Source organism: Miscanthus floridulus, chromosome 19 (genome assembly GCF_019320115.1).
Source record: "Miscanthus floridulus cultivar M001 chromosome 19, ASM1932011v1, whole genome shotgun sequence".
Lineage (NCBI taxonomy): Eukaryota > Viridiplantae > Streptophyta > Magnoliopsida > Poales > Poaceae > Miscanthus > Miscanthus floridulus.
This window is the reverse complement of record NC_089598.1, coordinates 83,171,348-83,315,526: the sequence shown is the minus strand read 5'-3', so window position 1 is coordinate 83,315,526 and position 144,179 is coordinate 83,171,348. Positions and strand designations below refer to the sequence as shown.

Below are 144,179 nucleotides of genomic sequence, written 5' to 3'. Positions count from 1 at the left end.
CATTGTTGTCTTGTACTTGAACTAGATTGTTTATACAACAACACATCATTTTGGCTTTCATTAAGTACCTGTGAGATAACCTATTACCTGTTCACACTTAGCAAACGGGTTAGTCCTTTAATCACGTTGTCATTCAATCATCCAAAACCCACTAAAGGGCTAGATGCACTTTCAATCTCCCCCTTTTTGGTGATTGATGACAACTTGATTAAAGCTTACAAAATGATATAAACATTTAAACTTTTAGGTTCAATGATTTATGAGAGGCTCCCCCTTAATATGTGCTTATGATTAGAATTCACAAAATGACCTCAAATGTCAATTGCACATGCTAAAACAAATAGGAGACTCCCCCTTAAATCATTGCATCCATGGGGTGCATGTGTGTGTGACAAAGTGAAACCGTGATGCATATGACAATATATATCACACAAGAATAAATATAAAAGCATCACATCAAATATTTTCATTCTAGCATGCATAGTCCTTATGAAAATAAATATGACATATGTAATTCACACATAGCACTCATTACAAATCTTCTCAAGTCCAGAAACCACTGATATATATAGATAAAGATCATGTCTCAAGAGATACATAGATAAAGCATAAGTCTCATCTCTCACAAGATATAATCAATCTCAAATCCAAGATACATCAATGAAGCTCAAAAATGAACTACAACCTGCAGTACATATCTTCAGGTACAAAGACAAGCAAATGAAACTATCCTGAAGCTTTAATCAGTCTCTCTCCCCCTTTGTCATCTATCACCACAAAGGTCCAACAATGACATACTAAGGACAAAGGGGCTACAAGCTGTCACTAATCTCTGGCATCACTCATCATCATCATCATCTCTCCCAGCATCTTTGTCATCAGAGCGGGTAACACCAGCCGGACGAGAACCACCGGCACCAGATGGGTTGTAGCTACCAGAGCCGTAGTAGCCGCCACCACCTGTCAAGTCACTCCACCAATCTATAGCATAGTCGTCGGCAGTGCTGGGACGTGGCTGAGAGTGAGTAGGCACACGAGCCTGAAGTGGTAGAGTGTCAGGGTGCTCAGGTGCCTGTTGCTGCTGCTGTCGCTGTATGAACTCAACATACTCTCTATCATATCTAGCCTGCTGCTGCTCCTCGGTCTCAGGCTCACTAGCTACCTCATCTGATAGAGGAGACCTAGGAGGATCAAGCTCAAGATTAGAAGCAATTTGCTTCAAAGTCCGAGTGTCCTTCCTCCTAGCCTCCCTCTCCTTCTGCTGCCTAGTCTGGATGTCACGGCACATACCAAATATGGAGCTGAAAAGCCTGCGGATAGGCGAAGGAGGACTGCCACGGCGTGAAGTAGAACGTGAAGGAGCACGTGGTGAAGGTGAGGCTCCTGCTGGTGCACCACCCCCAGGTGCATCTACCTCTGGTGCTGCTGCTGCTCCTCCTAGTCCTACTGGAGGTAACCCTATCTTAGGTAGATCTGCAATAATCTTCAGGGCCTTGTGAATCTTATCATACTCAAATGTGTGTCCTGTCACCTGCTCAATCATATGCATGATATAAGGAGCAAAACCACAGCCCTTGAGGGGCCTCTCTCCAACACTCCTGATCTCGGACCAAATAAATCAAACACACTGAAGGGCCGAGCATCAGGTGTCATCCTGTGGAGTAGGTTCCTGGAATAATTAGCAATGTTGCCCTTGTCTCCACCCTTGCAGTCAATAGTCTTCCTGAACATCCTGTCTAGGTATCTATAGGTAGGGTGAAGACCTAGAACCTTCCCCACAGCTCCTCTCTCACCACCAGGAGGATACATATATGCGAGCTGCTCAGGGGGTAACACCTGCTCAGTGTGGATCCTGTCCCTCTGGAGATCATCCTCTGAGAAGCCAAGGTGGGCGGCAAAAACATCATAGTCAACACTGTACCACTGGCCCTCAAGCATCTAGTGCATCCGCTGCTCATCCTCCTCAACAAATAGAGTAGCATAGAACTGAGCTACTACCTCTGTGTTCCAGTCATGCTGGAACTCCATGATCTCATAAACCCCAGTGCGCTGGCAAATGGCAATGGCATGATCAACTGAGGCCTTCTGTAACTCTATAATGTACTGCCAGTCAATCCACTAAGACCTGGCAATCACAGGGTTCCTGGTGAGAATCACACTAGAGTAGAAGTCCAGGTGAAAGGCTGTCTAGAAGCGGTGATCGTACTGAACCTTAGGTAAGCCCCTCGGATCAACCCTTCGCTCATCTCTAGCTCTCCTGGTCATACCCTTTTCTCTGTAATCAACTCTGGGAACATAGGAGGGCACATTGGGCAGACATGTCTCAAGAAGACCATAATGCATCCCCTGACCAGGCTGGTGCTGAACTAGAGGAACTGACTCCTCCTCCTCAATCTCCTGCTCCTCATCTGAGCTGTCACTATCTGATCCTCTGTCAGTGCTCTTCCTCTTTCTTTCATCTCTAGACTCCACTCTGAACTCATCAGTGTCTATGTCAGAAGAAGAGCTCCCGGACCCCTCTGCATACTGAGCTGCTGCACTAGAGGCAGCCCTGGTGGACCTCCTGCTGGTCGGCTGAAATCCAGGATGCATATCCTATCTCGCCTTCTTGTACTTCTCAAGTGCTGGATCATGCCTGTGCTTGGACCTCGGCTCCTATCGTCCACTCATGGCTGCTGTCCTGTATCCAAAGATTTTCATAGAATTTTAGATACATGCCCATAGCTTATTCTCGAATTGTAATTAGACATAGATTCTTTTATCCAAGGTTTTACAATCACCTCGACACACTATTGTCACAAGGTTTGCAAAACATAGATACAGAAGAAACTGTGCCTAATAAACAATTCTAGGATAGCATTGAATCAAAGGAAGCAGAGAGCCTGCTCTGCTGGGTCATACCGGACACGTCCGGTAGCATACCGGACATGTCCGGTATGGGCGACCAACAACCCTAACCAGGGTTCCTTGATTCAAACCAACACGGATTAATACCAAACTTTGGGCATTGCTTCTCCATCACCAATGCAGCATAATCACCGAAGGAATTTTAAAATCATGCATTGACCATGTAGATCGGACGAGGTCCATGATTAGGGTACCTTGAGAGGAGAGAAGAGAGAGCGATGTGAAATCCAAATCCACGGGCCTTCAATCCTTGATCCAAGCCTTCTCCAATGCAATCTCCCTCTCTCTCTTTTCCTTGGTGAAATCCTTGGTCGCCCTAGGTGGGAAGAAGGGTGTCGGCTGGTTGGTTTGGAGGAGGCAAGTCTATTTGGGCCGAAGGGGTACGCTCTGTTTTTATAGTCCCGCTCATACCAGACACGTCCGGTAGAATACCGGACACGTCCGGTATACGCGGGCTGGCCCAAATAATTCCAAAATGTGTTCTCACTCTTCCAATCCCTTTCTCTGTTGTTGTTCAGTCCAAAAAGGTGTATGATCTTGATCCAAACCGAGTACTATCACTTTTCTTATCGAATGCCATCAATTTATTTTCTCTTTTCCAAATATATGGCATAATCAATAATTTGCTTGCTTGAGAAAGATAAAGTGAGACAAAGTAGATTGTGGACTTAAGAAGACCATGTCATGTGTGATTAGCCGATCAAACAATCAAGGAGAGCTATAATCACCACATGACAGGGCTAGGTCGCAAAGACCAAGATTCAAATAGTTTTTCAAATTCACACCACCTACACATGCTAGTTATGGGTTTTGAAAAACATCTCTCCTATGTCACACAAATGCACATTCTAACATGTAAAGGGCCTTAGATGCACTTAAAATGCATGTATGTAAAAACATACCTTTGCCTTGAGCCCACAAGAATACCACTAAGAAGACACATGGCATGATAATCTTTATGTTGACCTTGATTGCCAAGTAATCATGCTTGATACAAATTCAATTTTTCATCCAAAGGACTACAAAGAGTGCTAGATAAATTTGTTAGTCCACAATGGTGCAAAATAGAAATTTAGCTCCCCCTAAATAAGTGCTTCAAGTATTTTGAATGACTTTCAACAAGCACTTTTATTCTGATAAGAAATTGAGAGCCAATTTTCATTTTGACCATAAACCAAATAAGATTGCCATATTTAAAAGTGAGTTTAAGAGATGCTCACAATCCACTTAGATTTGATAAAACACAAGCTTCTGAGTATGTTAGGGATATATAAAAAATGTATGGATCGAATACTCAGTTGCAACACAATTAGTGTTCTGGTCCATGCAATACCGGACATGTCCGGTAGTATACCGGACACGTCCGGAATACATAGGTCGGAAACACTGACTTTCTATCCCTGGCCATACCGGACATGTCCGATAGTAATACCGGACACGTCCGATAGGTGCAAGACAGAACCAATTAATTTGCTACTTGTGATTCTTCGTTTTAACTGTAATATTTATTTATTGTATACTTGCATCTCAACAAATAAATTACTCTACTAGAGAGCTAATAAAGGCATCATATGGCAAATATGATAAACATCAAGTAAAACTTATTAACCACTTTCAATATTTCACAAATATGTCTATTTATGACCTTTTGTACACAAACCAAACAAAGTGGCTATGATATAAAGTTTAGGTACTTGTTACCAATGATGAGGATGAAATAGATGATATATTTATTGAATTATCTTTGGGTCAGCCATATAAGGGATTATGATAAGAATTGGTTGATAGATTGAGTGAATATTATCAAATTGCTTGCTCAACCACCCTGAAACCTTCATCTCATCACCAAGTACCTACATCATTAACCTAAGCACACTTTGGTACCCAACTCTTGTTGGGTCCTTTTGAGTTAGTCAATAAGTGCTTAGGTACCCAAATGGCTTTAGCATTAGTTTGTGGTGAACACATCACCTTTCTAGTGCTAATTCCATTTGTGGTCTTCCTAAGCATATCATTATAAACAAATGTGTTTGGCTTAGGAGTTTTACCATTTGGGCATTCATAGCTTAGATGCCCCTTTCTTCTACAAGCATAGCATATGCGGCCTTTGTGTGCTCTATGCTTGCTTTGCTTGTATGGACATCTATCAACCTTGTGGCCCATCTCATTGCACCCATAGCATCTTCTAGTTGCAACTTGGGCTTCCTTTCTTGCTTCTTTGTATATTGGGCATTTCTTGGTAAGATACCCCAATTTCTTGCTCATGAGACAAGCACTTTGTCCATGACTCTTCACTTGCTTGGCCTCCTTGGTAGAAGCCTTTTGATTGGCGGCTTCAACCTTGTCGGCCCAACTCTTGTGTGGACACATAGCCCACTCATGTCCATACAATCCACAACCATAGCACATCCTTTTTCCATGTTTCTTGCTCTTGGTAGTGTTGGCCTTGCTTGAGATGTGATTCTTTTGTTGGGCTTTGGAGGAAGCAAGGTTTGAACCCTTATCAAGCTTCTTCACCATGTTATCACGGTTATCTTGAGAAGGTTGTGCTTTCTCCTTACCCTTCAACCAAATCACATCTTTCTTTAATCTTTGCACTTCTTCTTTGAGCTCTATGTTTTCTATAAGATTTAGCTCAATCGAAGATTGGCTTGCTTGGGGAGCACACTCATTAGCACAAGAAACATTTAATTGAGATGGTGTACTAGTGAGTAAATATGTGAGAGGTTGAGAGGATTTTACCGATGTGATCACAACCTCATGTGCTACCTCAAGCATAATGTTTGATTCTACTAATTCTTCATGAGAGCACTTTAGATGAACATAATTAGCTTGTAGCACATTGTACTTGCTTGATAGTTCATCTAGCCTTGCCTTGAGCTCAAAGTTTTCCTTCTCTAGTTGTGAAACACTAGAAGAGGAGTTAGTAACTAAAGCATGCTCAATTGGTAATTTTTCATACCTCTCATTTATTGCCTTTAGCTCTTGCAATTTGGAGATGAGAAACTTTTCTTGATTTTGAAGCGATTGCTCTTGCTTCTCTATCTCTTCTTCAAGCTCATCATTCTTTTCAACTATCTTCATGATAATGAACTTGTCTTTACGGTTAAGATGATCAAGGTTGTAGTTGTCTTCAACTTCAACGTCACTCTTATCTTGATCATCTACTTGTGCTTTCTCCTTTTCTTGATCTTTCTTGTTATTCTTCTTCTTGCTTTTCTTGGCCATGAGACACAAGTGATGAGTATCATGAGATACTGAGGTTGACTCATCACTTGGTCGCCATCGGGCTTGAGCATCGCTGCAAGCAGCTGCTTGCTGGTCTGCTGCCTCGGCCATACCGGACACGTCCGGTAGGCATACCGGACACGTCCGGTATGTGCAGGTAGACAGCACGTCATGTGCTGCTTACACTTCTTGCTCCGGCTCGGTGCTCTTGAGGTCTTGTGAGACTTTTTTGCTGCATGAAGACACAATGGACATACTTTCCATTGACTCGACCTCAAGTGCATCATCGCATTTGGATTCTCCATATAACTCAACGAGTTTGGTCCAAATGAGATGAGCACTCTCCGGAGGTGGTTGTCCATTGAATATTGCCTCATCTTGAACCTCTGCACTCAATGTACTCAAAATGATATTAATAGCTTGAGCATTGAGTTGCACGCATATCTCTTCCTCTTTTGATAAATTCTTATAGTTGCTCCAATCAACTATAGGAAGAGGTATGCTTGCAAACATAATATGCTCAACAATAGGACTAATATGTCTAAAAGCATTGAGTACATGAATTGACCAAGGTAGAAAGTTTGAACCATCATTTTGGAGAAGCACCGGCTCCAACTCGATAGGCGTCGACATCCTTTTCTCACGGTGGTGAAGCTTTAGGTGAGAACCTTGCTCTGATACCAATTGAAAGGACCTAGGATGCCGCCTAGAGGGGGGTGAATAGGCGTTTCTGAAAATTAACACCTTTAAATGCGGAAACAATTAGAAAGGGGAGTTTCCAAAATGGAAACTCCAAATTAAGAGTACTACCACCCCTCACAAGTTAGCCACAAAGTAAACAAGGTATAAAGAATATATCTAGAAGCTACAACCCTGCAACACCAAGTTAGAATAGAGAATAAATATTTTCAGTGCAGGCAGGAAATACCGGACGTGTCCGGTATACACGATTTCTACAGATCGGCCCCGAACTTGCTCCTTTCGATTTCTATCTTCAACCCAAACTGCAGGCACCTAATGGAGATGACAATATACACAGAGAACCTACAGAACAGCTAGAGCAACACAAATATCAAATGAAATGCGAATTTAGACATGATATTTGTTTTACCGAAGTTCGGACTCGTTCGAGTCCTACTCTCCGTTGAGGGGGCTGCGGGCGACCCAGCGAAGGTCAGCCCTAGAGGGTACCACGAAGGTCACTCTAGCCGGAGTCTTTTCCAACTCCTTTTCCTCCTTCCACTAATTTGATTCCGAGGCGGCGGAATCGACCGTTACAAACTTTCCGAGGCACACCACAATCTCTCGGGTGCTTTCCGGCGACGCCTAACCGTCTAGGACCGAAGAGTCCAAGAGTAACAAATGCAAATCACAAGATTAACAATATGCACAAGTGATCAAGTGGTGGCTTGCTCTCTTTTTCAAATTCTATCTTAACCCACAAATTGATTTTGCAATTTGGATCACACACTCACTAAGAGAGGGTTTAGGAGAGTTGGCAAGGCTCAAAAATGTGTGTCTATCTCAGCAGAATCAGCAGCCTCCAAAGGTGGAGGCTTGGGGGTATTTATAGCCCCCAAGGAAAACTAGCCGTTTTATAGCCGTTGCAATACCGGACACGTCCGGTATGCATACCGGACACGTCTGGTATGACTCATACAGCGCCAACGATAACTAAGTTACAGTGAAGTTGTGAGGCGTCGGAACTCCCGAAGAACGCCGGGACTTCCAACCATCGAAACTCCCGACTCAAGTCGAAACCCCTGACCCTTAGTAATTTTGAAAAACATGTAACTGAGTTAAAGTTAGTGAGGTGTCGGAACTCCCGACACATGTCGGAACTCCCGACTGTCGGAACTCCCGACTTACGTCGGAACTTCCCGACCCTCACGGCTTTTGAAAACTAGCCGTTGGCTTCTGGTCATCCATACCGGACACGTCCGGTATGACCAGAACAGTGAACCCTCCAAGTTAGTTGAAGTGCGAGACGTCGGAACTCCCGACCCATGCCGGGACTCCCGACCGTCGAAACTCCCGACCTACATCGGGACTCCCGACGAACCAACCCGAGAAGAACAATTTAACAGCTGCTGGACAAATACCGGACACGTCTGGTATGAATACCGGACACGTCCGGTATTGCCAGACCAGCAAGAAATCAGTTAGCACTTTTGTCGCTCAAATAATCAAACCTCACATGGGTTGGCTTGAGCACTTATGAAACATTATCTATCAACATGATGCATCTCTCTTAATAGTACGGCATACCTATTAAACTCAAGATCAAAGGAAAAATGAATTTATACCACTTGAGTTGATTTCTTTTGAATTGATGCCGTCCCTTCCAATCTTCATCAAGTAAGGGTGCTAACAAGTTGATGTTGATCTTTTCACTTGAGCATAGCCATCTTGAGCATGTGACTTGATTCCATTCATCAAATTTGAATAATCCCAAATGTATCAAGTCACTTCCATCAAATACTTCATTATAGATTTGATTCTTCACGTCAATATGACCATCTTAGCTTGATTAGTACATCAACTAAATGCAAGTACTTTCTTCTTCACCCTAGCTAGGTTCTTCGGCCGCCAAGCCATCGCTTGCCCTTCACCCTTGCTTAGTACCTCGAAGCCTTTCCTTGCTATCTTCACCATCTCAAGCCATCAAGTCATATCTTGTGTTGAATCATCCATTCATATGTATTGTTATCTTTTTTATTTTAATTTAGCAAGCTTCAAATATGAGACCATTCCATATGCAATCCCTCATGTCTCATTAACTAATAATCATGAGCTTGCTTTCACATAGTACATGGAAATCCCACAAAAAATAAGCCTTCACATGAATTCCATTTGCATTGTTGTCTTGTGCTTGAACTAGATTGTTTATACAACAACACATCATTTTGGCTTTCATTAAGTACCTGTGAGATAACCTATTACCTGTTCACACTTAGCAAACGGGTTAGTCCTTTAATCACGTTGTCATTCAATCATCCAAAACCCACTAAAGGGCTAGATGCATTTTCACACAGGTTCCTTCCTCAATTAGGAGCACATTAGCCCTCACAGTAGGGTGAAACCTTTTCTTTGTTGTAGAAAATTGCAGTGGCCCCTCAAAAACATTTATCTGAGGATACATACTAATCCGTCCTCTACATTGATTAGAAACCACTCTAATAAATTTTCATCAGATTTAATTTCCATAGAATCATTCTCCAAATCACGCCACAAGGTAATGTACTGTTTAGAACCCCACAAGCAATGCTCAGCAATGAAATCAACTAGCTACAGCAACCCAAAGCTATTTATGTCAACAACTTTGGTTGGCAAAGTTCTACCTTGCCACCATGTTTATGGACCACTGTCTGGCAAGCTAAAAAATGAGCACACTCTAACAACAAGTTCTAATTTACTGTGATTTAGCCTACAAATCACAGCAGGGAAGAAACGAGTTAACACATCTACTAGTCGCGGCTATTTTTCTACTGTATTGAAGCACACATCTCAGAAAATGCTAAATATACCTGGGCTCTTCCATGGTGGCCGGCTCATCCATGGTGTCGGATTGGAGATGTCGGTCAAGATGCTGCTGTTGCGGGCTCCAGCCTGCGGGACGGGGCTGAGCGAGACCCCTGGCCACACCACCGAGGGCGCGAGCCGAGGGTAGTGGGCTGGGCGAAGCCCGCGCAACTCTCCCAGCCGGTAGCCACGCCGCTGGGGGAGGACGAGACGAGCCGGGGGAAGCGGGCCGAAGGGAGGAGGAGACGAGTTGAGGGGGAAGCATGCCGAAGGGAGGAGGAGCGGCGCCGCCGCTTGCCGCGCCGCAGGGTAGCCAAACCCTAGCGCGAGTCCGGGCGCCGAGCCGCAACTCCCTTCGGGGATGATTCGAGAGACCGTGGCAAAGGAGATAGGGAGTGAGGTGTACCATGGTCTTTTTGTGTAGGTGCCTTTTCTTTTTTTCTTTTTTAACCAGTTAATCTAATGATTTTAGACGGTGTTACAAAGGAGGGGTAGACGGAAGCTTCGTTTGAATATAAGGAGGACAAAATCACAAAGTTAAAAAATGAGGGGTAAAATCACCATTGCACTATGGAATAAGGATAGAAACATCAAATTCATTTTATTTTTTAATCTTGTTTACGCCGAATTAATTGAAATGGGCTAGCTTTCCTTTCCTGTTTCATTTGACAATTGGGCCTCAGTTTTTTTTGGGCCGCACCATGCTTTGCAAATTGGGCCATTTTTAAGCGCCGTTCTCAAGCAATTCTTCTATGGTCTATTTAAAAAAACTTGCTCATTTTAAATTAAAAAATGGTGATTTTAGTTTTATCCTAAGTCATACCTTTAAGACTCTTAGCTAAATTATATAAAAATTACACCAACATTCACAAGGCAAATTAGTTTCACTAGATTCTTCGTAAAATGTGAAAATGTCTTGATAGAGTATTTATTTGAACTTGCATATGTTGACTTTCTTTCTACGTATTTAGTCAAAATTAGAGATGTTTAACCTGAGACAAATCTTAAGCGTTACATAATAATTTTTTGAACGGAAGGAGTAATATTTTTCGTCTTGTCATTGTGGTATAGTAAACTACAAGCTGAGCCTGATCGAGAAGGACAGAAGGTGCCGGAGTTCTCAAGGAACCAGACTTTATTTAGTGATATATATATATCACGAGGTTGGGGAGAAAGCAAAAAGAGTGAAAATTAATTGGGGGCGAAAGTGGCAGGATGAAAGCATGAAGCAATCTGGAAAGCACATGAGAAGGAGAGCGGTCTGACGCTCTGTTCGCTTGTTGGTATCAGCCAGCCTAAACCAGCCAGCCAACAGTGTTTTCCTCTCACAATAAACCAGCACCAGCCAGCCCAAACCAGCCCAGAAACTAACCAGCGAACAGGCCGTGAATCTGATGGTGGCAGCAAGAAATTCAGTCCTGAAAGCACAAGAGCACAGAGTTTTTCTTTGGAAAAAAAAGATAAGCACAGCAAGGCAGCACAGTAGAGTAGAATATGAATATATGATGAACCGATGAGAACGGAGGTCTTCATCCAGCAGATTTCGTTTTTGTTATTTTTTGTTTTATTTAAACGCCACACCTGTTTGATTCAGCTTTTTTGAGCTTTGCACCAATCGCTCTGGCTCTGTCTGTAGACGTGCAACATCTGTAGAAAGCATGCGGTGATGTATGAAATCTCACGTCGACCGTTGATCTGTTTTGGAAAACATTTTCACGGGTGGATAACAACATGTTAATTATGACATTTTGCATTTCTGTGCTTACGTTACTGCCAGGAGCCGTGGAGGGTGGATAACATAAGCAGCATGTTCGCTTGTTGGTTTCAGCCAGAGCTTATCAGCCAGTCAACAGTGTTTTTCTCTCACAACAAACCAGCATCAACCAGACTTATCAGTTGCTTTTCGAACAATGCTAAAAATACCATTGAGGAACGGATAACAGTGCCCAAATTAGAAGTCTCTCCCAAGTCCCAACCGCCAAAGGTTAAGCTTGGTTGCCTCCTCCAACTAATCAAATTCCAGCCTGAAAATGCAAAAAAAAGCATGTGTTGGCCGTGACGCACTTCTATGATCGCCGAACTCGGATCCTCTACGCCGTAACCTTGGCATGCATCGATCGCAGCGAATATGCCAACCTGATGATTGCTTCACTTTGTATAATACTCCTAATAATGGTAGAGTAATAACAGTGGTATAAAGAGCGGATAACGAATCTTGTTCTGAATCCAAAAAATATGATACTCCATGTCATCCTCGTCCATCCAATCACGGCGCGAAAACTTGCAGCCATCATGTGCTCGTGGTGATTGGTTTGGTTGAGCAACACATGGCAGGGGATGAGCAACATATGCGATGCGAGAGCGAGACGCACTCCAGTAGTCCAGTGCATGCAGGTCCGTTGCTACATCATGCGCGCACGAGCGTGGGAGCGAGAGGGGGACCGGATCTCGAGACCAACGACCGACGTGACGGGCCGAGAGCTTGAGCCAGCCGACAGGATAGAAATCATGGAGTGTGTACCAGTGCCAGGCACCGTGCGCAAATCACCTTCTCTCCGTCCGTCCCATTCCGGCCTGATCGTAAATTTGCTGGAACAGTATTGTTCTCTCACACAAACTAACCAGCAGTACTTCTTTACGAACCAGTTACGATACGAACCAGCTAACTGAAGAGGCTGTGGCTGTGTCTGCAGTTGCACACGAGCAATCGAGCAGGCTGTCGAGCGTCAGCAGGCCGGCGGTCGCCCGGGTCGTCGTATAGCGAGGGAGACACTTGTTGGGCGGAGCCTTCCGTCCCGCGGCGGACGGACGGCGACGCACGCAGCTGAGCAGCTCACGGGTCACGGCCGACACGCCGCATGCTGTCTGGACCGGGGTCCGGGGGCGGTGGGGTCGTTCACTGGTGGAGCAGAGCACGTACGCTTCCGATCCCGATCGAGTCGGCCCCGTCCGCCGCCCGCGGCGGTCGCGCTCGAGCTTCCACAGCCATGAGTCCGGACGGGGACCTCCACCAGCCACCCGAGGTATCGCCTCCACAGAAACAAAGGCAAAGCCGTGCCCGACAGCAACGCCTGATCGTTGCCCGGCGCCGGAGAAACCGACCCCGGCAGGGCACCTCCTCTCAACAGGTGGCCGGTGGGAAAAGATCTAGCTATCGGCCAAGGAACTGCTCGCCAAGAAATATATTCTTTTTTAACGAGAGAGGGAGAGATTTGTACAAGTGAAAGAAAGATGGAGCTTTGACAGCGAAGAACCATTCACTGATCATCATCATTCAGAATGTCGAGTAACTAATGTACAAGGAAAGGACAGCAAGGACACGCACAGATCATAAGCTCCCTCGCGGGACGGCCACTAATAATTACAAAACTTTCCCAGCAATGGGCGAGGGAGCTAGCTAGCTTGACCGGATTAATTAGCGGCGCCACTAGTTGGCAGCACACACAGCACGTACACACAGTGACACACATCGGAGTCGGAGGTCTTGATTAATTAATGGAGTGGTTACGTCGGGGCCGGCCGCCGGCCGGTGATGCTACCTAGGTTAGGTAGCTAGTAGGAGCAGGCGACCCTGAGCATGGTGCGGCCGCGGAGCATGCCGCGGTACAGCGCCTCCCGGTTGGCCGGCATGGGCGTCCTCAGCGCCGCGGCGCACGACGGCTCGGCCTCGGCCTCCTCCCGCATCGCAGGGGCGGCGGCGGCAGTGGCGGCGCCATTGTCCTTGTTGTCCACGACGTCGTCCGCGAAGCGCACCCGCTTCTGCTGGCTCCCGCGCCGCGCCATCTCCCGCTTCTTCTTCTTCCGCTTCTCTGCATGCGACGCGCACGTACGGGGACTCCCACCGTTAGGACTCTCAAACAAGTAACGCACCGGCAGTCCGGCACCGCACGCGCGCGTACGACGCCGCGCCGCGGCAGAGGAGGAAGGAAGGAACCGAGAAGGAACGGACGGCGCGCGCGCACTTACCGGACGAGGAGAGGCACGGCCGGAGCCGAGGAGACGGGGCGTCGGAGTCGGACGGGACCAGATGCGGCTGCTTGGCGCGGCACAGGGAGTAGAGGACGAGCGTGCCGGAGAGCGCCATGGCGGTGGCCGCGATGGCGAGGCCCGCGTGGGAGCCGCCCGACGACGAGGACGAGGACGGCGCCATCCCGCGCCCGGGAGATCCAGCCAAAGAGTAGTAGCGCTACGAGCAGCAGCAGAGTCCGCCGGCGAGGGCCGAGCCGAGGGAGGGAGGAGGGAGCAGGGCAGTGAGGGAGTATTTTGGGCGGAGCGGAGGACGGAGGTCGTTGGGGGCGTTACGTTGGGCCGGGTGGTTGTCGGGGGACCGTGTCGTGCCAGAGCCTGTGTACTACCTGCAGCCGCGAACCCTTCTGCTCTATTATAATAAAGGAAGAAGAGAAGACGGGCTAGGCTTTAGGCGGGTCCGTCCGTCATAAGGTCACATTTGTTTACTACTAATCCAGATTTATGCTAATCCGCTGCGTGAAGTTTCTTGGAAACCATTTGGCCGTCGTATCATCTGAAATCCATTTCAAAAGCTACACGGATGACGTGAGAAAGGCACGTCGCTACACGGGGGCTCAATGTCTTGGAGGATGTGCTACGGAGGGGGCGTAGCAGGTGTCACTCTCTCACTGGTGCTACGGTAGTCGGTAGCTTAGATGTGCCATCAGTTACAATTCTTTTGATCTAAGCTAAAATAGTTGTGCGTATGAGCCTATCTAGGGTCGAAGGTACAAGAGTGCGAGATTATCTTCGGATGTCCACAGCAATGGAGCCAACCTACAACAATTACAAATAAAAGTTTCTATAATAATTTTGAAAACCAAAAACAATATCGGTTATCCAAATAACCTAATGGACTCAGGGTAGGTTCAACTTCCTCTAGTTTTTTATTCACTCTTCGCCTCTCTCCTCCCTATCAGTTAACTTCGTGAAACTCTGATTGGTAGCATCCCCGTGTTGGGATCCGGCCCTAAATAGATTGATAGCATCATACGTTCTGATTCACATTTTATTTTTGTTATTTGTTATTATACCGTGTGAGGACTAAGGAGGCGATGCCGCAAGGCATCACCCGCGCATGTCAAGCGTGGCTCTGCGAGTTAGCACAAATTAGGCTGGATTCATATGGGAGCTGGATTCTTCAGCCGAAACAAAGTGCTTTCATCTTGGGCGTGAAAACCAAATTCCATGCATGTGTGGACAGGGAAGAGCGATATCGTCGTAAGGATCTATTTGGATCACAACTGGATTGTTATAATACATGTGATTATTATAGTTAGGATTATGGATTATAATAATGAGTGTTTCGATCCCTATATTATTATGACTGATTAAAGTGAGAAGTTCTTATATTACCGTCTAGAAGACGTCGAGATAATTAAGAGAGGAGAAGGTGGGGAAGGGAGAGGGTGCAATTTGGACTCCCCCAAAATCATGTCTTTCCTGGATTATGAGATTATAGTAATAAGATATTTCGATTGTAATAATTCATAACATAATCAGTTTTCTTTGGATCATAATCTGATTATTATAACCATAGGTGTTCAAATAGGGTGTAAGCCTGAAACATTTACTAGCAGCATTTATCCATAGCATATGATGACATAGGAGTAGTTAGTTAGGTGCATGATGATGGTATCGATGGATAGGATAGCATCAGCAAGCAAGAGAAAGTAGTACTCCTACCGTACCGGAGCGGTATACGACGGCCACAAGCAACACGTGCGCATTGCATTTGCATTTGCATCATCGGTCTAGACGGCCGGCCGGTCCACGCAAAATAAGACTAAACTACAGAGTGATAGCGTAGGCAGGACAGGAGTCGAGGCGGGCCGCGGGCAGGCGTCTTTGAATTTGATCCGGCACGGCATCCCCCATGGTTGGACACCGTCGCCATCAGCCTCCTGTGCCCTGTGACTGTGAGTGACCTTATAGCTCACGCACGGCGGCCTCGCCGAAATCGCCGTGTCCTAGCTAGTCCTAGTCCTCCTATCCAACGACGGCTGTTGCCGCATATGATTGCGGAATCCTGCTGTTTCCGTCGGCCTATCGATGTTGCTTGCACAGACGCAACTATCTAGTGCAGCCCGCCAGCCGTGACGCACACCGTGAAAGGGATGCCAAAAGAGAGGTGAGGTGACACCCCAGCACTTTGCACCCAGAGCTAGCCTAGTTTATGCAAGATTTGCTTACATACCAAGATTAGCTAGTTGGTAGTGCTCTGTTCGCTCGGAGGAATTCTGAAAAAATCTGAGAAATTTATAAGAGAAAAACACTATTTTGGATAAAAAAAAAAGAAGTAGATCAGACTAGATTTAAGGGCACACGAACCGGACCGGTATATCCTAGATTCTCAGGGTGACGTGACGTGGGGAGGAGTGAGTGGAGTGCTATGTGTGCGAGCAGCGCTAGCTCCGATTTGTTGCGGACTGACGATCCGTCCAATTGAAGCTGAGCCCCGGCCCAGAATTCTGCACTCTACTTCTAATATAAGCGCAAACAAACCGTGTTTTCGCTACGCTTTGTTTAGAGCACCTACAAATGGGCCAAATTGGCGTGCTTTCCTGTTGGAGTAGTGTTTTTCAAAGACATGATGATGTACATACACTAGCGAAAACTCGGTGAGACACGCACCTACTAGACCATCCGTAAGACTGTCTTCAACAAGGAAGCCACAACTCAAAATAGATAGCAAGGTAGTAAGAGACTCAAAATTAGCCTCCAACAAAATACCTATACGAAAGACCTATTTTAGGTTGCCTGAGAGGCACAACTCAAATATAGATATCCTCTCTTCTGAAAACATATTTACAGAAAGGATTCTCTTTTGGGTGTTGTTGTTGGAGAAGATGCCGAATAAGTATTGAACCTTTTGCCTGTAGCGCTACCTAAAGGACGAAAGGATTTTGTATTTTGGGTGTTGTTGTTGGAGATAGGCCCGGTTTAGATTCCAAAAATTTTCACCCCAAAGTGTCACATCGAATCTTGCGGCACATGCATGGAGTACTAAATATAGACGAAAAAAAAACTAATTGCACGGTTGGGTGAGAAATCACGAGACGAAACTTTCAAACCTAATTAGTTTATAATTAGACACTAATTATCAAATACAAACGAAAATACTACAGTAACCACGACAAAAACTTTCGCCATCTAAACGCGCCCGTAGCCTAATGGACAAGTAGGCATCTCTGCTGTGAACTGTCTGCCCAAATAAAGTGCCAGGATTTTTCCCTTTGCCCGGCTGCACCACTCGGGATCCGGGGGGAAAGAAAAAGTGGATATGTGCCTGTGGAAAATCCAAATGTGGCAGTGAACCAAATCGACCCGATGGTGAGGCCGTGTTTAGTTCGAGAATTTTGAAAATTTAGTTATTTTAGTATTTTCGTTTTTATTTAACAATTAGTGTTTAATCATGGATTAATTAGGCTCAAAATGTTCGTCTCGTAAGTTCTAATCAAATTATGCAATTAGTTTTTTTTCGTCTACATTTAATGCTCCATACACATATCGTAAGATTCAATGTGATGGCTACTGTAGTATTTTTGGGAAACTTTTTGGGAATTAAAAAAGCACTGATACTACAAATGTTGATGCATTGGTGCTTACTGTACGTACGTTGGAATTGGAAAACACATGTAGGGCCTTGTTTAGATCCCATCGAAGTTCTAAGTTTTTTCACTCTCTCTCCATCACATCAATTTTTAGCCACTTGCATGGAGTATTAAATATAGGTAAAAAAATAACTAATTACACAGTTTAGTTGGAAATCACGAGATGAATCTTTTGAGCCTAGTTGGTCCACGATTGGACAATATTTGCCAAATAAAACGAAAATGGTACTATTCATCAGGTTGAAAAAAGTTACAATCTAAACGAGGCCTAAGGCCTAGACGGTAGTATAAAGCGACAACTATGGCACCAGGTGTCCTGGTCATGGCAGCGATCATCATCATCAGACGGAGTACTGGGGGGCCTTGGGGGCAGGGTGGGCAGAGACGAAACGAGCGGTGCGCGTCGCAGGCACATGCGTCCTTGTGCTTATCCACTCCGAGATCCGCACGCAGAGGCCTGCGCCATGATTGTTGGCGGGCGAACATGGCCGACCACGGGCAGACGACGAGCACGACCACGGGCACGGGCACGGGCACGGCCGCCTGCAGCAGCAGCAAGTGGAGCGGCTCGCCTGCTGAGCAAAGCAAAAGCAAAAGCGCCGGGCACGGGCAGTGCAGGCGGCTGACCCAGAGATTTTTTTTATTTCTAACATTTTTTTTACTATTTTCAAATTTAACACAAAATTCTTTTTATTTTTAAATCTAACACTTTTGACCGACAACGCTGACGCACCATGCGATGACGTGACACTTTCCCGGGCCTTCGCCGCTGACATGGTAGGCGCTGTCGCACCGTAGATCTTGGCGTGGCAGTGCCGCGCCATCACGCACGGCGCGACGAAACCGCGTCTAAGCGATGCGCCCTGGCTCCCTCGCTCCCTTTCTCTATCACTACGTCGAGGCCGGACGCCCGCGTCCTGAGCCCGCACCGTTCACCAGCGTCATCCTTCGCTCCCAGCGGCCTCCCGGAGGCCGCGCTGCTGCCGGACACCTCCCCCGCCCTCCCTCCCTCCCAGTTAGCCTCTAGGAGGCCGCACCGCCACCGTTCGCCCCCCCTGGGCGAACACCGCCCTCCCTCCCTGGCTGCCTATCTCCCTCCCCCCAAGCTTCTCATCGGCCTCCGTCATGGTATTCATGCTCTTATTTGTTGTTTGAACTGTGGATTCAAATATGACGATTGGTAGCTAGGGTTTAGAGGAATAGTAGGATTGGTAGCTAGGGATTGGTAATGGAGGATTTCTACTTAGGGTTTGGAGAAAAAGATTAGTTAATTTTCTCTATGTGAAGGCTAATTAGTTAGTTATAACTATTAGTTAGAACTATCGGTGCATAAGTGTATGTTATATTTTCTTTGTTTTAATGCAAATGGTTCACCTTTACATTGGTTTAGTACTTTTTTGTTTTACATTAATTCGTGATGTTTTGATTGATGTTAAATTACAACCGTTTTATTAGATGGAAGACACGTATCAGGAACAGTTGTGGCAAAAACGGGAGTCGTCCTAGAGAATTATACCCCGACGCATCTAGCAAAGATGCCCCCGTGCCTCCTGATCTCCCTGTCCCTAACAGTGACTGTGATTGTCTGGCCGACGTGTTTCAATCGAGACATCAAGACACAGCTGCGCGTTGCTTCTACACATGTAGTCGTTTTAATGTAAGTGATTCTTTCTGTACCTTTTTTTCTTTATTTGTGTTACTAGGTTACTAATATTTTGTTGGAATCTTGTTGTGTAGGCCTGTGAGAGGTGCTTTTTCTTTCAGTGGATCGATGGTTCGGACAAGTTTGACCCAAGGTACCTCCTTTTCGACGATTGATGGAGAGGGAGACATCCACGTGAGCACTTCGAGCGGTGGGTTCCACCTCCCCCTAACCCCTGCCAATGACGGCTAAGGAGAAGCACTTAGCCACAGTTAGATGACTCGAGGAACCTCCTTTGTGCGAATGCGGAGATCGAGGTATGATAAACCCTAGGAATACATTAGAGTTTGTGTGTCCAAACAAGCATGAAGTAAGTGAAAAGTGTATCTATTGAAATGTTGAGCTATATGTGTTCATGTACTAATGTCACCTTTTTTAGGTGTTTTCAATGAAGAAGTGTCGTTTCAAGGAGTGGTTGTATGGTCCTAAGAATCGATGGCTGGAAGAGCCGCTAAAGGCAAAGGAAAAGAAGAAAGAAAGACTAATTTTCAAAGCACCTCCTGTCATGTGCGAATGTGGTGTTAAATCTAACTACGGCCTAGTCCTTTCGGAGCTTAGAATAGGCCATTATTGCGGCCATATGGTTGACTATGATGAGGTTGGTTACTGTTGTGGAAAACATGAAATCGTATTTTTTTCTTTTGCTAAGACTTATGATCTAATTTTTCGTTTGAACAGAGCATTAGGAAATACAGGTGGGAATCTTATGATGGTCAAGCTAAGTTCTTGGATGAACTGAAGGGGAGGCAAGTAATTGCACAGAAGAGGGGATATGGACCTGACTACGTCGACCTCTTCGTTAAACAGCGGAAGAAGGACATGTATGAGTTTGCTAGACAGCGCAGTATTCGTAACCCGATCGGTGTTAGACTTAACAAATGGGAGTTGGAGAGACGGAGGGAGTTAGAGGAGGAGAGGGCAAGGGAGGAGGAAAGAGTACAGATATATGTCTTAAACGACCATGTTGTTACATTGTGTGCCAGTGAGTCATTGGAAGCCTTGTTATTTTCATTGCCTGCTTTTAAATGTAATATAATCGTGTTGCTAACTTGTTGCATTTCATACATAAAGGGATTAGATGCAGCGAGGACCATGCTATAGAGATAGCCCATGCAAGATTTGAGGAAAAGAAGTTACATGAGCACAGAACATGAGCTGGTCGTACCGTTCAATCTCTGATTGTGCTGTCCAATGAGAGGAACGAGGATGAGGACGACACTGTCAGGTTTAGTGATCTCATCGCTCTAGCTGAGGTAGGCTTGTAGATGGAGGAGGCTAAGGACGACACTTGTAGACTAAGCGAGCTCATCACTCTAGCAAAAGCGGACTTGCAGGCTGAGGAGGATGACGACGTGTTCTTCTCTCAGGCTGTAGAGGCCGCAGATGAAGCGGAGGCCGCTTACTACAGGCGATAGGTAGATCAGGGCAATTTAGGTGAGCCTAGGCACATGAACAAGGCGAAGGAGGACACTTCTTGTCTCAGGTCGTAGATGAAGTGGAGGCCGCTTACTCCAGGCCTGTAGAACGCCTGGGCCCTTCCCTTAAGACTCATGAAGTTGAAACGCTGCTTCATTGGACAACCTTGACAATTATATGGCCTGGGTATAGAAATGTGGTTGGACCATTTTAGTACACTTACTAAATACCAAATGGATAACAAATTGTAGTATTCGAGTATCTTACCGCGTATCTCTGAAGCAGGGCTGTCTATGGTTGTGTCTCCTCCCTAGTGGTAATATTGTACACATCTTCAGTGACATCTTCCTAGTCGTCCTCGTCAATTGTGTCCTCAGTGTAGGGGGGCTTAATATGTGTCCTCATAGACCTGTGAAGCCACCGCACATACTCGTCGAAGGTGTGCTGGTCGTGTGGGGGACCCATATCGACCACTTGCCGCTCCCTGGTCTCCCACAGCTGGATGAACTCGTAGTGCTTCACGCGCCAATCCTTATCCTTGTACCTTTTCCTGCAGTCAAACCTACAACAAAACGATAGTTAGTTCTACCACACACACACCTCACAATTGTAACTTTGTGGTGTCCGATGATGCACCCTTGCAATTTTTGGTTGGTGGAGTAAAGCGGTGGTGGGTAGCCTGTAATTCTTTTGAACTGCTTGCAAAGCCTGATGGGCAAGAGGATCTCGACCACGTGAAAGAAAATAAGAGGGACGTTGCAGCGATACTCGTCGGACTCTTCCCTAGTGATAGGACTCAGGCACTCTTGGAGCTCTGGATCATCCCAAGGACACCAAGTGACATGAATATTTCGTAATTGAGTTAGCTTGTGATATAGTGTACATCCAACAAGACCCATGTATGATATGAAAGAGAGCGTAACCTAGTTGAAAGGTCCTAATGGCTAGAGGGGGGTGAATAGCCTAATAAAAATTTCTACAACAACACTTAACAAAAATAGTTAGATGATTATGAGGCGAAGCAAGTGTTGCGCTAGCCTACTCAAAATGCAAACCACCTACCACAATTCTAGTTTAGATAGTGTCTATTCACACAAAAGCTATGACACTACCCTATGTTAGTGTGCTCTCAAAGGCTAACTAAAGAGCCACACCAACCAAGCAAGCAAGCTCTCACAACTAGCTACACTAAAGAGCTTGTCAACTAGTTTATGGTAAAATAAAGAGAGTGATCAAGAAGGTTATACCACCATGTAGATGAAGAAACCAATCAATCACAAGGATGAATAACAATGAAGACCAATCACCTCGGAATCAATGATGAACACAATGATTTTTACCGAGGTTCACTTGCTTGCCGGCAAGCTAGTCCTCGTTGTGGCGATTCACTCACTTGGAGGTTCACGCGCTAATTGGCTTCACACGCCAAACCCTCAATAGGGTGCCGCACAACCAACACAAGATGAGGATCACACAAGCCACGAGCAATCCACTAGAGTACCTTTTGGCTCTCTGCTGGGGAAAGGTCAAGAACCCCTCACAATCACCACGATCGGAGCCGGAGACAATCACCAACCTCCGCTCGACGATCCTCGCTGCTCCAAGCCATCTAGGTGGCGGCAACCACCAAGAGTAACAAGCAAAATCCATAGCAAAACACAAACACCAAGTGCCTCTAGATGCAAACACTCAAGCAATGCACTTGGATTCTCTCTCAATCTCATAAAGATGATGAATCAATGATAGAGATGAGTGTGAGGGCTTTGGCTAAGCTCACAAGGTTGCTATGTCAATGAAAATGGCCAAAGGTGTGAGCTTCAACCGGCCATGGGGCTTAAATAGAAGCCTCCACGAAATAGAGCCGTTGTACCCCTTCACTGGGTATAGCGCGAGGTGACCGGACGCTCCGGTCCCATCGATCGGACGCAGCACCGGACGCTCCGATCTTGAATACCGGATGCGTCTGGTCTCTCCCAGACTGCCATGTGTCCAGTTCAAAACAAGGTAGCCGTTGCAGCCCACACTTTCATGCGATCGGACACTCTGACCGGACACAGAACTACAAATGACCGGATGCAGAGCCGCCGAGTCCGGTCGAGTCTAGTAAGCCATCAGGGCAGACTGGACGAGCCTGTTAGAAACTGACCGGACGCTGAGCCTCAGTGTCCGGTGGAGTAGAGTAAGCATCCACGCTCGACCGGACGCGTCCGATCACACCAGACCGGACGCCGCCAGTGTCCGATCAACTGTTCTGCCGAACATTGCATTTGTTGAATCACACCGTCCGGTGTGGCGACCGGATGCGTCCGGTCGCTGAGTTCATCGCCAAATACCGGACGTGTTCAGTCTCCATACCAGACGCGTCCGGTCGCTAAGTTCATCGCCAAATACCGGACGTGTTTGGTCACCATACCGGACGCGTCCGGTCAATCTGTAACCAGCACGACTAACTCCTTTTCAACTCTATCTTCTTCATCCTTGCTCAAATGTGCCAACCACCAAGTGTATCACCTTGTGCACATGTGTTAGCATATTTTCACAAATATTTTTCAAGGGTGTTAGCACTCCACTAGATCCTAAATGCATATGCAATGAGTTAGAGCATCTAGTGGCACTTTGATAACCACATTCTGATACGAGTTTCACCCCTCTTAATAGTACGGCTATCAAACCTAAATGTGATCACACTCTTTAAGTGTCTTGATCACTTAAAACAAAATAGCTCCTATAATTTATACCTTTGCCTTGAGCTTTTTGTTTTTCTCTTTCTTCTTTCCAAGTCCAAGCACTTGATCATCACTATGGCATCATCTTCATCATGCTATGATCTTTGTTTGCTTCACAACTTAGAGTGTGCTACCTATCTCATAATCACTTGATAAACTAGGTTAGCACTTAGGGTTTCATCAATTCACCAAAACCAAACTAGAGCTTTCAATCTCCCCCTTTTTGGTAATTGATGACAACCCATTCACAAAGATATGAATTAAAATTCAATTGAATCCATGTTGCTTGTCCAAGTATATTTACTATGTGTAAAAGGATATGGACAAGTTTCATGAACCCCAAATGGTAGCAATTGCTCCCCCTACATATGTGCTAAGAGTTTGGATAGTAGCTTGCACATATGCTTGGATAGGAAATATAGGAGACAATGTCTACCAAATGATGCTAAGGTATAAAAGATGGACCTTTGAAGCGTGATACCAATCGGAGTGCACCAATATACCAGACTTAGCACCATGGTTAGGTTGATACCACTTGGAAACAATACTTGAAACGAAATCACTAGATAACCTAAGCATGCTAGTTTTTCATTTCATCACTCAAACCTACAACTAGCATACATCACACAAGCATGGATGTTTAAATTTAATACTTGTGCCATGCAAGCAAACATATGAAATGCACATTCAAATGCACCATACAAGTTCATGAGCTAGCTCCCCCTACTTGTGTGCTCAAAATTTTAGTTGATCCCTTTTCTTTGTCACTTCTGTCCCCCTATGTCATATATCAAGTATATCTTTATGTTTCTCTCCCTTTATTATATTTCTCCCCCTTTTCACTATTTTTACTACTATCTTTGTTTCTCTCCCTCTTTGTCATCAATGACCACAAAGGTTCAAAATATAGATAGTATTACTTGTAGGGTCAAGATTATCAATGTCAATCAATGGGATGAGGATCAAAGTTCTAAATTTGGTTCAAACTAGAATATATGCCAAAGATATTTAACTCGATTTGATCCAAGGACAAGCTTCTTCACACCTCCAAATAAGGGTTATCTTGTACCATATTGAGTTAAACACTTATAGCTCATTTTCTAGATTAAACATTAGGTTTACAAGCCCACAAACATGTCATATGCTACCACTAGATCAAAATAAGCATAGAAGCAATAGTGGTACCATACAATCATCAAATTCATTTGATTTTCATGAATGAGCCTAATAAAATAGAACCACTTGAAAGATCCTAATAAAATTGAAAATGTGACTAGATGCACTAATCATGTCCTTAGCAAGGATGTATGTCGTGCCAATCAACTTTTACCTTGGATTGCTCGAAGGAGAGTCATGTCATATAAGTGGGGGGTGTGCATCAACACATATTTGAGAAATCCAATATGTTCAACTCATTCCTTAGCTTGCAAAACCTTTTCTCATTCAATGGCTTGGTGAATATATTAGCAAGTTGATCTTCGGTGCCTACACTCTCAATGCAAATGTCCCCTTTTTGTTGGTGATCTCTTATGAAATGGTGGTGGACATCAATGTGCTTTGTTCTTGCATGTTGAACCGGATTGTTGGTTAACTTGATTGCACTCTCATTGTCACATAGCAATGGCACTTTCTTAAACTTGATTCCAAAATCACTCAAGGTGGCCTTCATCCAAAGTATTTGTGCACAACAACTACCGGCGGATATGTATTCGGCTTCAGCGGTTGATAATGCAACACTATTTTGCTTCTTTGATGATCATGAAACAAGTGATCTTCCTAACAATTGACATGTGCCCGAGGTGCTCTTCCTTTCAACCTTGCATCCCGCATAATCTGAGTCGTAGTAACCAACTTGCTCAAACTTTGCTCCTTTGGGATACCACAAACCAACATTTGGTGTATGCTTCAAGTACCTCAATATCCTCTTTGTAGCCTTCAAATGACTTTCTCTTGGTGAGGCTTGAAATCTTGCATACATGCATACATTAAACATGACATCCGGCCTTGATGCGGTCACATAGAGTAGGCTTCCAATCATAGACCGATACAATTTTTGATCCACCATATTGCCACTAGCATCACTATCCAAGTTGCCATTTGTTCCCATTGGTGTGCTAATGACTTTGCTATCACTCATGCCAAACTTCTTGATCATGTCCTTGATGTACTTGCCTTGACTCACAAATGTACCATTTTTCAATTGCTTGATTTGAAGACCAAGGAAGTAACTCAACTCTCCAATCATGGACATCTCAAACTCATTAGCCATCATCTTTCCAAATTCATCACAAAAGTCTTGATTGGTTGATCCAAATATGATGTCATCAACATATATTTGCAATACAAATAGATCTTTTTCAATCATCTTGATAAAAAGAGTGGTGTCAACCTTGCCCATTATGAACCCTTTAGAGAGTAGGAAATCCCTCAATCTCTCATACCATGCTCTAGGTGCTTGCTTCAAGCCATACAATGCTTTCTTCAACTTGTATACATGGTTGGGTTTCTTATCATCTTCAAAACCAGGAGGTTGCTCAACATATACTTCTTCATTGATGTAGCCATTGAGAAATGCACTCTTAACATCCATTTGATAGAGCTTGATATTGTGGACACAAGCATAGGCTAGCAAGATTCTAATTGCTTCCAATCTGGCAACCGAGGCATATGTTTCTCCAAAGTCAAGACCTTCAACTTGTGTATAGCCTTGTGCTACTAATCTTGCTTTGTTCCTTACTACTATCCCATCTTGATCTTGCTTGTTTCTAAAGACCCATTTGGTTCTAATCACATTGTGTCCCTTTGGTCTCTCTACTAATTCTCATACTTGATTTCTTGTGAAGTTATTCAATTCTTCATGCATAGCATTCATCCAATCAACATCCTTCAATGCTTCATCTATCTTCTTTGGTTCAATGGATGACACAAATGAGAAATGCTCACAAAATGATGCCAATCTTGATCTTGTTTGTACACCTCTTGAAATATCACTAATGATAGTGTCCAAAGGATAATCTCTTGCAATATTGGTTGGTTGGAGCATTGAGACTTGATTGCTTGCACTTGCTTGATCATTTGGTTGAGATGATGTACTAGCCACTTGATCTTGTTCATTGTCATGAGAGCCACTTGTACTAACTTGATTTGTATCATCTTGCACATTTGAGTTAGAGAGCATTTGCACTTGATCATCTTCATCATCATTCACTTGCCTAGGCCTCAATTCACCAATATCCATGTTCTTCATGGCATTTGAAAGTTGAATGCCTCTGACATCTTCCAAGTTCTCATTCTTTACTTGTGAACCCTTGGTTTCATCAAATTCAACATCATGAACTTTCTCAAGAGTACCACTATCCAAATTCCAAACTCTATATGCTTTGCTCGTAGTGGAATAACTAAGTAGGAATCCTTCATCACATTTCTTGTCAAACTTGCCCAATCTTGTGCCTTTCTTCAAGATATAGTATTTGCAACCAAAGACCCGAAAATATGCAATGTTGGGCTTTCTACCATTCAAGAGCTCATATGGTGTCTTCTCTTTCAATGGGTGACAATAGAGGCGGTTGCTACAATAGCAAGCCGTATTGATAGCTTCGGTCCAAAAAGATTGACTCACATTGTACTCACTAAGCATAGATCTTGCCATATCAATGAGTGTTCTCTTCTTTCTCTCAACAAGGCCATTTGATTGTGGAGTGTACTTGGCCGAGAATTGATGTCTAATTCCATATTCATCACATAACTCATCAATTCTAGTATTCTTGAACTCACTACCATTGTCACTTCTAACTCTCTTGATGGTTGTTTCAAACTCATTGTGAATGCCTTTGACAAATGATTTGAATATTGCAAACACATCACTTTTGTCCACTAGAAAGAATACCCATGTGTATCTAGTGTAGTCATCCACTATCACAAAACCATATTTGTTGCCACCAATGCTAGTGTATTGTGTTGGCCCAAACAAATCCATGTGCAATAACTCAAATGCTTTACTAGTGCTCATCATGCTTTTCTTAGGATGGGTGTTTTCAACTTGTTTGTCGGCTTGACAAGAGCTACAAAGCTTATCCTTTTCAAACACAACATCTTTTAAGCCTTTAACTAAGTCATGCTTAACCAATCTATTCAATTGTTTCATTCCAGCATGACCAAGCCTTCTATGCCATAACCAACCTATGCTAGACTTAGTGAACAAGCATGTAGATAATCTAGCTTCACTAGCATTAAGATCAACCAAGTATAGATTCTCATATCTAAAACCTTTGAAGATAAAATTAGAGCCATCTACACTTATGATTTCTACATCATATACCCCAAATATGCATTTGAATCCAAGATCACACAATTGTGCCATGGATAGCAAATTGAAGTTCAAGCTCTCTACTAGCAACACATTGGATATGCTCATGTCATTGGATATTGCAATCTTACCAAGCCCTTTGACTTTGCCTTTACCATTGTCATCAAATGTGATACTATCATAACCATCATTGCCATTGGTGTTGATTGAGTTGAACATTCTTGCATCACCGGTCATGTGTTGAGTGCACCCACTATCAAGAACCCAATGCCTTCCTCCGACTTTGTAATTGACCTACAAAAGAAGATCAATTCTTTTTAGGTACCCAAACTTGCTTGGGTCCTTGAAGGTTAGTCACTAGGCTCTTTAGTACCCAAATGGTTTTCTTCTTTGAGCCCATCCATGGTTTACCAATGAACTTAGCCTTCACACCATTTGTACCCATAGTAAGCATATAGCATGAATCAAGCTTAAGGGAGGATACATTAGCATTTTTGCTCTTGTTTTTGCACTCTTGCTCTTTATGACCAACTTGCTTGCAACTAGTGCAAAACCGACCATTGTTCTTCACAAAACTAGTCTTGTGAGGAGCAAAGGCCGCCTTACCTTTCTTGGGGGTATAGCCTAATCCCTCTTTGTAGAGAGAAGCTCTTTGGCTACCCAAGCACATAAGCAAGCGGTCCTCACCACCATAGGCTTTAGCGAAAGTGTGAGTGAGCTTGTTGACCTCCTTCTTGAGATTCTCATTCTCAACCATTAGTGAGGCATCACAAGTGAAACCATCACTACTAGATGAGGTAGAAGTAGAAGTACTACAACAAGGGTTAGTGGGAGGAACAATGATAGGCATAGATAATGATTCATCAATTATATCACAAGTTAAACCTACATTACAAGTTTTAACATGCTTCTTTGTATTTTGCTCATCAAGCAAAGATGAATGAGCCTTTTCAAGCTTTTTGTGAGATTTGCCAAGTTTCTCATTGGCTTCCTCTAGCCTCTCATGAGATGCATTGAGCTCATCAAATGCTTGCTTAAGGTCTTTTAGTTCCTTACGTAAGCTTTTGCATTCCCATCTTTTTATGTCAAAGTGTTCTCTAGCATCTTCTAGCATGTCAAATAATTTATCTTTAGTGGGTTCATCATTATCACTATCACTATCATTTTCATTTTCATGTTCATTTTCATCATCATGTTCTTCATCACTTTCATCATCACAAGATTGTACCTTAGTGGCCTTAGCCATTAAGCATGATGAAGATTCGAAGAGAGAAGGCTTCTCATTGATGGCAATGCTTGCAAGAACCTTCTTCTTGGTGGTCTTGTTAGCATCACTATCATCATCATCATCACTTGAGGAGGCATCACTATCCCAAGTGACTACATATGAACCACCCTTCTTCTTCTTGAATGCCATCTTGTCCTTTTTCTCTTTCTTTTCTTTCTTGTCCTTCTTCTTGTTCTTCTTGTTGACATCATCATTGTCACTATTGTATGGGCATTGAGCAACAAGATGATCTTTGCTTTGACACTTGAAGCACCTTCTTGACTCTTCTTTGTTCTTGGATGAAGACTTCTTTCTTCTAGCACGGTAGCCCTTCTTCACCATGAACTTGCCAAATCTCTTGACAAAGAGAGCCATCTTCTCATCATCATCATCATCATCATCCCAAGATTCATCTTCTTTACTTGATGTTTCTTGCTTAGCTTTGCCCTTGGATGATGTGGCTTTGAATGCCATGCTCTTCTTCTTGTCATCCTTCTTGTCATCTTTCTTCTCCTTCTTTTCTTCCTTCTCATCATCATCTCTATAAGTATCATCAGTCATTATATCTCCCAATACTTGGTTTGGTGTCATGGTGTCCAAACCGCTTCTCACTAGAATGGTGACCAATGTACCAAATCTTGAGGGCAAACATCTCAAGAACTTATGTGAGAAGTCCTTGTCCTTCACCTCTTCTCCAAGTGCTTTAAGATAATTGACAAGCACTTGAAGTCTATGAAACATCTTCGGCACACTTTCATCCTTCTTCATCTTGAAGCTTGCAAACTTCTCTTTGAGGATGTATGTCTTTACACCATTCACAGCTTGAGTGCCCTCAAATGATTCTTCCAACTTCTTCTATGCCTCATGAGCCATCTCAATATTTTTGACTTGCTCAAATGTTCTTTCATCAATTACATCATGAATAGCACTTAGAGCAATGTCATTGTTTTGGAGAAGTACTTCGGCCGTGGTAGGATTCTCTGGATCTTCAATCTCAATTTTGGTTTCTACCACCTTCCAAACCTTCCTATTGATTGACTTGATATAAGTTGTCATCTTGGCCTTCCAATAGGGATAGCTGGAGCCATCAAATTGGGGTGGCTTCTTTGTGTTGTTGATTTGAGCTATTTTTACACCGAAGATTGTTAAGCCTCAAATCACGGTGACCTCGGCTCTAATACCACTTGAAAGGTCCTAATGGCTAGAGGGGGGGGGGGTGAATAGCCTAATAAAAATTTCTACAACAACACTTAACAAAAATAGTTAGACAATTATGAGGCAAAGCAAGTGTTGCGCTAGCCTACTCAAAATGCAAGCTACCTACCACAATTCTAGTTTAGATAGTGTCTATTCACACAAAAGCTATGACACTACCCTATGTTAGTGTGCTCTCAAAGGCTAACTAAAGAGCCACACCAACCAACCAAGCAAGCTCTCACAACTAGCTACACTAAAGAGCTTGTCAACTAGTTTGCGGTAAAATAAAGAGAGTGATCAAGAAGGTTATACCACCGTGTAGATGAGGAAACCAATCAATCACAAGGATAAATAACAATGAAGACCGATCACCTCAGAATCAATGATGAACATAATGATTTTTACCGAGGTTCACTTGCTTGCCGGCAAGCTAGTCCTCATTGTGGCGATTCACTCACTTGGAGGTTCACGTGCTAATTGGCTTCACACGCCAAACCCTCAATAGGGTGCCGCACAACCAACACAAGATAAGGATCACACAAGCCACGAGCAATCCACTAGAGTACCTTTTGGCTCTCCGCCGAGGAAAGGTCAAGAACCCCTCACAATCACCATGATCGGAGCCGGAGACAATCACCAACCTCCGCTCGACGATCCTCGCTGCTCCAAGTTGTCTAGGTGGCAGCAACCACCAAGAGTAACAAGTGAAATCCACAGCGAAACATGAACACCAAGTGCCTCTAGATGCAAACACTCAAGCAATGCACTTGGATTCTCTCCCAATCTCACAAAGATGATGAATCAATGATGGAGATGAGTGGGAGGGCTTTGGCTAAGCTCACAAGGTTGCTATGTCAATGAAAATGGCCAAAGGTGTGAGCTTCAACCGGCCATGGGGCTTAAATAGAAGCTCCCACAAAATAGAGCCGTTGTACCCCTTCACTGGGTACAGCAAAGGGTGACCGGACGCTTCGGTCCAACCGACCGGACGCTCCGTTCATGAATACCGAACGTGTCCGGTAGGTCGACCGGACGCGTCCGGTCTCTCCTAGATCGCCACATGTCCAGTTTAAAACAAGGTAGCCATTGCAGCCCACACTTTCATTCGATCGGACGCTCTGACCGGACGCAGAACTATAAATGACCAAACGCAGAGCCGCCGAGTCCGGTCGAGTCCAGTAAGCCATCAGGGTAGACCGGACGCGTCTATTAGAAACTGACCGGACGTTGAGCCTCAACGTTCAGTGGAGTATAGTAAGCATCCATGCTCGACCGGACGCGTCCGGTCACACCGGATCGGACGCTGCCAGCATCCGATCAACTGTTCTGCCGAACACTGCGTTTGCTGAATCACACCGAACGTGTCCAATCACCATACCGGACATGTCCGGTCACTCTGTAACCAGCGCGACTAACTCCTTTTCAACTCTATCTTCTTCACCCTTGCTCAAATGTGCCAACCACCAAGTGTATCACCTTGTGCACATGTGTTAGCATATTTTCACAAACATTTTTCAAGGGTGTTAGCACTCCACTAGATCCTAAATGCATATGCAACGAGTTAGAGCATCTAGTGGCACTTTGATAACCGCATTTTGATACGAGTTTCACCCCTCTTAATAGTACGGCTATCAAACCTAAATGTGATCACACTCTTTAAGTGTCTTGATCACTTAAAACAAAATAGCTCCTATGGTTTATACCTTTGCCTTGAGCTTTTTGTTTTTCTCTTTCTTCTTTCCAAGTCCAAGCACTTGATCATCACAATGGCATCATCTTCATCATGCTATGATCTTTGTTTGCTTTATAACTTGGAGTGTGCTACCTATCTCATAATCACTTGATAAACTAGGTTAGCACTTAGGGTTTCATCAATTCACCAAAACCAAACTAGAGCTTTCACTAGTGCTGCGTCAGGACATCGAGACAGTTTGTGTACTCCCTGTACTTGCGCCTCGCATTCCTTCTAACTAACTATGCTTCCTTCCAAATATACAGAGTAGTAGGCAGTGTATCCTGCCAGTTCCAATGCTGCATTTAACACGACAATGGATTAGCCAATCATAATTTCATGATATGTAATAGCTTCAAAGTAACTAGTGAACCAAAGTACTTATAGGCAAACCATTAAGAAGGGGCCTCCCAACTGTCCATCTTTCCTAACACCAAACCTAGAGTAGGTGAGAGCAACCACCAAGGCTTGCAAACCCTGAGGTGTGATGGCAGGCAAAGCATAGCTGTCGATACGACCATGCTAGGACTGCACTGCCCCAGCTGTACGTCGCTATGTTCTCCCTCGGCTGGTATAGTAAGTTAAGGAAAATCCAGCTGATGGTGTTGCCTGACGCGTCCAGGAATAGGAAAGGGCTAGGGAAGTGCTAGAGCCACACTTTAGCGAACCTGTCGATCTCAGGCTGATTAGCTTATGGGTGCAAGTTATCGAAGCGCTCTATGATCCACGATGATGAAACATTGGAAGTTTTCCTGAAATTTACCAAAGACAATGAGACACGATGGATTTAGGAAATCAATGCAAGTATTAAATAGGGTTCAATTGCTTATTTTTTTGCATCCTCGTCATCCGGTGGAAGAAAGCCATAGAACTGAGCTACTAGCTCTCTCCAATGATCGTTGTCAACTATACCTGTCACTGGAAGCCCCCCCAACCGTAGGCCAAAGATAGCCTTCACGTCCTGCATGGTCATGGTCATCTCGCCGCAAGGTAGGTGGAACGTGTGGGTCTCAGGTGTAACACCCTCGGTGTTACACCATAAATCATTTGCTAAAACATGTCATGAGCATTATGTTTATGTGTTAATGCCTGTGATAAAGTGTGTAGATCAATTTCTATAACTCGAAACGATCAACTAAAATGCGAAACGAAAGTTGATTCGATAGTCATGTTATATCACTTAGGGTTTTAAACCAATTTTTATTAAGCAAAAATGCTATAGAACATGTATGTGATACTTAAATAAAATTTGAAGTACAAACTTTGTAGATGACAATGAAATACTTGCGGTAAAAAATGATATTACTAGCTAATATTTCCACTAGATTAGAAATCGCAAATGGAAATCAAATTCAGCTCAAAAACTTAGAAATTTTCAAGTTTGTCAACAGTTAGACACGACTATATTTAGCAATTTATTATGAGATATTGGGTTAAGGAGTGGTGTAGTGTTATAGCTCAATTTGGTAGTCTCATGTGCCATCTTGAGCATGGTGAAGATGGTTTAGGTCCTAAAGCAATCGTTTGGTTGTGTTGAACGCTTTAAAATTTGTGTGTGTCACTGTCTCGGTTTGGTTGGCGCCGGGTGCGCGGTCACCGTGTAGCCTTCTCATGTCGCACACATGGCCATGTCCCGCGTGGGCAACCATGCCGCCGCGCTTGGCCGGTCGAGCCACCTGGGCTTGGCTGAGGCCGGCCACAGTGAGCCGCTGGCCCCGCACCCTGCTGCTCTGCCTCGCGCTGCCGTTTGGGTGCCATCGCATCCGCACTGCCGATGCTCCTCATGTCATGACGCTATCGCTATCGTCGCATCGTCGTCATGTCCACACTAGTCCCGCCAAGGCATGGACGAGCCGAGCCCACTGCCGCGCTCCATTTCTCTCTTCCTCTCTTCTCTCTCTACTTTCCGCTGCCATCGAGTGGTGTCACGGTGAGTCAGAGAGCGAGCACCTCTCATCAATTCCTCATGCTCGCATCTCCACCTTTACACCCCATCTCTAGCTGAACCAACCCTACCTTGACTCGTGTCATGCTAAGCTTCAATTTTGGAACTTTGCCCGCCACCGTGCCGTTAAGGCTCGTCATCGCCTGCGTCATGGCCAGCCTCCACCACTTCACCCCGCACCAATTCCTCTGCACCACTAGCTTGCCTTGGCTCCCTTTTTGTTGGGCGCATGCTAGTCACAGCTTTAGTGCCACCTTCTCGCCACTGACACGGTCATGCCTTTGTGGTCCCTCGTTCACCTCGCAGCGCGCACGTGGCCAGCCTCGCTCGGGTGGTCTCCGGCCAAGCTGGCTTCTCAATAAGGTCACAGGTGAGTTGTCATTGCTCACCCATTATCCATACCGCCTTGTTGTTACCGCAGCTCACCAGAACACCATCGCCATTGTCGTAGGGTGCCCGCCATCGTGGAGAGGTCCTTCTACGGCGTCCCGGCTCATCCAACCCCGTCCATCGTCTCGCGTTGAACCCTAGGTGAGCGTCGGCCTCATAGATAGGTCAGCGTGGGTTCCGTGTGGTTGGCGCATGTGGGAAAGGTAGGGGGCCTTGTCGTTGTAAAGAGGAGAAAGATTCGAGGGTTCCATTGCAAAGTCATTGTCTATAGAAATAGTATGTGTAGTGTTAGTGCTATTTTCTGATAACGCGAGGGCGTTTTTGCTAATGTGCCATCCCGTGTGGGCTTCCTCGCCGCGGGCTGCCTCGCGTGCATCGGCCGATGCCACATGGGCCACACCATGGGCCGCCATGCGCTCGTGCGCGCTGCATCGCGTGTGGGCCAAAATCAATTTAGCTTTTTCATGGAGAATAGAAATAGCTTTTCATTTTATTTCTGAGCTAAATTTTGGAAATTAATATAAAATCATGTAGGTATTCAAAAATTGTGAAACTAATTTTGTTAAGTTCCTAAAATTGTGCTCTATCTGTTAGTGTATTTAGTTCATATATATACTTGTTGATACCAGGAGCTATTAAATCATTTGAGAGTGTTTAATATTATTAGGTTAAATATTGTAGGAATTTTTGTGGCAAAATGGTGATAGCTTTAGCTTTGAAAATTTTATAGTAGCTTCATGGTATTATTATGTGCTCACTATAATTTTATAGCTTTAGAATAGACTTAACATAAGGCTAGTTAAATGCTCTTTGTTTCAAATATACATTAAATCATTAGTAGAAATAGAGATATATCCTTCATTTGTAAAGTTAGGTGTTTGTTAGTTGAACCCAACACTTTACTTGATGAAGATGATAGTTAGCTTAGTATCTTAGTGATTAGAGCTAGCTTAGTAGTTTACCATGTGTATTCTTATTTTAAGAGTTGTTGTTGCCGAAATGCTAAGTGTTGCATCATCATCGCATGCATGTAGAGAATGAGTTGGCAGAGATCATGACCATCAGAGATCATGAGTTTTAGGAGGTGATCGAGGAGTACGAGGAGGAGATCCTCATGTAGGAGGAGGTCCCGAAGCCACCACTGACTGACTGAGCTAACACCACGCCTGCCCAAGGCAAGCCCCGGTGCATAACCCTTATTTTGAATAATCACTGAATATATATATATATATATATATATATATATGTGTGTGTGTGTGTGTGTGTGTGTGTGTGTGATGTGCATTTACATTACAGGCTTATTATTGAAACTACATGTATAGATATACCTACCCATGAGTCCTACTAGCATAGCTCGAGTAGCTGCTATGCTTAGGTTTTTCGGTAGCGTGAGTAACCTATCGTTACTCACAATAGGTGATTATTATTATTACTCTCATCATAAAATGGTAAAAGAAAATGGAGACCGGGTAGAGATATGGTACGGGTATTGGTGGGTGTAACAGGTTGTGTCCTGTGGCCAACGGGGCACAACTTGGTTATACTGTTTTCCCTGTCTGTGTTGGTTAAGGACCGGCCGTTGCATTAGATTCTAGTTAGGTCATAGACTTATTATCCTGAGCACATACTTGCTTATGGGAGTGGGAAGGCTCGTTGCTCTCTTGCCATGAGTTCTGACTCTTTTTGGACCGACTGATTGGAGGCGGGGATGGTGGAGGTCTAAGCACCACACTGAGTCCGGGACTCAGGTGTGGGGCTTGGAGTCCAAGTTTGGATGGGACCTAGACCCCTTGATAGGAGAGTGGTGGGTTAGTCCTGCTTGTGCCTGTGGTACAAGTGGGGTGTGTGTTTTGAGGTACCCAGCTGGGCTATATTGGTTCATGAATCACCGTGTAATACGATATGACTTGTCAATGATCTAGCACCGTAGTAAGAATTGGAAGATGAAAGATGGTGAAATGGATCTAATTGCTCAACTTTTGCTTGAAAGTAGAATAGGTGCTTACATAGAATGGTTAGATAATGATCTAATCATGACTGCTACTAAAACACATACATAACAATTCACTACTAGTAATGCTTTTTCGCAAAAAGAAAACCCAGCAAACCATAAAGCTTATCATATCCTTTGGAGTTGGGAAATTATTCCCACTAGTCGGGTAAGTCTTGCGAGTACATTGTGTACTCAGGGTTTATTTACCCCTATTGTAGGTACAGCTTGAGGAGTAGCTGTTGTGTGGAGGATTCTTCTGGTGGGCACAGACGGATCCTTGTATCTTATCGTTAGGTGCTTATTTAAATTCCGCTGTTTAAATTTTGCACTCTGAACTTGATATTGTAATAATGTATTTCTGAGAACTCTTGTTGTATGAAATGGACTAAGTATTGTAAACTCATCCTCATTATTGGATCCTGGATAAAAAAACGTGGATTGTTTGAGTTCTCCCTTGGGGTGTGCTCGACGGAATCGTCCAATGTAGCCAGCTTTCGAGGTGCTTAGGGTCTGGTGGAAGACGAGGGCCTCCGAAAGCGTGCTATTCTGGGCGGTTCTGCCACATTAGGCCTCCACCTGTGAGGTTGCATTACGAAAATAGAACGACCATTATTTACCTCAATTTTGTTATAAGAATGTTTACGGAGAATGATGGGACTCGCACCTGTCTATAGCTATAGTGAGAAGTGCGGGGTCAAGGGCTAGAAGACCGTAGTTGACAATGCGAACAAGCTCGAGGAAGCCGGCACACCGTATGTATGGCGCGTAATGCTTGTCCCACTCGTGCGCCCTGCTGTGCGTGCGTGGCCTCAAAGGAGGCAAGTCCACCTCTTCATCGGTGTCGGTCAACACGTGAGCTCGATGCTTGTCGTCGTACTCCACCTCAAGAAGGGGGTACAGCGGGTGTTGCATGGGAGGGGCCATCCTGGTATAAATTGATAAACAAAGGGTTAGAACAAACATGATGAATAATACAATATTGAAATTAACATTAAGTAGCATTGCAAAATTTAAACTACATGTTATGCAATAGGAACACAATATGAAAGCACATGTACATATTGAAAGTAACATTAACAAACATATTAAACAACTTCACTAGGAAAATAAGCAAGTTCTATGTATGAACCTGTTGCCCTCATCTTCTATGCCTGCTAGCCTTGTAATCAGGTTATTTGCAAACAGAGCAAAAATTCCTACCATGGGTCTCGTTGAAGTCTCCCCCTCCATACATGTCTTCGTCGTATCCTCTCATAGCGTCCATGTCCCCCTTGAGACACTTCTTCCTCCTCCTACCCTTTCCTACCCTCACTAGGTTTGGATGTGGCACGTAGTCATAACCATGATAAGAGGGCCACTATGTTGGGTCAAGGTACGGCTCAAAGCTCTTCTCCATATACTAAGGGTGTTCGAATGAAGATACAAGGGTGACATGTATGGCAGACCCTTGAAGTCATATCTGTGGACCTTGCAGGCAGTGATCATGTGAGAGCAAGGGGCATGCATGATCTAAGGGACATTGCAACTGCACTCTACTTTGTCAAGATCAACTCGGTAGTTCCATCCACCATAACTTTCACCGCCCAAGCGTGTGCCACCCTTCCCCCGTACACTAAAGACATGCCAGCGAGGTCCATATGGCTTGGCAGTATGCTGCTTGGCCAATTCCTCGGCCTCCTTCAAATATTCTGTTCCGGCCTTTCTAAATTGCCCATGTTCAGCTAGATTCCTTTGGGCAAGTTTCCTCCTCTTGACAAAATATTTGTTGCACTTTTGAAACAAGAACTCAACAATTCCAGACACAGGCAACGACCGAACTCTGGTGAATACACGATTGAAAGACTATGATGAGTTGGTGGTCATGATGCCGTACCTGAAGCCGCCCTCATCATATACTAACGCCCATTTAGCTTTCTATTCCATCTGTGCCTCTAACCAGGCCTTGCCTGCTTTGTTTACCAACTTGTCTAGTTCTCTCTTTGTCTCCTTGAACTAGTGCTCTATACATACACAACATAGAGCCTTTACCTTGTCACAAACCTCCTTCTTCCTCTGACGCTGCCAGAAATTAGCAGCAAAATGTCGCATGCACCATCTATGCACTAGAGGCAGGAACCCATCGATATGTTTACCTGCAGCATTAAGAATCCCTAGGTGATGGTTCGAGATCAAACATATAGTGCGAGATAGGCCAAACACTTGTACATGTAGAAGCTGCATGAATCATGACCATGATTCATTGTTCTCTCCCTCTGCTAAAGCAAAAGCCATGGGTACTATCAGGTCCTTCGGATCAATAGCAGCAGCCATCATCAAGGTGTCCCTATACTTTCTAGTCAGGAAAGTGCCATCAACAAGTATGACTGGCTGATAAAACTGGAATGCATGTTGCGTCTGCGCGAACGACCAAAACACACGATGCAGGACATGCCTCAACGGGTCCTCGAAATACATCCCTCCGGTGTCTACAAACCATTTCAAGCCAGGGTTGTAGTAATGCATTGCACATAATATTCGGGGAACCCTATTGTATGCTTCCTCATAGCTACCCTAATGAATAGCTAGGGAAAATTTGCTTAGCACGTCAAGCCTTTCTATACTTCACATCATACTTAACGAATCCGGATATGGACTATTGTAACGAAGACACCAAAATGTCGTTAGTATCATCAATGAGCCCTAATATACGATGGGCAAGGTAACATGTAGTGAGTTGCTGATGATTTTCCTTCCCCTTATTTGATAGGCAAGTGTGGGGTTGGACCACTTTACTTATCCTTGACTTGCCATCACTCTGTCTCTTTCGTGCATTTAACCTCCACATACAACTATTTTTGCTTATCACGTGGTACCTCAACTCCTAGTCTGAATGAGTGATGGTGTACGTCCTATGGTGATACACAGCACAGTCCTAAAGGAACAGCTTCATCTCTGACATTGTATTGAATATCGTCCCCTTGCTAAGGATTTCATTCTCATGGTCATACAATAATTTCCTATACATCTGCAGACTGGTGTCACAAGCTACCATATCCATCATGCCAACATCCCTATAGTTCGGAATGCCACTGAAAGGTATGTTCATCGACCTCAGTTGCATAAGCTCTATCGCTGTGTAAGGTGGTGGTGGAACGTACTACTGTGCTTCGCTAATTCTACCCCATGAATCATAGGGGGTACCACCCTCTGGCAAATCTATGACTAGTCTACCCTAAGCCGGCATAGCATGAAGTACCTCAGTAGGTACTGGTAATGGCATAGCATGAACCGGTACTGGCATGGCATGAACCGGTGTTGGCATAGCATATGTACCTCCTTGGTCATCATCAGAATTGTCTGAATCACTGCTAACTACATCATCGATCTTGTCCTCCTACTCCTCCTCTTCCCATTTGAACTCGTTCACATCGAAGTCATTGTTTATATAGCCTACTAGAGTTGAATGAAACTGAAAGGATCAAGATGCCCAAGAGGGGGGGGGTGAATTGGGCTAATTCTAAATTTTCTTGCAATAATCAAATCCTACGGATAGCCCAATTAACCCCTTGTGCCTAGAAAAGTGTTTCTATCAAATCAACGCACAAAAGACTTGCAACCTATGTTCCAAACTTACTCTAGCATAGCAATTCTATGAATGTAAAGACAAGTATTGAATTGCTCAAAGTAAATACTTAAAGTAAATGCTCAAAGTAAATGGAGAGAGGAACGCAGCGATGTTTTGCCGAGGTATCGGAGAGTCGCCACTCTCCACTAGTCCTCGTTGGAGCACCCGCGCAAGGGTGTAGCTCCCCCTTGATCCGCGCAAGGATCAAGTGCTCTCTACGGGTTGATTCTTCGACACTCTGTCGCGGCGAATCACCCAAAACCGCTCACAACTTGAGTTGGGTCACCCACAAGCTCCGCCGGGTGATCACCAAGCTCCCAATCACCACCAAGCCGTCTAGGTGATGGCGATCACCAAGAGTAACAAGCACGAACTCTCACTTGACCATGCGAAGCCTAATGAGAAGATGGATGCACACTTGTCTACCCTTGATTCACTAATGAGGTTTCACTCTTGGATTCTCAAATCACAAACACCTCACTAGGACCTTGCTCTTCTTGTCACTCACAAACGTGTTTCTCAGCTGTTGGAATGAGCAAAAGTAACTCCACTCACGAGTGGAGCTTCTATTTATAAGGCAGCCTGAAAAACGAACCGTTATGAGCTTCTGCGGGGTGACCGGACGCTCCGATCGTTTTGACCGGATGCTCCGGTCAGTTCAACCCACGCAACAGTTTTCACGTGATGACCGGACGCTGTCAGGGTCCGGTCAGTACCGACCGGACGCGTCCGGTCGCTCTTGGATGCTTACTATAAATGACCGGACGCTAGATACTCAGGGTCCGGTCACCACTGACCGGACGCGTCCGGTCGCACTTTCTCAAGTCTGGACCCTTACTGGAGTCGACCGGATGCTGGCCCTCAGCATCCGGTCACATGACCTTCCAGCGTCCGGTCACTCCAGACTTGTTCTCCTCAGTCAAATGAACTGACCGGACCCTACGGCCAGCGTTCGGTCGCACCGAAGCCAGCGTTCGGTCAGTATTTGACCCCCATTCACTTCCAACTTTCGATCATATGTGAATGAAGTTTGCTCCAAAGGATCTTAGGCATTCATAGGAGCTACCTAGAGCTAGTTTTAACAAGTGTGCACCACACCTAACTCACTAGACTCAACTAGGTCAAGCTACCCGTTCATACCCCCCTTCATAGTACGGCCAAAGGAAAAACAAAGTCCTAAACTACTCTAAGTGTCTCTCCAACTTCAATTGACACTTAGAACTAGTTATCCTTAACCTTGTCGTCCATCCTTTGAAAACCAAAATGATTTCCATCGTAGGGGCATGACAACCTCGATTGCCCAATCGATCTCCATTATCATGACCTAACTTAATTGCCTCTGCAAAACACACGTTAGTCATAGTAATCTTGTATTGACATTAATCACCGAAATCCACTTAGGGGCCTAGATGCTTTCAATCTCCCCCTTTTTGGTGATTGATGACAGTACCACCTCGAGTATGTTAAAGAGTGAGGTTTTTGAAGGGCTTGGTTCATATAAGCTTTTGTCGATAAGAACAAAAGAGTTTGGCATGCTTATATGACCCAAGCCAACACAGTGTACTCAAAGGATATGAATTAAGCATGAGTACAAGTAACAAAGCTCATTTGCTTTGAAGTATAAACGCGGAAGCAAAAACAAATGAGCATAACACAAGTGATATGACATATAGATAATGCAAAGTAGAAAACAGACATGTCATATATCACAATCACGTAGATAGCACTATCACATATATATAATAGTATGCATGAAAGTAAACACACGAATGCATAAGTAATAGTGTATCACACAAATAAAACTCCAAATGTATATAATAAACTAATACTAGATAACTAGCTCCCCCTAAAACTCGCTCCCCCTGAGTCTACATACTCAAGCTCTCTCCCCCTTTGGCGTCAAACACCAAAACCTAAGGGTCGGTCGACAGGGCTGCAGCGGACGAGTCGGGCGCTGAAGTACATGGAGCAAGATGGAACTAGGCGCCATCATCATCTGACCTTAAGCTCTGAACTGACTGACCCTCTGAAGCAGGAAGTGTCGCTGAAACGGTCTGGGTCTGAGCTGGGGCTGGTGCTACCTGTGAAGCTGCAAGTATGTGTGTCGTAGGATCGGACGAGATGACAGACGAGGGGAGCCTCTGAGTAGTCACTGCGACTAGAGATGCTGTAGACGGACCGGTGGTATGCATATGAGGCAGAGTAGGCATGCCGGTCAACTCGCTGAAGGATGCTCCAAGACTCCTGGAGACTAATGTCTCAGGCACGAATAGCGAGGACGACTGCTCTGGTGTGAAGCCCGTCTAAAATGGAGTGAACTGCGGGGCTACCATGGGTGAGGCTAACCACTGGGACACCTGTATAGGAGGTGAAGCAAACTGAGCTGGAGGCTGTCCCTGACTCTAGAGCCCACTGGGCTGTACTGCTAGAGTCATCAAAGTGGTAGGAGGCTATGCAAGCTAGGGCGAAGGCTGTGGCAGTGGGACCCCAATGGCTGTCACTACATGCTGCATGAATCCCATGAGCTGCTGCTGCATAAGTAACTGCTGGTGCTGAAGGAGCTGCTGCTGCCGCTGGAACTCGTCCCGATGAGCCTAAAACTGTGTGAAGTTGGTAGCTGTCTCCTGTGCCTGTCGTGTCTAATCCTGCTGCATCCGCTCAAGAATAGCAATGAGAGCAGGGTCTGTCTGTGGAGTAGGTGGAGCAAAACTAGAGCTACCGGCCTCTGCATCGTGTCTGCGTGGAGGCATCTGAGGTATAGGCTAGTAGTCGTCGTCAGAGCTATCACTGTACTTGCTCACCTCCTGCTGTGCCTCTAACTCCTCCTCCTCAGTGGCTGCAATCCCTCTGATGATCTCATCCTACTGAGCTGCGGACTCTAGCACATCGGGACGATGGCTAGGCTGTCTGGGTGCCTAAGGAGTGGTGTGTCTGATCCTCTGTGATAGGTTGTAAGCTAGGAACTCTATGGTGGCACCTGTATACTCATCCATCATGCCAGGGGGCTTATCAAGCACTACTCTACGGATGAGGAACGTGATCCAGTGAGCATAGGGAAGCTGCCTGCGACCCTTAAATCCCTCAGCTATTGTGTCCTCCATCTCTGAAAGCAGGAGATCCTAGATATCAAATACTGTCTGTTGCATGATGGCATTGAGAAGCCAGAGCTATAAGCGAGGCAGGCCCTCCCTGTATCCCAACCTAGGAAGCAGTGTCCTCCTAATGATGGCCTCTAGCACTCGCACTGTAGGAGTCAGGTCACTAGGGTTCCTACTCGACCCCTCACCAAAGGGCTCCTTGAAGCAATGGCGCACTAAATCTGTAGGGGGCACTAGCCCTCTATGAGGACGCCTGGGAGGTCCCTGCTGTCCATAACAAACCTCATGCATCTTGATAGGCTGCTCCTATAGCCTCAGTATCTCTCTGATCCTGCCACTCGTCACTCTGTAGTCTTTGCCTCTAAAAGCAAAGTGAATAAACCTGTGATGTGGATCGATGAAGAGTGAAGCATAGAACTGACGAACCCAAGATGGTACATATATCTCCATCCGTCCAATCAAATCTGTCAGTCCTGGTAAGTATGACAAGTATGGCCGAATGCTCTCTCCGGCTGCTGCCACAATAGACTCTATCTGACAGACTCTCTAAGATCTGAACACTGCCCCACTGTTGAGATAAGCATTGTAGAAATCCTCCTGCAGTGGCGTGTAGAAACCCTCAGCTGCTCTCTCATCCCTCCTCGGAGGAAACCAAACCTCAAACTCAACAAATCACAGCTGCTGAACCTGTCTGGTGGTGGTGGCCCTCAAGTCGAGGTGAACCACTGGAGGCGGACCCTGAGGTCTGGGCGGAGGACGTGAACCTCTGCGCTATGTAACTGGCCTCGGTGGAACTATAGCACTGGTACGACTCGAGCGGCGTAGCTGAGGGGTCGGCTCAATCTCCTGACTCTCCTGAGTCTCCTAGGTTGGCTAAGGCTCTGCTGGTGGGGGCTGCTGCTGTGCTGACGGACCCTCCTCAATGGCAACCCATCGTCCTACAAATGTGGCAGTCCCAGCTGGACTACCGTGACGACGCTCAACCTCCTCAATCGCAGCTCTGACTGCTAGTGAAACTAGCTGATCTGCAATGACAACTCCGCTACGGGCACCACCTCTCTTGGCACGCTCTGCGGCCTCTGCAACAGCTGCTGCTCTCGCTGTCTCTGCATCGGGGTACTTCCGCTTCTTGGATGTCACCTGCTTGGTTGACTTGCCCTTAGATCCGGCTGGCTGGTGAGGTGGGGCCTCCGATCATCATCACCTGGGCCACCACCAACATTCTTGGTGCGGGCCATCTAAACTGACAAGATGATGAACTGACGCTGATGAGGATCAACAGATAAACTGAACCTCTCAAGGCTTGGCCTCGATCCTTACTCGCGAGCTTGGCTCCGAGTTGACTGCCAACTGCCACAAGAACCACAACGGAACCGACTCGCTGCACGATAGAATAGATGGATATACAAATAAATACCATATTGCTAATAGATGCGAAACCCTAACAGAGAAAGCAATGTAGATGCGAATTTGAATCGAATGGCTTTCTACCTGACAATCAACGATCCGAGAAAAGATAAGATGTCACGTGGGGATCCTCGGAACCGAGCTAGGGTTAGGTCAAAAGTCCTGAATGTAATGGGGAATCAGTGTATTAGATTACAAATTGATCTACGCAATTTGAAATTGAAACAAGGGGCTAGCCTTACCGAGAGGAGATGGTAGGGCTAGGGCACACGGCGTGAGATGACCAGCAGGCTCGACAATGGCGCCAAAGATCTCAGCGGGCTCGGCTTGGGTGGCTTGGTGTTGAGGTGGCGCGCTGGAAGGCTCGGGCAGAGCTTAGCTGGATGGCGGCGTGGCGAGCTTGGGCACGAGGTGGCTGGCGCGGTGTTGCAGTGGCGTGGCGAGGCAGTAGCACGACAGCGCGGGCGCAAGGTGGCCGGCATAGGGTCGCGGTGGCGCGGCGAGGTAGGGGCACGGCGGTGCGTGGCTGGCGAGCGGTGTAGGCGGCGGCTCGGGCTAGGTCACGGGGATTAGGCGGCGCGGGTTAGGTCAAGGAGAAGGAACACGAAGCCGCGGTTAAATGAGGATCCGAAGCGCAACAAAGAAGGAAACAGAAAAGAGTCTTGAAAACGTGCGAGATCCACTGACCGGACGCTCCGGTGGTAGCGACCGGACGCTACCACCCAGCGTCCGGTTGATTCCAGAGAGGTCCAAATCCTCTGGAATCAGGACTGGATGCGTCCGGTGGTCCATGACCGTACGCAGGCAGGGTCCGGTCAGTACAACTTGTGATCACAAAAGTCTTGATTGGTTGATCCAAATATGATGTCATCAACATATATTTGCAATACAAATAGATCTTTTCAATCTCTTGATAAAAAGAGTGGTGTCAACCTTGCCCATTATGAACCCTTTAGAGAGTAGGAAATCCCTCAATCTCTCATACCATGCTCTAGGTGCTTGCTTCAAGCCATACAATGCTTTCTTCAACTTGTATACATGGTTGGGTTTTTATCATCTTCAAAACCAGGAGGTTGCTCAACATATACTTCTTCATTGATGTAGCCATTGAGAAATGCACTCTTAACATCCATTTGATAGAGCTTGATATTGTGGACACAAGCATAGGCTAGCAAGATTCTAATTGCTTCCAATCTGCAACCGAGGCATATGTTTCTCCAAAGTCAAGACCTTCAACTTGTGTATAGCCTTGTGCTACTAATCTTGCTTTGTTCCTTACTACTATCCCATCTTGATCTTGCTTGTTTCTAAAGACCCATTTGGTTCTAATCACATTGTGTCCCTTTGGTCTCTCTACTAATTCTCATACTTGATTTCTTGTGAAGTTATTCAATTCTTCATGCATAGCATTCATCCAATCAACATCCTTCAATGCTTCATCTATCTTCTTTGGTTCAATGGATGACACAAATGAGAAATGCTCACAAAATGATGCCAATCTTGATCTTGTTTGTACACCTCTTGAAATATCACTAATGATAGTGTCCAAAGGATAATCTCTGCAATATTGGTTGGTTGGAGCATTGAGACTTGATTGCTTGCACTTGCTTGATCATTTGGTTGAGATGATGTACTAGCCACTTGATCTTGTTCATTGTCATGAGAGCCACTTGTACTAACTTGATTTGTATCATCTTGCACATTTGAGTTAGAGAGCATTGCACTTGATCATCTTCATCATCATTCACTTGCCTAGGCCTCAATTCACCAATATCCATGTTCTTCATGGCATTTGAAAGTTGAATGCCTCTGACATCTTCCAAGTTCTCATTCTTTACTTGTGAACCCTTGGTTTCATCAAATTCAACATCATGAACTTCTCAAGAGTACCACTATCCAAATTCCAAACTCTATATGCTTTGCTCGTAGTGGAATAACTAAGTAGGAATCCTTCATCACATTTCTTGTCAAACTTGCCCAATCTTGTGCCTTTCTTCAAGATATAGTATTTGCAACCAAAGACCCGAAAATATGCAATGTTGGGCTTTCTACCATTCAAGAGCTCATATGGTGTCTTCTCTTTCAATGGGACAATAGAGGCGGTTGCTACAATAGCAAGCCGTATTGATAGCTTCGGTCCAAAAAGATTGACTCACATTGTACTCACTAAGCATAGATCTTGCCATATCAATGAGTGTTCTCTTCTTTCTCTCAACAAGGCCATTTGATTGTGGAGTGTACTTGGCCGAGAATTGATGTCTATTCCAAATTCATCACATAACTCATCATTCTAGTGTTCTTGAACTCACTACCATTGTCACTTCTAACTCTCCTTGATGGTTGTTTTCCAAACTCATTGTGAATGCCTTGACAAATGAGTTTGAATGTTGCAAACACAGTCACTTTTGGTCCACTAGAAAGAATACACAGTTGTAGCTAGTAGTAATCATCCACTATCACAAAGCCATATTGTTACCACCAATGCTTGTGTATTGTGTTGCCCAAACAGAGTCCATTTGCAATAACTCAAATGCTTTACTAGTGCTATCATCATGCTTTTCTTAGGATGGGTGTTTTCCAACTTGTGTTGCAGGCTTGACAAGAGCTACAAAGCTTATCCTTCTCAACACAACATCTTTAAGCCTTAACCAAGTCATGCTTACCAATCTATTCAATTGTTTTCATTCCACATAGACCAAGCCTTCTATGCCCATAACCCACCATGTAGACTTAGTGAAACACATGTAGATAATCTAGCTTCACTAGCATTGAAATCAACCAAGTATAGATTCTCATATCTAAAGCCTTGAAGATCAAGTTAGAGCCATCTCACTTATGATTTCTGCATCATCTACCCCAAAATAATGCATTTGAATCCAAGATCACACAATTGATGGCCATGGATAGCAAATTGAAGTTCAAGCTCTCTACTAGCAACACATTGGATATGCTCATGTCATTGGATATTGCAATCTTACCAAGCCCTTTGACTTTGCCTTTACCATTGTCATCAAATGTGATACTATCATAACCATCATTGCCATTGGTGTTGATTGAGTTGAACATTCTTGCATCACCGGTCATGTGTTGAGTGCACCCACTATCAAGAACCCAATGCCTTCCTCCGACTTTGTAATTGACCTACAAAAGAAGATCAATTCTTTTTAGGTACCCAAACTTGCTTGGGTCCTTGAAGGTTAGTCACTAGGCTCTTTAGTACCCAAATGGTTTTCTTCTTTGAGCCCATCCATGGTTTACCAATGAACTTAGCCTTCACACCACACCATTTGTACCCATAGTAAGCATATAGCATGAATCAAGCTTAAGGGAGATACATTAGCATTTTTGCTCTTGTTTTTGCACTCTTGCTCTTTATGACCAACTTGCTTGCAACTAGTGCAAAACCGACCATTGTTCTTCACAAAACTAGTCTTGTGAGGAGCAAAGGCCGCCTTACCTTTCTTGGGGGTATAGCCTAATCCCTCTTTGTAGAGAGAAGCTCTTTGGCTACCCAAGCACATAAGCAAGCGGTCCTCACCACCATAGGCTTTAGCGAAAGTGTGAGTGAGCTTGTTGACCTCCTTCTTGAGATTCTCATTCTCAACCATTAGTGAGGCATCACAAGTGAAACCATCACTACTAGATGAGGTAGAAGTAGAAGTACTACAACAAGGGTTAGTGGGAGGAACAATGATAGGCATAGATAATGATTCATCAATTATATCACAAGTTAAACCTACATTACAAGTTTTAACATGCTTCTTTGTATTTTGCTCATCAAGCAAAGATGAATGAGCCTTTTCAAGCTTTTTGTGAGATTTGCCAAGTTTCTCATTGGCTTCCTCTAGCCTCTCATGAGATGCATTGAGCTCATCAAATGCTTGCTTAAGGTCTTTTAGTTCCTTACGTAAGCTTTTGCATTCCCATCTTTTATGTCAAGTGTTCTCTAGCATCTTCTAGCATGTCAAATAATTTATCTTTAGTGGGTTCATCATTATCACTATCACTATCATTTTCATTTTCATGTTCATTTTCATCATCATGTTCTTCATCACTTTCATCATCACAAGATTGTACCTTAGTGGCCTTAGCCATTAAGCATGATGAAGATTCGAAGAGAGAAGGCTTCTCATTGATGGCAATGCTTGCAAGAACCTTCTTCTTGGTGGTCTTGTTAGCATCACTATCATCATCATCATCACTTGAGGAGGCATCACTATCCCAAGTGACTACATATGAACCACCCTTCTTCTTCTTGAATGCCATCTTGTCCTTTTCTCTTTCTTTTCTTTCTTGTCCTTCTTCTTGTTCTTCTTGTTGACATCATCATTGTCACTATTGTATGGGCATTGAGCAACAAGATGATCTTTGCTTTGACACTTGAAGCACCTTCTTGACTCTTCTTTGTTCTTGGATGAAGACTTCTTTCTTCTAGCACGGTAGCCCTTCTTCACCATGAACTTGCCAAATCTCTTGACAAAGAGAGCCATCTTCTCATCATCATCATCATCATCTCCAAGATTCCATCTTCTTACTTGATGTTTCTGCTTAGCTTTGCCCTTGGATGATGTGGCTTTGAATGCCATGCTCTTCTTCTTGTCATCCTTCTTGTCATCTTTCTTCTCCTTCTTTTCTTCCTTCTCATCATCATCTCTATAAGTATCATCAGTCATTATATCTCCCAATACTTGGTTTGGTGTCATGGTGTCCAAACCGCTTCTCACTAGAATGGTGACCAATGTACCAAATCTTGAAGGGCAACATCTCAAGAACTTAGTGTGAGAAGTCCTTGTCCTTCACCTCTTCTCCAAGTGCTTTAAGATAATTGACAAGCACTTGAAGTCCTATGAAACATCTTCGGCACACTTCATCCTTCTTCATCTTGAAGCTTGCAAACTTCTCTTTGAGGATGTATGTCTTTACACCATCACAGCTTGAGTGCCCTCAAATGATTCCTTCCAACTTCTTCTATGCCTCATGAGCCATCTCATAGTTTTTGACTTGCTCAAATGTTTCTTTTCATCATTAGCATCATGATAGCACTTAGAGCATGTCATTGTTTTGAGGAAGTACTACTTCGGGCCGTGGTAGGATTCTCCTGGATCTTCAATCTCAATTTTGGTTTCTACCACCTTCCAAACCTTCCTATTGATTGACGTGATATAAGTTGTCATCTTGGCCTTCCAATAGGGGATAGCTGGAGCCATCAAATTGGGGTGGCTTCTTTGTGTTGTTGATTGAGCTATTTTTACACCGAAGATTGTTAAGCCTCAAATCACGGTGACCTCGGCTCTAATACCACTTGAAAGGTCCTAATGGCTAGAGGGGGGGGGGGTGAATAGCCTAATAAAATTTCTACAACAACACTTAACAAAATAGTTAGACAATTATGAGGCAAAGCAAGTGTTGCGCTAGCCTACTCAAAATGCAGAGCTACCTACCACAATTCTAGTTTAGATAGTGTCTATTCACACAAATAGCTATGACACTACCCTATGTTAGTGTGCTCTCAAAGGCTAACTAAAGAGGCCACACCAACCAACCAAGCAAGCTCTCACAACTAGCTACACTAAGAAGCTTGTCAACTAGTTGCGGTAAAATAAAGAGAGTGATCAAGAAGGTTATACCACCGTGTAGATGAGGAACCAATCAATCACAAGGATAAATAACAATGAAGACCGTCACACTCAGAATCAATGATGAACATAATGATTTTTACCGAGGTTCACTTCGCTTGCCGCAAGCTAGTCCTCATGGTGGCGATTCACTCACGTGAGGTTCACGTGCTAATTGCTTCAACACGCCAAACCCTCAATAGGTGCCGCACAACCAACACAAGATAAGGATCACACAAGCCACGAGCAATCCACTAGAGTACCTTTTTGGCTCTCCGCCGAGGAAAGGTCAAGAACCCTCACAATCACCATGATCGGAGCCGAGACAATCACCAACCTCCGCTCGACATCCTCGCTGCTCCAAGTTGGCTAGGTGGCAGCAACCACCAAGAGTAACAAGTGAAATCCACAGCGAAACATGAACACCAAGTGCCTCTAGATGCAAACACTCAAGCAATGCACTTGGATTCTCTCCCAATCTCACAAAGATGATGAATCAATGATGGAGATGAGTGGGAGGGCTTTGGCTAAGCTCACAAGGTTGCTATGTCAATGAAAATGGCCAAAGGTGTGAGCTTCAACACCGGCCATGGGGCTTAAATAGAAGCTCCCACAAAATAGAGCCGTTGTACCCCTTCACTGGGTACAGCAAAGGGTGACCGGACGCTTCGGTCCAACCGACCGGACGCTCCGTTCATGAATACCGAACGTGTCCGGTAGGTCGACCGGACGCGTCCGGTCTCTCCTAGATCGCCACATGTCCAGTTTAAACAAGGTAGCCATTGCAGCCCACTTTCATTCGATCGGACGCTCTGACCGGACGCAGAACTATAAATGACCAAACGCAGAGCCGCCGAGTCCGGTCGAGTCCAGTAAGCCCATCAGGGTAGACCGGACGCGTCTATTAGAAACTGACCGGACGTTGAGCCTCAACGTTCAGTGGAGTATAGTAAGCATCCATGCTCGACCGGACGCGTCCGGTCACACCGGATCGGACGCTGCCAGCATCCGATCAACTGTTCGCCGAACACTGCGTTTGCTGAATCACACCGAACCGTGTCCAATCACCATACCGGACATGTCCGGTCACTCTGTAACCAGCGCGACTAACTCCTTTTCAACTCTATCTTCTTCACACCCTTGCTCAAATGTGCCAACCACCAAGTGTATCACCTTGTGCACATGTGTTAGCATATTTTCACAAACATTTTTCAAGGGTGTTAGCACTCCACTAGATCCTAAATGCATATGCAACGAGTTAGAGCATCTAGTGGCACTTTGATAACCGCATTTTGATACGAGTTTCACCCCTCTTAATAGTACGGCTATCAAACCTAAATGGTGATCACACTCTTTAAGTGTCTTGATCACTTAAAACAAAATAGCTTCCTATGGTTTATACCTTTGCCTTGAGCTTTTTGTTTTTCTCTTTCTTCTTTCCAAGTCCAAGCACTTGATCATCACAATGGCATCATCTTCATCATGCTATGATCTTTGTTTGCTTTATAACTTGGAGTGTGCTACCTATCTCATAATCACTTGATAAACTAGGTTAGCACTTAGGGTTTCATCAATTCACCAAAACCAAACTAGAGCTTTCACTAGTGCTGCGTCAGGACATCGAGACAGTTTGTGTACTCCCTGTACTTGCGCCTCGCATTCCTTCTAACTAACTATGCTTCCTTCCAAATATACAGAGTAGTAGGCAGTGTATCCTGCCAGTTCCAATGCTGCATTTAACACGACAATGGATTAGCCAATCATAATTTCATGATATGTAATAGCTTCAAAGTAACTAGTGAACCAAAGTACTTATAGGCAACCATTAAGAAGGGGCCTCCCAACTGTCCATCTTTCCTAACACCAAACCTAGAGTAGGTGAGAGCAACCACCAAGGCTTGCAAACCCTGAGGTGTGATGGCAGGCAAAGCATAGCTGTCGATACGACCATGCTAGGACTGCACTGCCCCAGCTGTACGTCGCTATTTTCTCCCTCGGCTGGTTAGTAAGTTAAGGAAAAATCCAGCTGATGGTGTTGCCTGACGCGTCCAGGAATAGAGAAAGGGGCTAGGGAAGTGCTAGAGCCACACTTTAGCGAAGCCTGTCGATTCTCAGGCTGATTAGCTTATGGGTGCAAGTTATCGAAGCGCTCTATGATCCACGATGATGAAACATTGGAAGTTTTCCTGAAATTTACCAAAGACAATGAGACACGATGGATTTAGGAAATCAATGCAAGTATTAAATAGGGTTCAATTGCTTATTTTTTGCATCCTCGTCCATCCGGTGGAAGAAAGCCATAGAACTGAGCTACTAGCTCTCTCCAATGAATCGTTGTCAACTATACCTGTCACTGGAAGCCCCCCCAACCGTAGGCCAAAGATAGGCCTTCACGTCCTGCATGGTCATGGTCATCTCGCCGCAAGGTAGGTGGAACGTGTGGGTCTCAGGTGTAACACCCTCGGTGTTACACCATAAATCATTTGCTAAAACATGTCATGAGCATTATGTTTATGTGTTAATGCCTGTGATAAAGTGTGTAGATCAATTTCTATAACTCGAAACGATCAACTAAAATGCGAAACGAAAGTTGATTCGATAGTCATGTTATATCACTTAGGGTTTTAAACCAATTTTTATTAAGCAAAAATGCTATAGAACATGTATGTGATACTTAAATAAAATTTGAAGTACAAACTTTGTAGATGACAATGAAATACTTGCGGTAAAAAATGATATTACTAGCTAATATTTCCACTAGATTAGAAATCGCAAATGGAAATCAAATTCAGCTCAAAAACTTAGAAATTTTCAAGTTTGTCAACAGTTAGACACGACTATATTTAGCAATTTATTATGAGATATTGGGTTAAGGAGTGGGTGTAGTGTTATAGCTCAATTTGGGTAGTCTCATGTGCCATCTTGAGCATGGTGAAGATGGTTTAGGTCCTAAAGCCAATCGTGTGGTTGTGTTGAACGCTTTAAAATTTGTGTGTGTTCACTGTCTCGGTTTGGTTGGCGCCGGGTGCGCGGTCACCGTGTAGCCTTCTCATGTCGCACACATGGCCATGTCCCGCGTGGGCAACCATGCCGCCGCGCTTGGCCGGTCGAGCCACCTGGGCTTGGCTGAGGCCGGCCACAGTGAGCCGCTGGCCCCGCACCCTGCTTGCTCTGCCTCGCGCCTGCCGTTTGGGTGCCATCGCATCCGCACTGCCGATGCTCCTCATGTCATGACGCTATCGCTATCGTCGCAATCGTCGTCATTGTCCACACTAGTCCCGCCAAGGCATGGACGAGCCGAGCCCAACTGCCGGCGCTCCATTTCTCTCTTCCTCTCTTCTCTCTCTACTTTCCGCTGCCATCGAGTGGTGTCACGGTGAGTCAGAGAGCGAGCACCTCTCATCAATTCCTCATGCTCGCATCTCCACCTTTACACCCCATCTCTAGCTGAACCAACCCTACCTTGAATCTTGTCATGCTAAGCTTCAATTTTGGAACTTTGCCCCGCCACCGTGCCGTTAAGGCTCGTCATCGCCTGCGTCATGGCCAGCCTCCACCACTTCACCCCCGCACCAATTCCTCTTGCACCACTAGCTTGCCTTGGCTCCCTTTTTGTTGGGCGCACTGCTAGTCACAGCTTTAGTGCCCACCTTCTCGCCACTGACACGGTCATGCCTGTTGTGGTTCCCCTCGTTCACCTCGCAGCGCGCACGTGGCCAGCCTCGCTCGGGTGGTCTCCGGCCAAGCTGGCTTCTCAATAAGGTCACAGGTGAGTTGTCATTGCTCACCCATTATCCATACCGCCTTGTTGTTACCGCCAGCTCACCAGAACACCATCGCCATTGTCGTAGGGTGCCCGCCATCCGTGGAGAGGTCCCTTCTACGGCGTCCGGCTCATCCAACCCCGTCCATCGTCTCGCGTTGAACCCTAGGTGAGCGTCGGCCTCATAGATAGGTCAGCGTGGGTTCCGTGTGGTTGGCGCATGTGGGAAAGGTAGGGGGGCCTTGTCGTTGTAAAGAGGAGAAAGATTCGAGGGTTCCATTGCAAAAGTCATTGTCTATAGAAATAGTATGTGTAGTGTTAGTGCTATTTTCTGATAACGCGAGGGGGCGTTTTTGCTAATGTGCCATCCCGTGTGGGCTTCCTCGCCAGCGGGCTGCCTCGCGTGCATCGGCCGATGCCACATGGGCCACACCATGGGCCGCCATGCGCTCGTGCGCGCTGCATCGCGTGTGGGCCAAAATCAATTTAGCTTTTTCATGGAGAATAGAAATAGCTTTTCATTTTATTTCTGAGCTAAATTTTTGGAAATTAATATAAAATCATGTAGGTATTCAAAAATTGTGAAACTAATTTTGTTAAGTTCCTAAAATTGTGCTCTATCTGTTAGTGTATTTAGTTCATATATATACTTGTTGATACCAGGAGCTATTAAATCATTTGAGAGTGTTTAATATTATTAGGTTAAATATTGTAGGAATTTTTGTGGCAAAATGGTGATAGCTTTAGCTTTGAAAATTTTATAGTAGCTTCATGGTATTATTATGTGCTCACTATAATTTTATAGCTTTAGAATAGACTTAACATAAGGCTAGTTAAATGCTCTTTGTTTCAAATATACATTAAATCATTAGTAGAAATAGAGATATATCCTTCATTTGTAAAGTTAGGTGTTTGTTAGTTGAACCCAACACTTTACTTGATGAAGATGATAGTTAGCTTAGTATCTTAGTGATTAGAGCTAGCTTAGTAGTTTACCATGTGTATTCTTATTTTAAGAGTTGTTGTTGCCGAAATGCTAAGTGTTGCATCATCATCGCATGCATGTAGAGAATGAGTTGGCAGAGATCATGACCATCAGAGATCATGAGTTTTAGGAGGTGATCGAGGAGTACGAGGAGGAGATCCTCATGTAGGAGGAGGTCCCGAAGCCACCACTGACTGACTGAGCTAACACCACGCTCTGCCCAAGGCAAGCCCCGGTGCATAACCCTTATTTTGAATAATCACTGAATATATATATATATATATATATATATATGTGTGTGTGGTGTGTGTGTGTGTGTGTGTGTGATGTGCATTTACATTACAGGCTTATTATTGAAACTACATGTATAGATATACCTACCCATGAGTCCTACTAGCATAGCTCGAGTAGCTGCTATGCTTAGGTTTTTCGGTAGCGTGAGTAACCTATCGTTACTCACAATAGGTGATTATTATTATTACTCTCATCATAAAATGGTAAAAGAAAATGGAGGACCGGGTAGAGATATGGTACGGGTATTGGTGGGTGTAACAGGTTGTGTCCTGTGGCCAACGGGGCACAACTTGGTTATACTGTTTTCCCTGTCTGTGTTGGTTAAGGACCGGCCGTTGCATTAGATTCTAGTTAGGTCATAGACTTATTATCCTGAGCACATACTTGCTTATGGGAGTGGGAAGGCTCGTTGCTCTCTTGCCATGAGTTCTGACTCTTTTTGGACCGACTGATTGGAGGCGGGGATGGTGGAGGTCTAAGCACCACACTGAGTCCGGGACTCAGGTGTGGGGCTTGGAGTCCAAGTTTGGATGGGACCTAGACCCCTTGATAGGAGAGTGGTGGGTTAGTCCTGCTTGTGCCTGTGGTACAAGTGGGGTGTGTGTTTTGAGGTACCCAGCTGGGCTATATTGGTTCATGAATCACCGTGTAATACGATATGACTTGTCAATGATCTAGCACCGTAGTAAGAATTGGAAGATGAAAGATGGTGAAATGGATCTAATTGCTCAACTTTTGCTTGAAAGTAGAATAGGTGCTTACATAGAATGGTTAGATAATGATCTAATCATGACTGCTACTAAAACACATACATAACAATTCACTACTAGTAATGCTTTTTCGCAAAAAGAAAACCCAGCAAACCATAAAGCTTATCATATCCTTTGGAGTTGGGAAATTATTCCCACTAGTCGGGTAAGTCTTGCGAGTACATTGTGTACTCAGGGTTTATTTACCCCTATTGTAGGTACAGCTTGAGGAGTAGCTGTTGTGTGGAGGATTCTTCTGGTGGGCACAGACGGATCCTTGTATCTTATCGTTAGGTGCTTATTTAAATTCCGCTGTTTAAATTTTGCACTCTGAACTTGATATTGTAATAATGTATTTCTGAGAACTCTTGTTGTATGAAATGGACTAAGTATTGTAAACTCATCCTCATTATTGGATCCTGGATAAAAAAACGTGGATTGTTTGAGTTCTCCCTTGGGGTGTGCTCGACGGAATCGTCCAATGTAGCCAGCTTTCGAGGTGCTTAGGGTCTGGTGGAAGACGAGGGCCTCCGAAAGCGTGCTATTCTGGGCGGTTCTGCCACATTAGGCCTCCACCTGTGAGGTTGCATTACGAAAATAGAACGACCATTATTTACCTCAATTTTGTTATAAGAATGTTTACGGAGAATGATGGGACTCGCACCTGTCTATAGCTATAGTGAGAAGTGCGGGGTCAAGGGCTAGAAGACCGTAGTTGACAATGCGAACAAGCTCGAGGAAGCCGGCACACCGTATGTATGGCGCGTAATGCTTGTCCCACTCGTGCGCCCTGCTGTGCGTGCGTGGCCTCAAAGGAGGCAAGTCCACCTCTTCATCGGTGTCGGTCAACACGTGAGCTCGATGCTTGTCGTCGTACTCCACCTCAAGAAGGGGGTACAGCGGGTGTTGCATGGGAGGGGCCATCCTGGTATAAATTGATAAACAAAGGGTTAGAACAAACATGATGAATAATACAATATTGAAATTAACATTAAGTAGCATTGCAAAATTTAAACTACATGTTATGCAATAGGAACACAATATGAAAGCACATGTACATATTGAAAGTAACATTAACAAACATATTAAACAACTTCACTAGGAAAATAAGCAAGTTCTATGTATGAACCTGTTGCCCTCATCTTCTATGCCTGCTAGCCTTGTAATCAGGTTATTTGCAAACAGAGCAAAAATTCCTACCATGGGTCTCGTTGAAGTCTCCCCCTCCATACATGTCTTCGTCGTATCCTCTCATAGCGTCCATGTCCCCCTTGAGACACTTCTTCCTCCTCCTACCCTTTCCTACCCTCACTAGGTTTGGATGTGGCACGTAGTCATAACCATGATAAGAGGGCCACTATGTTGGGTCAAGGTACGGCTCAAAGCTCTTCTCCATATACTAAGGGTGTTCGAATGAAGATACAAGGGTGACATGTATGGCAGACCCTTGAAGTCATATCTGTGGACCTTGCAGGCAGTGATCATGTGAGAGCAAGGGGCATGCATGATCTAAGGGACATTGCAACTGCACTCTACTTTGTCAAGATCAACTCGGTAGTTCCATCCACCATAACTTTCACCGCCCAAGCGTGTGCCACCCTTCCCCCGTACACTAAAGACATGCCAGCGAGGTCCATATGGCTTGGCAGTATGCTGCTTGGCCAATTCCTCGGCCTCCTTCAAATATTCTGTTCCGGCCTTTCTAAATTGCCCATGTTCAGCTAGATTCCTTTGGGCAAGTTTCCTCCTCTTGACAAAATATTTGTTGCACTTTTGAAACAAGAACTCAACAATTCCAGACACAGGCAACGACCGAACTCTGGTGAATACACGATTGAAAGACTATGATGAGTTGGTGGTCATGATGCCGTACCTGAAGCCGCCCTCATCATATACTAACGCCCATTTAGCTTTCTATTCCATCTGTGCCTCTAACCAGGCCTTGCCTGCTTTGTTTACCAACTTGTCTAGTTCTCTCTTTGTCTCCTTGAACTAGTGCTCTATACATACACAACATAGAGCCTTTACCTTGTCACAAACCTCCTTCTTCCTCTGACGCTGCCAGAAATTAGCAGCAAAATGTCGCATGCACCATCTATGCACTAGAGGCAGGAACCCATCGATATGTTTACCTGCAGCATTAAGAATCCCTAGGTGATGGTTCGAGATCAAACATATAGTGCGAGATAGGCCAAACACTTGTACATGTAGAAGCTGCATGAATCATGACCATGATTCATTGTTCTCTCCCTCTGCTAAAGCAAAAGCCATGGGTACTATCAGGTCCTTCGGATCAATAGCAGCAGCCATCATCAAGGTGTCCCTATACTTTCTAGTCAGGAAAGTGCCATCAACAAGTATGACTGGCTGATAAAACTGGAATGCATGTTGCGTCTGCGCGAACGACCAAAACACACGATGCAGGACATGCCTCAACGGGTCCTCGAAATACATCCCTCCGGTGTCTACAAACCATTTCAAGCCAGGGTTGTAGTAATGCATTGCACATAATATTCGGGGAACCCTATTGTATGCTTCCTCATAGCTACCCTAATGAATAGCTAGGGAAAATTTGCTTAGCACGTCAAGCCTTTCTATACTTCACATCATACTTAACGAATCCGGATATGGACTATTGTAACGAAGACACCAAAATGTCGTTAGTATCATCAATGAGCCCTAATATACGATGGGCAAGGTAACATGTAGTGAGTTGCTGATGATTTTCCTTCCCCTTATTTGATAGGCAAGTGTGGGGTTGGACCACTTTACTTATCCTTGACTTGCCATCACTCTGTCTCTTTCGTGCATTTAACCTCCACATACAACTATTTTTGCTTATCACGTGGTACCTCAACTCCTAGTCTGAATGAGTGATGGTGTACGTCCTATGGTGATACACAGCACAGTCCTAAAGGAACAGCTTCATCTCTGACATTGTATTGAATATCGTCCCCTTGCTAAGGATTTCATTCTCATGGTCATACAATAATTTCCTATACATCTGCAGACTGGTGTCACAAGCTACCATATCCATCATGCCAACATCCCTATAGTTCGGAATGCCACTGAAAGGTATGTTCATCGACCTCAGTTGCATAAGCTCTATCGCTGTGTAAGGTGGTGGTGGAACGTACTACTGTGCTTCGCTAATTCTACCCCATGAATCATAGGGGGTACCACCCTCTGGCAAATCTATGACTAGTCTACCCTAAGCCGGCATAGCATGAAGTACCTCAGTAGGTACTGGTAATGGCATAGCATGAACCGGTACTGGCATGGCATGAACCGGTGTTGGCATAGCATATGTACCTCCTTGGTCATCATCAGAATTGTCTGAATCACTGCTAACTACATCATCGATCTTGTCCTCCTACTCCTCCTCTTCCCATTTGAACTCGTTCACATCGAAGTCATTGTTTATATAGCCTACTAGAGTTGAATGAAACTGAAAGGATCAAGATGCCCAAGAGGGGGGGGGTGAATTGGGCTAATTCTAAATTTTCTTGCAATAATCAAATCCTACGGATAGCCCAATTAACCCCTTGTGCCTAGAAAAGTGTTTCTATCAAATCAACGCACAAAAGACTTGCAACCTATGTTCCAAACTTACTCTAGCATAGCAATTCTATGAATGTAAAGACAAGTATTGAATTGCTCAAAGTAAATACTTAAAGTAAATGCTCAAAGTAAATGGAGAGAGGAACGCAGCGATGTTTTGCCGAGGTATCGGAGAGTCGCCACTCTCCACTAGTCCTCGTTGGAGCACCCGCGCAAGGGTGTAGCTCCCCCTTGATCCGCGCAAGGATCAAGTGCTCTCTACGGGTTGATTCTTCGACACTCTGTCGCGGCGAATCACCCAAAACCGCTCACAACTTGAGTTGGGTCACCCACAAGCTCCGCCGGGTGATCACCAAGCTCCCAATCACCACCAAGCCGTCTAGGTGATGGCGATCACCAAGAGTAACAAGCACGAACTCTCACTTGACCATGCGAAGCCTAATGAGAAGATGGATGCACACTTGTCTACCCTTGATTCACTAATGAGGTTTCACTCTTGGATTCTCAAATCACAAACACCTCACTAGGACCTTGCTCTTCTTGTCACTCACAAACGTGTTTCTCAGCTGTTGGAATGAGCAAAAGTAACTCCACTCACGAGTGGAGCTTCTATTTATAAGGCAGCCTGAAAAACGAACCGTTATGAGCTTCTGCGGGGTGACCGGACGCTCCGATCGTTTTGACCGGATGCTCCGGTCAGTTCAACCCACGCAACAGTTTTCACGTGATGACCGGACGCTGTCAGGGTCCGGTCAGTACCGACCGGACGCGTCCGGTCGCTCTTGGATGCTTACTATAAATGACCGGACGCTAGATACTCAGGGTCCGGTCACCACTGACCGGACGCGTCCGGTCGCACTTTCTCAAGTCTGGACCCTTACTGGAGTCGACCGGATGCTGGCCCTCAGCATCCGGTCACATGACCTTCCAGCGTCCGGTCACTCCAGACTTGTTCTCCTCAGTCAAATGAACTGACCGGACCCTACGGCCAGCGTTCGGTCGCACCGAAGCCAGCGTTCGGTCAGTATTTGACCCCCATTCACTTCCAACTTTCGATCATATGTGAATGAAGTTTGCTCCAAAGGATCTTAGGCATTCATAGGAGCTACCTAGAGCTAGTTTTAACAAGTGTGCACCACACCTAACTCACTAGACTCAACTAGGTCAAGCTACCCGTTCATACCCCCCTTCATAGTACGGCCAAAGGAAAAACAAAGTCCTAAACTACTCTAAGTGTCTCTCCAACTTCAATTGACACTTAGAACTAGTTATCCTTAACCTTGTCGTCCATCCTTTGAAAACCAAAATGATTTCCATCGTAGGGGCATGACAACCTCGATTGCCCAATCGATCTCCATTATCATGACCTAACTTAATTGCCTCTGCAAAACACACGTTAGTCATAGTAATCTTGTATTGACATTAATCACCGAAATCCACTTAGGGGCCTAGATGCTTTCAATCTCCCCCTTTTTGGTGATTGATGACAGTACCACCTCGAGTATGTTAAAGAGTGAGGTTTTTGAAGGGCTTGGTTCATATAAGCTTTTGTCGATAAGAACAAAAGAGTTTGGCATGCTTATATGACCCAAGCCAACACAGTGTACTCAAAGGATATGAATTAAGCATGAGTACAAGTAACAAAGCTCATTTGCTTTGAAGTATAAACGCGGAAGCAAAAACAAATGAGCATAACACAAGTGATATGACATATAGATAATGCAAAGTAGAAAACAGACATGTCATATATCACAATCACGTAGATAGCACTATCACATATATATAATAGTATGCATGAAAGTAAACACACGAATGCATAAGTAATAGTGTATCACACAAATAAAACTCCAAATGTATATAATAAACTAATACTAGATAACTAGCTCCCCCTAAAACTCGCTCCCCCTGAGTCTACATACTCAAGCTCTCTCCCCCTTTGGCGTCAAACACCAAAACCTAAGGGTCGGTCGACAGGGCTGCAGCGGACGAGTCGGGCGCTGAAGTACATGGAGCAAGATGGAACTAGGCGCCATCATCATCTGACCTTAAGCTCTGAACTGACTGACCCTCTGAAGCAGGAAGTGTCGCTGAAACGGTCTGGGTCTGAGCTGGGGCTGGTGCTACCTGTGAAGCTGCAAGTATGTGTGTCGTAGGATCGGACGAGATGACAGACGAGGGGAGCCTCTGAGTAGTCACTGCGACTAGAGATGCTGTAGACGGACCGGTGGTATGCATATGAGGCAGAGTAGGCATGCCGGTCAACTCGCTGAAGGATGCTCCAAGACTCCTGGAGACTAATGTCTCAGGCACGAATAGCGAGGACGACTGCTCTGGTGTGAAGCCCGTCTAAAATGGAGTGAACTGCGGGGCTACCATGGGTGAGGCTAACCACTGGGACACCTGTATAGGAGGTGAAGCAAACTGAGCTGGAGGCTGTCCCTGACTCTAGAGCCCACTGGGCTGTACTGCTAGAGTCATCAAAGTGGTAGGAGGCTATGCAAGCTAGGGCGAAGGCTGTGGCAGTGGGACCCCAATGGCTGTCACTACATGCTGCATGAATCCCATGAGCTGCTGCTGCATAAGTAACTGCTGGTGCTGAAGGAGCTGCTGCTGCCGCTGGAACTCGTCCCGATGAGCCTAAAACTGTGTGAAGTTGGTAGCTGTCTCCTGTGCCTGTCGTGTCTAATCCTGCTGCATCCGCTCAAGAATAGCAATGAGAGCAGGGTCTGTCTGTGGAGTAGGTGGAGCAAAACTAGAGCTACCGGCCTCTGCATCGTGTCTGCGTGGAGGCATCTGAGGTATAGGCTAGTAGTCGTCGTCAGAGCTATCACTGTACTTGCTCACCTCCTGCTGTGCCTCTAACTCCTCCTCCTCAGTGGCTGCAATCCCTCTGATGATCTCATCCTACTGAGCTGCGGACTCTAGCACATCGGGACGATGGCTAGGCTGTCTGGGTGCCTAAGGAGTGGTGTGTCTGATCCTCTGTGATAGGTTGTAAGCTAGGAACTCTATGGTGGCACCTGTATACTCATCCATCATGCCAGGGGGCTTATCAAGCACTACTCTACGGATGAGGAACGTGATCCAGTGAGCATAGGGAAGCTGCCTGCGACCCTTAAATCCCTCAGCTATTGTGTCCTCCATCTCTGAAAGCAGGAGATCCTAGATATCAAATACTGTCTGTTGCATGATGGCATTGAGAAGCCAGAGCTATAAGCGAGGCAGGCCCTCCCTGTATCCCAACCTAGGAAGCAGTGTCCTCCTAATGATGGCCTCTAGCACTCGCACTGTAGGAGTCAGGTCACTAGGGTTCCTACTCGACCCCTCACCAAAGGGCTCCTTGAAGCAATGGCGCACTAAATCTGTAGGGGGCACTAGCCCTCTATGAGGACGCCTGGGAGGTCCCTGCTGTCCATAACAAACCTCATGCATCTTGATAGGCTGCTCCTATAGCCTCAGTATCTCTCTGATCCTGCCACTCGTCACTCTGTAGTCTTTGCCTCTAAAAGCAAAGTGAATAAACCTGTGATGTGGATCGATGAAGAGTGAAGCATAGAACTGACGAACCCAAGATGGTACATATATCTCCATCCGTCCAATCAAATCTGTCAGTCCTGGTAAGTATGACAAGTATGGCCGAATGCTCTCTCCGGCTGCTGCCACAATAGACTCTATCTGACAGACTCTCTAAGATCTGAACACTGCCCCACTGTTGAGATAAGCATTGTAGAAATCCTCCTGCAGTGGCGTGTAGAAACCCTCAGCTGCTCTCTCATCCCTCCTCGGAGGAAACCAAACCTCAAACTCAACAAATCACAGCTGCTGAACCTGTCTGGTGGTGGTGGCCCTCAAGTCGAGGTGAACCACTGGAGGCGGACCCTGAGGTCTGGGCGGAGGACGTGAACCTCTGCGCTATGTAACTGGCCTCGGTGGAACTATAGCACTGGTACGACTCGAGCGGCGTAGCTGAGGGGTCGGCTCAATCTCCTGACTCTCCTGAGTCTCCTAGGTTGGCTAAGGCTCTGCTGGTGGGGGCTGCTGCTGTGCTGACGGACCCTCCTCAATGGCAACCCATCGTCCTACAAATGTGGCAGTCCCAGCTGGACTACCGTGACGACGCTCAACCTCCTCAATCGCAGCTCTGACTGCTAGTGAAACTAGCTGATCTGCAATGACAACTCCGCTACGGGCACCACCTCTCTTGGCACGCTCTGCGGCCTCTGCAACAGCTGCTGCTCTCGCTGTCTCTGCATCGGGGTACTTCCGCTTCTTGGATGTCACCTGCTTGGTTGACTTGCCCTTAGATCCGGCTGGCTGGTGAGGTGGGGCCTCCGATCATCATCACCTGGGCCACCACCAACATTCTTGGTGCGGGCCATCTAAACTGACAAGATGATGAACTGACGCTGATGAGGATCAACAGATAAACTGAACCTCTCAAGGCTTGGCCTCGATCCTTACTCGCGAGCTTGGCTCCGAGTTGACTGCCAACTGCCACAAGAACCACAACGGAACCGACTCGCTGCACGATAGAATAGATGGATATACAATAAATACCATATTGCTAATAGATGCGAAACCCTAACAGAGAAAGCAATGTAGATGCGAATTTGAATCGAATGGCTTTCTACCTGACAATCAACGATCCGAGAAAAGATAAGATGTCACGTGGGGATCCTCGGAACCGAGCTAGGGTTAGGTCAAAAGTCCTGAATGTAATGGGGAATCAGTGTATTAGATTACAAATTGATCTACGCAATTTGAAATTGAAACAAGGGGCTAGCCTTACCGAGAGGAGATGGTAGGGCTAGGGCACACGGCGTGAGATGACCAGCAGGCTCGACAATGGCGCCAAAGATCTCAGCGGGCTCGGCTTGGGTGGCTTGGTGTTGAGGTGGCGCGCTGGAAGGCTCGGGCAGAGCTTAGCTGGATGGCGGCGTGGCGAGCTTGGGCACGAGGTGGCTGGCGCGGTGTTGCAGTGGCGTGGCGAGGCAGTAGCACGACAGCGCGGGCGCAAGGTGGCCGGCATAGGGTCGCGGTTGGCGCGGCGAGGTAGGGGCACGGCGGTGCGTGGCTGGCGAGCGGTGTAGGCGGCGGCTCGGGCTAGGTCACGGGGATTAGGCGGCGCGGGTTAGGTCAAGGAGAAGGAACACGAAGCCGCGGTTAAATGAGGATCCGAAGCGCAACAAAGAAGGAAACAGAAAAGAGTCTTGAAAACGTGCGAGATCCACTGACCGGACGCTCCGGTGGTAGCGACCGGACGCTACCACCCAGCGTCCGGTTGATTCCAGAGAGGTCCAAATCCTCTGGAATCAGGACTGGATGCGTCCGGTGGTCCATGACCGTACGCAGGCAGGGTCCGGTCAGTACAACTTGTGCACCCTTCGATCGACCGGACGTAGAACCCTTCCTGACCGGACGCACAGTCGCAGCGTCCGGTCACTCCTTCGGTAGCAGTTCACCTCCTGTGAACTGATCGGACGCTAGACAGCAGCGTCCAGTGCAGCGTCCGGTGCACCTTTTCCAGCAAATCTTCAAACTTCCTTTGCGCTGCCTGCTCCCAATCAAGTCCCAACTTGAATAAGATCCAAATAAACACCAATTGGGACTGATGTGAGTGACCTCTCTCAAACCCTCATATTTTTCAAAATATTTTGCCTTAGGCTATAATTCTTTTTAAGAAATAGGCAACAAGAGGGCAAATGAAACAAAACGACAAAACAACATTCATGCATATGCAATACTTGTAAGTAAATCTAGTTGCTTGTCAAGTTTGATCCAAGGTTAAGCTTCTTTACACGCTTTTGGGCAGTTATCTTAACCATGTTAGACAAGCCCTATATGCATTGCCACAAATTAAACATGTTGTATATTACAATGAATGCAAGGGACAACACAAGCTCAATTTTTAGTGAAGTTACTAAAATCAAGTACATTGAGCTCATTCCGCAATCTACAAAATGTAGCCTCATCTAGCGGTTTAGTGAAGATATCCGCTAATTGATCTTTGGATCTTACACCTTCTAGTGATATATCATTTTTAGCCACATGATCTCTTAGAAAGTGATGGCGGATATCTATATGCTTGGTGCGAGAGTGTTGAACCGGATTATTTGCAAGTTTTACCGCACTTTCATTGTCGCACAAAAGAGGTACTTTCTCTAGAACTACTCCATAGTCTAGCAAAGTTTGTTTCATGTATAATATTTGTGCACAACAAGCACCCACGGCAATGTATTCCGCTTTGGCGGTGGACAAAGCCACACTATTTTGTTTCTTGGAGGACCAAGACACAAGTGATCTTCCAAGCAAATGGCACCCTCCGGATGTGCTCTTTCTATCAACTTTGCATCCGGCGTAATCCGAATCGGAATAGCCAATTAATTCAAATAAAGCTCCTTTGGGATACCAAAGACCAATGCTTGGTGTGTGCTTAAGATACCTAAGGATTCTTTTTACGGCAATTAAATGTGTTTCCTTAGGACTAGCTTGAAATCTAGCACACATACATACACTAAACATGATGTCGGGCCTAGATGCGGTTAAATATAACAAGCTACCAATCATAGAACGGCAGAGAGTTTGATCAACCGGGTTACCTCCCTCATCTAGGTTGAGATGTCCATTTGTAGGCATTGGTGTCTTGATTGGCTTACATTCATCCATCTTGAATCTCTTGAGAAGATCTTTTGTGTATTTCTCTTGAGAGATGAAGATGCCTTCTTTCATTTGCTTGACTTGAAAACCAAGAAAGAATGTAAGCTCACCAATCATTGACATCTCGAACTCCTTCGACATCAATTCACCAAATTCTTTGCATGAGTCTTCATTTGATGATCCAAAGATGATATCATCAACATATACTTGACAAATGAAGATATGTCCATCAAGCTTCTTGGTGAATAGTGTGGTGTCGACCTTCCCAATGGTGAAGCTCTTCTCAATGAGGAAGTCCCGAAGGCGCTCATACCAAGCTCTTGGGGCTTGCTTAAGCCCATATAGTGCCTTGGACAACCTATAAACATGATTAGGATATCTAGGGTCTTCAAACCTAGGAGGTTGATCAACATAGACTAGTTCATTAATAAAGTCATTTAAAAATGCACTTTTCACATCCATTTGATATAGTTTCATTTCATGATGTGATGCATATGCAAGAAGGATACGGATGGCTTCTAATCTTGCAACCGGTGCAAAGGTCTCTCCAAAATCCAAACCTTCAACTTGAGAGAACCCCTTTGCAACTAGTCTTGCCTTGTTCCTCACAACAACACCTTGATCATCTTGCTTGTTGCGGAACACCCACTTCGTTCCAATGACTCTTGCACCTTTTGGTCGCTCTTCAAGAGTCCAAACTTTATTGCGAGTGAAGTTGTTCAACTCTTCATGCATGACATTGATCTAATCCGGATCTTTAAGAGCTTCTTCTACCTTGGTAGGCTCATAGCAAGAGACAAAAGAGTGATGAGCAATAAATGAAGTAAGTTTTTTAGATCAAGTCATCACACCCTTTGATGGACTCCCTATGATGAGATCTTGTGGATGATCTTGTAGGAGAGGTGTGTTTCTTCTATTGACCACTTGAGGAGGAGGTTGTGGAGCATCAACATCTTGTGCTTGTACCACCATTTGCTCATGAGAGATATGAGTATCTTCATTTTCCACTCTCCCATCTTTTTCACCATCTTGTGGTACATTTGATGAAGAAGGTTGGTTAATGACTTGTACATCATCTTCATCATCTTTTGGCTTGATGTCTCCCACGAGAATATTCTTCATAGCCTCCCTCAATGGTTCATCACCTACATCATCAAGATTCTCATGTGCTCCTTGGGAGCCGTTAGATTCATCAAATTCCACATCATATGTTTCTTCAACCAAGCCGGTGGCATTATTAAATACTCTATATGCTTTGGACTTCAATGAGTAACCAACAAGAAAACCTATATCACAACGTCTTTGAAACTTCCCTAGGTGTTGCCGCTTCTTGTAGATGTAGCACTTGCAACCAAACACCCTAAAGAAGGAGACGTCCGGCTTTTTCCCATTGAGCAACTCATACGGTGTCTTGACAAGGAACTTTTGAAGAAATAGGCGGTTGGATGCATAACATGCGGTGTTGATTGCTTCCACCCATAGAGCTTCGGGGGTGTTGTACTCATCTAGCATTGTCCTTGCAAGAGTGATCAAAGTCCGGTTCTTCCTCTCAACTACACCATTTTGTTGAGGAGTGTAGGTTGCGGAGACTTCATGTTTGATTCCAACTTCATCACAATAAGCTTCTATGTTTGTGTTGTCAAACTCTTTGCCATTGTCACTTCTTATCTTCTTGAGCTTCACTTCAAATTCATTTTGAGCTCTCTTGGCAAACTTCTTGAAACAAGATGCAACTTCGGATTTGTCATGAAGGAAGAACACCCATGTATACCTTGAATAGTCATCCACAATCACAAGACAATAGAGATTTCCTCCCAAACTCTTATATGTTGTTGGTCCAAATAAATCCATGTGTAGGAGTTCTAGCACTCTTGTGGTTGACATGAAAGCTTTGGTTGGATGAGTGTTTACAACTTGCTTGCCGGCTTGACATACACTACAAAGCTTGTCCTTCTCAAACTTCACATCCTTCAACCCTCTCACCAAATCATTCTTCATAAGCTTCTTGAGTGAGCTCATCCCAACATGAGCAAGTCTTCTATGCCATAGCCACCCAAGTGTTGTTTTGGTGAATAGACAAGTCTTCAAGTTTGCATCTTCGGAGGTGAAGTCAACTAGATATAGGTTGTTGTATCTAAATCCATTGAATATCACTTGATTGTCATCTACCTTGGATACAACAACCTCCTTCTCGGTGAATAAGCATTGGAAGCCAAGATCACACAATTGCCCAACGGATAGCAAGTTAAAGCTCAATGAAGCAACATAGAGCACATTGGAGATGGAATTATCATTTGATATTGCCACTTTGCCCAATCCCTTAACCTTGCCTTTTGAATTATCTCCAAATATTATTTTCTCTTGTCCATCTATATCTTCATCTAGTGAGGTGAACATACGAGGATCACCGGTCATATGTTGAGTGCAACCACTATCAATGACCCAATGACTTGCACCGGTCTTGTAGTTCACCTACACACAAGAGATTCAAGCTTTAGGGATCCAAACTTGTTGGGAGCCCTTCACCTTCTCAACAAGTGACTTAGCCACCCAAATCTTCTTAGGCCTACTCTTGTTAGGGGGTCCTAAGAACATGACTTTCATCTTTCCACTAGAATCTTTTCTAAGCATGTAGTGAGCATTTAAAGCAAAGGGTCTAGCATGCTTGGGCAAGGGTTGTGGTGGTGGAGTTTGACACTCATGAGCAAAGTGGCCTTCTTGTCCACACTCAAAACATCTCTTTGGCTTTGGCTTTGGCTTTGATTGTTGGTGTTGAGCTTGAGCCTTCTTCTTCTCTACACTTGCCATATATCCAATGCCACTTCTATCCATCTTCATGACGGTATTCATAAGTAGCTCACTTTGGAGATGCTTTCCTCTAGCAAACTTGCTCAATCCCACCTTGAGATGCTCTTTCTCCATCTTGAGCTTCTTGTTCTCTTCCTTGAGAATATCATTGTTCTTCTCTTCCTTGAGTTTCTTGTTTTCTTCTTTGAGCTTCTCATTCTCAAGGATCAACTCTTTGTCATGATCAAGAGTTTCTAGCACAATGGTGTTGTGACTTTTCATCTCTTCAAGATCTTTCATGAGCTTCTCATTGTCACTCTTGAGCTTGACATACTCATCATAGTCATTGCACTCAACCACTTGCTTGCCTTTGCTACTAGATCCATGCTCAATGCTCTCATCAATTAAATCATCACATGAGGTAGCTATATCAATCTTAACAACATGGTTAGTAGCATCATGTGGCTCATTTGGTAAGAATTCTTGTGCAATAACAAGGGTATCATAATTGATCTTTAGAGTTGTATATTCATCTTTTAGCTTGTTGTGACTAGTGATAAGCTCATTGTGCACCCACTCAAGTTTATCATTTTTATCTTTAAGCTCTTTCTTAGAAGATTTGAGCTCCTTGAGTTTGGATGATATAGAATCATTTGTTTCTTTGAGCTCATCAAATCCTACGGATAGCCTAATTAACCCCTTGTGCCTAGAAAAGTGTTTCTATCAAATCAACGCACAAAAGACTTGCAACCTATGTTCCAAACTTACTCTAGCATAACAATTCTATGAATGTAAAGACAAGTATTGAATTGCTCAAAGTAAATACTTAAAGTAAATGCTCAAAGTAAATGGAGAGAGAAATGCGGCGATGTTTTGCCAAGGTATCGGAGAGTCGCCACTCTCCACTAGTCCTCGTTGGAGCACCCGCGCAAGGGTGTAGCTCCCCCTTGATCCGCGCAAGGATCAAGTGCTCTCTACGGGTTGATTCTTCGACACTTCGTCGCGGCGAATCACCCAAAACCGCTCACAACTTGAGTTGGGTCACCCACAAGCTCCGTCGGGTGATCATCAAGCTCCCAATCACCACCAAGCCGTCTAGGTGATGGCGATCACCAAGAGTAACAAGCACGAACTCTCACTTGACCACGCGAAGCCTAATGAGAAGATGGATGCACACTTATCTACCCTTGATTCACTAATGAGGTTTCACTCTTGGATTCTCAAATCACAAACACCTCACTAGGACCTTGCTCTTCTTATCACTCACAAACGTGTTTCTCAGCTGTTGGAATGAGCAAAAGTAACTCCACTCACAAGTGGAGCTTCTATTTATAAGGCAGCCTGAAAAACGAACCGTTATGAGCTTCTGCGGGGTGACCGGACGCTCCGATCGTTTTGACCGGACGCTCCGGTCAGTTCAACCCACGCAACAGTTTTCACGTGATGACCGGACGCTGTCAGGGTCCGGTCAGTACCGACCGGACGTGTCCGGTCGCTCTTGGATGCTTACTGTAAACGACCGGACGCTGGATACTCAGGGTCCGGTCACCACTGACCGGACGCGTCCGGTCGCACTTTCTCAAGTCTGGACCCTTACTGGAGTCGACCGGACGCTGGCCCTCAGCGTCCGGTCACACGACCTTCCAGCGTCCGGTCACTCCAGACTTGTTCTCCTCAGTCAAATGAACTGACCGGACCCTACGGCCAGCGTCTGGTCGCACCGGAGCCAGCGTCCGGTCAGTATTTGACCCCCCATTCACTTCCAACTTTCGATCATATGTGAATGAAGTTTGCTCCAAAGGATCTTAGGCATTCATAGGAGCTACCTAGAGCTAGTTTTAACAAGTGTGCACCACACCTAACTCACTAGACTCAACTAGGTCAAGCTACCCGTTCATACCCCCCTTCATAGTACGGCCAAAGGAAAAACAAAGTTCTAAACTATTCTAAGTGTCTCTCCAACTTCAATTGACACTTAGAACTAGTTATCCTTAACCTTGTCATCCATCCTTTGAAAACCGAAACGATTTCCATCGTAGGGGCATGACAACCTCGATTGCCCAATCGATCTCCATTACCATGACCTAACTTAATTACCTCTGCAAAACACACGTTAGTCATAGTAATCTTGTATTGACATTAATCACCGAAATCCACTTAGGGGCCTAGATGCTTTCAGAAACTGCTCCTACGTTAACTGACCATCCAAATCCATGGTACCCTGAGTTGGTTCCCCTTTGACCCCCAATTCTTGTTCATTGCCTCCAACACCGTCATTGGACGGCCCATCATGGAGACCCTGCATCATGTACCCATTCTCCACCACCACCTCAGCCATGGGCACATTGAAACCATGGAGCACCCTATTGTAGCGGGACCAGTGAGCAGGGTCACGCAAGGGCATCAGGATATAGTGTGCCCTAGTCTTCCCACTATCAAACCTCCCCTTTAGTGTGAAATCACCGCCAAACTTTCCATTCAAATGGACACAAAGGTCGTTGAAGCTAGAAGGTTCATCAAACCATTCTAATTCTTCTTCCATATCTTCAAACATACTATCTTCTTTCCTAATACTTCCTTCATAAAAAAAACTCGGACACAACGATCCATCTACAAAAGCATTTGAGGAAACTTCATCAATGCGTTGAAATCATCGTATCACGCACTACTAAGTACCAACACATAAAAACTAGTATCTATACTAACTACCATTACTACTAGAAACTAACTAAACCCTAACTACCTAACCAATCCCTAAACCCAAAGTCCTAGCTAACAATAGCCTATACCCTAAACCACTAATCCTAACTAACAAAAACCTAAACCCTAAATTACTAACGAAACCCTAAATCCAAAATCCTAACTAACAAAAACATAAAGGCTAACTATCTAACCATACCCTAAATCCTAACTACTTAACTATACCAAATCACTAACAATAATCAATTGATTCAAAATTTAATCACCAAAATGAGGATCTTGGAGGGGGGAATACCTTAGCAACAATGGGGAGAGATCCTGGGAGTCAGCCCCGACGACGGAGAGGGCTGCCGGCGGCGGCGGTGGCCGAACGACCACCCACCAAGGGAGGCGGTGCGGGCAGCCAAGGGGCTGACCCCCAGCCTATCACCAGGGGAGGCGGCACGGGCGCAAGTAGGGAGGCTTGGGCGGCGGTGGACGAGCCAAGGGAGGGGACGGCGGCGGTGCGCGGTAGCAGGCAAAAAAATTCGACCCTGACTACCTGAGCGAGCGACACCAGCAAGGAAACCGACACGGCGACACCCGCCCCGTGCTCTCGCTTTCTCGGCGCTCGGCAGCCCCCCCCCCCCCCCCCACCCCTTCCTATGCACTCGCTGCACTGACGCAAGACACCGTCCTCGAGCGTACCTCAGGAGCCGTCACTGTCGGGACACTTGTCGCCGTTGTGGGTGACCAACAACGCCCTGGGAGACTCTGGGGTACGCCGTGTGGTGCCGGTGTGGCCACTGTTTCTTGAGAAGCTTTGGTTATCGTTGGTTGATGGCAAAAATTTGATTGCGTCAATCTCAAATTTTTGCAGCCATATGATTTGCTAAACAAAACTTGCTAGCATCCACAATAATTTTATTCAAGTTTTGGAACTTTTGCTTGTTAATAAACCAGGAGTTGTGTTGTGCCCAAGATAGAAGACATACGGAACTCATATCATCGTATCTCCCGACACTTATACCTTCAAAGATAGATTCGGTTTGCTGTTCCACTTACTACCCCTCCTCAAACCCTAAACCCCCTATCCGTCGGGTACTCGGGTCCAGAAATGTCAAGAGGAAATCCAAGCCCAACAAATACCTGCATACCTGCGAACGATCCACACGTCACGCAGTAAGCGAGTCTTGCTGCATTGCTTCAGTAACGGACGAACCAGCCACCAAACCAGATCGAACTAGTCTAAGCTACTTTTACGACACAATCAGACAATGGGCAATCGCCTTATCTCCGTCTCCGGAAAAAAACTAATCATCGGACCTTGACCGACGATGACATGCAAATCTTTGTGGATATTGGCGGAAACTGGTGGACGAAACGCAAGGGGGTGCCAGTACCCATCACACACCAACCCAAACGAAGCTATCTCCGTCTCCGGAAAAAAACTAATCATCGGACCTTGACCGACGATGACATGCAAATCTTTGTGGATATTGGCGGAAACTGGTGGACGAAACGCAAGGGGGTGCCAGTACCCATCACACACCAACCCAAACGAAGCTTCTCACCGGTTTCCTAGAAACCTCTGAAGCGCCCTTTCAATTTTCCTTCACATAGGAGTATAGTGTATGGTTGATTGCTTTCGTCAGCGATGTAGCTTTCAGCCGTTCTAGAAGATCAGAGCAACTGAACAACCAAGAGGCAGGCAGGCTGTCAAATACCAGCCATAGAACTGTCCTGTGGTTCCCACGATCCTGGTTTTTCCACATCTCAAGGGAAAAAATAATGGCTTATCTTTTCTAGAAGCTCCTTTTAGGAGCGCCAGGCAAAACAAGCTGCTGTTCCCGTCCCTGGAAACGATATCCACATCATAGCATCATGATTCAGGCAGAACTGGCAGCATTACCTTCTCCCGTTGTGTTCAAAGCACTGGCAGACCACGTACACTACGAACTCTAGGAACATGCAGCTGGAATGGCCGATTCAGCAACCGTGATTCACTCGCAAGGTTGAGGGGGCGTTTGGTTCGTTTCCCTGCGAAGCTGGCTCGCACGAAGGAAGCCAGGCCACGGTTGGCCAGGCCCGACGCATGCATGCGAGTGTGATTGGGGGTAATCGGTTTCATCCGGCCAGGCTACACACAGATGGCGATTGGTTGGCCCGCTTCCTTTCTGCCTCGTGCATGCGCCCTCTCACGCGCGTACGCGCGCTGCGCCCGCGCCAGCCAGGCTCGGGGTGGCTCGTTGCACGCCAAGGGTCAGACCCAGAACCCCATTAAGGCTTCCAAACGCTGGGAAACTGCATCCCGAGAGCCAGGCCAGAGTATATAGAAGGAACCAAACAGGCCCTGAGTGACGTTAATGTCACTAACCTACCTGTACAAACGCGGTATGCTCATGTTCCACATGAAGCACTAAGCAGCTTTTACACCTGCGGACACATCTGAACTAAAATACCATACAAACCCCTTATGCACCTTGCGAGTTTTTTTTTTTTTTTTTTTTTTTTTTTTTTTGCCATCTGCTTTGGCATCTTTTATGCACATACAACCCCTTTTTTGCACCTTGCTTTGGCAATGCAAATACAGCAACTGGGTCATTGGAAACCATAAGGAAGATACGGGCGGATTATTACATTCACTAGGCATTGACTTGTGCCAAGTCGCCGTGGAAAATACATACAGGTATAACCAGCACCCTTTTTGCCGGGCAATTTTGTAGTCAGTAAAGGTCACAGCTCCCAGTCTGAGTTAAGGAGCACAAGGAATTGTAATTAAGTTAGGAGAGTTTCCCTGTGTGTTACAGTCTAACAAAACTCGCCCCAGACGGGGGGTAAAACAAGCCTTCGGAAATTCACGGTGAACAGTTAAGTCGGTGTCGATGGTGTCATTAGCTGAAACGTGAGAAATGTAGCAAATGAGTCATGGGTTTAAATTAATAAAGAGAACGCATCCAAAGAAAGTGAGATACAAGAAAATGAGTAGCAGGACAAAATAACTGATGGGGAATCAAATGATTGAAAACAAAAATGACTATGTGAAACACTGTCAAACTTTAAGCACTACCATATTCAAATCAATGAAGGGGCGGGCCTAGTGCAAGCGGTAGAGTCTTACCGCCTGTGACCGGAAGGTCCCGGATTCGAGTCGCGGTCTCCTCGCATTGCACAGGCAAACCCTTTTTTGCCATCTGCTTTGGCATCTTTTATGCACATACAAACCCTTTTTTGCACCTTGCTTTGGCAATGCAAATACAGCAACTGGGTCATTGGAAACCATAAGGAAGACTAACGATACGGGCGGATTATTACATTCACTAGGCATTGACTTGTGCCAATAAATGCAATCTTTACTAATTTATTTACTTGTATTCATTATATGGGAAAAGGATCATTTTATCTCTAAACAATATCTCTCACTATAGCACTATATTATACATTTATCTCTAAACAATATCTCACTATAGTTTTATATAAACATTTTCTTTTTTACAAATAACCAGAATAATTAAAATAAATACCATTTTCTAAGAATTGAATATTCATCCTTCTTAAATTGCTTATCTCCATACACAAATCACGACACATACAAAACTAAATTAGTAACGAAGTTTGAGGAATCCTAGGACAGATTGGACCATGGGATCATGATTTTGCTGGTATGATGCAATCATGCAGACCATTCTTGTCTCATTTTCCAAACCTTACAAGTTACAAGTATAACAATAGTCCACTCACTATCTAGTTTTCATACCAAACATTCCAAGAGGTTGTACCACTCCTAGAAGTAATTCCTCATTTTCCTTTTACAAGGCAAGCAGGCAACCTAGCATTCAAGCTTTTTAATCTTTGACCAACAATTAATCTAAGAACTTTTAGATTATACCATATGAATTTAGCATCATTGAATTCATATTTGAAAACACTTTGATATGGTGTCAATTTCATAGCCATGAACATTTTAATATATATGAGATGTTAATGGTCAAGTGTGATATTGGGGATCACACCCGGTCAAACCACGCCTTACATTTTGAAAAGGAGTAAAATGTTATTGACAACTGCAATATATATAGGCATCGTCAAACTGTACACCACAACAAGGCAACATTTAGCAGCCATCTACCACTGGTATTCTCTAATGTCTCATATCAAAATCAGGAGATATGCACAGAATATCTAAGTAGCAAGACAGAAAGTCATCAACATAAGATGTTAATGTATGCTAACCATTAGCTTCATATATTTCAGTAGAAACAGTTAACTATAGTTCCTAGATATGATGTGCTACCTAAACATAATCTAAGGTCTTTCCTTTGAATCCCAATTACCAAATAGGTGCAGGAAAAAAAAACAGCACTAAGTTCAAAGGATAACCATGCACCCAAAAAGGGAATTAGGATGGAAGACAAAAGGGTGTATCAAGTGTAATGGCAGTAGTACGAATCAATAACTAGATTGTTACCAGTATGGCAGGCATGGGTGCCTCGATGATCTCATGATTATCACTTCATTTCTGCTGAATCAAAATTAGGAGGAAAATGCCACCATTGCTTCCAGTTCTATATTGAAGGCACCATCTTTGACTTCAAAAAGAAACTATTCAACCAGTAAAATTCATGTGTCGTCATTATCTCTACAGTTAGCCATGCCAATAATGATGGCTGTTTTTTCCCCAACAACTCCAGAATTTAATCAAGAGACAGATTTTTCTTCATCGCCTCATAAACTATATAGGTAATACTTGCAGCAGGCACCACTTTAAGGAGATTTGGTAGAATTCCTTTGTAGAATCCAGAAACACCCTCATGCTGTAGGGTTCTCCAGAAGACATCAGACATTCCTCTATAGGCAGATTCTGAATTGGCTTGTTGAGCTTGCAGTCTACATATATTTAGAAAAGGCTGAGAGAGAGAGAGAGAGATTTTCAAGATATACAATTACAAACTCATTACCTTGTTCTGATGACCTGTAAAGGGTAAACACATGTTGCCCCTAGAGCTCCAGAGACAGTCCCACAACCCAGCTGTACTAGAGGGCCAGGATCTACATGACATTGAATGATAACACTGAAAAATCAAGAAACACAGTTGAAATAAAGGTAGGAAACACACAAAACCAAAAAACGAGGGCCTACCACTGTCCTTCAGTATATATGTCTTTGACACATCTTTCAAAGTCTCGTATACAGCAAGATCAATTCCGGCATAAGGTACGATACCAAGCAAAGATGGAACAAGACCTCTATAAAAAGCTCGGGGACCTTCATGCACCAAAATATCCCTTGAGAGCTGACCAATTCTAGGAACTTTACCACCCTCACCTGAATAAGTCTGTAGACGAGTCTTTACTAAATCTATAGGATAAATTGCTGTTTGAGCCACTGCACCAGCTAAACCACCAGCAACAAGACGTTCAGAAGCACCAACTTCACTCTTATTTTCTCCTTTGCTCTTCATAATATATTCTTTTAACATTTCATAGGCATAAAATCTTATTGCACTTTCTGGAGCGACTTTTACAACATTCAATCCATTCCCTCTAAAAAATCCCAGCATGCCACCTTTAGTCCAGATATCTTTAATTGCATGCATGACTGTAGTATGCGTTGTTTGTACTTGCATGATCACTTTAAGGCGATCCAGAGGAGCAGTTGCAGTACGAGATGCTGCACCAGCAATCCCTCCAGCAATAAGATATTTGCTTGCATTGACATGTTTACTTATGCCTTCTGGTATAGCAGCATGTTCACCTATATCAACAAGGCAGACTCTTTCCCAGTGATGATAAATGTTCTCAATGGTCGCCTCATTGGGGTAAAGTAGAAGAAAATCCCTCCATTCTTCAAAAGTAATAATCCCATTGTTGTCCTTATCCACATGCTCAACAAATCTTGCCAGCTCCTCATCATTAATCTCTATACCTGCAGACAGCAAACTGACATTGCTTGTAAGATAAATTACATATAAAAATTTAACTGAAGCTTGAAATAACCTGGTCACAAAGACATAGAAGAGTCTCAAAAGCACTAGCAGTGAAGTAAAGAGCATGAGGCTATTCTCAGAAATCTAGACACAGGAGGAAATCCGATCTTCATCGTATGTGATTCTGTAAAATATTGATTGATGGTAGGCAGAATGAAGTTAGTACCCTAATTAGGGAGCCTGCAGTCTTATTGGAACATAACAGGTATGATGAGTTGATCTGTAACTATAAAACCATAAACTTCCCCAAATCAAAGGCCAGAGATTATAGCCACCATTTTAACAGGAAATACCCAGGTTTATCACAATTAATTCCACGTCAGTGTGACACATCACCACGACTCCAAATCTCTAATGGAGTGTTCGGTTTGGGGGATCAACCCGTTCAAGATAACATTATATATCATGAGTCCATTCGTCAAATTTAGTGGAATGACCTCACTCCACATATTAGTACTAGTACTAATTATTAACTTGTGAGGAATGAGGTGATGTACAACAATGTTGTGACTAGTGTTCGAATAAACGATAGTAACACATATTACTTCCCGATTAAAATTGGACTTCATCAAGGGTCAGCCTTAAGCCCGTATCTCTTTGCTTTGGTAATAGATGAGGTTACCAGGAACATACAAGGGGATATCCCTTGGTGTATGTTGTTCGCTAATGATGTAATGTTAGTGGACGAAAGCCAGACAGGAGTAAATAGGAAACTAGAGTTATGGCGGCAGACCCTTGAGTCTAAAGGTTTTAGATTGAGCAGAACTAAAACCGAATACATGAGATGCGACTTTAGCGGAGTTGTACAGGAGGAGGGAGATGTGAGTTTGGAAGGTCAAGTAGTGCCTAAAAAGGATACCTTTCGGTATCTGGAATCGATGCTACAGAGGGATGAAGATATTGATGCGGACGTTAGCCATAGAATCAAAGCAGGGTGGATCAAGTGGCGACAAGCTTCTGGCATTCTATGTGACAAGAGGGTACCACAAAAGCTAAAAGACAAGTTCTATAGAACGGCGATTAGACCGGCTATGTTGTATGGAGCGGAATGTTGACCTACAAAGATTCGACATGTTCAACAACTGAGTGTTGCAGAAATGCGTATGTTGCAATGGATTTGCGGTCACACAAGAATGGACCGAGTTCGGAACGATGATATACGTGATCGCCTAGAGGTAGCACCAATTGAAGAAAAGCTTGTCCAACATCGGTTGAGGTGGTTTGGCCATGTCCAAAGGAGACCTCCAGAGGCACCAGTGCATTGTGGAGTCCTAAGCCAAGCTAATAATATGAGGAGAGGTAGAGGAAGACCGAAATTGACATGGGGGGAGGCAATAAAAAGAGATTTGAAAGCTTGGGATATACCTAGAGATCTATGTTTGAATAGGAGTACATGGAAAGCAGCTATTGAAGTGCCTGAACCGTGACTTGGGGCTCTTGGTGGGTTTCAACTCTAGTCTACCCCAACTTGCTTGGGACTGAAAGGCTATGTTGTTGTTGTTGAGGAATGAGGTGATGATGGATCAACTCAATCCATTCCACAAACCAAACAAAAAACTAACGAGTGAGAGAAAGACGCGGGACTTCAACCAAGTTAAGTGCATTAAGGATGAAAGGGAGCATCTCTTGGTAAAGGAGGATGAGATCCGACATCGATAGCAAGAGTATTTTGACAAATTGTTCAATGATGAGAATATAGACACAACCTTTCAGTTAGATAACTCTTTTGATGACACCAATAGGCGCTTTGTGCGGAGAATCCAAGAATCTGAGGTCAGAGAGGCGTTGAAAAGGATGAAAGGAGGTAAGGCGATGGGACCGGATGGTATCCCAATCGAGGTGTGGAGATGCCTCGGGGACATAGCTGTAGTATGGTTAACCAAGCTGTTCAACCATATTTTTCGATCGAACAAGATGCCTGATGAGTGGAGGAGAAGTATATTGGTACCGATCTACAAGAATAAAGGGGATATTCAAAGTTGTACAAATTACCGGGGAATTAAGTTGATGAGCCATACTATGAAGCTATGGGAGAGAGTTATCGAGCATCGCTTGAGAGCAATAACGCGGGTCTCTATGAACCAATTTGGTTTCATACCCGGAAGGTCAACCATGGAAGCTATTTTCTTAATAAGACAAGTTATGGAGCGGTATAGGGAGAAGAAGAATGACCTACACATGGTTTTTATTGACTTGGAGAAGGCTTATGATAAAATACCAAGGAATGTTATGTGGTGGGCTTTGGACAAACATAAAGTCCCAACAAAGTACGTTGGGCTCATTAAGGACATGTACAGCAATGTTGTGACTAGAGTTCGAACAAGTGATGGAGACACAGATGACTTCCCGATTAGGATAGGACTACATCAAGGGTCAGCTTTGAGCCCTTATTTGTTTGCTTTAGTGATGGATGAGGTCACAAGGGACATACAAGGGGACATCCCTTGGTGTATGCTTTTCGCGGACGATGTAGTGCTAGTTGATGAAAGTCGGACAGGAGTGAATCAGAAACTGGAGTTATGGCGGGAGACTTTGGAGTCCAAAGGTTTTAGACTTAGTAGAACTAAAACTGAGTATATGAGATGTGACTTCGGCACTACTACTCGGGAGGAGGAAGATGTTAGTTTGGAAGGTCAAGTAGTGCATAGGAAGGATACCTTTCGATATTTAGGATCAATGCTACAGAGGGACGGGGATATTGATGAAGATGTTAGCCATAGAATCAAAGCAGGGTGGATGAAGTGGCGGCAAGCGTCTGGTGTCCTATGTGACAAAAGGGTACCACAGAAGCTAAAAGGCAAGTTTTATAGGACGACGATTAGACCTGCTATGTTGTATGGTGCAGAATGTTGGCCTACGAAAAGACGACATATTCAACAGCTAAGTGTCGCGGAAATGCATATGTTACGTTGGATTTGCGGTCATACAAGAAGGGATCGGGTTCGGAACGATGATATACGTGAGATTAGGGGTAGCGCCAATTGAAGAAAAGCTTGTCCAACACCGGTTGAGATGGTTTGGACATGTGCAACGGAGACCTCCAGATGCACCGGTGCGTAGTGGAATACTAAGTCAGGATAGTAACGTGAAGAGAGGCAGAGGAAGACCGAAGTTGACTTGGGTAGAGGCAATAAAAGGAGACTTGAAAGGATGGAATATACCCAAAGACTTAGCCTTAGATAGGAGTGCTTGGAAGACAGCTATTAACGTGCCTGAACCTTGATTGCTTCTGTTGGGTTTCAACTCTAGCCTACCCCAACTTGTTTGGGACTTAAAGGCTTTGTTGTTGTTGTTGTTGTTGTTGTTGAGATGATGGACCACAAACCAAACAAAAAACTAAAGAGTGAGATGATGGACTACTTCATTCCACAAACTAAACATCCCCTAAGTATCATACTAGCAACTAAAAGACGAATATAGAATTTAGAAAGATCATAAGACATGGTGAGTGTTCAATACAAAAGGAGGATCTGTGCCCTGGCAATGGCAGGTTAGGATGCCAAGCATGGTGTGCCCTGGCTTGGCCAGGGTTTATGTCATTAAGGAATGGTATCTATTTGATTTGGTTGATATCTTCTAGATTGGATTTTTGTTAGGCTAAAGATTATATCATTATTGGACCTGTTAGGGACCAGCCTATATATGGAGGCAAGGCTCATTCAGATGATTCAGGAAAGAACTCTCTTGCTGCACAGTGCACAGCACCTGTGCATCAGGCTCCACCAGCACACGCCTCCCTCCCTCAGCTGTGTCACAGCTACTTCACTGTGGGCTCAGTTCAGGATCCCATCCTCCAACCTCTCATATAGTATATTTGATCCCAATGTCTAGGACATAACACCATATGTCATGAAACATATTGAAAATAGCAAACAAGCAAAGATGGAATCCAGAAGTATTCTTGATGTGTGTTAGAACATGTTAACAAGGGAAAGGTTCACAAACCATTGAAAACATCCAGAATGCACACATCATTCAATCACAGTTAACACAAGGGTATTCCATTGGACCAGGGGTGTCTGCCAGCCACCTGAGAGGGCTTCTCTTGTAGGGTTAGCCAGCACTTGCCATTGACCACCACTACACCTCTCCCACAAGCCTACCCACTGTGTAGAGAGAAACAATAGACAAAGCAACGGCTTTGGTTTCATTTCAGCCTCCAGGTGACTAAAGTAAGGGTTCTTTGCAAATCAGATTAGCCCCAGTCTAGTTGGATCTGGTAAGCCAAAGTAATACAAAAAAAACTGAAAATCTTCATGTGGCTGATTTTCAAGGATAGACTTAATTCTAGAAAACCTGCAAAGAAGAAGAAACTACAAGATTGAAGATGACAATTACATTTTTGTGTTATGCAGCCTAAATCTAGAAGAGACCACATATCATCTGTTCTTTGAATGCCCCTTCAGCACTAGATGTTCAAATTTTATTGGGATTTCTTGGGATCATGTCATCAGCTTCTTCAATACAATCCAGAAAGCCAAAGTGGAATGTCAACTCTGTGTGTTGATGGAGTCTTTTTAGCTGTCTCCCAACTAGATGAACCTGCCTCTTTCTATCACTTTTTAGAGATGCAAGCTAATTATGTGCTCGCGGACACAGGTTAGCAAGAGGCTCGGAACCAGCGGCAATGCATGCTGCTTTTGCGCGAAGCCTCGAATCAAACGGCGCCATGCCCATGCAGGCTGCTGCCTAGCCTGCAAAATCAAACAGCGCCATGCGGGCTGCCGCGTGTGTCCACTACCTCACTCGCGGTTTGTGCGGACGCGGGACGGGCCACCGCTGCCCGCCCCACTTGCATGCCTATTTCCAGTCTTGAAAATTATGTTTTATACATACTGTAAAGCTACATCTTCACAGATTAGGCCCACTATTAGCATCAGCCTCTCCCTTTGGCTAAACAGCCTGTTGAAAAGTTTTTTGTCTACCTTCTTTGGCGCTTTTGTTGTAGTTTTGTTTACTCTCTTATATTTTTTTTAATACATACTAGCAAACATGCTGATGCGTTGCAACGGAACATACAATTTGTTACGCAGTGCTCGTGCCAATGATAATGAGCTAGCTATTTTTGTTGGATTTAATTGGGCTTGGCCCAACCTTAAATCAAATAGATTCCATGGCCCATAATAAATGCTAGGAGATTGAATCAACTTAAATAGATGACTATTGTGTGCACATGTTGTGAGTTTAACAAAGGTGGAAGGCGAGCCACACGCCCGCACGCGTGCCATGACGCATACGGTCTGAGGCAGCTAGATCATGACATGAGTGGTGCAACACCAACGAATGTTTTGCAGCTCTAAACTCAACGCAAGAACGGTGGGAGTGAGGGATGACGGACAGAAGGACGGAGTGAGAAAAGGAGGGATGGAAGGAGAAAAGGAGTGAGGGACAGACGGACGTGGGAGAGAGTGAGAGGCGGAAGAAAGATATTTTCGCTCTTTAATATTAGAAATAGATAATACCACAGTAGGCCCCTACTGTGTTCCCCCTCAAAAAGATCACAGTAGGCCCCTACTGTGTTCCCCCTCAAAAAGATTAGACCCAGTATGTCATGTGCACACCATGTCAACACTCTCGTACCGCATGGCGTGATCAGGACCTGAAGTGACTAATTTTATCAATTTTAGGTACCTGAATCTGCAACTTAGAAGTGGACTCATGTGATGGAACAAGGTTAGGGACCCCAAGGACATTTTACTCTTACTTGCGTAAACTGAGGGAAATCTGTACCACATATATGCGAACAAGATTGGATTTTATCATCATGCAGTAGACCATATATCATGGATGGCATTGTCAGCGACAATGCGAGAATGTTAGGTAAGAGAAAGTTTAGGCCATAAAAGACATAAATGATCAGGGCTATGTGATCTTCATTAGCAACACTTGATGTGTTAACACCTTCATTATGCAGGTCCTTAGAGGGCAGTGAAATAATATGTATTGACAATCCATTGATATTAATTCATTAATTTTCATATGCCAATGTCAATGCAAATAGAAGTATTGAAGGAACTATATGCAAGAAACTGTAACTCAGTTGTATGTCTATGTTGAAACAGTAAGCATACGTACATAAGCAATGCTCAGGATTTAGTGAACCATCCGTAATCATTTATCAGATACTCAGTTTCAAGAAGTGGAAGCATTCTCAATGGTTCAAAACTAGCTTGTGTTACTTAAGATTCATGCATGCACTATGTATGCTATGAACATATCTAAAAGACAACTTGAAGACTGCATACATTCATGCACAAGATGACATGTTAGTGTAGTCGTAGAGATATGTTACTGGTTCTGATTTTGCACCAGATGTCAGATACAAATAATTTATGAACTCACTAACCAAGTGTATGTGTTGATTTAAACCAGAATTACGAAGGAAAGGAAAATAGTATCCTGATAGCATATGAGCAGAAACTAGCATCTAAAATCCACAGAAGTAGGCGGTAGCCTCCACTCAAATAAAAAAAGATTAACCAAGCTAGAAATCTATACAGGAATAGAAGGATAGAACTACGGCCAACTTCAACTTGTTGTCATTCTGCATTTTTTTTTCTTTCTCCATTTGTTTGTCGAGATATGGAACTGTGGAACTGCAGTGGTAAGCTCAGGCATGGTTTACACACTGCGTCCAACCTGAATGTTTATATAGCACAGAAAGCTATCATGTTATTAGTAGCCATACCTCTTATCCATGAGAAGTAAACTGAAATTTAACTTAATCTGCATCCTCAATTTTGTAACAGTAGTAACAGTTATAGCACTATGGCAATAGATAATGTGACGGCCGATTGGCTGAACATGGTCTTACTTAGATAACCATTTTACTCATTTTTCATATTCGAAGACATCTTATGGCTCAAACTCTCTGCTACTCTCATATATTACTGAATGCTTACAGAAGAATGCGTCAGGAACTGGAAGTTCAAGTAACATCAGTATAGTAACTTAGTTAACCAAATAAGTAAAGTAAAATAAAGGGTACTCCAGTAAACTGCAACGGCTGGGTTCTAATCGTCCGACGCACCCAACAACCAGCAGCCGTTACTATGCCACATCAACTACATTACGCACAAAGCGCCGGATTCCTGGTACCGCGCACGCGTCGTGCGCCAGCACAGCACCGAGGTGGCCAGAATCACCGGCGCGGCAGCACAGGTACTGGATAAGCGTGGTTTGGCCTAGGAAACACATACCAGCCTTGACGAGCGCGTCCCAGAGCTCCTCGGGGAGGATGCATCCGTTGTGCTCGACGTCGATGGCCTGGAAGATGCGGTAGAGCTCGAGCTCCTTGTCGTCCATGTAGCGCCTGAAGTCGTCGTAGCCGACGCGGCCGTCGCGGTCGCGGTCGCAGGCGCGGAGCAGCTCCCTGGCGTACTTGCACTCGGCGGGCACCTGCAGCGCGGCGAGCCCCGCCTCGATCTGCGCGTAGTCGAGCTGCCCGCGGCCCGCAGTGTCGAAGAAGGCGAACATGTCCCGGATCCGCGCCTCCCGCTCGGCCTCCGTCTCGTGGAGCGCGAGCAGCACGTGCTCCATGGTCACGGGCCCCGCCTTCCGCACCGGCTCGCACCCCGCCGCTCCGGTCCCCGCGGCCGCCGCGGCAGCTACGGCGTGGGGCTGGGACGCGGACGCGGACGCGCCGCCGCGGGGGCCCACCGCATGGGCCGCCCTGCCGGTCATGGCGCCGGCGGCGGGGCGTTGGCGGAGGAGGGCGCGGTGGTGGTGGTGGGGTGGGGGTGGTTTCGGCTCGGGGATGGAATGGAATGGAATGCAGCGGAGCGGGGAGGGGAGGGAAAGGCGACGGGGGAAGAAGGGAAGGGAATATGCGTGGATGTGTGCGTGTCGTACGGCGACGTATTCATTGCCGGAGTACGGGAATTTGTAATTGCATCGTTGAGACATTGAAGTGATCGGCTGGTACGAAAATACGGTTCATCCCGGTATGAAATACTGTTTATACTGGTATTTTATGAGAGAAAAATACTGTTCCGGCCGAAGAAAAAAAAAAAGCCAGCTAGCCGAACTATCCCAGCCGAACACAGCCATTATTGGCCGTTGGGTACTTTTCGTCCAACTCTTGTGACGATGACTACTCCTATAGTCCGGTTAACCTGTGATTTTTCAAATTCGAATCTCTCGATCAGTCGCTCAGGTTAATGCAGATGACAACGATAACGTTTTTGCAAATGCGTATTCCAATTTAAAATTTAAAATACTTTCTTCTGGTTCTGGGTCTAGACGACGGTTGTTGTGCGCTGGGCTGGGCATAATGGGTCACCATTCCAACTTGGTGTGAGTTGGACAGAGACGGGGAGGCGTGGCGGTACGAATGCTCGAAACCAGCACCACTCGTGCCGCGGATACTGATCGCGGTGGGACCGGTCGGTGGATTAAGCGCGTGATCGCGATTTCGGACGTCCAAATGGCGCGTGTGATCCACGTGGTTTGTTGCCCATTCCTAACAAACGCCGAACACGTATCCTAGACGTGTGTTTGATCATGATGCAATGAGGGACAAGGATCATATGGTTCGATCAATTTGCGGTCTTGTGTATTTGTGTTCCTACTGTGTAGCAATGTGTTGGGGGCTCTTGCCCTGAAAAAATCACATGAAGAAAGTATATGAAAAATATTTAGTCGTAAGATTTGGAGATGCAGAAAGTATGCATAAGATCGTATCGAGATATCTCTGCTGAACTAAAGCGTGCATCCACTTTTTCGTATATTTTTTCTATACATATAAACGAGGGAGAAATTGGTGGATACAGAGAACGGGGGAATAAACTGGAAGGAACCGGCTTGATGCAGAAGAAAAGGAAAGGACTCAAATGAGGAGGGCAGGAAAAGCTGAAAGCATCAACTGGTCCAAAGATGGTCACTGATCAAGTGATCAGCGCTCACCACATCATTTCCTCTCTACATTTCCATCAAAGACTGGACCAGCAAAAAAAGAAGTCAATGAATGACATGACAACCTCGCTGAAAAGCCAGGCTGAAAAGGATTTGTTGTGAGAGAAAAACACTATACCATAGCTAATAAGTTAAAGCGAACAGGGAACATGATACTTCTACCTACCTTTGGAAATGCTTCTTGTAATCTCAGGATATTCTATGAATATAACTGCCACCATATTGTATAACCTTCTTTACCTTCTACCACTACTCTTACTACTAGTGCAATCGTTCACAAAATATTCCAGTAAATTTTAATCAATCTAGTACCATCTATGGTAAATTTTCCAAGGAAAAAAAAGGACATTATCGTCTAGCATTTCAGCAAGCACATACCAGTTCACTGGGACAAAGGAGCAAGGTTCAGAACTTCATATTTGCGAATGCACCTGAAGTAGCAAAAACTAGAAGTGAAAGAGTACTCAAGATTACAGGGCAAGCCTGAAGGCTTTTTCTCCAGCTCAAGGACTGGAAAAGGAGATGCAGTCTACGCTCGGATGAATTTGACGAACCGGCAGGTTTATTGACCAGCGTATAACAGACCAGAACCTTTAAAAATCTGTCTAGGATCCAACAAGTCAATCCTAGCCAATCAAGTCTGAATTTTATGCGGCTCATGCGTCAGCCAACTCAAGTGGCATTCCCGGTCCTTCAGAAATTCAGCAGTCTAGTACTAAAGTATGCGCTATGCACCATGCAAGGACAGGGAAATATTCAGACCTCGGACTAGCTGATCAACCAATTCAGCCTACAAACGTCATATGGTAACAATTCAGAAGATTTCTCTATGTAGTGAGAAAAGGAGGAAATTTCGATAGCGCCCCAAGCACAAGCGCCTGCGTGTCGGGGAAGAACTTCGCCCCCGGGAGCTCTGTCACCATGCCCTCCTTCGTGACCGTGACTGGGTACCTGAGCAGGTGCCCAGGGAGGTCGGCGTCGAGGCTGTCGCTAGCGTAGAGGTCCCAGTACTTGTCAGCCATCTGGTTCACCCTCTGAATGCACTCCAGGCTGCCGGGGTTGAGGAAATCGTCGTGTAACATGCCGAGGTGCTCATACCACAGCGACATTCGGAAGCCGTGGACCTGACCTCGGGCGACCTGGCCTTTGGTGTTCAGGTGGCACGGCTGGTACGCGCCCATGGCAATCTCGGAGTCCCTGCCCCCATCCATTGAGCGCTGGTTGATGTTCGCAGATCCAACGATGATGTATTCGTCGTCAACTGGAACAGACAATGGCAGATTACAGGTTATAGATATTAAAATTGATCCCCATGAAACTGTGTAGGAACTGATAAGACTAGGTGACTATATCAGACAGCAAGAATGGAACGCTGAAGATATGTATGGTTCTGAAACATAATTCTTTTTATTAAACAAATCCTGATGCACAAATACTTCTACCTTAATGAAATGACACGCAGCTCTCCTGCATAGTTTGGGAAAAATAATCCTGATGCACAAATGTGAGCTGTCCTATGCAAGCCTTGTAATTACAGGAGTGTGTTACATGTTAGACAGATTTAACTTTAACCACATGAACGTGTCTTGGTAGTGTAGGAACTGAACTAAGACTAGGTGTCAATTTCAGCAGTCTGTTTCTGACAGCAAGAACAGAACAATTTGATACCCGAATTTGAGTATTTCAAGCTGAAGTCTTGTCATAGCATGACATGAGTGTGTTGGAATTTGGAAAGTGTGTTAGAATTTGGAAAGGTGATTATAAGATATTTACAAGAATGGAACATGAAAAATCTTAAACGTCCTACCGATGCCTGAGGATGAAGGTGCAGATAATTTCATGCAACAAATTGAATTTGAACAGTATAAGAGTCAATCCGCGGTTCTAGCCTGAGTGTTGATCACATTAGGGGGCATACCTATCATCATCTTGGAGTGAACGTAGATCATGAAGCGCCGTGCATTCTGCGCCCGAGCATAGTCTGTCCCATCAAGTGGACGACCTGAAGGTTCATACTCACCACTCATCTTCACCTCCCTGTTCCCCAAGCAGAAGAATGTAAGGTAATCCCTCGGGTTCCTGTCGATCCTCTTTGCCTCAAGTGCAACAGAAATGTCATTGTACATCATGTCCATAGTCCTCCTCTGCCAGTCCAGTATGGCCTGAACCGATCCACCAGCAGGAGGGCCTTCTGGCCACATTGGCAGGACGACATAGACTGCAAAATGCTCACCAGCTTCAATTTTGCTCACAATCTTCAGTGAGAGTTCTCTTGGGATAAGATGCAGTGCTTCAATCTCCTCTGGCTTTATGCCATCGGCTTTCCACCCGAATGAGCTGCCAAGGAAGTACTGGTTCTCGATGTAGATGAAGTGTTTGGCATGGCGTATGGCGTGTATATAGGCGTCCTGGATGCTCCTGTCAAGGACATTATTCTTGCCACTGACAAGGCCAGATTGAGCTGCGGCCTCTGGGGTACTAGGGAAGCCATAGCACGCACCGCCATCAATGGAGCGGAATAGCTGCACATTCCATGTCTCCTGGTCTTCCGGGAACATCACTGGCGACGGCGGTATGATCAGGTCTGCCATAGCTTTGAGGTCGACGAGGAGATCAATGCTGCCCCCTTGCTTCCTCCACCGCTGTTCAAAGTTGTAGAGCACGTCCCATGCGGCTGGGCCTTCGATCTTGGAGTGGATGTCGTGCCATGGCTCCCTCGGCCCACCGTTGTTGATGGACGCACCAGCGAGGTTGGGCTGGTGGAAATCCTTGTGGTGCGCTGTGTCTAGAGTCCGGAACAGGGAGTGAAACTGCGTGTCATAGCGGCCATCGCAGAGGTCGAGGCCGCCGACGAAGCTGAGGATGCGGCGGCGGTCACTGTGCCTCTTTGGCATTTCGTGGTCGACCACGACGATCTTCTGGTGGTGCGTGATCATGTAGGCGATCTGCGCGCCCATGACGGCGCTGCTGCCGGCGTCGGGGTTGCGGGGGCAGAGGACGCAGTGGACGTCGCTGCCGCGGAAGTACTCCGCCGTCTCGGCGTCGTGCGTGCTCATGAACCCCCACTTCATCCCGAGGGACTCGACGGAGGTGCGGTCGTCCCACACCAGCATGAGCACCCGCACTCCTTCGCTCGCCTTGCGCTTCAGGAGCTCGCCGAGGGTGGCGTCGCCACCGGGGCGCGGCCGGTTGGCGTCCCTCAACAGCGTGATCTCAGTGTACACCGACCATCCGGTGATGTAGATGAGGTGGCGCGCGTTGCTGATGGCGTCGAACACGTCCTCCCAGCACCTGCCCGGCTCGTAGAGGCGGCCTCCGGCGAGCGGGATCCTGGGCGCGAACGCGTCGGGCGTGTGCGCGTCCTGGTACAGCGTGACCCTGCAGCCGGGCCGCTGCGAGAAGAAGGTGTACGGCACGCCGGGGTACCGCGCGCCGCCGACGCCCCGGCCCCACCCGCGGCGGTCAGCGGCCACGTCCTGGAACCGCAGGCGCACGCGTATCTTGGGCCCGTGCGGGAGCCGCTTCTTGCTGGCGTCGAGGATGTCGAGCGACCGCTCGATCTCCTGGCCCGCGATGAGGTCCCGGATGGGGAGGTAGGCGCGGCCGATGAGCGTGGCGCCGATGGGCTGCGCTGCCTTGACGGAGAAGACGACGTCGGAGGCGAAGTGGGCGCAGTAGATGTGGAACGCCTCGTACCAGCGCGGGTTCACGGGGTCGCCGGTGATGACCCGCGTCCGGCCCACGCGCGCCCGGCCGAGGTCCACCGTCGCGTACAGCCGCGTGGAGCCCTGGCCGAGGCCGAGCGACTCCTCGAACCCCTCCACGAACTGCACGCGCGGCACGAATCAGACGAACAACAGATCTTGAATCCGAACGAAGCAAAGCAAGGAAGCTACCGCTAGCATTTCCGATGAAGAGAAGATAGAGTCGGCTGATTTTACCTTGCGGAAGATCCCGGGGGCGCCGCCGGTGGCGCGGGTGGGGTTGGTGAGGTGGTCGGCCTCCAGGATGGTCGCATCGAGAGTGCCGTGCAGCAGCCGGTGCGCCATGGCTGCACCTCCACCTCCTCCACAGTTCCCTTGTGCTGTTGTGCAAGACAACTTCACCTTCCCGCTTCCAGTTCCAGAACGGAGGAAACAATAGGTGGGAGACAGAGACCTGTCACTCTATCAGCTTTCGTCAAAGGTGGACGCGCTCGCTGATGTGATGCCAACAAAAAAATCACCAAGCGTGGCAGGAAATTAAGGGAGAAGTTAAGGGTGGCTGATTGATATAATTCAGAGCTAGAGAATGTGCGGAGAAATTAAGAGGGGATTAATTCGGGATGGGAGTGGAACAGAGGAAGGAAATTAATTTGCAGACGATTGGCTGAAGCCTGATGATTGCCTGAGACTGATGAAGAAGCAGGGCAGATCAGGGAGAATCCAATGCCCAATGAACTGTGACTGTGAGTGCGTCAGCGTCTGGTCACCAAAGTCCAAAGATGCTCGCACTAGGGCATTTTGGAATTCGACCATTATGGGAATCGGGCTTCGCCAAAATGCCATCTCGCAACGGGGCTTCGCCGGATCGCCATTATGAAATATGGCCACCATGCCAAAATGCCATCGGAGAGCTTTGTGACTCTTTTCTTCCTCTTCTGCCCCTTTCCTTTTTGTTCCACACACAGCGGGCACGGTTCATCTGCCCCATGAGCACCAGGTAGTTGAGCAGGACGTTCACGAAGTACCTGGCTGCGCTCTCCTCATTGTCGTAGTCGATGCCCTGGAAGAACTCGCGCACGAACGAGAGCACAGGCTGCTTCCGCCGCTCCGGACCAGTGAACAGCCCACACATGAAGTCATGCGCCTTGTGCTTGCTGGCACTCAGGATGTCCATGATTGCACGCTCGCTGCTCTTGTCCTGGCACCGCACCAAGTGAGCAAGGATGGATGTGTACAGAATCAAGCCCACCTTCGCTGCCCCAGCGACATATGCCTCAAGCAACGGCCGCGCTGAGTCATACAACCGCATTGCTGCATCCACCTGCCCTGCCGAGGCATGCATTTCCACTAGACAGGCATATGTGGCCGGCGTAGGGAAGAAACCAGACTTCTCCATGTCACTAAACAACTTGGCAGCCATGTCCAACCTTCCAGACCGTGCATTGGCCTCGACCACCATAGTGTACAAGCCAAAGCTTGGTCGGAGCCCTCCCCTCCTCATCTCCTCCCAAAGCTCCATCCCAGCATCCAGCTTCCCAGATCTCACCAGCGCCTCCACCATGGCGGTGCTCACTGCTATGCTCACCCGATGCCCGACCGCCACCATCTCTCTGTACATCCCCATGGCCGTGCATTGGCCTCGACCACCATAGTGTACATTCCCTCCCTTTGCTTCGTTTCATCGAACATCTTGCGGGCAGCGTCAATCCTCCCGGCCCGCGCCAGTGCAGGCACCGCGAGCTCGTACGTGCCCTCGTCGAGGGCGCAGCCCGAGGTCGCCATTTGGTCGAGCACCTCGAAGGCCTTGAAGGCGAGGCCCCTGGTGAGCAACAGAGAGAGGAGGGCGTTGTATGCGGGCGTCTCGAGGCCCCCGAAGCTGGCATCGCGGAGGCGCTTGAAGCAGTAGAAGGCCGGCTCGAGGAGGCCGTGGGCGGCGAGGGCGGAGACGACGGCGTTGAGAGTCTTGGGGAAGGCGGCGAGGTCGGGGAGCCCGAGGGTGTCGTCGAAGAGCGCGAGGAGTTCGGAGGAGTGAGTGGCCGGCGGGAGAGGCGCGGCGAGGAGCGAGGAGAGGTCGTCGGAGGGGACGAACCACGGCTGGAGGTGCGCCCATGCGACTAGGGAGATGAGCGGGACGGGGTCGGAGGCCAGGAGCGAGGAGGCTGCGAGGAGGAGCAACGCTGGGTCGGGCGCGGAGGGCAGCGCAGAGAGCGCGGCGGAGAGGGGCACGCCCGAGCGGTGGCGGAGCGCCAGCGCCGCGAGGGGCTTCCGGTGAAAGGGACAGGGGCAAAAGAGAAAGAAAAGGTTCCAAACTCATCGGATGGCATGGTAGCGAGTGGGTCGTGTTTCATAATGGCAAGCTGACGAAGCCTCGTTGTGGGATGACAAATCACCGAATCCCACTTTGCATGATGGTCGAATTCCAAAAAGCTCCTCGCACTATGGTCTGTTTAGTTCCTCCCCTTAAGTTTACACATATTTAGACACATACATAAAATATTAAATATAAACTAAAAAATAATTAATTATATAATTTACGACTAATTTACGAGACGAATCTTTTAAACCTAACTAGTCCATGATTTTAACAATATGGTGCTATAGTAACATATGTGCTAATGACAGATTAATTAGGCTTAATAAATTCGTCAAGGGGTTACTGACGGATTCTGTAATTTGTTTTTATTAGTATCAAACACCCCATGTGACACTCGATGTGTCACCCCAAAATTTACATCCTAAATTTAAACAAGGCATGTCTATCCATCGCACTGTCGACGAGGGAGGCCACTCGAAATGGTCACACAATAAGGGCATGTTTGGTTACCCTACTGAAGTTTAGTCACTTTATCTACTAAACTGCCAAACAAACTGACTAAAAAGATACTAAAGTAGTTTAGTCACTTAAGAGTAGCTAAAAGTGGCCTAAAGTGCCCAGCAAACAAGGATTGCTGGTCCTCCATTCAGATTTGAATATTAATTAGGAGATAGTTTGATCTTTGTTGAACTGCTTTAATAGCCTTTAATCATTTTTAATCACTAGAATCAAACCGAAGTAACTAAAGTTTAGTCACTAATTTTAATAGCTAAATTTTAACAGAGAGAAACCAAACATGCTCTGAGTCGCACACACAGCAGCCATACGAGATCTCGGAGGAAGTTAGTAGATTCAAATCAGAGCAAAGAAGCAGACAAAAGATCGCGCGATGCAAAGGCGCTGAACTCTGGGTCGTCGGGGCAAGTCAGGGCCAAATTTTCAGCTTAAAGTGTCGCATCAAATCTTACGGTACATGTATAGAGTATTAAATATAGACGAAAAAAAAACACTAATTGCACAGTTAGATGAGAAATCACGAGACGAAACTTTCGAACCTAATTAGTCCATAATTAGATACTAATTACCAAATATAAACGAAAATGCAACAGTAGCCCAACAAACCTAAAAAAATTTGGGAACTAAATGCGCCCTCAATGAATAATAAACAAAACTACAACAGGCCCCAGAAATTATCCCGCGGGCACAAATGGCCCAAATGGCACTAGCTGCAATCTTGGGCTTTTGTTTTTTTCCTTCAAAAAAATAGGAAAAAATCCACGTTATCTTAGTGAGTATGAAATTTTTACTATAATTTAAGCATATAATACTTAGCCCATCATAAAAATTTCACCACAATTAAACCATAAAAACTGCAGCTATGAATTAATTATAGAAAAACATATATCTAAACTACAGCAAAAAAAATGTATACTAAAACATACCATATTATATGTTCACTGTGTAGATCTACTCATGTGGAGTCCAACAAAATTGAATTTTCTATTTTATGATTTTTCTATGATTTACTATAATTTTTTTCAAAGATTTAGTTGAAATAAGTTAAAAAAGAAAAAAAAAACAAAACCGTCTTTGAAAACCGCGTATAACCGGTCAGGGAGGTAAAATGAACGGTTTTAAAAGTTTAGGGAGGTGGTTTACCCGATTTTAGAATTCAGAGAGGAAAATCAGACTTTCACAAAAGTCGAGGGAGGTAATATGGTCTTTTTTTTAAAAAAAATATTAGGGTCTACCTTGCCGGCCATCATTTTATTTGGGTTTAGGTCCAATTTGACATAGCTTCTGAAAACTGGGATCCAGATCCGCAGTTTGCTTTTGCTTAAAAAAAATGTGCAACTTGCTGTCGCATTGTTGCTACTCCTGTTGGGTGAGATCGCGGAGAGCTGGAGTCTGGAGACGACTAGAGGAGAGCGGCCTTGTTGGAGTCTGGAGCTCTGCCACGGGGACAGGGCCAATGAGAGTCAAGATGGCAACGGGGAATTCCCCGTCGGGTTCCGCCTACCTATCCCCGTCCCCGCGGGGTCCAGATTTTCCCATCCCCGTCCCCGTGAAGACTCGCGGGGGACATTTTCTTCCCATTCCCGTCCCCGCGGGGAATTCATACCCGATGGGGATCCCTGTCCCCGCAATGAGATCAGAAAACAATCTACTAAATCAACAATCCAAAACTGAAAAATACTAGGAAAAACTCATCTTGCAATCAAACGAGATCGTAAAATACTTTACAAATTACAAGTTCCTTTAACAGATCCCACCTCACAACTCCCTAGATCTCACAAATGACAAATCAATAATGGTTCAGCTTCAACACATTGACGCTGCTTTCCTGCAGAACGAGCAGAGAGAAAGCAGAGAGAACTTGAGTATTCAGACCGAGGAGAGAAAGCAAAGAATGATTGGGCAGCGTCCCTGGGCAGAGACCGAGTGCATGCAGTCATGCCGACCGGTGGCGCATGTCCTCTTCTGCTCTTCGTGGCATGCATGGTGATGGCGACTGCAACTTAGGGGGTGAGGCTGGATGCGGGATGGACGAGGTGAGCCTACGCAAACTGGGCATCGCGTCTCGGCAGTGCCGCTGGAGGCGCTGCAGCACCGCGGCACTAGGCACAACGGTCGCATGAGTCGCGCCCAGCAGCTGGCGACGACCGGCGGTGAGGATTCGTGTCCGCGCCTGGCGTGGATGCGTGAATATGGCGGCTGTGGGAGGGGTGGCCGAGTGGGGATACTGGGAACTAGGGTTAGGAATTTGGTTATATACTCCATGTGTTTGATGGACTTGGGCCGATTTGGGCTAAACTTTACAGCTCGCATGCGGAGTATACTCCTTAACGGGGCGGGGATGCGGGGATCGGGTACGGGGGATGGAGAACCATCCCCGTACCCGCCAGACCCGACGGGGATAGATTTCCTCCCGTTTTCTTTCCCACGGGGAATAAAATCTCCCCATCCCCGTCCCTTAATAGGAGAATTCTCCACGGGGAATCGGGGATCGGATCCCCGGTGTCACCTTTAAACGAGAGGTGTCGGCCTCCACCGTCGTCGACACGTCGTGGCTCTGCTACCGCGGCTCTTGTTGGTCGTGATTGCAGAGATCTAGAGCGGTGGGCACGAGGGGGGGTGAGTCGGTAAGGCTGTGAGGTGCAACCGTGCAAGGGGCGCTTTCAGGCTCTGGCTCCAGTGGTCCACTCCGGGCGGTGCAGTGGTGCTCCTCAATGGCTTGGGTGAGGGTCACGGGTGAAGCTGGGAGAAGCGAGAAACGCAAGTGGCGGGCGTGTTGGGCGCTTGGCCGTTCGGGGCATGAGGCGTCCAAGCCGACGAGGCCTAGGGGCTTTGTTGTTGGGCCTGAGGGGCTAGATGGGCTGGTACAAGGACTTGTTCTAATCAAATCTAGGGCATGCTTCGTTCTTAAAAGTTCCCTCGCTTACTCTAAAAAAAAATCCCTCGCTTTGCCTTGCTTAGTAAGGACATTCGTTTGGTTAGCATCTAAAATCTTCTTTTGCTTAGTAGCCTCGCTCACCTCAGCAAGGATTTTTCTTGCCCGTGTATGCGAGCCAAATCCTCTCTCCTGCACGATCAAGGTTGCTTCAGGCCCTAGCATTGATGAGCTCGCAGTCTATATGAAGATGGGAGGAAATGGAGAACGAGAGAACCAGCAAGAAAGCAAAACTCACTTTGCTTTGCCGGTTGAGGCAACGCGAGGCAAGCCACGACGACAAAAAGGTTTTGAGCACGTTCTTGGCCCACGCCCCGGTAATAGTGTCGTTCATACGAGTCGTTTTTCTCTCTCCTATCAAAATAAAGTAGGAGTCTGAAAAATCTATATTTTATAGTTCCTTCAGCTTCTATTCATCCATTACTATAGCACAAAGTCAAAACCAGAGGGAGCCCAACCAAATAAGGCTTACCTATGAAATACTTGTAACCAACACTGCAGCTAAATAAATTGCAACAAGAAGATCCATAACTAGAAAGTCGTCAAGTTGTACGAAGCATTGCTAAATAATACTCTATCTGTTTTAAATTATAGTTCACTTTAATTTCGTTAAATTAATTCTCTTTAACTTTAATAACTAAGTTTATTTATGGCAAAAGCACATGAACATCTAGAATATTGAATAAGTTTAATTTAGTTCTCTATAAATATTTTGATTTGCCATTTGTTTCACATTATAGTTATTTATATTTTTCTAAAAACTCTGTTAAATTAGAGAAATTTGATTTAGTTCAAAACCAAATAAACTATATTTTAGAAGTAAGTAATACGATAGGCTTTACTTACCAAGAGGATCTAATAAAACTAGTAGATCGCAGATACACTGTTCATATTTTGCAAAGTAACAGTTCTAAAGGCAATGAACGGGTATTATTGTAGACGAGGCAAAAGAACCTCCCGGAAAAAAAATGCGGACTGGGGATGGGGAGCTAATTTTGTGATGTTTTTCTTTGTAAAAAGTAATTTGGTACATACTTTTTCTTTGACAAAAAATTTGGTACTCGGTACGTACTTAACTGACTAGCACATAGAAAAGACATTACTCCCTCCGTATTCTAAAAGAAGTCGTTTTAGACACTGTTTAGGTTAAATTTTAAGTTATTATAAATTTAAAAATGTGAATACCATATAAATAAGATTTGTTTTGAAAATTATTTTTTATAAAAATATACATATATCACCTTTTTTTATAAATATTTTTATAAAAATAAGAAGTCAAAGTTCGTATCGCTGTCAAAACAAAAACACGGAGAGGAGTAATCCATTATCCGTTCCGAGCAATACCATTTTCGGATTTTCGGTAGACCCACAGCCCACAGCCTGGCAGGCACAGCCCACAGATACGGACCGGTGCGTTGGCCCCCGATTCCCCGTCCGCCGCAGTTCTTGAAGGGAAACCAAAACAAAAACGGCGAGACCTGCAGTCCACGAAATCCTCGTACTTGCGTTGGCACTTGGCCCCCGATTGCCCGTCTTGTAGCGCGAAAGTATTCGAGAGTGCTCTCCCTCTCCCAAGTCGAGGTGGTGTAGGTGCTCGCGGAGCAGCCGGGGCGTTGGAGTCTGAGGAGGAGAAGATGGTGGTGCTGGTGGTGGCCACGACGTCGGACCCGGCGTCCATTGGGCCCGCCGCCGCCTTCCTCGCCATGCCCGGATGGTCCCCTGGCCCGCCCATCGCCGTAAGAACAAAACAGAGCTTCTGTCTAAACCCCATCTATCTGATCTGATTTAATGCCCATAAGTCTCGATTGGGTCCATCCGCTTGTGTGTTGCGCTATCTCTTACAGTATTTTGTAGTAATTCGTATGCGTCGACCAGCAATATTATCTGTGGAGTTTCTAGGCCTCTAGGAGTTGCGGTGCTCCTTGTCATTGGGAGTTGAGATTGTGCCTAGTGCTCCATATGGTTATGTTTGCGGTGTGAAAAATGATGCATCGTCGTGTAGCCTTAGGCAATTGTGCAATTCGGGATGTATTAATGACTACCGCGCCTATAGGATTTTCATGTAGCCACTAATATCTAAGTAGGTATGATGAATTTTGTCTTTAATAGTACTTACCAAAGTTGTTTTGGGCACATGTATCCTGTCTTAGCAGTGTGCAAGGCAATTTTATAGCTCATGATAGAAAGATAATCAATTGTTGAGAATTGAGATCATGGCTTCCTGAATTTTACTGGGCTTGTGTGTAGTATTTTTCTGAGGTTGATCCAACTTGGGCGAGGGAGGGGACCAAGCATATTCATTCACATTTTGGGCCTGTTTGGATCCACTACTAATGTTAGTTAGCTAGCTAATAGCCACTTACAATTAGCTAGCTAATTATTAGCAGGGAGCTGTTTAGATCCACCTACTAATATGTTGCTAATAGGTGGGGTTGGCACCTATTAGCAGCCTCAAACTTGCTAGTGGAACTAAGGGCCTATTTGGATACCAAGAGCTAACTGTTAGCTAGCTAAAATTAGAGCCCCATCCAAACAGGCGGGCTAATTTTTTAGCCAAGTCTCCAACTAGCTGTTAGCCAATTAGCTGGCCAATTGTAGCTAATTTGGGCTAATTTTTACCCCCAACTAGTAAATAGCCCTAGCTCATCCAAACAGACCCTAATAGTTAGCAACCCCTTAGCTAATAGTTAGTTGGTCGTTTGTTTGGATTCACTAGTACTAATTTTAGCTGCTAACTATTAGCACTAGTGGATCCAAACAGGCCCTTTATGTACTGACCTTGACTCATGACTCTATTCGCTCAAATTATTGATGCCTGATATCTTGGACTCATGTCCCTAAAGGCTTCAGCCCATGTCCTTGCACTGGGATATTGAATAAAATTTGACTTGGCTTCACCATTTGTTCATTATACTTTGCGAGTCTGTGCATTTTGAGTATTATTCTAATATTATTTGTTCTATGAGAAGTACACTGGACTTGACTGCATTCCTGTTTTAGAAATTTTAAGCTCAGCGAGACAGTGACTTCATGAGTTGATGCTGCATAAAATGCATTTTTTCAGTGGTATTCTGAGACTGAAACCTCGGGTCATGTAACGGACGCAAATGCATTATGTACCAGGGAGAAGAGGATCTGAACTCATTTAAGTTTTAATCTATTTCTTTAATAATGTGAAAAGGCATCCAACTGATGTTAGTTGATACTTTGCATTTCAGCAGTTTTCTAAATTCATATTTTATCATGGTTCTGGTTCCAATTAATGTGTGCCCATATTGTTTTGTAGGAGGGGATGGAGAGTTTTACTAATGGGAATGTTCGATTATTGAAGCATGAACATAGCATTATCGCAGAGGATGATCTCGACCAGCGATGGCAGGAAGCCACTGGAGAGTCTGTTTCTGAGGTCATATTCCTCAGCAAACACACTGCAGTCTCCAAACGTCCAGCACTCACAGTGCATCCAATTGGTCCGTTCTTCTCTCATATGTGATCCCATCTATCCCAATGGCAAGGTCAAATGCTTGATGTTTTTTTTTTTGTTTCTTGCTGAACACCATTTGATTCATGAGATATCTCATAGATATGCGTTCGATAAATTTGAGAGGATATTGAACCATGTTAGTTATAGCATACTGGCAGTCCATTGATTTTGCTTGGTACGCAATCCAACAAGTTCTGTAATGGCCTTCCATGTATTTGTTATTGTTTTGTCTACTAGTTATAGCATCATGTTTTTTGAGCAACATGCATAGACATCTGTTGGTTTGTTCAAATTATCATTTCATCAACTGTCTGTTTGCTTGTTAATGTACATATGTTCTTACCGGTAGACACACATGTAAAGGTGTGCCTCATCTGAAGGAGGATGAAACCCCACCCCAAGGAGGGATTCCTGGCTGGGCAGCAATTCCAAGTCCTCGCATTGGCCCTTGGCTCCGGTTGATGCAAAAGATAGCTGCAGAACAAGGCCTCGTTCCAGAGTTTGAGGTAGTTTGCTTTGCAATAGTGACCCATGACTTTTTGAGTGAACTGAACTGAACTGATCTATAATTATGATTGTTTGTGAAGATTACGCTTGAGGCTACTCACCATGGACCAGTTACCAGCACACCCACCATGTTTGTTGAGATAGGTACGTGCTTATGTGCATCCCTTTTTTTTTCGTTTCTTACATGTCATCATCCTACAACTTGTCTTTTTTTGCCATGGACCCTCTTGAAAGTTCTTTTTACAGTTTACAGAAAAGCCCTACAGTTAGCTTAGCAACCTCTTTGACCCATTAAACGTTAGTTCTGCCGTCTTTGCCTCGTACATGACACCATCCTCAACTCTTATTCACATTCTTCGAGCAGCGCAATCCTGTTTTGAAGTTGCAAGTGTACATGTATTTCCATAATCAACAGGAGTCTTTCCAACATATTGTTTGATTTAATTGGAATCAGCAGTAGTAGGGTATCTGAATGCTGGAACCATACTATACTTGTGGGTGGAATGTTATTCCTTTTTTGTTTTTTTCCCTGTCGATTTTACTTTGCAAGTTAGTGTATACAGTATACTACCTCTAGTTTAAATGACCTTTTGACTTTTGTTTTAGTTCCATGATGTAATTTGCCCCTATTGACTGTGCAACAATTGATCCAGTTTGACACCAGACATTTCTATACAAGAACACAAAATTTTCAAGCTCAGTAATTTACAATGATCTGTATTCAGTTGTTTTTTTTATTGTGTCAACATACATTTGATATGGTTTGCACAAGCGTATATTTTTAACATGTTTTGTTCTTTTGAGTTGTAAGAGTTGATTACTGCACTATGGAAGATTATATAGTCATGTCCTCAGAAAAATCATAAATAAAAGGTAGTCAACTTAAGCATGTGAACTTTTGGAAAGAGATGCTTCTTATAACATGGACAGGATGAACAAGATGCAAGCAACCAATATTTTGTGCTCTATCTTGTGGACCTTTCCAAAAGGCCTTTGAGTTTATGTGAACTCAACTCACTGATGTAAATATAGCTCAGTAGACCGCTCCAGCAGATGAATTAATAGGCATAATGAATATTACTATACTAGGTTCTATACTCCCATCATGTCTGCTGGATCTGAATTGCTAACCTCAGTATCGGAATGCTATAATAATGCCAGGAAGTACAGAAGACCACTGGGGTAGACAAGATGCTGCGCAGGCAATTGCTCTTGTGAGCTCTCTCCTTCCCTCCCTGTGTTTATTACGATGTACTTCTTAGTTTTTTCTTGTGGATTTGCACAAGCAGACGGTGTTTATTTGTTGGGCTGTCAGGATCATGTAGCATGTGGAGATTCAAAAACAAAGATCTTATACATCAAAATTTGGTGCTTTGCCAATAGTCAAATGGGCCACATATCAGTTGGAAAGTGGAAACTTCCGTCATGTGCCATCAGATCATGTAATGTGGGCCAGGATCACATGTGAACCTCTCCAGAACATAAGCACATCCTTTTACAATCTTGTTTAATTGTCTATTTCTGATTCCTCTAAGATCTTCAACCCATATCTCTTCTGCCCCTCAAATACCCAAATTCTACTGCTCCCTCCGATTTCTGATGACGCTGTTGCCCTCCCCCAAATGTGAGCTCGACCTCTAATCTTTCTCCGCCGACATCCATCTCCTCATAATGTGGAGCGCTAGCTGCGCTGTGCTCTCCCTACCTGTATTGTCTATCCTTTACTGCTGGTGATTAACATTTTTAACTACCATGCACCTTGTGTTTGTCTAACTAACCTTCAGGAGACACAAACATGAATGTGTAGTAAGTCAAGCATTACCATGAATCTAGCACAATGTGGCAAGAAGTATCTTTTAGTACAATAATTGTACAACTGCTAGATTAATGTGCTTATGTTCCAATGGCACACCTTGATTACAACTAAGCACATACAGGATTAACTAGAACCAGTAATTATAGTCGTCGTATTGATTTGGACTGAGTGATGGTTGGGCGACCTGAGAGAAAGATTTTGGATATGAGGTTGAATCGAGAGCCAGGGGCATTGGCTAAAGAGTAAGTGCAAACACATTGAGAAAAGGATGTACCTTTGTGTTGGGTCTCATTATGGCCCTTAGTTGATAATAGAATAGTGCAGATCATTTCAAAGTGCTAGTCTTCGACTTCTTCTCTAGTCTGACCATCTGCGGTGCCCCTGCTATGATTGCGGGGGATGTTAGACAGTTAGAGTATTTGGTAATTAGGGTTATAATCCAGTATTGCATATGTATACGGGGAGGCAACTGCCCCCCTCCCAACTCTCTTATGCTCTATATATACCTCAAGAGGCTCAATGCAGTTCATCCCATGTATCATACCCAATCTACTACGCTTTCATGGTATTATGAGTTTAGGTTTTGTTCTTGAACCCTAAGGCTTCCACTGCTGTTGCCGCGCAGCTGCCCTTGGGGAGATTGATCTCTGCTGGGGGCGGCACTCTCGTAGGAAGGTCATGTAGAACCCTGCTAATTAGTCTCCTCTCCTTGTCTGGCCACTCATCGTTGGCACCACTGGGCCACTGTGAAGCTCGCCGTCGTTGTTGGGCCACCAAGGCCTGCCGCTATCATCACGATCCTCCGTGTCGGCGCACCCTGTCTACTGCTTGTCGACTCTCCCAAGTACAAGGTTTTCGTTGCATACCCTTGCAGGCAGTAGTGATGACACTCATGGTCAAGCCATCTATCCAGGATGGCGCCACCCATGCTGCTAGTCATTCTGGCTCTCTATCCGTGTCTGTGCCCACTGCTGCCACCTCTGGGACATCCCTGTCAATGTCGTTGATGGATGATGTCTAAGAACTTGTTCATACATCTGAGCAACCTTGTCTACCTTCACCATTTGGTCGGCTCATCGTCCTGCTATGGTTGTTTGCGAAAAACTGGCCTCCGTTGATGCTTTGGACCTGCGCTTTCCTCCATGGCTTTGACTATGTCCATCTCGACCTTGGTACTTCGGAGAGAAGAAAAGGGCATATGCCATGCAATGTCGCTATGACTACGGGGGATGTTAGTTTTCGACTTGTTCTCTACTCAGATCGCCCGCTACGATTGCGCGCGCGTGCGGGGGGGGGGGGGGGGGGGGGGGGGGTGCGGTTCGGGTATATTTGGTAATCAACTACGCTTTCACAACGTATTGAAAAGGTTTTCATGTGATATGTGCCCAATTATTGCTATTGCTGTCTTATGCTTTATTTCTAATGTTAGCTTTTAACTGTTCTCTTATAATGTGACCTTCGCAAGAAAACATGGAATTGAATTTTTTCAATTCTTGCAGGTTCTATGGAAAGGGCTTGGTCTGGAGGATGGAGATGCTATTGGAAGTTGGCAAGGGTATGCCCATATGCATTTTTCCTTGTATGTAAAGTTGCATTGTGGGGATTTTACTTTATCAGTCTATACAACGACACAAAGTATTATCCTCAATGAAATGTAGATTGTAGGACAAAAAAAATTATTGATACGAGCACATAGACCAAACATCAGAGAGTTGGGTCAGTATCATGATCTATGTAGCACAGGTACAGCATTTATCAGTATCAGGCACATACGGATACGGGGATACAACATTTTTCTAAAAAAACGATATGCGGATACGCTTTAGTATTTTTTAATAAATAAATAATGAGGCATATTAAAATTCTAAAAGCAGTAACACACTTGGTGGAATTTAAAATTGCCTTGCATTCTTGCAATTGTGTTGTTCCCAGCATCGCCCAGCATATCCATCCAATTTGCTCAAAGTCCAAAGTTTGAAATTTCAAATGAGAACATATAAGCGCTTAGTGCATAAGTAGAACTTGTCAAATTGGATCTCAAGTTAATCTCATCCCCTGTTTTCTTTACCAGCCAGGCTCTGGCTGTTTTTGCATAATGCAAAATCTTAGATTCCCTGTACACCACTGTTGATTGCATACATTGCATTCACATTTTGCTTGATTGTTATTTTATCAATGAAATTGTTTCTATTTGTAAATTAAAATTAGGTGAATTTGGAAAATACCATCACAAAAACCATCTTAGTTGTACCATAGGTGTTTCTATGACATTTAGCGACATCGCCCACATGCCATCCTACCGCACATCCTATTATGTTTTGTACATATGAGCATCTTTGTGATGGTATCCACTTAATTTGAAATTTCTTTTTCTTGTAAGCATTTATTTGTTACATTCTTACTCCCCCCTTTTTTTCTTATAAGCACATGAAAACTCATTTCTTGTTATGCAGGAACTGTGAAAAGGTTCTACTAGGTATAGGAGGTGGTCACTATGTTCCTCGTCACATGGATATTGTCATGTAAGCATTGAGATAAGGTTATTCTTGAAAGCAATTTCTAATTATCTATTGTCTCCCCTGTATATTTTCCTTTTTGTATGTTAGCACTTCTAATGTTAAAAGACCATTTTTTTTAACATAATGGCAGGAGCTCTGCCTTTCAATTAAGAAGAATAGAATTAGCCCAGTTTATAAAGGAAAACCAGGCCTACAGACGCACAGTTTAATAAACAGAAAAACTCCCTAAAACCAGAACACAATAGCCCTGACAACTAACCCATGGCAACCCACTTGCACACATAGGTAACACAAAAACCAACAGCGAGTCAGTGACCACCGCATGTCCTCATTGCCAAGCTTGTCACAAGCAGCAAAGAGCAGCTCTGACTAGTACCGCTGACGGTCATTGAGGAAATAAAGACCTCAGCCTTCCTTCATTGTCGCCACAAGGATGTTAATTGGATGCCAGTATGTGTTGATCTTCAGAGGAAGAAACCAAGACCTTCGTAGCCTCCTCAAGGAGCTGAGAGCTCAGCCAAGACTTGGTATGGGTTCAGCTTGTCTCACTGGTTGTAAACAAACACTTAACCCCAAACCAGCTAAACCATGCAAATCCAATTTAACTGGACTGATCTTGTGCAGTTTGACAGGTTGAGTGGGTTGGAACCAAACCATGTACAAGGCTAGTTAAGGGAGTGTTGATTGATGCTGATGTGGGTGTGGTCAATCCTAGTTTCCTATATAAGCTCTCTGGACTGATGCAGAATCTGTACTTGTGGTGGATCAGTGGAAACATTTTCGTTGTTAATTGACTTGTCATTCCCAATTTTCTCAGTTAATTTATGCTTGTTCTACTAAAGGGCAGAAATGAATATTTTGATTTACACAAGGAAAACATATATTCTAACTGTCTCATTTCAAAATATATCAGCAAAGATGGTGTATGGGTCGGTCATTTACTCTCTGGCTACTCCTTGCCAATGGATACGCCCCCACAAGTAAATGGAAAAACTTCTGGGGAGGTTACTGGGATGTGGAAGCACTCCATCAAAGTTTCCTATGAAGCCACAAAGGCAGCATTTCCTGGTGGTGAAGTTATCGCACATCTTGATCACAAGTAAGTATTCCTAACCAGTTTGATGCGTCTAATAATCTATTAAAGATGTTTCTTCACTGCATTCATTTTTTAGCTTATGTAGCTACTGTAGTTTTGGATTGCAAAATACTTGCTCACAATTTTGAAATTAGTGACACCAGCACCATAGGTTGGCATACCTGGTGACATTACCTGAAGCTTTTTTATGTGTGTCAATACATTTTAGAAAAATGTGAACATCATGTGGTTTCAATCCAGTGCCTGGATCTAACCTCAACCTAAACGAAGACACGACAGAGGAGAGCTCGCGTTTGAAAGAGAGGCTCCCCAGTCTTCCCAGTTTCCACCCCCACCATCGGTTCCTCCGGCGAGCTCGCCAATGGTGAGGGTGGTGGACTGGCTCCTTCTTCTGTAGTTGGCTCAAGTCTATTCAGTTGTTTCAGTTTGCCTGGGTGGGTGCCATGTGGAGGATGGTGGTCATCTTCTCCCTCGTCCTGGAGGTGGTGGGCAGACTCCTTGTCAGTGTTGTTGCCGGCGGCAGTCTCCACCGGTGCGATGAGTTAGAGTGCCAGAATAAAGCCACCTATTTTCTCCTTCCGCTTTTTTTGGTGCTTGGTGAATGTGGAGGTAGCTTCGGTTAGATTGCTGGTGCGGCGGCTCAGCCTCAGTGTTGCTGTTCCGGTCGATTGCGGCACAGACCTAGATGTTCATGCTAGTGTTGGGCTCAGCAGCGTGGCCTTTTCTGGACCCTGGTCAGCCTGTGCAATGCTGGAGCCCCTTCACCTATCTCCACCTCATCTGCCACTGGCACACGGCCTGTCTAGATGCATGCTTCAGTTGGCGAGGTGTTGCGTGGCCTCGGCCAGGACTAGCGGCGCTGGCCTGCTGCTGGGATGGTGCTGGCCTGGTTCGTATTCTCTTGCATCCTTGCACGAGCGTACCCGATTCTGATGGCTTTTGTGCGGTGCTACGGTCTTTCGTTTCGTGGTCATTAAATGTGGTGGACTGATGAAGCTCCAGGGTTTGGAGTGCTCTTCCATGCGGCAGAAGGGTGTGGGGCCCTCCAACATGCAAATTGTGCATGCAGAGAAGCCAGTGATGCTCTTCCACATGTACACGCAAGGGCCCACATGATGTTGAAGCAGAAGCATGTTAGTAGCTAATATAGAAGTGGCAAAGCTATTCCTAATGTTCGGGCTGATCTCCGACTTCCGTCGAAGCTGATCCTTAGATTCAGTGTTAGAAGTAGCACTAGTATCTTGAGTCCGGTGAAGCTTAATCAGTATATACGGCTTAAGCTCTTCCCTCATAGACAGGCACATTAGACAGTTGAGGGGAGCGTCGGCTGTACTATTAGAGTTCAACAAAGAGGATCCTTGATGCCTTCGTCGTGGCCACTTCCTTCCCAAGGCCCCAAACGGGGACATCACGTGTTCTCTCCATTAGAATGGATTTATGATTCATACATACCTATGTACCCATGCAAATTAGCATCTCTATGTGTGTCATCTAATTGACTCTTGTCGTAGCTAGGTTGCTACAAGGTTATCCTTCGCGATGGAAGATCCTAAAGCTTTGTACTCTGTATTATCCGTTTTAATATATTTGAGTCCTTATAAGAAAAAAGAACGATTTAACACTCTTTGTATTATGATTATTTATACCTTTCCTATACAAGGCTCTATAAAAAAATAGAACTAAAAGAATATCAGTCATGGAAATTCTAATTTCATATGCTAGAAAAAACACCAGTACATCACTACTGTTTAGTCAGCTGAAATAGACATGCTACAACATATCCTGTTTCAGTTAAATCTACCTGTACTACGTTCGCAAAGGGCTCTTGACATATGTGGAATGTTAATTAAGATAATGAAGGTTTAACCTGTTTTGTCAACACACACACAGCAAGATTTGTGATAATAATAACCTTTAAATTTATTTGTTTTCTTTGTTGGATGGATGATGCATATATATCTGAAGTTTAATTTTTGCAGCTGAATTTCGGCTGCAGTTATGCTTGTGTTCAAGGCTTGTAAGAACCAAAACATTGAAAATACCTTCTGTGTGACATACTGGCACTGCCAGTATGTCACACTGCCTACCTTCTTTCACAATAACATAATGTTTTGCTGGAAAGCTGTCTTGACTAATTTAGCTTCCAGCTTGAAAACAGCGAAATTTCTGCCCATGATATTATTCTATTAGTGCAACTAGTCTACTGATCGTACGGTCACCCTGTTCTAACTGCATCTTTTGCCGTTTCCTTTCCAGGAGCTTCAAGGGCTGGCAAAAAAATGCTGTCACATCCTTTTTGCAGGAGCAGAACATTAGGATAGGAAAGCCTAGTGATTTCTTCTGATGTACTGCAACAGTGCTTGACACGAAATGTTGGTGGAGGTTGTGAATGCTTGGGCTGATTTCCCTGGGCACACGCACGCTGAGTAAATATGAAACATAAGACTAGAGATACAATTTCTAATGTGATTCAAGAGCTTGAAATTGCCATAACATGCAAGCATTCCCTAAGTGCGATCGCTCATGTTTGGTTATTTGTGATTTTCTGGTCAGAGCGTGCGCTGCTCTGCCAGAGGATATGAAAGAGCTGCAAAGAGTTGAATGTAAACACCAAAATACCGGCGTTGGTTTTTGTATAATCAACTGGGAGATGTATTTAGCTGCTATTCAATAGTACGTCACGGCGCAGCGCCTGATCCTTTCCACACTAGTGAGGTTGGACCGGGCTCTGCTGTAATGCTTGGGAAGATTTGTTTCCTGACTTGCAACAGATGCAGCCTCGGTTGTAGTATCTGACAATGCCCGATTATTTTGGCCCTCTTCCCCCACACTAGTGAGGTTGGAGTTGGACCGGCCTCTCTGCTGTAATGCTTGGGAAGAGTCGTTTCCTGATTGTGCTAGAGAGTGCAGCTTCAGTTGTACCATGGGCACTGAGTTGTACTTCATGTATTCCAATTTACAAGATGTTTTGAATTTTCTAGATACGTAGGGTTTTGCTATACACTTATATCTACACAAATCAATGATAGGAACGGAGCAAGTATCTGACAATTGCCCACTTTTTTTCCTAGAGGTGAAACAAGCTTTCATTTCGAGAGTTTTTGGCCCAAGAGGCCAAGATCCCTGGATTTAGAGAGGTTGCTAAGCAGAACTGGAACGCTCCTATTGCCTCCAATTGTTCCATTAAATCTCTTTCTTAAACAACAGAGACAAGGGACTCCAGAAATGGAGTCAGGGTAAGCTCGGCAACATCAAGACCCAGCTAGACATCACCACAGATTCCCTTTGTCACCTCGAGATTGCTGAAGATAATGGTAACGAAAATGTTGTGGTGCGCCGTCAGTCCGAACACCGCGTGCCCACTGCCTCGTTGTCATTGCGCGCCTGCACCCTGCTTCAGTCCCTTTCTCCATAAAAAAAAAAAGACAGCGCCACTCGCCTTCTCCACCATGGGTCCGCTCATCGCAGCGCACCCACCCGCGGCAGTCTTCTTCAACGCCACCCGCACCGCGCCTCCATCCACCTCACCAGTCACGGAAGGGGAGGCCAACGCCTCCATCCACCTCGCCCGTTGGTAGAAAGGGGAGGCCTGCGCCTTACACTAGGCGTTGATGTCTTTCTAACCAGCGCACGTTGCAACCGTATGTTTCAAGTGTTTCAGATGTTTTAGAGGTATGTTGCAGGTGTTTCGTATGGATGTTGCAAAAGTAGATCGGGATGTTGCATATGTTGCCTATGTTGCAATGGCTATACACGTATGTTGCAAGCGTCTATTCCAAATGTTTTATTTGTTTTTTAGATGTATGTTACCAGTGCGTTTATTTGAATGTTGCATATGTTGCACACATATGTTGCAAGTGTGTTTATCTGGATGTTGCATATATTTTGCAATGACTTTTCAAGTATTTTTAAGGTGTTTTTGCGAATGTTTCAGACGTATGTTTCAAATATTTCATATGTCTTCAGACATATGTTGCATATATTTTATTGGGATGTTTCAAAAGTAGATCGGGTGTTGCAAATGTTGCAATGACGCTGGTGGTTGGCAGATAGTGGCCTGCCGCAGGGCTTCGACTCCTACCACGTGTCTTCCTCACGTGGCGTGCCTCGTCCTCTCCTCTCCCTTTCCATCCCTTTCCTTCCCTCCATCTCATCGTAGCAAATCGAGGTCGGCAGGGGAACCCTACCCGATGAGTGCGCGGATGCCCACGTGGTTTCCCTACAACAAGCTGAGATCTGCATCGTCTGCTCGCTACACGAGAAACAGAACAGCCACGGGCGTCCGTCGGACGTCTGTCATACCGTAATCATAATCTCTCCATAGGTGAGGAATGGCCAAGTAAGAAATTGAAACTACAATGTTGGTTTTGCCTCATTTGAATAGTTGAGTGCAGTATTGCTCGGTTGCACTCCTGTATACTCTATGTGGGAAGTCAATGCTAGCACACCATTCTTCCATTAATAAGCTCGATATCATAAACAGAAGAATTTTGTTGCAAAACTTCAGTTTGGCGACTTGTTCGCTTGTGCTATTTAGCCGGCTTGTTCACTGCTGCTATTTAGCCGGCTTTAATCCGTACCAATCAGCCATGGAACCGTGTTTTTCTCTCACAATAAATTAGCCGTACAAACCATCAGAAGCCGATTTAAGGCCCCTTTGGCACGGTTCATCCAAAACGGCTTCACCGGTGAAGCCAAAGCCGGTGAAGCCAGAAAAACTGGCTTTTCCCGGCTTCTAGTTTGTTTTAACCTCGGCTTACAAAACGGCTTCACACTACAGTACCTCGATTTACGCAAAATAGATGAAGCCGAAGCCAGCATAAGTCGTGCCAAAAAGGCCCTTAATACCAGTGTCTCTATAATTTTAAAAAATACGGACTGACCTGACCGTACTGGCACTGCAACAGGCCGTCGCATGTGTGTCTTCGTCGGCCGTCCACCTATCCTCGCGTGCTCGCGTCTCGGGCCTGCGGTGGCATCGGGTCAGTCAGACATCGACTGCCAAGCCAAGTCGGCGTCTCACGGTCTCGGCAGTCGGCATCAGCAAGAAACTGAGAAGGCGAGAAGGCGAGAGGAGTCGCATCGGGGTAGAGCGTCACCACAAGCTAAGGCCCTGTTTGGTTTCCGCAAGCTAAGGCTCTGTTTGGTTTTCATAAGTCATGTGACTTATTAAGTCAGGTGACTGAAAACCAGTGACTTATAAGTCATGCCTGTTTGGTTGTAGATGACTTATAAGCTCATTTAAGGTGTGGGCCCCACGCGGAAAAGGGTGACTTATAAGTTTTAAGCAGGGGTGAACTAACTTAAAACTTATAAGCAGGAGTAACTTATAAGTTGGTGATGTTTGGCAAAATAAGTCACTTATTTCATTTTTTATAACTTATAAGTAGGTAACTTATTTGGAACCAAACATGCCCTAAGTCGGGTTGGGGCGATTAGATGCCGCGGCATGAAAGATGAAACGTCGCTGCTTACTAGCATACTCCCTCCGTCCCTAAATATTAGTCATCATTATTTACGTGCCAATAACTTTGACTCGATTTATAAAAAAATACGTGTAATATTTCTATCTCTAAATAAATTTATTAAAAAACAAGATTCAAATATCTATCCAATAATATTAATTATGTATCATAAATATTAATATTTTTTAATATATATTTAGTCAAAGTTGTTTATCGAAAAACAAAAACGACAGACATTTAGGCATGAAGAGAGCAGTACACTGGTACATACTAGAATTGGAACTGCCGGCGTCGTACGGGAAAATTGTTGGGCCTTCAAATCAAATCCGCCTAATATATCTACTAATTACATATATGTTTATATGTTGAGGGGGAACTCCGTTCCACGGCCCCCGGCGGTCACACTGGTTGCTCCTCCCCTAGAGCAGGCCCTCCATCACTTAAGAAGATAAGTAAGAGGCAATATTTATTTTTACGAAAAACTTGCTTGGTACAGCTGAAGAAAGAGATTTCACTTTAGATTTGACTGTTCTCCCAATTTACAAACATGATTTGTCATCTCTGGACGAACCCTTCTCAGAGGAGGAAGTATGGATGACAATAAAAAAAAAACATGCTATTGGACAAGTCTCCAGGGACAGCTGAGTTCACAGGACGATTTTATAGAAGTTGCTGGAGTAATATCAAGGGTGATGTGTTGATGGTCTAACAGCTATTCAGTGCGGTCATGTCTTCAAATTCAGGCTCCCTTAATAGTGCATAAATCACTCTTACCAAGCACGGCGGAGGGAGGGAGGGGCGGAGGGGGACCAGGCACCCTCTATGCTTAAACACCTCTTGTAGTATTGATCTAGGATCAGCAAGGCCACTTAGATCAGCAATGAATCTCGTCGGAGATACGTAGAACAACAAATAAATGGCCCCGTTCGCTTCGCTGAAAAAACAAGCCGAAACACTGTTCTGGCTGATTTGTTGTGAGAGAAAAACATGGTTCTGGTTAAAAAAAAACAAGCTGAAAAGACGGATTATAAGAGAAGAAACAAAGCCAAAGAGGTTGGAAGAGGTAGGGTCCAGAGGAGTAAAAAGTATGTTAGATTTGTTTTTCAAGGTGTTGGATGCCTCCATCGACGTGAGTTGGTCTTATCCCACCAATAAACAAGTCCACATTGAAAACATGTTTTCTAGTTTTCTGTGCGGACTAAGGGTATGTTTAATTGAGCTGTAGCTATGAGAAAAGTTGTTGTTGGTTGTGAGCTGTGAAAAAACTATTATGGGCTATGAGCACTGTTCGCCTACACGGCCGTGTAGCCCGTGTACACGCCGTGTACACGCTACACGGTGGTGCGCCGTTTCCGTCCGTTTCCGTTTCATCGTCCGTTTACCCCGTTTAATTGACCGTTTAGCCCGTTTAGTGGACCGTTTAGCCCGAATAATAGCTAAACGGTAGGTGACCGACTGTTTACCGTTTAACGTTTAGGAAAACACTGGCTATGAGTTGTGAAAAAATTGAAAGTTGTTTGGTTGAACAAGTAAATATTATATCTTTTATCTTTATCTTTCTTGGCACAACTATGAAAGTTCTCTATTCCCCTATTTTGAAAAGCAGAAAGCCAAAAACAGCCTCCAAAAATATTCCCTTTCATTGGGATTTTGACTTTTGAAAAGCAAAAATAGCCTCAAAAAGGTCAACCAAACAGACCCTAAATGACCTAGCCGACCCTAAAGCCTGGCTTAGCCGGTTTTACTGCCTGCCCCAAAATGATTGTTAACATAAACCCCTCTTTTTAGGTGAGATTACTCGAATCTAAAAACATAATAGCATCTATGGCAATGATATAAGCCATCCACTATTTTTATTCTACGAACAATGCATGCATCGACAATTTATTCTAATGGCAATATGTGTACATCAGCCATCGTTTAGACATCACTCTTGCCAAACGGTTAGGAAAATTTCTTCAAATACCTTCTATTAATTGATCTTAAGAGACGATCTGTTCGCTTCGCTGAAAAGCCATGCTAAAAAGTATTGTTCACTAAATTGTTGTGAGAGAAAAACACTTTACCATGACTGATAAGCCAAGCTGATAAGTTCAAGCGAACAAGGACCATGCAAGTCTAGCGAATAAGAATTTCCAAACACAACCTTGATAACTTTGTACGGACCTCATCCTCAGGGTCCTCAGAACGGTCACAATTTGATGATAGGATGCAACATTGCAGCAAGCACGAACTGAAATAGTTAAATCATTGGCACTCTTTACAATTTTTTTTTAACAAACACTTTACAACCTTTTTAGTATCAGAAATAATCGGCAATCATGGTGGGCCACTAAAATCTGACTCGCTGCAATAACCACTTTATTTTCAAAGCGGATTGATACGTACCATGGATACTTTCATGGACTTCTCTCATAGCCACTTTAGCTTGATCATCCAAGCATTTAAGCAACAAATTTTTAGCGGCAACAATAAAGCTATCAAAGCATACTTAAATACAATTTACCGAACACTTTTATTAGCTCTGGCACTTGGATCACGTAAAACAAATTCGCAAGCAACGAACATCGTTTTCATGTCAGAAAGGCCAACAAATACAGTTCCGCACACAACCAGACTAAGCAAAGCAGACTATAAAACAATGTGCTTACACGTAGTGACCTACCAAGTGACAGCACAAGACAATCACAGGTCAATCACACAAATATCATGCGTCCACCTACTTCCCCAAGGTTGATTAAATCCAAAAACTAAACTAAACCTAAATAAAAAAAACACATAATTAATAAAAAGTTGCATCAAAGTCATTGGTGGTAGAATAATTTATAAGACTACAGAACACTTTAAAATATTAAAAAAAATAGACCAATGGGTATCTCATTTGCTAATTTCTGGACAGGCTAGTCAGCTAGGTATCACCATTTGGTCACACGCCCGAAGGGCCTGGTGTGCGTAGTATCTTACATCTACATCTGGGTCCTCACTGAGCTCAACTAGGCATGGTTTCACCGCCTTCTCCACAACCTGCAAATACACATTCAATGAGCTAGGTGAAAAGCCAAACATTCATAAAAATAGGATCACAACAACAGAGTTTGATGACTACAACTTACAGATTGATCAAGGATTGGTACAAGTGATTGCAGGACTTTAGCAACATTGAATTTCATGTTCGGAACCCTAGCAATTAAAGATGATATCAGTGAGACCTTGCGGAGAGTATGCCTCAACATGTGTTATTTTGGACTCACCTGTCCTTTGAAGAAGCAATGACAACAGGGAGCAACTGTTGGCATGTGATATCAGGACCCATGACAGGAGCTAGCAAAGAAATAGCTTGTAAAGTGGTCATCCGATACAGATAATGTGGGTTGTTTATCTTCTCCAAAACCTAGAATACAAAAGAGATTAGACAATATAAAGATTTTCAATCTATCTGTTGATATAATTAATTAAGCATAAGTAAAATTTATTCCAATACCCTCTTTACCCTGCTTTAATGCAAAAAGAAATGTTGGTGCTGTATCCTCCTATTTGGGGGTATACAAGGTCCAATCTGATGTCATAACAACTTGGTCTATGCATTGTATCAGCATAGACTCTGAAACTGAGAGGCATTCAGTGAAATATTATCACGTCACCATCTAAGCGACCGACTTAGGTGCTAAACCTAGCTCACCCTAGGCACCAGGTGCCAAACAACCATGTAGCGTCGCCCATCTAAGCGACCAACTTAGGTGCTAGACAATACACGATAGGTGCCACCCATCTAGTGTGTGCCTAGCACTTCTGTAACACTACTTTCCTAGATTTCTTTATGAACACACAAAAGAATGGGAAGGGGCGCAAAGGAGACTCCTTTGTCGCCCTCGCATAAGAGATGATGTGCATGGGTTTTGTGCATATAAGCTGAATAGTAGGTTAGTAACCAAAGGACTCATGTCTTCGCTCAAGTCAAGGTTTTAAGCTTAAGAATAAAATAAGCAATTTATCATAATAAATGCTATTACATTTTTAACAGTATTAAGGCTAACCTGAGGAATTATATGCTGCATCGCCCACTCAAGGCCAAATTCCTCTGCCAAACGCTTTAAATTGTTGGCAGCAGCATCTCTGATTGAGAAAACCTGAAGCCAAATGTTTAGTATTTTGAGTCACTATTACATTACATAGAATCAATCAAGAATTCAACTTATATAGACTAAAAAGACCATCATTAGAAACTGTATGCATGGTTTCTGCATTAATGGAACTTGTATAATAATGGTTGGTGAAATTATTTATGCACCTTATCTTCCAACCACTGAATGCAAAGTGCCCCCAGCTTGTCATCAAAAAAACGAACACCTAACTGGCTGGCCAACAAAGGTATGTAATCAATTATGGCAAGCCGAACTCTCCGGTACCTATCTTCAGCGAGCTCTACAATGGCTGGTAGAAGTGATTGCGACAGCAAGTCAATTCCAATAACCTGTAAAAAAAATACAGGAGAGAACTTACAAGTGCATCATTGAATGAAATGAATGATGCCAGGAAGCAGCTTGAGCACAAGTTAAAAAACCTATTCTTGTCCAATTAAACCAGGTGAACCTTACTGGTTTCTTAGTCAAATCTATTTGCTACAGTGCCAGCTGCATGTATAGTCCCAAAAGAGAAATCTAGCTGTACCAAATTTTTTCACTATTTGGAGCACAGGGTGAACAGCTATCATTAACCAAGAAAATATAATGCTGCTCAAAAGTCAAGGCTCAATTCAAAAGCATGGGATCTTCAACACAAACATTGGGATTTTATTAACACATTTATAACAAATAGAAGATAGAAATAGTGCAAAGGAACTATACTTAGTTCCAAACTTGAGCTCATATAATATACATGTTACAATAGAAAAGACATGGTGGCCAATTGACAAATCGAAGGACTAGAGGTGTTATAAACACTAGCTTACACAACAGCTAACCAACATAGGATAGCCAAATGACAGGGGTTGAAGTGGATAAAGGTATTGGAAGAGAAGATAATCTATATAATAGGAATATAGGATGAAAGAACATTTGGGTTGAGAATAGACTAATTTCTGGTCTTTCACGATTGATAACTGAATGTTTTAAAAAAACGATTGATAACTGATCTATTGCTACCCCTTTGGTAGGAAGAACGCCACTAGATTCCGAAGAAATAATCTGCAATTTTAAGGTACTATTCTAAAAAACAGAATATAAGTAAAGAAGTAAAATTTACAAATTAACTAATTATTATTCTTACAACAACAACAACAACAACAACAACAAAGCCTTGAAGTCCCAAACAAGTTGGGGTAGGCTAGAGTTGAAACCGAGCAGAAGCAATCAAGGTCCAGACACGTGAATAGCTGTTTTCCAAGCACTCCTATCTAAGGCTAAGTCTTTGGGTATATTCCATCCTTTCAAGTCTCCTTTTATTGCCTCTACCCAAGTCAACTTCGGTCTCACCTCTGCCTCTCTTCACGTTACTATCCTGGCTTAGGATTCCACTACGCACCGGTGCCTTTGGAGGTCTCCGTTGGACATGTCCAAACCATCTCAACCGGTGTTGGACAAGCTTTTCTTCAATTGGTGCTACCCTAATCTATCACGTATATCATCGTTCTGAACTCGATCCCTTCTTGTATGACCACAAATCCAACGCAACATACGCATTTCCGCGACACTAATTATTATTCTTACCTTCCAACTAAATGGTGCACAAGTGAAATTGGTGGACAGGTAGTCTCTCAAGTACACAACCAATTACCAACAAAATTTCAACTTCAAGTGCTACTACTTGTGGACGAAGCAGGAAAATCTGTGTTTATAGCTTAAACTACATAGCTTGCCAGGGTAGCCAGGCACTGACCTGGTTAACTTGATCGAGTTTGCTTATAATGTTTAGTCGAACATCAGGGAACTCATCCTTCAGCAAAGAAAGAAAAATGGGAAGAAGTTGTTCAATAGTGGCATCCTACAAAAGGTCAAAACTGGAACAGTCAGTACAATTAGATCAGCATTTAGCAGTTGACAAGTACCAATAATGATTAGCAGTAATGTTGTATGTTAACAAAGACCAGCAAATATTTAACAGTACTATCAGAAGGAATATCCTCATGAAATGACAGGATCTATCTAATATTCAAATCATTAGCACAGAAGGATGTGGAAACGAAAAAAAGAAAAACAACACAAAAAGATTTACAAAAGCATAAACTTTTTTTAAAAAACAAACATATCCCTATCTCAACCAAGTGAACTGATAGGTTCAGCCCTCGCAAAAAAAAAAAAAAAAATGATAGGTTGAGGACACATGTGGATCAGATGTAGAAGAATAAGAAATTCCAAATAACCTATCTAAAATTCAGGATGAACTCAAGATTAGTAACACAGATCATTATACAGCTGGGGGGCACATATCTTGTTATGTTCCTTCCAGAAAAGGATATAAACTAATTTAAAGCTATCAACAGAACAAATGAGAACTTATACTACTGATAACTGTAGTGTAATTTTCCATCAAACTGATACATTGCATTCACTGATAGAGCTCACACCTTTCCCAATACAGGAGCCATTCCCATAATAACTGATGCCAAAGCTGAACGAACATGCTGGGATGAATCTGTTGATAATTCCTACTGGTACAACAGGCACAAGTTAACCACTGAATATTGGTGCAGAGCTCAACTAGTGTTTGTGCAATGCTTAAACACACCTTGACACATGGAAGAATATGTTCGATTGCAATTTGTGGGTTTAATATTTTGCAGAATTTTGTAACTTTTCCAGCAGCTGCAATCCGCACTTCAGCCTCATTGTCACAGAGGAGGCGAACATATGCTGACACCAGATCACCCCTATTATAAAAGGCAATGGTATCAATAGTAAACGAGTCATGGTATTACATTGATTAATCTTTCCATGTATAAAGCAATAATCACTTTATGTCAAACCACCATTTTTAACATAAAGAAAAGATTAAACACCTTGTGGGCTCAGTACCAACAGCTTCACATAGCTCATACAGTTGATTTGCCACCATATAGCGCACACGCCAAGATTTATCCTGACAGATGTTAAGTATAAGCAATTGAAACCATGTATGGTAGTGTGCTGAAACTTAATCATATCAAATTATTGTCTAGTGACAGACCTTAGGGTAATCTTATAGTCTAGTAATTTTACGAGAATTAGTATTGACAACTTTATCTTCTCTCTCAACATTTATGAAGCCATCAAAAGTGTGTAAGATGTACCTGAGAGAAATTTACAATAACTGGGAGAATATGTGCTGCACAATCTTGGGGCTCCAACAACTTCCCAAGAGCAGCACAACCCTCAACCGCCAATAGTCGCACTGAATCTTGGTCTGAGATAAGTCAAACAGTTTCTTCTTAGCTGATGTAACATATGGTTTGATTGTGAACTAATTTCATATAACAGACGCCTTGTAACATTCAAGGTTATTAAGATTTATCTTCAAGAAAATAAACAAAATGGTTTGATACAGAGTTTCAATATAAAGCAGAGCTTAGCTCAATTATTTTCAAGCCTCAAGGATTGATGATTATAATTAAACATCATGACTCCTTACAAGTCTGTAATAGTAGGTTCAAGTGAAAAGGCACAAAATGGGCATACACAACATAAATTATCCTTAAATCATCAATTCTGAGAGAAGAATTATGCATGTGTTGTGGCTCAGATGGCCAATGGCTGATTGGGCCTCAATGTGGACCAGGTGGGCCACAGGAGAAAGCAGAAGCAGTTGTCCCTGCTTGGGGCACACGCTAGGAGGTATCCTAAGGCACAACGTAAGATACCATTGAAAAACCATAGTACCAACTAGCACTAAAAGATCACAAAAACTGTAAAATAGCACTGAAAGAACCCACCAACCTAATATACCATTGAAAAACCATAATACCAACTAGAAGTAGCACCCTGTTACATTTTCCATCCAGCTCCGTTAACAAGGAACAAAATACCCCTACCCAGTACCAACCTGCCGACACAGAAACGGCTGGCGACCAGCCCTCTTCACCATCCTCCTATTGTTCTTCTCCCCTTCACCGCCGCCGCCAAAGAGCACAGCTATGGCCGCCTCTCCACCGCCACTGCCAGGGAGCAAGACCATGGACGCCTCCACGGCCTTGCACCACTGGTCAGACTGCATGCACAGCTGCCGCAGCTGTCTCATCTCCCCGCTTGCAGCCTCAGAGGCCCACATTGTTCGCCGGTCGTTGCAGTTCCACCAGCGTCAGGCGGGGTAGGTGGTGTGGTCAGGGGGAGGTGAGCGAGAGAGGGGGGCGTCGGCCCCTGGCGGGGCAAGCAAGAGTGGTTGGGTCACCCCAGGGGGAGGGGGCGAGGGGAGGTCGTGTCAATGCTATCAAGTCATCTAGTCGATCCTAGTCGCCATGGGACCGACCAGGCAACAAGTCCTGATTAGTTGTCAACCAGGGCGACTAGTCAGTCCTAGTCGTCTCCTAGTCATCCTATATATATCAGGACTAGTATCCTATAATAATATATTATATGTTCTAGAGTACAAATCAAGCATGAAGATGACTCTAGGGTGGTGGCTGCATGTGGGGTTGTAAATTGGGCTGAAAAACATGAGCACAAGTGGCCTAAGCCAGCCCATGTCCTAAGCTACCCAGCAATTCCATTCTGTTTCTGGTCGTCCACCCCCTAGTCGACGACTAATCGGATGACCAGAAAACTAATCAGCCTAATCGAGTTGTAGCCTCTAGTCGAGTCTAGGATACCGACTAGGACGACTAATCGCGATTGATCGGACGACTTGATAACACTGGGTCGCATGGCCGCGGGCAGAGGAGGGGAAGTTGGTCGCCGGCATGGGAGGCGTGAACGCTGAGGTGAGATTGATGATAAGGTGAGCCTAAGGGATAAATTCCATTTCAAGCCTGGTTATGTTCTGTCCAAGGAAGAAAAATACTGCTTTCGGTGAAAATATGATGGAATGCTATATTTAGTTAACTGTTTTGATCTTTCAGTGGTATTTCCCGGTGAGCAGATTCTTTCGGTGGTATTTTACGATTCTTGCGATATTTCAGTGCTACTAGAACAAATTTTCCCAATACAGTTAAGCTTACAAGTTACAAGGCAACAAAAAACCTTCTATATCATGATGTCTATTTGAGCTTGATGAAAATGGGAGGGCCGTGAATAAGATAATAAGCACATAAGAACAATTCTGCATAGCTAAGCAGGTTACAATAGCAATGGTATTTGTATTAAAAATTGATAATTGTAACAACAGATTGCGGCAGCCAACAGGCAAAAAAAAGATATTCGACTGTGCATCATGTCTATTACGTATAGAAAAACAAATTGCTAAAGAATATTAAAGGACTTACAGTGGCACGAAACAGAATAGAGCAATAAGCGTCAATTAATTATTGTGAAGTTAGTAAAACAAGAAAAGTAACTAAAGTCAAAATGCAGGTGCAAAGCACAAAAGTAATCCAATAGTAAAATCCAATGGTACAATAACCCTATTCGCTTGAGCTTATTCAGCACTACTTTTCAGCCATAGAACAGTGTTTTCCTCTCACAACATTTCAGCATAATCGAACAGGGTGACAATATGTTGAGAACAAAATTTAAATAATAAAACAAAGATGTATGAGTCGTATGCACGGAACTAAAGCAAATCATCCACAAAACAAAAGAGATAACTTAATAAAACAGTGGTAAAAATATCTGTAGGATGTACCATCATGAGTTAGATCATCAAATATTGATATGACTTCTGTCTTCAAATGACTTTGTTCAACTGTCCGCAGCAAACTTTCCAAGATTAGAAGCAGCAGCTCTTCGTACCATAGGCATGTCGTCTTGGCATAACTGGCCATAAATTGTCCTCAGTTCTGCCTTCAGTTGCTCAGGTGCACTAGGATAGGCGATATGAAAAAGGCCACATGACGAAACTCGAGCTGTGAACCACTCGCCTGCCGCCAACCTCTGAATTGATCAAGTGTGTCCAGTTAATTGCTATAAGATATAGAACAGTGTAGAATGTAATTGTACTTCCCACATACACAAGTGTTTTGTGTTCGTTATATAATTTTGAATGAAGTGCCCTCTTTTCGTATGCGGTAGACAATCAATAACTAATTTAACTAAATCCATAACACGGAACTTAAGAACAAAGATTAGTTTATGAAACATGTAGAAAACTAGTTCACTAGAAATCAAATATAAGTTACTAATGGAATAAGCTAAATGATTGTTGTAAAGCATACTCCCAATACTATACAACAATAAATAAAGATTGTTGATGACATTTGACAAGGTAAATAGATAGCGTCATGATTTTATGATGGGCATAGGCAAATTATATTAAAAGCTAGTAAAATGGCAAACAATCAGATTTTCAAAATAAAAACACAACAGTCTAGATAATCCTGTGGAACTTGTTCAAAGTAAAAACACAATAGCCTAGACGATCCTGTGGCAGTGGACCACTTCCAATACATATTGTAAATTTGATGATGACTCCAGTAACTTGTTAACTGAGAATGTAGAGTTATAAATTCATGAAGATATTCAATAAGCTTCTGCATAGTGTTATGAAGCACCTGTAATGATTATAGAATCACAGAAAGTTTGACAGCAGTAAAAGGAAAACAAGTTTATGTGTATTTCTAATAAGTTAGAAGCATGTATAACCTACAGCTTTAGCCAAAATTGGTGTGAATACTTCTTTTTCTGTCAGAGTGAATAAGAAAAGATCGAAACCTATCACAATAAAAGTAGTCCTCATACCTTTACGACAGGGGCAAACCAGTCCACAATATCACTTTCCTTCATCTGTGCTCCTATCCGACAAAACGATTCCACAGCCTTGTCTCTGACACAGGTTTCCTCCACAGTACACAATGTTTCCAGTGGTGGAAGCAAAACGTGTGCATGCTCTACACCTCCAACATAAGGAATAAAAACGCCCAACTCTTCCGCCATTGCAAGAAGCACCTCATCTTCATCGTCGTTGTTTTCACTAAGGAATGGAATCAGCTCTTTCCTTGTTCTTTCTTCACCCAATGCACGGGCAATTGTAGAAAGCTTTCTGATGGAGTTAAGGCGCAACTGAATATCTTCATTTTTCAGTTCATCAATCAGTACAGCAATCGGGTACAGAGGTTCATCAATCATAGCCATTATTATGTTTGGCCAGAATTTTTTTTTCAGCTGAAAATACACCAAAAGGGATCAATAGCGTCCTTAAAACTGAACACAATATTATGAAAGCCAAAATCTTATCAAGCATTGGCTACAGGACGCCAAATTAGGTCAACAAGGTTTTAGCTCCTAACAGGGGCGGCCCAGCAAAGGGACATGAGTGTACACATGTAACACCCGATAATTTTTCAAAAAGGTTCGAAGTTAGGAGGCATCAAATAGCCAAATAACTTTAGGTTAGGGTTTGGGTGCTCGGTTTCGCACAGCAGGAAGGGAAGAGAAGGATGGGAATACCTGGTGGGTGCTCGTCGCCGGCGAAAAGACCGACGAAGACCTCGGAACCTGGCGTAGGGCGGCGCCGGCGCCGGCGGCCCACCAGTCGTCGGAGAGCGAGGGGGCGAGACACCAATCGTTCTTAGAGCGAGAGGTGCGCGTGAGTGAACTGTGAACGGAAGGGGAATGCGGCGAGGGAGAGAACGGGAGGGGAATGCGGCGGACGGCCGGCGGTTGTTCGGCCCGGGGAGAGCGCACACGGGCCTTCTCCTGGGCCGTTCGTTGCAATTTCTTTCTTTCTTTTTTTCTTTCTTTCGCTCTCTCTCTCTCTTCTATTTATTATGTATTCGATTTCATTGTAAATTAGCACAACATTATCTGCTAATTTGGCTAATTAGCAGATATTTTTTTTAAATATTTTATTAAGGTTGATCATTTTTAATTAAAGAAAGAAAACATTTTATTTCACTAGAATGTAGAACAATTTCACAAACTTGGAATGTTTTTTTTATTTTAATCTATAACACTTTATTAACTTATTTTTCCCTTTGTGAAAATTTCCAAGTGAATGCGAATTTTTTTTACTAAACATGGAACAATGACTCCCATGAAACAGTAAACAAGTCCGGAAAGGGAGGATGGGGGTCTGTGATAAAGGACTGCAATGGAGAAGCTGGGGCTGGTAGTTTGAGAAATCTCAAAGATGCTTTTGAAATTTGAAGTTGAACTTTGCCTGCATGGCTAGCATGAAGAGAACAAACCAGCTAGGAATTCAGAAGATTGTTTCATAAACAGATTGCATCATGATTAAAGAAGTCATTGAGGGAGATGGTTTCAGGTTGGCACAATATGGAGAACTTATCTTTGAAGTGAAGAGTTTGATATGTTCTAGTTTTTCTAGCTTCTACACGAAAAAGAAAAGTTATTCTAGTTTCTCAGTTAAATTGTCCCCTCGTGATTATAATAAAGTAGCTCATGCCTTGGCGTCAAAAGGTTGTAATTGTCCTATAAACACTAATCTGGTGTGGGATGACACACCGGACGAGCTCCAGGCAGTGATGTCGCTGTGACCTTGGTTTAATGGAATTTCATATTCCGTTTCTAGAAAACGATGAACTGCTCATAAAATGCCCTGCCACGTGTGTGCGTTGCGTTGTACAGGCCCAAGCCAAAAACAGCTGCCGCATCCTCGCAAGTCTCGATCCAAATCTTGAGCGTGTGTTTTGGAGAGCGAGAGGTTAGGGCTCGACCGCAGGCAATGGCGGGCGGTGACGACCGTAGCCTCAAGAGGAAGCAGTCGAGCGCGTCGGAGACCGGCGCCTGTGACCTGAACGGGAAGGAGCAGACCGACGCCGGCTGAGATCCTCGGGACGACGAAGGAGGAAGAGGAGGCGCCGGATCTCATCCGGGCAGGGAAGCGCACGGCGGAGGCGGCCGGTGCCTGTGACCTGAACCTGAACGGGAAGGAGGAGAGCGCGCTGGCGGCGACGGCTGAGATCATCAGGATGAAGAAGAAGGAGGTGCAGGATCTCATGCGGGCGAGGAGACACATGTATGAGGAAGCCAAGCCGGCCGGGACTGAGGGGAAGAAGAAGAAGAGGAAGAAAGTGGTCAAGCAGATGTTTCCGCAGGCGATCATCGACTTGTTGATGACAAGGATCTCTAAGCCCATCGATATCATCCCTGACGATGTGCTGGCCACATATCACCAGAGAGATCGCGACATTCATGTCATTAGTATGGCTATTGATAACAAGATCTTGGAGTACGACCAGGCCATCATCAACCAGTACTTGGAACTGGGCTATGCGGTAGACGAGAACGAGGTCACCGACGACGAGAACGAGACGGTGGACTAGTGCAGAAGCAGAGGGGATCAATAATCTATTTATTTACTCTAGTTGAGTGCCCGTGCCTTGCTACGAGTAAAACATCTCATGACATACAACCACATAAGTAAAATGGGCCTTTTACGTCGGTGCCATTAAAAAAGATAGCCTAATCGTCAATGCCCCTGCAAAGTTGGGTCTATCGCTGCCGCCCCTGGGTTTGAAAACTTCTTTCGCCCAAGCCATTCCGTCCATTGTAGCTACTAATAGTGGGTAACGGAAGTGGAAAAAGACTTGAATGCCACTGGGGAGTAAGAGGATGACTGAAAACTTGTGTGTTTCTTCTATGCCACTCCCAGGACCTAGCCTCTTGGCGCCATCGCCCGCGCCATGCTCAAGAACCCCGGCATCCTGCTGCTTGACGAGGCCACCAGCGCGCTCGACTCGAGTCGGCGAAGCTCGTGCAGGAGGCGCTGGACCGCTTCATGATCGGGCGCACCACCCTGGTGATCGCGCACAGGCTCTCCACCATCCGCAAGGCCGACGTCGTGGCCGTGCTGCAGGGCGGCGCTGTCTCCGAGATGGGCACGCACGACGAGCTCATGGCCAAGGGCGAGAACGGCACCTACGCCAAGCTCATCCGCATGCAGGAGCAGGAGCAGGCGCACGAGGCGGCGCTCATCAACGCCCGCCGCAGCAGCGCCATCTTCGCCTACATCCTCAGCGCTGTGCTCAGCGTGTACTAGATCGCCAAGCGTGTGCGCGAGAAGATGTTCGCCGCCGTGCTCCGCAACGAGATCGCCTGGTTCGACGCCGACGAGAACGCCAGCGCGCGTGTCGCCGCCAGGCTCGCGCTCGACGCCCAGAACGTGCGCTCCACCATCGGGGACCGCATCTCCGTCATCGTCCAGAACTCGGCGCTCACGCTCGTCGCCTACACCGCGGGCTTCGTTCTCCAGTGGCGCCTCGAGCTCGTGCTCCTCGCCATCTTCCCGCTCGTCGTCGGCGCCACCGTCCTGCAGAAGATGTTCATGAAGGGCTTCTCGGGCGACCTGGAGGCCGCGCACGCCAGGGCCACGCAGATCGCGGGCGAGGCCGTCGCCAACCTGCGCACCGTGGCGGCGTTCAACGCGGAGCGCAAGATCACGTGGCTCTTCGAGGCCAACCTGAGCGGCTCGCTCCGGCGCTGCTTCTGGAAGGGGCAGATCGCCGGGAGCGGCTACGGCGTGGCGCAGTTCCTGCTGTACGCGTCCTACGCGCTGGGGCTCTGGTACGCCGCGTGGCTGGTGAAGCACGGCATCTCCGACTTCTCGCGCACCATCTTCAAGAACATTTGGAGAGAGTGTGTTGCAATTGTCAAGCCAACTGACGAGGAACCATTTGCCCCAAACAATCCAAAAGGTTTTGTGAGGAAGGCTCTGGGACAGCCAGGCCTGAAAAGATCTGTGCGGGTCGGTGAGACAGGCTTCAGAGAGGTTGCTGCTTACCTCCTCGACTATGATCACTTTGCAAATGTTCCTCCCACCATGCTTGTCAAGATAACACACACCATCTTCAATGTGAATGACTGTGTTGGCTGCAAAAGTAAAGTATTCTGCAACAAATCAGAGGCTGTAAGCAAGATTGCATCACTGCAGGAGTTCATTCCTCATGATTTTGATGCCAGTGACCACGGGACCTCAAGCTTCCCTGTATCTGCAGTGCTTTGCCCCAGAAGATTCCTTTGAACCACCAGCTTTCTGCAAGTTTGGCAGCATGAAGGCAAGTTCCAGGAATCCACTATCCAAGCTAGATGAGTGTGATGAGGAGGACGAAGATGAGACTGAGGAGGACGAGGATGATGACATCTTGACCAGTGCATTGCCCCAGAAGATTCCTTCTATCTCCAAGCTGTCGTCGTCCATGAAGGGGCTTGGCTTCATTGGGAAATCTAAACCCTACCGTAGAGGAGTTCCGAAGGGTAAAGTGACAGGTAGAACTAACTACAGTGGCAAAGCTAGTGAGCATCAGTCCGGGAGCAGGAGCGCCAATGAGCTGCTCCCGCCCAGCGCCAGTTTTGTGAAGCTGTCGGACATGAGCCCTAAAGAGTGGAGTGCATTCCTCGACAAGTTCCAGGAGCTGCTCCAGGTGCCTTCCGCACCCGGAAGCACACTGCTGGTGTCGGCCAGCGCCCAGCGGCTGACAGAGGAGGAATCGAACGAGATGAGGAGAGTGAGAGCGGTCAATACCGGTCAACACGGAGACCTGTTTTATCTCTATACCCATGGGCAACTGGGTCATTTCCCATGCCCGACCCCACATGTCAGGCCTTCCAAACGGGGAAAAACAAGCGGAGAGGCGACGGAATGGCTTGGGCGAAAGAAGTTTCCAAACCCAGGGACGGCAGTGATAGACCCAACTTTGTAGGGGCATTGACGATTAGGCCATCTTTTTTAATGGCACTGGCGTAAAAAGCTCAAGTAAAATATATGTAGAATCATATGTCATCACAAATAATTAACATTAAAACACATAATTCAAACTAATTTATTTAAAATAAAGAAACCAGTACGATGTTATTAACTTCACCCAGACAGAGGAAAAATAAGCAACAATTCATTGTTTTTTTTTGTTTGTGAGACTAATATAACGTTAAAGATAATGTCGTACACCTTCAGGTATGTTGGCTGCGTTTTGGTTCCCCGTGTATGTGAGTAGGTGTAGCGAGATGTGCTTCCTCACTTCGTAGTTATCCTGCCAGATTTTTATACACATATATAGTTAAAATGTATGTAGGTGAAAAAAAGAAAATTATATACAAAGGATAATACTCACATTATTGCAAATGGATGTTTCTATCCTTTTGCCATTCCATGCACGCATGACAAGTAGAACATTATAACCAGATAAGTCCCTGAGGAAGCATTAAATTGTTACTATTGTATATATATAGTAGAATATAAAAGGAGTTTCCATTGTAAAAGTAGTTACCCATTTAGCTCAAATTGGCCGACTTTTGCAACTCTATGGTCAAATAGGATTAAATCATCTTGCCACCAAGGGCATGATACTTTCATGACTTTATTTAGGACAGTGGAAACTCGTTGAATTTTGGTTGTATATTTTTTTAGTGGTTGAATCTTGTAAAGATCACCTTTAGGAGTTTGGTCTACTACGTAGAGAGTTCTTCTAGAAATGTCTAGAACAAACAGATTAAAAATAGCGCCTGTAGACGTTTGAAGTGGCATAAGAATTTGGAATTGAAAAGGGGCATCTTAGTAATATGGTATTTAAGAATCTAGAATTGAAAAGAGGCATCTTAGTAATATGGTATTTAGACAAAAGATGTAAGGAACAGAAGAAGAGAAACAACGTTACCATCTTCTCTCCCAAATGACCTTATGTTGTGATAGATCATGTCATGTGCACGGAAGGTATATATGCCGCTGTTTCTGATGTTAGCAGTAGCAAAGTCGAGGCGACAGTAGAGGGAAGTGAAAGAGAAGTGGCCATTGAAAAACTGATATTGTTACGAAAGTGCCTAGCGTCCGCATCGAAACTCGTCCAAAGCCTCATGAGCTGGTCTGGTATGACTGGCGCATTCAGCTCGACCTTTCCGCTGCGGCAACAGAACCCAGGAGGTTCTTTTGGAAACCTCTTCGCACCGCAGTGGTGGCAATCTGGGACAGGTTTTAGCATGTGTGTCTCCCTAGGCATGTTACTATACACCTTTTCATATGGTGTTGGTGAGCCACTATTTTCCATTGAATTAACCCTGATGCCTAGGAGTCATACAGTAACCATTAAGTTTGAAACAAAAAGGCAAGTTAGTGCTATATGTTGGCCTAGCAAATAATGCCACCAAGCAGCAGGACTACACAATGAGTAGGACCGAGGAATGTTTTTTGGGTGGTTACACAGAGGAAGTGGACCATTTACAATCTCTAGATCGGAAATGGAATCTAGGAAGGGCAAATCACAACCAACTTGGTAGAAAGAAAGGAAGTTTGAATTTGAAACACTCGACCTATCAGAAAATATAGCATTTTGTCTGGAAATTATGTGGTGGTTCCAAGTGCAAGTTAACCAGGAATTGCTCATAGGAAGCAAACCTGAAAGTGCTGTTGCAAGGAAAAATTGGTAAAAAAGAAGATTGGTTGCATCCTATGCATTTCCTTCTAGTAGGCTATGTACTTTTTCCAGCTCCGAGTAACCATGATTTTCTGGTTTAGAGTTTTCACCGAGTAGCAGTATGTTCTTGTGCTATTTTTCAATTGCTACAGTTCATTGCTTCCAGGTTATGTTTTCTGCAATTAGCAGTAGGCTCTGTACTAAATAGTTAGCAGGTTGAGGCTTGCTATTCAGGTTTGCATATTTACTACAGTTGCAGACTACATATCCATGCTAGATGGTTCTATGAGGCAAACATTTGGAGATGAACTTTCCCTTGTGACAAGTTGACAGAGGGGATTCACTGTACTTTGCTGGACAGTTCAGTGCTTCCTCAAGGCCAACTCTCACTTGTCTAACTACAATTTTTTTTTGTTCTGTTTAACAGGTGGCTAGCTGCTCTTTTTCAGTCACCAGAGTTCCTAACTGTATAGACTACAGTAGCAGCTCCAACCAAGCGGCAGGGCTACACAACAAGTAGGACTGAGGAATGTTTTTTGTGTGGTTACTATGAGGAAGTGCACCATTTACAATCTCTAGATCGGAAATGGAATCTAGGAAGGGCAAATCCATATCTGTTGGGATAGAAACGCAGAAGAACAATCCAATAGGTAGGCTCTTTATTATGCTGAAAACCTCAGGGTGCACATATTTTATATTCTTCATATACCTCAGAATGCAAATTCTTTCTAAGCACACAAACTTATCATCAGAGTCGAAAAAACAAAATCACTGAGTAACAACCTATTGATAGACAGCAAAAAGTTTGGCACTGAACAGAATTAGGATGTGTACCTGCAAATGGATGGATGTGCTTGATTTTTCGAATGATATCTTGAGAGGTCAACGCAGGAGTTGCCTAACCTGAACAGCAAAGGCAATTGACAATTTCAGAGTAGTTCATATCTTGTGGCTCCAGCTACTGGTTGTGAAGCTGTTTCTTTCTAGGTGCCTGATATAAGTTAGCTAGCAATCTATTAAATGAGAACTCCCATGCAGAATGACTGAGATTGCCAGTACTAAATAACCAAGGAGCATACTATCTCTGTATAAAGTAAATGTAGATATGTACTTAACAAGCGAGAGTTCCAGATACATAAAACACCGCACGATAAATCTCATAATAACATATTCCAAAACCTAAGTATCGTACTCCTGTTGAAGTGTTGGGATGATGACCAAAACAACAATTACAGCAAATGAAATAGGCAGTGTGCTAATCTTAAAATCCAAACCGCAAAAACAGCACAGTAGGCTATTGAATGTTCTTAATCATTTGTATGGTCACATGTACAAATATGTGTTTTTTTACCTCTGGCAGTGGGTGGTAACATGTAAAACCAGACAAGTCGTAGGACTGAAGCACTGTAGGCACACCCAAAAGTTGCTGCAAAAGCACATGTTAGTGGTGCGATGAAGAAACAATCTATTATTATGGAAAGCGCAAAACATCTGACAAAGGAGCACAAACAGATAAAATGATCTTATTTCTATTTTTTCACTCTAGTAAGGTCCCAAGTAGGCAGTTGTAAATATGATCATAAGAGGCAAATGAAAGTATATACATTAAGGCACTGGAAAAAACATGACGTGCCTCCCTCAAATGTAATGTAAAGTAGCAACAAGGCTGACCAAGTGGGCTGCGGCTCAATCCTTGCTTTTTGCTATCCTGCTTTTTCTGCCTGAAAATTGAGTTGCAATGTTAAATGATTAATTACTTTTTATTGCAGGGAATGGCCGTTGTTGCAGCAAGAGCAACAAGGCTTCCAATTTATTCTTCTTTACAGTAAGACTTGCAGCTGAATGCAGAAACGAAGCTACTTGATGGCGCTCTCGACAGAAGTGTATAATATGAGTGGATGGGTGAAGAGACATTATCCTGAATGAACAGGAATCACACGAACAGTTTTGCGCCAAGAGTGGGGCAAGGGGAAGAATGTGAAACCAGTGACTACGTCCATGTCCAGGCCAAGAGAAAGTAGGTTACTGACAGCCAAAGCCTTGCATAGATGGTATAGTTCTGAGAATTTCACTAATATGCTGCCTCCCAGCTTGTCAAATCTGATATGAGTGATTGTTCATTAGCAGGTATAAAGAGAGAGGATAGCAAGAGGATGAAAGTTTTCCAGGAGTTTGTCCGTATGGCTCAGCCATAGCTTGATGGACATGGCTCAGTCTCACGCTATCAATGAACATTGCACATTTCATGACAAAACGGCCAGCACAAACTTGCAGATCATGCCTGAACAATTCATTATCCACTTATATCTAAAAAGCCTGTCTAGCCAAGACTAACAGATGGTTTGCTATTAGGAAAATTTAATTCAGTTTGTAACAATACTAAAGCAGCCATTGTACAGATCCCGGAAATGAATTCAGCAGCATTTTTGCCAAGACTAACAGATGGTTTGCTATTAGGAAAATTTAATTCAGTTTGTGCCAATACTAAAGCAGCCATTGCACAGATCTCAAAAATGAATTCAGCAGCATTTTTTAGATAAAGAACCAGTAATAATCAAATTGTGTCATAACAAAATTATAATTAAGATTATTTTCTAAAAAAAATCTAATTTGCTAGGGACTAAACCACATGCTTGTCAAAGCTAAATTTCCTGTGACTGAATAATGCGCATAGAAGTAAGTTCTTCAGGAAGCCCCCTTCATTCCTAAGCTGAGAGCAGGAGCAATACCGATTTTTTGACTAAATAAAGCCCTGTGTATGAAGCTTTTGCCTTATATTACATGGATCCACAGCCGTCCAACAGCTAGGAATGGCACCTCTATGAATATGAGATCAACAACTGTGATGCTTTGCCTTATATTGGCTTGAATTCAAGTCTTCAGATGCAAAGGAGATTGCTAAATAAAAATTAGCCTGTAATCCACTGATTGAAGTTTAGCAGCAAATGGCTAGACTCAGTGCAGACAGGACAAAGGCAGATCAAATCAAAGCAGATCAAACCACACCTAACCGCGCGCACGGATCCACTAAAGGATATTGGGTATGCACATGTACGGATGATAATCTTTGAAAGCGTTCAAAGTTAGTAGCACATGTAATTAATTAGACCAGACCGGATTACAAATTCACACTCCATGAAGGAAAGAGAAGGTGTGCGCATACCTGTTGGTTGCTCGTCGAAGATCTGGCGAACAGACTAACAAAGACTCGAGCGCCTGGCGTGCGGCAGCGGCGGCGGCGGCGGCGGCGGACAGCTGAGCGCCTGGCGTCGGCGGCGTCAGTGGGAGGTCGGGGAGGTGGCTGGGTGCTCGGCGATGGGGGCGGGCGCGTCGTCGACGTCAGTTGGAGGACGTGGAGGTGGCAGGGCAGGTCGAGGAGGCCGGGGCGGCGTCGTGGCGGACCCTGGCGGTTGAGGGCGACGTCGGGGCGGCGGACGAGGACGACGGCGCCCGCGCTTGGGGCTGGCGTCGGTGCTCGCGTCGGTGCTGGCGATGTGGTGGTCGGCTCCCCGTCGGACACGCAGCGGAGGAGGAAGAGGCGGAGGGCCGAAGCACGGAATTCACCCCGTCGTGGTCATGGTCCAGCGCGTCTTGGAAGAAGAGGAAGACGACCGGCGTGGGATCGTGGGGAGCCGTGACTCCGTGAGAGCGGGTGAGCCGGGTCGCAGGCGATACAGGAGGGGTCCGTTTTTTTTTTCTATTGGATGGAGGCCGTGCGAGGGTCCGTTTTTTTTTTCCGAGTGGGCGTGATTAGGAGGGGCAGGCCGACTAATTACGGTGACGATAACATCCGAGGCTTTTTAAGTAGCAGAGATATGATTTTTGGATAATCGTGCTCGTGTGTGATCTATCTACCTTGAATATTTATTCCTCATCAAATAAGTACTCCCTCCGTTTCAAACTATAAATTATTTTGAGTTTTTTTATTTATCTATTTTGTTATGTATTTAAAAGCTTTTTTTCATCCATTTTGTTATGTATCTGCCTAAATGTGGTAGAAGCTGGTTTTCACGCTTAGCTGCCTGAACATGGCAGAACCGCTTAATCTAATATCTTTCAGGAGTACTCGTATTCCATTAGACACTAAGTACTTAAGGGAGGGCACCAAATTACGCGGTTCTGTCGGGCACACTCCAGGGGAGAACCCGAAAATCCATATTTTCCCATCAGGAGCACAAATGAGAGAATAAAGCTTACATCATTATTAACCATTTCTTACATTACTTTTAATACAACAGTAGAATATAATATTTATTATTTTTAATAGCGAAATATAAACATGTTATCAGAGTTATGAATAATTTAATTTAACAGCGGAATATAAACATGCGATCATAGTTACCGCGGAAATAAATATCTACTCATAACATGATGAAACATTGATATATAAACTATCACAACAGATTATAAAACTTACATTTATAAAAACGTTTAGTAAGAGTTAAAAGTTAAACTATGATCGCAGCGTAAGGAAATCCTCTCTGAGCCCACCAAAAGAAATCCATACACAAGAGTCAGCTCTAGCATCCACCTGTCACCTACAACAGGGGGAAATAAAACCATGAGTACTCAATTATATTTAGCAAGACTTACCCGACAGGAGGAAAGAAAAGATTCCAAGGATATGCAAGTTTATCTGGCTTGTGGGTTTATTGCATCTGCAGGAGCATTACTAAAAGTGCATCCTTATATTTGATTTTATTAGCAGTGCATTAGTTCATTAACTAACTATTCTATGTAAGCACATATGCTACTTTCAAGCATATGGTAAGCAATCAGATTTTCTTTTACCATCTTTCATCTTTCCAATTCTGACTACGTTGCTAGACCGTAGACAAGCCGTATCGGATTGTCCGGCGATTCGTGAATCAATGCCCCAGTTGGATACCCCGAAAACACACGCCCCGCTTGTACCCCAGGCACAAACAGGACCAACCCACTATCCTCCTGTCACGGGGTCCAGGTCCCCGTCCAAACTGGGACTCCAAGCCCCCTCCCCCTGAGTCCCGGACTCAGTGCGGTGTAAGGACCTCCACCCAAAAACCACCTTGACAGTCGGTCCGGAAAGAGCCGGAACCCATGACAAGAGAGTAACAAGTCTTCTCTGCGCCTATATCAAAGTATGTGCTCGAGATAATAAGTCTATGACTTGCCTAGAGTCCAATGCAACGGCCGGTCCTTAACCGACATAGATAGGAAAAATAGTATAACCAAGCTATGCCTCGTTGGCCGCAGGACACAACCCCTTACATCCACCAATATCTAACACATATCCCTACCCGGTCACTATTTTTCTTTTCCACCATTTATATTTTCCAATTGATAATAATACAGTAATATATTTCCTATCTCTCGTAAGTGACAGACAATCACTCGACTTCTATCAGAGTCCTGTAGCATGGCAATCTACACGATCCTGTCATAATAGTAAGACTCATAGATAAAGATATTTATATATGCAAGTAGGTTTCATTCAACTCTTGAAAACTTAATGCACAAATATAATTTAAAGTGCAGAAAAAGTATGGGTTATGCATCGAAGCTTGTCTGGGTAAAATATAATCAAAAGTTAGCATTCCATCTTCGTGTCCTGATCCCTGGCACCATCTTGTCAGCTATTCTGTTTGATACCATCGATCCACCGTCGTTGCTATTATGATATGCAATGCGATGCAGAGGTGATGCAACAATTAATTAACCAGGTAACAATAACTCTTAACACAGAGTACATACTGCGAACTAACAAGCCAGCCCTAAGGACTAACATACTAATCCACGTATCAACATCGTCGAGAAAGGTGTTATCTCCCAACAATTGTTTTAGTTATACAAACCCAAATTGTTTCGTTATTCCGTTCTATCGATTTAATCTTTATTCGAAATAGACCTTATTATTTATCTAGCAAACTAATTATTCAGGAGTCACAAAAATTATAGTGGGCAGCTAATAATGTTAGTAATTTACTGTAAAATTTTCAGAGTCAACACTATCACCGATTTATCACAAAAATTTCTACAAGTTTATATTTTAATAATATTAAATATTTTAAAATAATTAAAGCAACCCTAAAAACATTTTAAAACTAGATAAACTAATTACGCTAACAGATAGAACATGATTTTAGGAGCCTAACAAAATTGGTTTCACTATTTTTGGATACCTACATATTTTTTTTAATTTACAAATTTACCTTATAAGCTAACTCGGAAATTGCTCTACAAATCGAAATGGGACGGCGTCAACAACCTCGGCCCAACGCGAAACGAACACATGCGGTCCAGTGGAGTCGGCGGCCTAGACAGGCGGGGCGCGGGCGCGGGTGTGAGCGGCCCAGGCGCACAGTAACCGGTAGGACGGCCCAGCGCGCGGACAGGCAACGCACGCGCGACCACAGGCATGGCCCACGGCGCGGCGTAGGCGGCGGCCCAGCAAGCCAGCCCACGAAGGAAAACCTAGCGACGGTGGCGCCAATTTTGCACCGAGGCCCTCTTTCATTTACTTAATCCACCCGCAGGTCATTAGCACTATTCAACACTATTAACGCGGGTCACATATTTAGCAATGAGAACCCTGTATTAGTTTCTATTCACCTTCTCCCTCCTTCGGTGAAGTAGAGGAGCAGAGGACGGCAGCTCCGGCGACCAAAATTCGTCCATCCAGCGCACCCGCCGGTGGTGGCGAGACGGCGTGGGGCAGCGGCGAACCTGGACACGCACAAGTGTGGCCAAAGCTCTCCCCACCGTGGCCCACAGAGACGCACCCGCACGTAGCGGTGGGCGCGACGGTCGACAGCTGGCGGCGATGGTGCTGCAGGGCGTAGAGGCTGGCAAGGCTGGGCTCCCAGGCACCGGGCGGACACGGCGCGCCCCCGGCTAGACCCTGCTTATGCCAGGGCAGGGCGCAACGGCCTGGCCACGTGCAAGCAGCACGACGAAGGCCCGAGCAGGAGCCGTCGTGGCTTCCGTTGACACGATGGCGAGGCTACGGCGTCCATGGCGTCCGTAACGCGAAGGCGAGGCGGCAGCTGCACAACGGCTGGAGTTCACGCGATAGTCGGGCAGGGAGGCGGTGCGGAGCTCGGCGCAGGCCAGGGCGGTGGCGTTTTTTTAGGACGGGTGCTCGCGTGAGTCAGCAGGGAGCAGGGAAGGCGGCGAGCCGGACCTGGCCGGGAGAGCTGGCCGGCCACGGTGGGGCATGGACGAACCGGCTGGCGAGGTGGTGCCGTGGTGGACGAGCGACGCCGACAAGGGGTGGCACAGCAGCGGGGCGCGGCAGCACGGGCTCGACGCACCGAAGGGGCAGCGGTCCCAAGCAGGCCATGGGGCTCGCGTAGGAGAGGCCCTGGCGACGGCAACGTGGCCATGGCGCGCGCTGTGGGGCAGCGGGCATGGCGTGCGCCGACTCGATAGAGGCAAGTAGAGGGAGGGAAATGAGCAAGCAGCGGCTCGGCGACATCGGCACCGGTGGTTGGCAGTAGAGAGAGAGAGCGGACAGTGAGAGAAAACCGACGTGAGAGGAAGAGCAACGAAACTTGTGCGAACTCGCCACCAATTTCAAGCATGACGAGGGGACAGGGCAGGATGGCGCAGCGTGGCCAGCAGAGACACGCATGTGCCCGCACAGGGAAGGGAGTGGACACAATGTGGGCAGGAGCAGGGCCACGTGCTCACCTTATGATGCCCTTGCGCGATGGATCGGTTCAAGAAGCGAGCTCGGTCATCTTGCTTTAACACACACCAGAACAAGGACGCGAGGGAGCATGCTCACATGGCACCGATTGCGCTCGTCCAGTAGTGGCAGCAGCACCAAACAGAGCAGACGAGAGAGAGAGTGAGCGGGAGGGCAAAGACGAGGACAGCAGCAAGGACGCGAGCAAGGTAGTTGAGATGAGCGGCGAAGATCGCTTGTTACAGGTGCCGGTTCACGAACAGAGCGCCAATGACTTGGTCAACGCGTTCTAGCAAAGTTCGGTCAATTTTTGCGTGAGCGTCGTAACTCTAACGTAACCACGACCTGCACTACGTCCTAGTATACACCAAACTGCAACCGGTCGTGCGAAAACATAGATGTAGGGCTTAACCATTTCTATTGAAATCGAATGCCAAAATGGCATTGCCTACTATCGTTTCCGATGTAGAGAGAGTAATAACTTAGCTAGAACTAACAACCTTTAGCGCTTATGCCGTAATTTTTAATATGCCTAAACCTAATTAATTTCAACCACTACACATTTCATACACTAGTCCATACGTCTAACCCGTTGAAACAAAACATCTAGGAATTAATCAACCCGTTGTTCCATATAATTCGCCAAAATGACACTTTTAAACATAAGTTAAATTTTTAAATCCGAGAAAATCGTTTCGGTAAATCCTCTTAGGTCTAAATCTTGATGCTAAGCAAGCTCGTAACACTAGAGGTGTTACACTGAAAAAAAAACAGCGGGGTCCAATTCATCTGTTCAGTACTCGAACAAATGCATGTCAGCTTCTACTTAGGCTCCGTTCGCGTGCTCTTAAACTCGGCTTGATCCGCTTCTTTTTTCATCCGGAACAGTATTTTCCTCTCACAAATTTCTCCAGAATTCCTAAAAGGATGGCTTAGTTCTGCTACCTTAGCGCTTTGTCTAAGTAAGAAGCATGAAGTGATATGATGCAGGATTCACAGTTGGTAACTAACTATGTGTGGCTGTTGACCACAACAAAATGTTAAGTTATTCAAGCTGCCAGTTGCCACACCAACTTAATCCAAAATTCCTGCTACAGATTCTTGTATATGCTGAAACTTTGTTCCTGTCATAATGCAGCTGGTAGAATATATTTTGAATTTTGAAAGAACTGCTAAAAGGATGTGCTATTGCCACACATGGATTTTGTCCGGTTAAAAAAACATAGCTAAAGTAAGTGAATCTAAGGTTCACCATGAACACATCCCTTGCTCCACAATCTCATCTTTAGTTGTCTTGTAAATAAGATCCATGTTTTCATGGCTTGAACCGGCATTATTATTTCCATTTTAAAAAATAACTTGATAATGTCTCATGAGAGGACTTTCTCATCTTCTGAGCTGGAATGACTCCAGTCATGAATATTTCTTGGTCTCGTTGATGGTCTTTGGTTGCCACTCTTGTTTCTACCTAGGCACAAATGTAATCCTTTTTACCTTTGAGGTCCTTCAGAGTGTAAGGGTGTGTGTGTTCTGTCCATGTTTTAAGGCCTTTATGGGTCTGTTTGTATTTGCTTTTCCTTCTTAACATAATGATGGGCAACTCTCCCATCCGTTGGATAAAAAAATGTCAGTATCCTAGACTTGTATCAACAAAACTTGGCTTAATCCTCATAAATATGTTTCCAAAATTAACACCTATTATTGAACAAAAAATTATCAGGACTCATGAGTAGGCTTAGCTCTAGGAAATTGAGAAAAATATCTAGAAAATTTTTAAAATGTTCTAATTGATGTGTATACATGTTTTCAAAACTTTGCATGGCTAAATATGAGATGCAACCAGCATGAATGTGACATAATTAATGTTGAATGCACTCATGCTATGCATTTGTGCTTATTGTGTATTTTGTTTTTTGTTTCAATTTTTTCTAAACTTGTTTACATATCAATTAGAATGTTTTTAAAAAAATCTAGATTTTTCTATATATCTTTTAAATTTTCCTATAGCTAAATCTGTTTTTAAGCATCTAGAGATATTTTCATGACCTTTAAGTATTTTGTTTGGATGATTGCCATGTCCCTCTATATCTCTAGAATCTTTTTTTTTAAAATTTTAAAAGTTTAGAGACATTTTATGTGGTTTATAAACCTTATCAAGTATTTACTGAATTTTTCAACTAAAAAGGAATACATTCATGATAGAGAGATAATTTGAATGGTTTTAAGAGTTGGTGAGGTAAGATGTTTGGTTTTAGAGTTAGATATAAGAAAATCAAACTACAGCGCAATAGTTCAGAGAGGTAGAAGAGTGGGACTGATGAGAAGAAGTGGAAGAAAGTGGTCCAGATATGTTTCCGCAGGCAGCCATCGACCTGTTGATGACAAAGAAGACAATAGATGTTATCGTCCCTGACGATGTGGTGGCCAAATATTCTAAGAGAGTTCGCGACATTTATGACATTAGGCCTGGTTTAGATTGCAAGTTTTTTCACTCTCTCTATCATATCAAATCTTTGGATATATGCATGGAGTATTAAATGTAGATAAAAAAATAACTAATTACATAGTTTGATTGTAAATTACGAGACGAATCTTTTGAGCCTAGTTAGGCCATGATTGGACAATAATTGTCAAATACAAACGAAAGTGCTACAGTGCTAAATACTAATTCCTAACTCCAATCTAAACAAAGCCTTAGTACCACTATTGCTAACAAGACCTTATGAGAAGGCCATCATCAACCGGTACTTGCAACTGGGTTATGCGGTTGACGAAAAGGAGGGTCACCGACGACGAGGACGAGACGGCGGAGAACTAGTGCAGAAGCAGAAGAGATTAATAATCTACAAGCATCCTGTTGTGTGTGCGTAGGATACAGCTACCCTAAGCTGTAGTAGTATCGTGTTCGCTTGTGTGATCCCTACCTTAAGTATTTATTCCTCATCAAATAATTAAGTATGTAATAGCCCCCTCTAAACATTGTGGCAGACGGTGAGTTATCCTTTGTTTTACATCACAAAAGCACACATTTCTTATTTTTCGGTTGCACTTCAAGTTTTCAGCCGCTGCAGTGTAGCCCCCTCTAAACATTGTGCCATCTTGCGGGGTTCCAACTCGATTGGAGCTTGTGGATTTGTAGTTTTCATTGATCAGGTAACTGGGCAAGGGGAATAATACATAGTTACGCAAATTTATTTCCAGTTTATTATATAATATATAGATTGCCCCCATGCAGCCATGCTCCCATTGCGCTATTGATTTGGGTTGTTGACACGTTTCCAAAACAGCCGTGTGGGAGAGATCATTATATGGCCCTGTTCGCTGGTTTGAAACTTGGCTGAAACTGGCTGGTTTTATGAGAGAGAAACACTGTAGCGGCTGGTTGATTAGCAGTGTTTTGTGAGGAGGAGTAGCCGGTTGGTCTAGAAAAACCAGACCAACGAACGCATATGCAGTTTATGTAGTTAAAGAGAAGGGGAACTGATAAAAAATGTCCCTATATAACACCCTTTTTCATGCTTAGCTGCCTGAAAAAAATCAGCAGGGTCCAATTCATCTGTTTAATTAGTTACTCGAAAGCGAAAACGTAGATGATAACAAATGCATGACAGCTCAAGTCAACTACTACGTGCCCTAAAAGGATGGCTTAGTTCTACTACCTTAGTGCTTTGTCTCAAGTAAGAAGCATGAAGTGATATGATGCAGGATTCACAGTTGGTAACTAATATAACCATGTGTGGATTTTGAACACAACAAAATGTTCAGTTATTCAGGTTGCCAGTTGCCACACAAACTTAATCAGAAATTCCTGCTACACATTCTTGTATATGCTAAAACTTTGTTCCTGTCATAATGCAGCTGGTAGAGTTTTGAAATTTGAAAGAACTGCTAAAAGGATGTGCTATTGCCACACATGGATTTTGTTCGGTTAAAAGAACTGTTTACACCAAAATTTGGAGAGAAAAACGTGGGAACTCAAAGCTTCCAAAATTGTGTCGATCAAGGAACCGATTGCATAAGGACTGATATCAACTGATTCAGATACGACTCTGGAATCGGATCGCTTTGGATGACGTCAGCAGATAGCGATGATGAGCTACGGTTGGCGCCAGAAAACTACATGTCGGACTCTACAAAAAGAAAAAGATTAGGGTTCAAGTTATCTTAAATTAGAAATGTTTTCGTCTATGCCGAAGATTGTAATGAGTCGTGCTCGAGTAGGATTCATATCTAGGCTCCGGATAAATATTGGACCCCCGGCTATTGTAAAAGGACACACAATCAATCAAATACAAGTTACTTACTTTTTTCGGCTCCGGCCACCCCTTAGGAGTAGGAGTAGAGTAGATCTCGGCGAGTTCTTCAGCGAGCAGGGCTACATCGGTCCGGCCGACCTCCGGCTTGTCTGTACTGTCATGGCTTATAGTTCTGTTTATACGGCTGTATCGATCCGGTCGACCTCCACTGCGACTCTGATATAAGTTAGTTATCGACTCTTGTTTAGTTCAAGTACGGCTACATCGATCCGGTCGACCTCCACTGCTCGAACTAGATTAAGGTCAAGTTATCGGCTCTATCTAAGGGTGACGTTCCTTCGGATAGATTCATTAAGTTACCGATATTGCTTATTGCTTTCATTATTTATTTTGATTACAACAATATCACTTCGCCCGATTGAGATTGATCTAGATCGGCCTTATATCCTTTTTAACCCATCGTTTGTTAATCTAAATTTGATATAATCTGCACTTTAAACGATGAGTTATGTTTTATCGGCTGTTTTATGTCAATCTTGATCGTGCATAGTGTGCGGTTAAGGCATGTCTGATCTTGAGTAGATCTATTGGCTAGCGAAAACCGTTTCATGGCCCGTTATCATGGCATGTGTGATTCTGCCTCACACCCCACTGTTAGCACCGTGGAGTGGGGATCGTTATTTGGTAGATCTATTCCTGATAGGGCATGACTTTAACTGTGCGCTATGCCTGAATCGGCTGTTTTAGCCGATATCGAGTGCTTTCACGAACAGTTCACGTCACGAGACCGTTGAAGTAAAGATATGTTGAAAGATGTGTTAGCCCAATGATCTTATTATTGTATTACGGTCTGCATGATTGTGCCTCATGCCCCACTGATATTAGTAATAAGTTAGGGTCATCGAATCGATTGTTGTTTCTACGGCCTGCATGATTCTGCCTCATGCCCCACTGGTCATAGCGATAGATGAGATCTAATATGTTCAGTAGATTTATCTTTATTAAATGGTTAAATGATGATGAGCTGTTTCTTTTATATAAAAGGGATTCGGTTACTTGCAGTCATTGGCTTAACATAAACTAATTATTATTGACATCTTATTACCATTGACTAATATTTGTCTAAATAACGATATTCACCCTGAATGATAACCGATTTTTCTTACACAACCCCATGAGCTTTAACTGATTTATTCTTATGAGTATGCTGGAATCGACTCTTTAGTCGATCTCCTTTCATATCGGCTCTCAGAGACGCACATTTAGGATTGTCTGGCAACACCGGCACGTTCCGCCTTAAATTACTGATTAGCTTTCTCTCCTTGTCAATTGCAGGGTCAATTTGACTAGCATGTCTCGAGAGAAGTACGTAGGATTGACCACCCCTGCGTTGAAGCCAGGTGGATCTACAGCTCCATCGATCGGACCCTTCCGGCTTGCTCGTGTGCCCTCGGCATAGGACAAATTTTTGTGGCGACACATGTTCTGGCACGCCTGGTGGGACCCCACAATCGTCATGGCGGTTTACAACAACAACGACATCCTTATGGTATATTATGAAGATTTACCTGATGGAGATAAAGGTGTCATCAGCAAAGCTATAGAAGAATTTTAGAATAAGTGTTTGTTGTCCTACACCAAAACATGTGACAATACAATTGTTCAGAAATATCTACTACCAAGAGTTCTATTGCACGAGCATACAGATATAGATGAAGCTAAAGACATGCGTTTTTTCACAGAAGCTGTAAACAAATCTGTTCGTGATGCCATATCAAGCTATAATGAAGCTTTCTTGGACATATTCCACAACGCCATGAAAGAGGTATTTCATGGGTTTCCAGTTGATCAGGTTGGGCCGACTTATTACAGCATTTCATATCCGTCGACCCAAGGGACTAATCAAGTCGGTACCAGCCACCAAGAAGCAGCACCAGCTGGTAATGATGATGCCCAGATAGTTCAGAGTTCATCTGAACAAGCTCAATGTACTACTATGAATCAGATACAATATAATCCTAGATCGTCAGTGCAGCATGTGCAACAGCCGGCGGGGCAAGGTCAGAACTAGGTGATCAATTTTGGTACATCAGGCCACATACCGTCGTTGGCTCAAAAAATAGCACCATCAATTCAAATGATTCGTAGAGATATAGATCCTAATGTCTACAATCAGAGACTTCAAGCAACAAACCAGCAGAGGACCCAGCAGATAGAGATTCTACAAGGGTATCATTATGGCACAGATTATAACACCCTTCACATGATTCTGAATCCAGGGTATCAAGGCACATGGGATTTCAATCCACAGATGGGTCAGTAGGTGCAGAGAAATCCAAATTCACATGCCAACGAGTTGTTGCTAAAGGTGACCGAGATGATGAAGAATTAGTTCAGTCTAAAACCAAAAGGACTGACCTTCTCGTACAAACGCCCATATCCAGAATGGTATGATTTGGTCGCCCTTTCTACAAATTATAGGCTCCCAGAGTTTACCAAGTTCACTGGCCAAGACAACACAAGCACGATAGAACATGTCAGTCAGTATCTTACACAATTGAGCAAAGCATCCGTTGAAGAGGCCCATCAAGTTTGTTTCTTCTCCTTGTCCCTGTCGGGGCTAGCCTTTACTTAGTATTCATCACTGCCAGTCAACTCTATTGCTAATTGGGCTGACCTAGAAAAGAAATTTCATACATATTTTTATACTGGGACTAGAGAAAAGAAGATTACCGATTTGACAACTATAAGGCAGAAAACTAATGAATCGGGCACTGAGTTTCTTCAGAGGTTTCAAGAGACTAGAAATTTGTGCTTCTCATTAAACTTGGCTGATGATCAGCTAGCTGCTTTGGCCATTCAAGGAATTTGATAACTTGGGTCAATTGGCTCAACGAGTGGCGGCGCTCAATAGGTAATTCCAGAGTATGCGCAGAGATACCCGATTCCAGAAGAGTACCACAGTGGCCGAAGCTTATAATCCATACTCAGTCGATGACGGCTATGAAGAAGAAGAAGAAGAGGTTGCCGCGACTGAATAGAATTGGGGCAAAAAGACAGTAATGGTACCAAATCCTTGGGGAAGAGGAGTTGAGGAGAGCTGTGACTTTGACGTCACAAAATCAGACAAGCTCTTCAATTTCTTGCTTCAGAAGGGATAGATCAAGTTGCCCGATAATCATGTTATGTTGCCCCTTGATCAGTTGAAGAATAAGAAGTTCTACAAGTTTCATAACGCTACTTCTCATTCCACTAATGAATGCATAATTTTCCAACAGCATATACAGAGGGCTATTCAGCAAGGAAGGCTCAAATTTAATAGGCCTCGAAAAATGAAAGCTGATGATAATCCTTTCCCAGAAGATCAAAACATGGTTGATGTTAGGCCGCTCAAAGGAAAGACTAAGGTCCTAAGATCAACCAAATCAAGAGAAGCTAGAATAGTCGATCCCGAGATGTAAATATCGGCTGATGAATACAGAGAAATTAGAAGACGCCACAACAAGCAAAAGCGTCAATATGAGCAGGGAGAAACGTCAAAAGATGGGGCAACAAAGCCGCGGGTTACGTCTTGAATTCTGTTGAATAAGTGGAAGCGGCGGAAAGAAAAGGATTATCAGCGTTGGTTAGAAGAGCAAGAATACCAGCGTCAACAGGAAAAAGAGAGGTATGAAAGAAAATAAGCTGAATTACATTGGAATTGTCCTTTCTTCAGACATTGCTGGAATGAAGGTTTAAAGTTGCCTACCAGGAATAGCTGTCCAGAGTGCAGTGATCAGTATTGGGAGTTTAGGCAATCTCAAGCCAACTGCCGGTCTATCCATGCTCAAGATGCATATCATCATGATAACATGGATCGACACTTTAAAAATGGAACTATTCATAATCGGCTTGGAAAAAGAGTTGTTGATCAAGACTGGGCTGATTATAAAGAAGAAGGCAATGAGAGAGAATATGTTTGGCAGGAAGGTTAATGGTGTCCAGAAGGTTTGACAAGAAGCTAGAAGAGAAGGGTGCACCGCCTAAGGAATAGAGAGTTGGAACAGGCTCAGGCATCCGGTAAACCTCAAGTATGGTGTGCTAAGCAAACAGCCGATAAAAGGCAACCATCGGCTAATGTTCAAATGGTTTTTCTATTGCCATCAGAGTTCAGAGCTCCGGCAGATCAAGAAGCTTATTTAGATTTCGATGAATCGGAGTATGAAGAAATAGTTGCCAAGCTAACGGTTATACAACAAGCAATATTTGATAAACCAGTCAAGCATCGGCACTTAAAGGCTTTATATGTAAAAAGGTTTGGTTGATGGGAAGCCGATGAATAAGATATTGGTAGACGGAGGTGCTTCTGTCAATCTCATGCCTTACACCACTTTTTGTAAGCTTGGCAAGGGACCAGGAGATCTGATTGAGACTGACATGAT

At 44.6% G+C, this 144,179-nt stretch overlaps 4 protein-coding genes, 1 long non-coding RNA gene and 2 pseudogenes across 7 annotated transcripts; 1 reads left to right on the top strand and 6 right to left on the bottom strand.

Annotated features, from left to right (window-relative positions):
• Nucleotides 1-12,895: 12,895 nt before the first annotated feature.
• LOC136528661 (uncharacterized) lies at nucleotides 12,896-14,041 on the bottom strand. The gene is made up of 2 exons (XM_066521623.1): nucleotides 13,624-14,041; nucleotides 12,896-13,466 (listed from the first exon to the last, which is right to left on the bottom strand). The coding sequence occupies exons 1-2, from the start codon at nucleotides 13,805-13,807 to the stop codon at nucleotides 13,210-13,212; spliced, it is 441 nt and encodes a 146-aa protein (XP_066377720.1). The 5' UTR covers nucleotides 13,808-14,041; the 3' UTR covers nucleotides 12,896-13,209.
• Nucleotides 14,042-73,768: 59,727 nt separating this feature from the next.
• On the bottom strand, nucleotides 73,769-84,933 carry LOC136527177 (calcium-dependent mitochondrial ATP-magnesium/phosphate carrier protein 2-like). Its single transcript, XM_066519796.1, has 5 exons — nucleotides 84,339-84,933; nucleotides 76,293-77,078; nucleotides 76,111-76,201; nucleotides 75,621-76,039; nucleotides 73,769-74,050 (listed from the first exon to the last, which is right to left on the bottom strand). The coding sequence occupies exons 1-4, from the start codon at nucleotides 84,820-84,822 to the stop codon at nucleotides 75,847-75,849; spliced, it is 1,554 nt and encodes a 517-aa protein (XP_066375893.1). The 5' UTR covers nucleotides 84,823-84,933; the 3' UTR covers nucleotides 73,769-74,050; nucleotides 75,621-75,846.
• Nucleotides 84,934-86,413: 1,480 nt separating this feature from the next.
• LOC136527454 (phospholipase D alpha 2-like) lies at nucleotides 86,414-90,127 on the bottom strand. Its single transcript, XM_066520200.1, has 3 exons — nucleotides 89,994-90,127; nucleotides 87,971-89,879; nucleotides 86,414-87,313 (listed from the first exon to the last, which is right to left on the bottom strand). The coding sequence occupies exons 1-3, from the start codon at nucleotides 90,099-90,101 to the stop codon at nucleotides 86,880-86,882; spliced, it is 2,451 nt and encodes an 816-aa protein (XP_066376297.1). The 5' UTR covers nucleotides 90,102-90,127; the 3' UTR covers nucleotides 86,414-86,879.
• Nucleotides 90,128-90,627: 500 nt separating this feature from the next.
• On the bottom strand, nucleotides 90,628-94,190 carry LOC136526275 (pentatricopeptide repeat-containing protein At1g79490, mitochondrial-like; annotated as a pseudogene).
• Nucleotides 94,191-96,932: 2,742 nt separating this feature from the next.
• Nucleotides 96,933-107,438, top strand: LOC136528421 (D-aminoacyl-tRNA deacylase-like). The gene is made up of 9 exons (XM_066521376.1): nucleotides 96,933-97,257; nucleotides 98,808-98,991; nucleotides 99,369-99,511; nucleotides 99,593-99,656; nucleotides 100,674-100,726; nucleotides 102,828-102,883; nucleotides 103,782-103,850; nucleotides 104,761-104,946; nucleotides 107,200-107,438. The coding sequence occupies exons 1-9, from the start codon at nucleotides 97,156-97,158 to the stop codon at nucleotides 107,285-107,287; spliced, it is 945 nt and encodes a 314-aa protein (XP_066377473.1). The 5' UTR covers nucleotides 96,933-97,155; the 3' UTR covers nucleotides 107,288-107,438.
• A 5,483-nt stretch (nucleotides 107,439-112,921) lies between these two features.
• Nucleotides 112,922-122,065, bottom strand: LOC136529343 (serine/threonine-protein phosphatase 2A 65 kDa regulatory subunit A beta isoform-like; annotated as a pseudogene).
• Nucleotides 122,066-126,175: 4,110 nt separating this feature from the next.
• LOC136529344 (uncharacterized) lies at nucleotides 126,176-131,524 on the bottom strand. 3 transcript variants are annotated; one of them, XR_010777263.1, is made up of 6 exons: nucleotides 130,997-131,524; nucleotides 129,438-129,554; nucleotides 129,185-129,259; nucleotides 128,668-128,736; nucleotides 126,538-126,616; nucleotides 126,176-126,456 (listed from the first exon to the last, which is right to left on the bottom strand). It is a non-coding gene; the product is annotated as an uncharacterized lncRNA (long non-coding RNA). The 3 variants fall into 3 exon arrangements; XR_010777262.1 differs by having other exon boundaries at nucleotides 129,467-129,554; nucleotides 130,997-131,523; XR_010777261.1 differs by lacking the exon at nucleotides 129,438-129,554 and having other exon boundaries at nucleotides 130,997-131,521.
• Between the last annotated feature and the right edge of the window lie 12,655 nt (nucleotides 131,525-144,179).

Excerpts from the sequence above, each read along its gene's own strand:
- LOC136528661 (XM_066521623.1), bottom strand. The coding sequence starts at position 13,807 with ATGGCGCCGTCCTCGTCCTCGTCGTCGGGCGGCTCCCACGCGGGCCTC. Across the intron at positions 13,467-13,623 it reads GCCGTGCCTCTCCTCGTCCG|AGAAGCGGAAGAAGAAGAAG; the intron begins GTAAGTGCGCGC and ends CGTCGCATGCAG.
- LOC136527177 (XM_066519796.1), bottom strand. The coding sequence starts at position 84,822 with ATGACCGGCAGGGCGGCCCATGCGGTGGGCCCCCGCGGCGGCGCGTCC. Across the intron at positions 77,079-84,338 it reads GGACGCGCTCGTCAAGGCTG|GTATAGAGATTAATGATGAG; the intron begins GTATGTGTTTCC and ends TGCTGTCTGCAG. Across the intron at positions 76,202-76,292 it reads ATATATACTGAAGGACAGTG|ATCCTGGCCCTCTAGTACAG; the intron begins GTAGGCCCTCGT and ends AATGTCATGTAG.
- LOC136527454 (XM_066520200.1), bottom strand. The coding sequence starts at position 90,101 with ATGGCGCACCGGCTGCTGCACGGCACTCTCGATGCGACCATCCTGGAG. Across the intron at positions 89,880-89,993 it reads CCCCCGGGATCTTCCGCAAG|TTCGTGGAGGGGTTCGAGGA; the intron begins GTAAAATCAGCC and ends CCGCGCGTGCAG. Across the intron at positions 87,314-87,970 it reads TCACTCCAAGATGATGATAG|TTGACGACGAATACATCATC; the intron begins GTATGCCCCCTA and ends TGTCTGTTCCAG.
- LOC136528421 (XM_066521376.1), top strand. The coding sequence starts at position 97,156 with ATGGTGGTGCTGGTGGTGGCCACGACGTCGGACCCGGCGTCCATTGGG. Across the intron at positions 99,657-100,673 it reads CACCATGTTTGTTGAGATAG|GAAGTACAGAAGACCACTGG; the intron begins GTACGTGCTTAT and ends TAATAATGCCAG. Across the intron at positions 102,884-103,781 it reads GCTATTGGAAGTTGGCAAGG|GAACTGTGAAAAGGTTCTAC; the intron begins GTATGCCCATAT and ends CTTGTTATGCAG.